This window comes from Haliotis cracherodii, unplaced genomic scaffold (assembly GCF_022045235.1).
Source record: "Haliotis cracherodii isolate W230 unplaced genomic scaffold, xgHalCrac1.p SCAF_6, whole genome shotgun sequence".
In the NCBI taxonomy this organism is placed as follows: Eukaryota; Metazoa; Mollusca; class Gastropoda; order Lepetellida; family Haliotidae; genus Haliotis; species Haliotis cracherodii.
In genome coordinates this window covers 37,591,259-37,713,154 of record NW_027266319.1, presented here as the reverse complement: position 1 = coordinate 37,713,154, position 121,896 = coordinate 37,591,259, and the positions used below count along the sequence as shown (strand labels likewise).

At 39.7% G+C, this 121,896-nt stretch overlaps 3 protein-coding genes across 3 annotated transcripts; 1 reads left to right on the top strand and 2 right to left on the bottom strand.

The window, feature by feature from the left end:
• Positions 1 to 9,198: 9,198 nt before the first annotated feature.
• LOC139446415 (multiple epidermal growth factor-like domains protein 10) lies at positions 9,199 to 59,410 on the top strand. The gene is made up of 16 exons (XM_071227742.1): positions 9,199 to 9,253; positions 9,506 to 9,625; positions 11,767 to 12,018; positions 12,526 to 12,714; positions 12,928 to 13,065; positions 13,934 to 14,071; positions 14,170 to 14,307; positions 15,166 to 15,303; positions 53,627 to 53,764; positions 53,891 to 54,040; positions 55,038 to 55,175; positions 55,504 to 55,641; positions 56,282 to 56,419; positions 57,630 to 57,767; positions 58,496 to 58,610; positions 59,251 to 59,410. Exons 1-16 carry the CDS (start codon positions 9,199 to 9,201, stop codon positions 59,408 to 59,410), a joined length of 2,283 nt encoding a protein of 760 aa, XP_071083843.1.
• An 18,763-nt stretch (positions 59,411 to 78,173) lies between these two features.
• LOC139446414 (uncharacterized) lies at positions 78,174 to 99,891 on the bottom strand. The gene is made up of 8 exons (XM_071227741.1): positions 99,853 to 99,891; positions 83,610 to 83,684; positions 81,823 to 81,942; positions 80,872 to 81,123; positions 79,999 to 80,187; positions 79,545 to 79,682; positions 78,872 to 79,009; positions 78,174 to 78,337 (listed from the first exon to the last, which is right to left on the bottom strand). Exons 2-8 carry the CDS (start codon positions 83,662 to 83,664, stop codon positions 78,174 to 78,176), a joined length of 1,056 nt encoding a protein of 351 aa, XP_071083842.1. The 5' UTR covers positions 83,665 to 83,684; positions 99,853 to 99,891.
• A 7,654-nt stretch (positions 99,892 to 107,545) lies between these two features.
• Positions 107,546 to 118,950, bottom strand: LOC139446413 (probable glutamate receptor). Its single transcript, XM_071227740.1, has 10 exons — positions 118,884 to 118,950; positions 118,315 to 118,496; positions 114,642 to 114,792; positions 113,680 to 113,846; positions 113,005 to 113,105; positions 112,259 to 112,346; positions 110,464 to 110,851; positions 109,611 to 109,828; positions 109,230 to 109,492; positions 107,546 to 107,771 (listed from the first exon to the last, which is right to left on the bottom strand). Exons 1-10 carry the CDS (start codon positions 118,948 to 118,950, stop codon positions 107,546 to 107,548), a joined length of 1,851 nt encoding a protein of 616 aa, XP_071083841.1.
• Positions 118,951 to 121,896: the final 2,946 nt, after the last annotated feature.

Here is a 121,896-nt window from a genome sequence, read left to right as displayed (position 1 = left end):
TGATATCATGAGCATCGAACCACGCAATTGGGATCGATGACATGCATCAACCAAGTCAGCGAGCCTGACCACCCGATCCCGTTTGTCGCCTTTTACGACAAGCATAGTCACCTTTTACGGCAAGCATGGGTTGCTGAAGACCTATTTTACCCCGGAATCTTCACGGGTCTCGTCGTTGAGCACCACTTGTACATGTATATTGTAGCTGAATAGATGTACACAGTTTCATTAATATTCAATCAATCATCCTTCTTTCAGATCTCTTATAAACAAAAACTGCAAGTCTCAGAAGAATGTGGCTATTTTGGTTGTTGATTTACAGTACACATTTTCTTTGTGATGGATACGTATAATAATAGTTAGGCAGGTATTTCATTCGTATATCTTCCTATACTGGCCATGTTAATAAAACATGGTATTCATCTTCTTGGTAATATTTGCAGTAAGGACACATCGATGTTAAAACATCATTATCTTTGGAATGTCTGTATAATTGTATATCGAGGGTATGTATACCACACCTGAACTTCGTTAAACATCTGCGTAAAGATAAAGATCGAATTGTTGTTAAATACATTTCTGGTATTATATCCATCTTATACATTGAATAGGCATGTAGCGATTTTTGAACATTTTAGTGAACAGCTATCATTGATATGGAAAGAAGGCCACCTTGCCTTTAGTTACTTGTCATACTCACCCTGTTTATTTGTGTCAAAGCTAATAATTGTTCAAACTTAATAATAATGGTTACTTAAATATTTATTCAATGCACACACTCTAACTACCAAATGAGGAATACGCTGACTCGTTACATCAAAGATCTAAGGTCGCGAGTTACATAATGGTTACGAAAAATATTTTAAACGTTTTGAAGAGAGATGTGTAAGAAATAAGTAAAGATATTTTACGATAGCTTCTTTAAATATTTTATCCTTCGCGAGGGGACGTTACTCTATCTTGTTAAAATAGTTGAGACATGAGTGGAACTATTTGAGAGAACACCAATGTGAAATGGGGCTAGCAAAATAGTATTAGCAAAGGATAATTATCTATTATGAATTTTGTTATTTGGTAACCATAAGCACGACAAGTAAGCTTAGTGCTTAGCTTACGTAAGATAAATTCAAACCCATATTTCTGTACATATTGATTTGATTTTGTTCAAACTTGACATATCTGACCATTCGGTCTAGATCTCGGATTGCGTCGGCTGAGCATTAAAAGACACTTACAGCTGCACATGTAACCCCTAGTGTCACCACATGAATATTTGTTTTCCAAAACAAATATTATTCTGAAAGAGATTTCCAAAACACAATTTTATAGCTTTCAATAAAGAGATATTAGATCATTATTGGCGCATGAACACCAGCAGTTGCAGATGTCTCATGTTGATATGACCCTGTTTGAAGCTCATCCAGAAAGGTTCTTGCAATGTGCATATGTGACTATGGACGAAACCTAGGTTCAACAACAACAATCAAAACAGTGGAAGCATTTGACATTACCACCAAAGAAGGCACAGACAGCTACAGCTACAAAGGTGTTCATGACCTCGTTCTCTGATGCCGAGGGTATCATCATGGTGGACAATCTTCCAAAAGCTGAGACAATAAACGGAGCATATCATGCAGCCCGTTTGAAGCAATGACATGATGAAATTAAGAGAGACAGAAAATGTATTTAGGAGCAGGCCACCAGCCATAATACATTGATATAGCATGATAAATTGCTTTCTTAAAAAAATAGGTATTTAGGTATTTCTATCATGTAGGACAAGTTTATCATCTGTTTGCGGTAGCTGTATGCATTTCATAAGAAATGGATGTCCTCGTCATCCTGGAAGCGTCTTCCGCGTAGGGCAGAATTGTCTGGGCTGTACAATTAATTCACCCTCCCTACAGCCCAGACCTAGCCCCCAGTGACTATTTCCTGTTCCGGCAAATGAAATCTACCCTACGTGGGAATGCTTCCAGGAGGACGAGGACATAAAGGCTGTCACAGAGGCGTGGTTAGAGGGCCAATCTGCGGATTTCTATAAAAGTGGTATTAAAAGCTTGATGGACAAATGGAATAAGTGTATTGAGGTGAATGGAGATTATATTGAAAAATAAAAGTGCAAAAGATATTCCGCGACTTGGTCATTATATTGAAGTTGCAAAACTTATTGAACGCCTCTCGTACTTTCTTCTTATAGAGGCATGTCGTTCGCATACAATCACAACATGGTATTTTGTCTTCAATATATTTATAGTGTTTGGAGAAACAGTATTTGCAGACTCGTTCATAATGAGGAATATAACTGTCTTGCAAATTCCACATCAAACGGAAATTATTGCATCTAAACTTTGAGATATACACCTTAAATGTAATGTGGAATGTCGTTTGTTAAATAAGGCTCTGTATTCAACATAGATTTGAACTGAAAATATTATTTACATTTCGAAGATAATTCCATTGAAAGATGCGTGTCTTGATATAAAGAATAATGTGATATCGCCGATTTCTCGTTGTATCCAGATCAATTCAAATACTAAACGGAACAAAATGTTTTTCTAACTGATGTAGCCCATGTCACTCTGTCCACATTATCAAGTGATTTAAACAAGAAGGTTTGACGACATAAGATGTGAGAGTGAAAATGAAGAGGTCTGCATCAATATTTAACTGTTATTGTAAAATAGATAGACTGAAGAGGGACTCTACCAAACTCGCCAATTCAAGTACCATGACGTTTTTCTCAGAGAGGCGATGATACAGTGTCCCCCAAACTTCTGTTCCGTAAAACAAGATCGAAACGGTTACACTGTCAAATATTTTCAAGACGTCTTTGAATGATTTGTTTGCTCAAGCTGTAGGAATATTGAAGTCTTGCACCACAACCTGGGAGTTCCAAAATATTTGTAAACAATCACACCTTCAAATCTTTCTCCTTTGAAATAGCATTTTTCGGTGCTATTCGATATTCCACATCATGGAAATAAAATTTGGTTTTATTTACATGCACTTCCATTCCAATGGATTCACAGACATTTTCAAGAACGTTTATTTGCTTTGGTAGCTGAAACTGGTTGTACCTGGTTGTATCAAAGCCTCATTAACTAATGGCTGCATTAAACCATCTATCCAGTGATTGACATCATGAGCATCGACCCACGCAATTGGGATGACATGCATCAACCAAGTCAACCAGCTTGACCACCCTCTGCACAGCACATTGCTTTAGACAACAGCACACACATCGCCTATTAAATTTGGAAAATACTGTGTGGTTTTGTGTATTTCCGGATCTGGATGAACACCTAATATTGTTCACAGTCTTCAGGGACGGTCGGGTAGCCTTGTGGTTAAAGCGTTCGCTAGTCACTCCGAAGACCCGGGTTCGATTCCCGACATGGGTACAATGTGTAAAGCCCATTTCTGGTGTCCTTCGCCGTGATATTGCTTGAACATTGCTAAAAACGGCGTAAAATCAAACTCACTCACTCACTCACTCACAGTTTTCATGTAACAGTAATTGCAATACAAATATACAGAGAGCGTGTATCAGTACAGGATACAAACATGTAACTTTATATTGCACGATGAGGATAAACTGGCTCCATACTATATCTAGCTTAATTCCTTTGAACAAAAGATAACCAGATAAATCAATGAAATATTTTCCTACTTCGGAGATAACGAAGAGGCCATATTTTCCTCATAAGTCCTGTATTTTAAAGCTTCTCATTTTAGCATACCTCTTAGCACACAGTTGGGGATTACAGAAATGATCTGAGGTGAGACACTTACTATTCCGACGTTGCACATATTACACTGTGAATTTTTGTACTACGTTTGTTTGTTGTTTAACGCCGCACTCAGCTATATACCAGCTATATGACGGCGGTCTGAAAATAATCCAGCCTGGACTAGACAATCCAGTGACTGACATCATGAGCATCCATCTACGCAACTGAGATACGATGACCTGTATCCACCAACTCAGCGAATCTGACCGTCCGATCCCGTTTGTCGCTTCTTATGACAAGCTGGGATGCTGAAGACCAATAATTCTAACCTGGAACTTCACGGGTTTGTCATGTAAGACATCAAGTCAGATGGGAGGTGGGCTGAACTACAAAACTCCCCATCTGAATCTCGCCCTTTGTGACCGCTGACCTACACCGATGAAATCTGCCGTCATTTTAATCACGAGGAACTAGAACCGGCGGTAATCACCCAGGGTCGTGATTGTTTCTATTTGCTAACATTTGTGTTGTGATATTTCAAACTAGCGAGCCATAAACAAACAATCATCACATGAGCTTGACTCACAAGTCCGGAGGCAAAACACATGATTTTAGTCTTTTTAAAAGTATAATGGCTTGTTTCATCGATATTAGATAAATTATATAAGTTACTAAAATGTATGATTTTCCAGTAGATACCGTTTGTGTTGTTACGAGTGTGTTTAAAAATGTATAGAAAAAAAGTAAGGATAAGAATTTATGGATGAACAACTTCTTTATTACAATTAAGAGCGACGTTTCGATGTAGGTTCTAATACCGTTATCAAGCAAGTGATTTACAGAGTGTGGTTGGCAAGTATATACACAAGTAGGAGGCAATGTTTATACAGTAGCGGGGCGGTCAGGTAGCCTTGTGGTTAAAGCGTTTGCACGTCACGCCGAAGACCCGGGTTCGATTTCCGACATGGGTACAATGTGTGAAGCCCATTTCTGGTGTCCCCCGCCGTGATATTGCTGGAATATTGCTAAAAGCGGCGTTAAACTATACTCACTCACTCACTCACTTATACAGTAGAGTAGATATTGTTATACTGGAGTAGAGAAGCCTGTTATGTACACACAGGGGTAGTGACGACAATTATCGGTGAAGTCAGTGACATACTAGTAAACAAAGGATGAAGCCAGTAATATAAACAACGGGATTATGGCTAATTGGGGTCTTTGATGAGTTGATGGTACGCCGGGGGTATGTAATAGCCTTGGTCACGGTTGATTGACGGCTGGAGTCTTTTGATGTTGATTGCTTCTTGTAGTTTCCTGATATTGAAGTCTTTGAGGTTGGTGGCGAGGGTTGTGACTCTCTAAATTCTCATCCTTACTTAGTACTCCAACTTCTAAATGCCCATCAAAGAAATGTATAGAAAAAGCTAAAGCGTATGAGATACGTTTTGAAATATACGTTTATGAAAAAAGGATATCTCTTGGGCCCCTTAATGGCCAGGCTCGGCGTCTTGGTTCTTTGCGTGTCATCGTTCTCCAACGGCGTGGATCGTTGCTCATAATATCATTGACTGGTTTGTCTGGTCCAGAATAGATATTTTACAGATCGCCGCCATGTAGAGCCGGAATATTTCTCACTGTGGCGTTATACAAAAGAACCAACAAAAAAAATACCCTAAACAAAACAAATACTATTTAATGATTTTTTTTTCAGGTAAAAATATATATTTACAATTTTTATCGATAAAATCTCAGGCGCCCTTGGTCATACCTTATTCGAACTATAAAATCAGGTGTACATGTAAGTGAGGAAAATCCGTTTATAAGATAACATGACGTCATTAGTGAATGAAAGGGCTACATTTCCCCGTTTTACCATAATCTGTTAATTGATAGCCGCCATCTCGTTAAGCAGGGTACTGGGGTAATTTCTGACCTGGAATCCTCGACGTTCTTTGTGGTGCTTCTTAATTTTGTTTAAAATTATTTAATACTTGCTACATGTCGATTCCTAAATTGAAACAATATGTTTACCCAGGAATTTGTACATAAAAGAACTTGGTGTGAAACCAACAAACAACCAACAAGTGGTATACAATCAACAAATGTATTACAAAAATTCGCCAAGTTTGCAAATCCATACAAATTACTACACAGCAATTACAATGGCAGTACACAATAGAGTGATAGTGCAATATTCAATGGCAATAAATAATATGATGGCAGTGGCCAGTATCAAATACAAAAATATAGTGGTGATAGCAAAAGTCAGTGATAATAATATATATTCACCAAGCGGCAACAGTGGTCAGGCTTCCGAGATGGGCTAGGCAGGGGATCAGGGATGATGAGCGATCCTCACATGAAAGCTGGTTTCGATATGATGAAAATGCGCGAGAGATACGTGAACACGCTATTGTCCCCTTATATGCAATCTACTCAGTACCTCGGCACTAGAACATTAAAGGAATTTCCATAACATCCTATCACAGCCCGTTTACACATCACACTAGCATCTAAGTACAGTAACAGATCATACAAAAAAAATATCATTACAAAATTCTTTGGAATAGGCCCGGTTACAGCCTCAGACGTATCCAGGCCAACCAACCTGACCTTGTCCTCTTTTGACTGACTATTTCGCGAACAGAGACTTTGCTATTTTTATTTTATACTAGATAATGTTGTTGTTTGCTCTCCTGTTTTATCTGAAATAAGTTCTTGATTGAAATGAGACATTTCTATTTCAAACATGAGACTAGATATTCGAAAAGTTTTAAGACTTTTAATAGTGTTTATGCCCTATTTCATATAAAAAAATACGCAAAATTACCGCGATTTAAGTTTCGCTATACGTATCGTATCGTAAACAAAGTATGGGGATACGTGTCGTGTCTGGAGACAGTCGTTTAGTGATATCAACTACTTAATACATCAAACTTTAGATAACCGACGCCCCTTTAATCCTTCTTCACTTACCTATGTTTGCGCATTTGTAATTGTTGTGACTATGTTCGATCCCAGAGATTTATTCTGTAGTCATAGATCATGTTTTGTTAAAATTTTGAAAATGTGAAGTAGTTAACATAAGCGCGACAATGCGACAAAGCGACAAAGAGACAACGCGACATTTTGATGAAATGTTTTGTTGTCGTATTGTCGCGCTTTGGTTAATTTTGACATTTGCTTGTATTTGTTAGGCGACAATGCGTCAAAGCGGCATTGTCCCTTCCAGGATTCCATACGACAGTATGTGATTTTTATGCTTGTCATTATGTTATATCTCTTCCAATCACCATCGCTCTCAGAAAATAATTCGAAAAGTATTCACCACAGAAGCCATTACGATTTAGGGTTTAAGCAATCAAATTTGATGTGACGAACTGGCAGTAATCACGAAAAAATTATTATGATGTACAAGGAAATGGACCGTGTCTTACACAAAGAAAGGGTGTTTAGAGGCCGCACCGGCAGCTGGATACGTTATCTGACGATGAATTGTATGCGCGATATCGTATGCCACGCAACGCCCTCTTGGAACTGATAGAAGCTGTCTCTCCGTCTACACCAGCATCCCAGCGTTTACATTTGCTTGTTGGGGCACGTATGTTGACTTATCATTATATATTATTGTATCTTCTGACAGTCCATAGCTCACTTACTTGTTAGTGATGTCCTCCCATATGCTGCCTTTAAGCTTATTGGTGACGGTAGAGCTGAATGAAGAAGTCAGTGTCGTGTGGTGAACAGCCACCTCATCAACAAGGACAGCGATCTCGCTTGCTGTTATATTTCTGCGACGAACGCGTTTGACGCCGACAGAGGAAAGCGATTCGGCCATATTTCGACAATGCGTCGTCTGCTAAACATGACCAAGGGAGGCCACTCGAAGGGAAACTTTCGTATCTTCATGGCTGAATATTCCGATCTTTGTTAAGATCGACTATCTAAGAACTTGTAAAGTTACAATCGCCCTAAGATCGCTTTGTGGAACGGGCGTAAACTTTAGCTAAGACGATTTTAAAATCGACATAAGTCTCTAAGATTGATTGTAGTTAGGATCGCTTTGTGGAACGGGACCCATGTCAATCAATAGTAAACAAGGAAAGATAATAGAATAGTTAATAAATGTATGTAATTTCTTTTGAATTTTCTGTGGGAAATCTATTCCGGAATTTTCTCGATGTTAGTTTGCCTCTGTGTGCAATTCAGCAGAGAGAAAGCGCCATTGGTTTGCTACAGTTGGTAGTCAGACATGACACAATCGCTAGACACTTTACTTGCATTCAAATACCAGGCAACCACCTGCAACAACAATCACCAGGTTACTGTCACGTTACCCGCAGATAGTAGACACAAGACCATGTGCCACCACACACGACGTAGATCGTTATTTGCATATTCTTCAGTTGAGGAATCGCTTCTTGACTGCCGTCATGGCCGAGAGCATGTGGTCAGCCGTTTCACTATATCCAAACTTTGGACCCTATTAGGGGATCAAGTTGGCACGATGAGATAGACGTCAAAGAAGCATGTGGGCGTGCACTGTACATTGATGGTAGAACAGGAATTGGCAGATAGTCTGATGTATTCTAACGAGAGCAGGTTTCAGCTCTTCAGAGTTGACGTTAGAGTACGTGTGTCTTGTCGTTGGGAAGAGAGCAAGGTTCGTTATTCTGTCAAGGAGACTACCTTTCGGAGGTGGCAGTGTAATGATATGGGCCGTGAATTGTCTTGGAAAAGACGTAACCAATTGTTGTGAAATCTATTCTCACAGCACTACGTTACATCGACGAGATATTGTGGCTAGTGGCACTTTCATCCGGACATCAGAACGAAAGGAAGATGTTTCAATTTGATAACTCAAGCCCACATACAGCACGTATATCGTCCATCACGGATTTGTATCAATTCCATTCATATAAAAAGGCTTTAACCTCAACTATATTGAGTTTACTGCAAACTGACAATATACCCCGTGTCCTTGTCCTCGTGGGTCATTTAATTTTACTGCCAATACATTATAATTCATTGCTGTCTGTTAACGCATTACATTATTACAAAAGTTACATTTGGAACATCTTTTTGTCTTTTTTGTCAAGCCTGATATATTTTTGGGTGATGTTGCTTTGCTCGTCAGTGTAGTTACAGTCTTTTGTCTATCTTTAGTTGGTTAGTAGACAAATGACGTTTATCCAAAAAATTAGAAAAGGTAAAGACTTACACCATGTTTACAATACAATACAGTACCACGAATGTCTAATCAAAGTCCAAAGAGCTAAGAGACGACTAGAAGAATGGTTCCAAAGTTATCGATGTTAAATGTTATCGTATTATAGATATTTTCACCGAAATGTTTCACCCCTGGAATATTGGATCTCTTTATAGTGCCAAACAAACGAATACACATACATGAAGTTGACTTAAGCTTGTTCTTCATCCAGATTTTCCTGACAGACACGCCATGGAAGGGATCCTGCTTGGAGCGATTGTGGTCTCTGTCACTGTGTCTCTGACAGGTAGAGCAATGATACATGGGCATGCATTGACTAATTTCGAATGACATTGCAACATTTCTATATTTAACAGTAACATTCCAGACATGTCATTTTACGTCAAAAATAATGTTTATTTATACAGTCGTCTTTATGAACGTGTTCGCCTGTATACCACAAACATTGAACGAGATCTTTGGCAACAATAAGTATAAAGCTACAAAGATAAGGTTCACAAGAAATATATAACTGACACAAAGTTCAATTCTCCAACAGCCTCAGAGTGTCACTGTAACACCACAAGCGCCTGCACCGTGTTCCCCTCCGCTCCCTGTACCAAGGTCGGCAGTCCAGACACATGCCATGAAGGATGGTTTGGTCCGTACTGTCAGAAACGTGAGTGGGTTATATTTTACAGGTTTACAGTTTTCAGATTTACAACACCAGTACATACTATGATGCTTAGACTTTTAAAGGAAACTCGACCCCTCTCTTTTGATGCAGGCTATATTGCAGACATGAAGGAAACAACCAAATGTTACGTCCTCAAAAAACGATGTAAATAAAACTTTGCAGGGGGGCTAAATATATAGAATTTCACTCGAGTGTGTTTGGCTTTCAAATATATCAACAGGTTTGAAAGCTCGAGGCATGAATTGGCAATTAAAATAATAAGTTTCAGCTGTAATTAATAAACCCCCAAAACACGTTCACATTTGTCAGTACAATGCCAAATATATACTAAAAGCGAAAACCAATTCCGTTCTCATAAGAGTACGATTCTGACTATATCACGAGCATGTATTTATGAAAAACATTCAATAGTGATGATACCATGATATCGAAAAGGTGAGCATATCCTGTCCCATCGGTGCCATCCATCACAGACACATGGAAAGGCATGTCAATTGCTCACCTGACAAAAAACGTGAACATCTGGTACATTCAAAATAGGGAATTGAATCGGACATCACCTTTGTCACTGATGCATCAAATTTGACAATGTCCTCCACATGTCTACCATAAAACCTTTTGAGAGGCTTACTGAGGCCTTGAATGTTTAACCTTGATCAAGCAACTTCTGAGCAAGGGTCGTATGCGCTCTCTGAAATCTCGTTGGAGAGAGCATGGTCAACTGCACCATAAATGTGAAGTTTAAACACCAAAGGATAGACTGCTGGAGTATTGCTCGACATTAAAGGACACCACGAAAAGCTGAAATCATCCCTCTCGTCATACAGTCTTGTGGAGAGTGTTTTGTCACTCTGAATCTTTATGCATAGATCTAAATATGAAACAGATGAGACGGTCTCACTGTTCTCTTTTGTTTCGAGTTCAGGTGGGTAAATCATTTCAAGGGAATTGGCTATTTCATATCAGATCATCAATATACCTGTAGCTTAAATTAAACTTCTTGGCCAAATGGACTTTGCCAATCCGAGTAGACATTAAGCATATGTGCAGAGATAAGTTATTGATCGTCTGTGTCGCCTGTGGAATCTTGACATATTTAATGGTTATCTTTACTTTTAGTAAAGCTTCATTTTAACACCCCTTTTGTGTCTCGTATAATTGTCTCTTTTAAGTATAATTTTTGAATAGTCGCCAGATATGAAATATTGTAATAAAGTTTGGTGATAATTAAATTTGTCATTCATACAGTCTAACCATTTGTAAAATAGATTCATATATTACGTCAGATTTAAACCAAGAGTATATATTACCCACGCGTATATATTGGCCCTAAACAGTGACTGCGGAATATCTGGATTGATATTCTTGTTATCTTAAATCTCCAGACCAGGAAATTAGGCAAGTTTAGGCTCTATTCAACATTTGAAATCACCATTACTTTCATAGAATGAATATTAAAAAGAAATTACACTGAAGAGTTCCTAGATTTAGTGAACAAAGTTTAGTGGCTAAACTTAACCTAACTGACATACTCCCTGTGAACATTTAATATGAAAACTAATATGGAAAATCCATTGCCAAATGGAGTCAAATGTGATCACAATATTTAATATTTAAGTTAATTAGGTGTGAATAAATATTGTTTTGAAACTGGTGGCTGTTTCAGAAATATGTATAACCTATCAGTACATATAAAAATGGATATTAAACTGAATTAAGTTTGGAAAACCAAACAGATCGTCCGACATAAAACTCAATGGAAAATCTTGTTGTCAGTTGAGCTTTCAGCTGAAGGTAAACAAAAACACCTGAGTGTCAGGCCATACAAGGTATCAACTACAATTCATACAAAACAATTCTGTTATTTATGTGCTTTGCAATGTCCAGATGACGATATCTATTTTTCACGATTGTTTAAATGATCACATATTATATCCTGTATTATTTTATGACAGTGCCCCAATCCCTAGCACATTCTGACTGGTTTGTCGTATTTTCGCACAAAACATTGATGACATAACAAAATGGGGCCAATGGTGGCGAATGTCGTCTTTAGACTTCATTGGCTTTCCTCTATGGTTCTCCTCCGATTGCTTAGAAATGTGTAACGCTCTTTTTCACAGAAAATGTGGCTTTGGGTAGACCTTCTACCCAGAGTTCCACATACACTGAAAATACAGAGAAGACAAGTAATCTAAGCCATGCATTCCAAGCACACTATGGAGTAGATGGCAGAGCTACCACATCCTTCTATGCTAAACCACTGACATGTACACATACAGCCGCTGGAGATGAACACCATACTTGGACTGTGTACCTGAACACCTCCAGCACAGACCGGATACAACACATCCGACTCTATCTGCGTGATGACCGTGAGTGCAAGGTGTACACATATAGTTGTTATACAAGTCAAGTCTACAGTGTGTGTCGCAGAATTTAATATTGGAATGGATTTAGCATTCTTAATGCGATACAAAATGTTTGTAAATATACTGATGGAAACGAATAAGGGAACAATGAGAAATAGAGAATTAATCTCTATTGCCAGTACAGAAATAGCGCGCGTACAAATTCACCACATGTCAGAATCAAATGTCAAATTGTGTTATTGTCCATCGTTTCCAACGCGTATTTGGTAGACAAGGCTGGGAACCCATGATAGCATATCATTTATACTGTGTCTAAAAGTAAGTTTACCATATTCATTTCCATCAGTATATACGAACAATCATATGTATCATTCATTCTTTCCAATTAACAGTCTTGTAAAGAAACAACACCGATTAAATAGTTATATTTGTAACCTATAGCTATCGGTATCTTTTCCCATTTACCTCTGCATTTACATCTTTGACACATTTGACATCCATTCTATACAGGTCAAGACAGAAACAACGGCACGGAGATACTTGTGGGCAGCCAGATGTGCTACAACTGGTCATCAACTGAACGTCCTCCTCCTATAGCTAACGTCACCTGCCGCCAGCCACTGACAGGGAACACCGTCACTATACGGGTGCCAGGAGGCTTCGATAAACACCTTACTTTGTGTGAGGTGCAAATATTCGGTAAGTGTTGGATATTTCAACTGATGATTATTCATATCTATGAGTACCTAGCAACGTACCATCGTTGATGCAGTTAGTTTTAGGCATACATATTTGTGCTTTAATTAAATTGCGCAATAATATCTGTCCTGAAACAGCAGAGGAATATGTGTAATTAATGGTGAAAGACGTCCAGTAGTTTTAGTCAGTGTTTATAACCTTTTATCAATTAAGTGTGCAGTGACGGCTGGTTTGGCACAGACTGTGACAAACAGTGTCGGTGTCTGAACAACACAGAAGTCTGTGACAAGATCACAGGACAGTGTCTTGGTGGCTGTGCTCCTGGGAACAGTGGCATGGATTGTCAGACACGTGAGGAATAAGTTTTCAACGTTGATATGGAAAATGACCCAATTATATGTGAAGGTTTCCATGTGATAAATGAAGATAATGAAGACAATGAACAATTATTTCATCCATCATATTGAACATGTATTACTGTTACTAGGGAGTTAATTCAAATCAACTATTACATGAGTTCAACTTCACAAATATCTAAAATACTGTTATTTGATAGATGATGTTAGTACAGGATTGTTGTCACAATTACTTTCAACTGCCACCATCACAATGGAAGATGGCGTGTTCACATCCACGAAATGACATAGTTGAGTCCAATTCACAACATGTTGCGGGAAAAAAAGTCTTGAAACATGCATTTTTTAACAATTTTGAACCAGTCAAGAATATAAGATATTAATCTTGAACATGAGTAATAGTTTTCCACTAACCGTGACCTCTTTTCAGAATTGTCTAAGATAGCTGACCTATTTACCCATGTGTGAATATGCGTTTCAAAAGAGCATCATTTCGTGTCGTGGCAGATAAACCTGCTGTTTCGAAATTTGATGTAGTCTAATTATAGACTCAAAACAACTTACTTTCCTTTGGAACCGAATGCTTTATTGTTTATCTCCTAAGGAAATACCTGATTTGCATGAACAGTATTGTAAAATAGTTGACACTTTAAGCACTAATTTAATCCACCTATATGTACATCGAACACTGACAGCATAACTTGTATGACATGTACATTTTTCGACGTGAAGAGTAATGGACAATATGACAAAATGTGCCTGAGATGACCTGATACCTATCTGTTCCTGCATCACTTGTGCCTGAAGCTTGCCCTCACTAAGACCTGATACTCATTGACGGCTGTTTATGATACTGTCTACAGCATGCCCAGACGGACGTTATGGTGCCAATTGTGCGTCTCAGTGTGGTCACTGTCTGGATACTGTTGTCTGTGACAAGATGACAGGGAAATGTCCTAGAGGGTGTCTGTTAGGATTGTCGCCAGATCTCTGTTCACAGTGTAGGTACACTTTTTAAACTGTTTCAACTACAAAGTGGTCTTGTCGCGTCTCTTATTTGTAGCATTATAAGTACTAAAGTACATATGTATATCACCAGCTTGTCAAGACGGCTCCTACGGTATCAACTGCTCCTCCCAATGCGGAAACTGCCTAAATGGAGACACATGTGCCAAGACGACAGGGACATGTCCAAGTGGATGTGCATCAGGGTGGACTACTGATGCGTGCTTGAGTTGTGAGTATATACTGGTTTGTTGTGTAATAATAATTGTAACAACAACCAAAACAACAACTATAACAGCAACAAAAACAACAACAACAACAACAACAACAACAACAACAACAACAATAATAATAATAATAATAATAATAATAATAATAATAATAATAATAATAATTTAGTCTCTAAGGCACATAGGTTTCTGGAAACAAATGAGTATTTCACAGTTTTCGGAAGTAGTGTATTACGCAATACATTCATGTGCAGGTGTTATTCAATATTAATGCTAATAATTGTCACTATTAATACAACCTAACACCATCACAGTGGAAGATTTCGTGTTCATTTCCAAGACACAACATAGTCCAAGTGCATATATACAAAATGTTGCGATGAAAATGTGTATCTATGGGTGGTTGTTTCATCACTAAGTCTTCTTTTTGAAAACAAATATGCATTTTGTAACAATTATTTTGAACCAGTCAGGAATGTATGTAATTAATCTTGAACGATGAGTAACAGTGACCTTTTTGTGCATATGAAGATGACCGCATAAAATGGTGGACATTTTGTCCGTGTCAAGAGTAATGGACAATATGCTCACAAAATATACATATTTGTACCCGTATCACTCACTCCTTCATTGAAGCTTGCCCTCTCTTAGAGCTTATATTAATTGATAGGTGTCCATGTTACTGTCTACAGCATGCCCCTCCCCCAGACGGACGTTATGGTGCCAAGTGTGCGCTGTTATGTTATTTCTGTTGTCCCAGTTGCCTCTTTTTGTGTATGAGTGAGTGAGCGATAATGGTCTCGGACTGCACCTCATATTAGTAACATTAAAAGTACTAAAGCACATATCTATATCATCAGCTTGTCAAGACGGCTCCTATGGTATCAACTGCTCCTCCCAGTGCGGAAACTGCCAAAATGGAGATGTATGTGTCAAGACCACAGGAACATGTCCGAGAGGATGTGCACCAGGGTGGACCACTGATACGTGCTTGAGTTGTGAGTATATTGCATTCTGCATTAATTTATTTACAGGTTTTATTTATAAAGTATAATATAATGTGGTTACTTTTGCATAACAGACAGTGTTTCAACCTTTTTGTTCACATTGTTGTTACTTAAACGAATTCAGACTACTTTTTGGGGATACTTGATGAGAGAAAAATGATCATTCTGGTAAATAATTTAATTTGCCATTTTCCTTGTAAAGATTTAATTAATCTTATCAGTCATTACATCGATGTACAATGAATATTTGATGCCTCAAATAAGACCTCTGTCTTCATTATCGGTAACGCTTTCGGACAATATGATAAAGAATGTGACCCACATACTCTATTGTGATATCTTATTTGTGTCCTCCTAGACGCTCACGTGCATCCCTTTACAAGTTCCACTAAGTTCCAAAAGATAAGCAAGTGTTATATTGCAACTCTCAACCTCATTAATATCTAATAATGGTTATTTATTTGCACAACAAAACACACACTTTGATAGAATAACATCTTTTCACATCCATGCGTCAGATTAGCCAACACGTGTCTTTCTGAGCACCTTCCGAGAACAACATGCATGTTTTAAATGTGCAATATGCAATTTTGGGTGTTGAAGGTACTCATAAAAGCGAAACGTTGCAACACACGTCAGCTAGTTCTTTGAATGCACCATGCTCGGATTAGTCATAAACAATTGTCATCGAGTATTGGGCATTATTGAAGCTGGTGTTACGGCAACACGAGTAGCGAGAGATCTACAGGTTCAACCCACTAAGATCCACCGTCTTTTTCACAAACGGTCCGCAGGAATGCCCAAGGAGAGAATTAGGTACATGTAGCGTTAACTTTTCGTCATTGTATTTACACACCCTTGGTTCATTTCAGATATGATAAAGATGATACAGACGAAGAATATACTAGTATGCATCATAGCCACATAGATAGCCAGAGCTCATGAATCTAATTCCAAACAGTACTGAACCAACTCATCTCATGTCATATCCTATATACTAACATATGTTAAATGCCAACACAAATACAATGTCAGGAATAGCTTTCAGTATTGTCGAAGGATACAACTTTGTTTCCAAGGCAGTGAATTATCAGATGCATTTAAGCAGAATTGTTTTACTTCTTTGGTTTCAAGTTCTAGTGATATGGCCAATGACACTGGTACAAAGAACAACACATACACGAATATGCAAAACACATGACAAAGCCTGTAGTCTGTCTATTAGTGGCATGCCATCTTGTCACTCTTCCGATGGTTGCCCACTCGCTCATGACATGGCAGCTGACACTCCAGCCATAGTACGCAACATCAAGCTCTCATTGCCACCATACGACACACGTCAGAGAAACTGAACTGCTACTCCAATGGAATGGAACCATCCCCGTATGCAATTTAGGCATTTGAACTTTCTTTAAGTCAAATCTCCTTGAGTCATCAGCCAAGACACCAACTGGTTTCGTCAGGCCAGACATCATTACACAGCCTTTAACACCCTTCCAGGGGTCTCACCTTTGCCACACATGCACTATGAGCATCTGCTCTTATTTCATGCCAACTCGCCTTTTAGGTAGAGAATGGTCTGCATTGCCGGACCCTTTTTATAAAGGGTTTTCACGAACTATAGATGTAGATGACAAAAATATAGGAGCAATAGTCGTTGTACCATTGTCGGAGAATCGCAGTCGTTCTATGTTCTGGCGGTATATTTATACCTGTATAACTCCACTATCTGGTGTGTCGTCACGATATGGCTGAAATATTGCCGATGTGACGTAAAGCATTAACTCACTCACTCACTATCTGGTGTGCTGCATTGCCACATTTTACATTGCAACCACGAATCAACTTTTAAAGGGCTTCTAACAAACAATAGATACAGATGTCACTGATCATGAATATAGGACACATAGCTGTTACACAGTTGACGTAAGATCGACGCCGTACAAAGTTCCGTCACAGAATAACTACTTATATTCATAACTGTACAACTCTCTTGAATAATGTGAAATGTGAATTGCCACGGAGCTTTGCTCCAATGATCAGGAGTGTCATTAAATAATAATAAATTAATAATGAAAACGTGGTAATAGCTTCACACGTTTATCAATTACAGCTAAATGTACTAATAGATGACAATAATAGATCAGATAAACCCAATCTGCGCTGACAAAGATCACTGATTAATTAATTCAGAGAAAAAACACATGTGGCACAGCTAAGCAACTGTATTGCAGCAATAAAATGAGATCAGTTAAAACATTTTGACAAGACACCGACCAGATAATTAAACAGCCAATTAAGTCGGCTGCGTCAAATTAACACCTGAGTCAATCAACTTAACACTCTAATGAGTGAAAAACCTCGCCTGGGTTAAATAACGGGAAATAAACTTACACGACTACAAAATAGACGAGTACGTCTGAATATCAAACTGGTCTGATCGACTGAGTCATTTTGACTGAACAAGGAAATACCAAAATTCTCAAATAACTAGACAATCAGGGGCCAAGCTTGGTTATCCTGGGATTACTAGAAAACGGAGTATTGGAAACACCAGCTACTAAGTAACTTGTAGCTAGACAATCAAGGCGATGTTGGTTATCCACGGAGTAGTAGAAAATACGAGTATGGGAAACCCTAGTAATTACGTTTATCTCAATACAACCAGAGTGAGTCAGTAGAAGATAAAAAAGGGCCCCGAAATCACTTACTAACGAAACCTGAGTTTCCACCGTGACCCCAAGCTAGCACACCGATCCGTACCAACGGTCCAAACGAATATACTAGGGCACTTAGCCAACGTTTGTTTCTAAACATGGGGACAACTCAAATTGCAAACTAACTACTATATTTATACTGAAGATGTAAGTATCAAAATAAAGCGCCGAACATAAGCTATCCAACGGTAGCATTAAAGATTTGCAACAAGCTATGTACAATTACTGAGGAGGCAGAAGTGATCGTAAATACATGAGAAATATCTCAGTGTACATATAAATTCCCCTAATGTTTGAAAATCATACTTACGAACCCACACTTGCCAGAGTGAGGCACCTAGTCTCCAGCACACAAAGTCAGCGATCTAACCCACTCAGCCACCGAGACTTCCACAAAAACGAGAGTCCGACAACTTGTAGTCTAGATCACGTACTTTGAGTACCCCTCATGAGATCACAAGAGAATGAAATGGTTGGGCCACTAAATTCCTAACACAGAATGTAATGACACTGTACACCTACGACCGCCGGAATTAGCCGAGCGGTGTCGGAAATAAAACCGTGGAGCGGCACGAGACCGAGACACCAGAAAAATAACGACCCGGTGACATGAACACAGTTTATTTTTCCAATAACGACATGTAAAATAGCTTCCTAATGTGGTAAAGAAATATGGATTCTGATTATGGATAAAGAAGTGACTTCTTTTGAAAGCAGCACTGCACAATTTAGGTACTTTCTTGATTCTAAATAATTACTCATCTGACTGATGTGTCACATTCAAACTGTTGTTAGAACTGTTCAGTGCATTTACAAGGGCTATGTGATGAGTGTTGATTTTGGGTATTACATCTTCCACAAACTACTTTTTTATCCAAAGTCTTGCCCACGTCACCATAAATGTAATTACAAGGTCTTTGCAACTACATGCAATACTGGAGTCCACATAGAAGAAAAGAGAAAGTTTTAAATCACGAACATCTTAATTGCTTAAGGACGGGAGTAGATAGAAATACACGGACAAATTCCCCGCGTAGCGCTCGGGGCCAGATATCAAACGACGTATCCGGAGGATTTGAAACATTGGATGAATATTCATTTCACTGCCACATGCCTCGACGGACATCATCTGCCCGTCTCACTGGGTCACTGTCTGGGCACTGATGTCTGTGAAAAGATGTCATTGAAATGTCCTTGAGGATTTCAGATATTGTTTCTTACAGCTTGCAGTGACGGTCGTCATGGACACCACTGTCAGTCCGAGTGTGGTCAATGTAAAGGAAACCTGCCTTGTAACAAGATCAATGGAACATGCGACCAGGGATGTCAGCCAGGGTTTCAAGAACCCACTTGTAAAGGTGGGATGCAATGTGATGGATGTTACTGTTCTCTCTTTTTGCACAAAACAACTCTCCTTGCCCTGGTCGCTATAGTCTTGCCAGTATATCATAAAGTAAAGTGAATAGATGAAAAGTATATGTCGTCTACTCGCCAGAATGCGTTGATGGAATGTACGGGGATGACTGCATGTCGCGATGTGGTCAGTGTAAAGACGCCCGGACCTGTGAGAAGTCCAGTGGGGAGTGTGCTGAAGGATGTCAGGGCAACTTCATGAAGCCCCTGTGCCAAGGTAGGAACACGCAACAAGCCATAGGAAGAAAAGATAGACGTTTTCATTCTCTTTTTTAATTTTGAAGTCAACTATTTACAAATTTTCCTCAGTCATCCTGATGCTTGATAAGTAGATCAATATTGTAAAATAATTTGTTGATTCTCGTACTACTCTTTGAAAGGAACTTCGCAAGACATATCAAGGCAACTCTAAGGACTCCAGCACAAGTTCATTACAAGATATATGACATACATCATGTACTTTTCCCTTTCAATAAGAGATTACAGGAACAGTTAATTTGTGTGATAAAAGACGCATATATCACCAAAAGAACAGTACCCGTGAAGATCCGGGTAAGAATCGGTCTTCAGCAACCCATGCTTGTCGTAAGAGGCGACTAACGGGATCGGGTGGTCAGGCTCGCAGACTTGTTTGACGAATGTCATCGTATCTCAAAGGCGTAGATCGATGCTCATGATGTCAATCGCTGGAGTGTTTGGCCCATACTCGATTATTTACAGTCTGCCGTCATATAGCTGGAATACAACAGACAAACAAACACACGATTAAAGCTGTAAGAACTACACAAAATATTAAAGAATATGAACACCATATTTGTTTTAATAACAATGTTGTACAGTGTGTCCGGCAACACCAGGATGTTTAAGCCGGGAAGCACCAGTTGTAGCAACATTCGGTACACTTCTCGTCTTGGCTGTCATCGCTCTGTTGACGTCCATCTTTTACATCAGAAGGTAGGGATCGTGTAATGTGTTAAAGATAAAATATCATGAACATAAAAAGAGGATTCATAATATTGAGCAACATTAACTGCTTCTTAGCTAATTGTGTATTAGAGACTTATACTGAATTATACTATTTATCATATTGCCGTCGATACGTCGAAGAATATTATTTTTCTTGTGTTCTCCTATGAATAACTTGACAACCTTGTTTCAAATTTCAACCCGACCTTCATTGTTTAGATCTACACGATAAAATCATATACAAATATGTAAATTCATGTCAAGATTTTAGGAAGGTATCAGTTGGTACAAACATATACGAATATATATTGTGTAGTTGGCGAAAATTGTATTGATTGATTGAAAAATATTATGATTGATTAAAAGTCACTTACCACACCGTCTCCTTACATTGATATTGAATACACTGGTTGCAGTTTTGTTCAAAATATACAGGAGCAGGATTTACATATGATCGGTTGCATTTCAGTGAAACTAATAAGGGTTGTGTTGCTACCTATTGCTACCTATTCAATAATCGTAAAGTGATATAAATGCAACAAATCATCTTGAAATTGATAGCGTTACTAGCTTATTGCTGTATATTTCAGACTGAAGCGTCAACTGTCTGCTTCACAAAAGAAGCCCGAAGATAACTACATATCTCTGGATGAGAAGACCAGGGATCCAGCTACGGAAAGCACATATGAAGAAATTGAAAATACCAGCCCTTATGCACAGGCAGGGGAAGTCCACTAGGGCTGGAGTTGACAATACCAGCCGAATGAACGCGACAGACCGTTGTCACTGTTTGCACAACTTGAATGTTTATAGAGCTTCTTTCCACAACTCTCACCCTCTTTCTACATCGAAATGTTTATAGAGCTTCTTTCCACAACTCTCACCCTCTTTCTACATCGAAATGGAATCATGACTTATGTTACCATCCCTGCATGTGTGTAGATCTTATGTTGACAATATACGGAAAAGATACACGTTTCCGATGTCAGTAGCTCTGGTATTGCATTCTACATATACATAGATTCAATAGATTCAAAGTACCTGAATAATAACTGAATATTAGATATCTACAATGTTCTCATGGTTTTGGTTTTTTTGGCTGTGATAAACAGTTGGAGATTAAAATGTATAATAAGTATGTTGGAAGATTGTGCTATTGATACGATTCATCAAAATTGGATATCTACTATTAATAACGGTTTAAGATATAATCTTTATATGGAATATAAAAGTCTGTTACAACCAGAAAAACATCTTTATGCAATTGGCGAATTAAAGCTTTTAAATATTTTAGTGAAGTTTAGAGGGGGACTTTTACGGTTGGGAAATAATGAAGGTTGGTGGCAAAAAAATCGATATATGCATGACAAACTGTGCTTTACGTGATCGATGGATAATAGACGAATATCACTTTCTACTTGTATGTGCTACTTTTGATAATAACTAAATATCTACCAAAGACACGTATTACTAATGTAAATACGCATACATTTAAAAAAAATTGCTACAGACGATAGAAAACAAATAAAAATTACTATGCCTGTTTATTGATCATGCGTATGAAAGAAGAAAGTATTTGTTAAGCAATATTTAAGATTATGTCTTTTGCCACTACCATAAACTTGTATTTGTATATGCTCCTATGGCCTTCACACTGAATAAAATATTGATTGATTGATAGAATATAGCTAAAGACGGAGTAAAACTATACCCACTCACTCATTATATAATAAATATTTGTATGGGGCATTTTCTTCTTACAAAACCGTGTGTATAAGTAATATTACTGTTCATAACACATCTGTATAGAAACATGATTATATGTAATGGTTTAACATAACTACCGTGCATATGAACACTTAAGGGAGTGTCCCCCACAACGCGAAGTCATACTTTGAGATTTCCCTTCGTAGGTTCCTTTTGATTCTATTTTCTTGAGGGAATGCATTCTTTAAGTTTCACAACATATTAACAATTTTTACATTTTCTCCTTTCTAAGCCATATTTAATATAAAAGCTGAAAGCAATTCAAAGCAGTGCTTCGACAAAGTCTGGGTTAACCCTTACCCCATTACTTGGGTCCTCCAAGGCACTCCAAGGCAAATGGCGACCCACAACTTGTTACCAAACCTCTACGTTTTGACTTATCAGCTTGCGATTCCCATGTATTCGTCACCATAGGCGTGTTACACTTTAACAGCCTACTTCGGAATTTGGTTTCTCGTACACTGAATATATATTAATGCAAAAGAATGATATGCACTATCATTGTTCCTGAAGCCCGGGTATATTGGTTATTTTCTGCTGAAGAGATCTCAAATGCTTAAGTCTTCATTTCACCAATGTGGTCTGCATCGATCACTATGAGTGACCTCACAAGGAACAGACGCTTATTTGAAACATTTGCGAAAAGTATTCCACATGAAGAAACCGAAAATGTGTTTTTATCTGTAGATATTGGATTTGACAGTGACTTTGTACCCCATGATACATCTAAAACGGATACTTCTGATTGCTCTGGTTCAGATGATGAGTCGTCTGACGTTTTGACAGTGGAGAGCTGTTTGAAGCACAAGATGGCAACTTGTGGTCTCCGACACTCCAGTTCAGTCTCTGAAAATACCCGAAAGGAACAATTTACGTGGTCCTCAGCGAAAGGTTCGAAATACCGATCATGTTTTGCAAGGGGCAGATATGTACAAGCTATCCACCACTGATATGATCACAACTACAGTGACTTGCACAAATATTGAAGGAAAGACGACAATGATAGAAAGGGGCAAAAATGAAAGTGACTGGAAATGTGTGGGCTCTGATCGGAATATTTATTACAAGTGGCTATCTTAAACGAACAATGGTTAGGACATTATCTGGAGTAAGTGATATGGTACACCAATTGTGAGAGCAACATTGTCTCAAGCTGGTGCTGATGAGTAACCTTAGCTTTGAGGACAAAGAGACAAGGAGTCGCCGTGCCAAAGGTAAACTGGCTGCTATTGGAGATGTCTTGGATGCCTTTGAGAGTATTCTGTGCACACACTACAATCCGGGTCAGAACTTTACTGTAGATGAACAGTTGGTTCCATTTAGAGGAAGATGTACATTTGTCCAATATATACCTGCAAAACCAGACAGATATGGCATAAACCTGTTCTGTACTATTGCCCTTTGAAATGTCTCCCGTACCTAGGTAAAGAAGGGAGGACTGTACAAGTTGACTTTCGACGTCAGATCACAATACAGCTTTGCCGGCCATTCTTTAGAACAACAGAAATATTACAGCTGACAACTTGTTTTACTAACTATGCTCTTGGATTTGAACTGGTTTCAAATGGATTACTCTTGTGGTAACAGTCCATCAAAACAACCGTTTTCTTCCATCAGGTTTTCAAAAGAAGGCTGCCATTGTCACCTATCAGAGCAATAATAAAAAACTGTGACCCTTCCTAGCACAATTGATCAAACTGATGCAGTGGATACATCAGACAAAGGGAAACCTGATTTTTGTACCAACTGCAACAGTACAAAAGGTGGTTTTGATACCATGGATCAGATGGCACACACCTATACAACCAAGAGGAAAACCAAAAGATGGCCTATGGCGATGAATATGCTGGACATTGGTGGGATTGCTGCCTACGTCGGTTGGAATCTGAAATATCCACTGTGGCAGACAACGTCCAAATATCACAGAAAAATCTTTCCCTGGTCTGTTGCCGAGAGTTTGTTTCTGCCACATTTAGAGAGGAGATCCCAGTTTCCCAGACACAGGCAAAAGTAACATCATTCATTGCTACACCTGCAGGTGCTACTTCAGATGGTTCTTCGAGCCCAAAGAGACGTCAGCGACGTTGCATATGCAGCAGTAAGAAAGACCGGAAGTGCCAACAGACATGTAGTCCATGAACACGAAACAGAGTGTATTCTGTATCAGATGAGATAACGTCCATATCGTCCAAATAAATATAACTTTTCAAAGAATGTAATTACTTTAGTTCACATTTTATTTTCAGTAGAACAAATTTACAATGTACTTTAATCTGAATTAAACATTACCATCTCCAAGAACTTTTGTTTACAAAACTTTTTCGGATAATTGGAGGCTGTTTCGCTCAGGAGGGTTTGTATCTGCCACCAGAGGCATGTCCCTTGCGTGCTGTGCAGTCTGCTGGGACTCTCTCCACTGAAATTCTATCATCTGCCGAAGTGTGAGATGGAGAAACTGCAACAGGCAAGGAATATGTTGAAGTAGCTTTTTTGACATTTTTCACCTAAAGTTAAAGTACATGTCATTAAAGTACATTACTCATTGACGATTTCGATCCATCATACTGATCATTGTATGCACCAGCTGTTTTGTCCGGGAAGCTGCCTCTGACAACATGAAGGATCTTCACTGGGTAAACCGATGTAGTTCCCGGTCGTGCCATGACTACACAGATGCTGCAAGGGATGAAATACTATCAGAACATTATCCACCTTTCTCTGAATTCTTCCGACTCTGTCTCCCTTTGCTGCTATGAATATACGTTGTGCTCCCTGTGATTCTATCTTTCTCTCACCGCTCTGTCTCTCTCTCATTCACAGCAAAACTGTAGAACTATTCTTTGCAACACTCTCTCCGGCATGCACAGTTAATCTATAAATAGGACCTTTCAATCATCATGTTTTGTCAAAACACCATTTATATATGAGTGACAAACTCGAAATTAAATTGGAAATATAATACCTATACTTACCCTTCAGCTTGAACTTCACTCTGTTGTGGCTCCATGATTGTGTACTGAGAGTAGTGTCCAATACCTGTGCTAACTGTACTGTGAGCTCCTTCATGTGTGGCAAGTAGAAAACAATAAAAGATACTGAGCCTTACAAGCCCGGGATAAAGCGATTGCAAAAAGTTAGTGGGGTAAGGTTAAGGAACTCTTGCCTTGAAGCATCAATCAGATGTATTTGCATGGGTATCTAAGAAATATTGCACAAACAGATAACCATGTATTATGAGTTTATAAGAATCATATAATAAGGTAAAGTGTTATTATTATTACATGCATCATTAAGAAAAACTGAGTTTTCTGAAGTTGAGAAATGCGATATTTTCATTGCAGTGAACATAACACTTGATATTTTACTTTGACACTTTTATTTAGGACTTTGACGGAACTATTGTCTCACAAGAGTTACCTCCCCGAAACTTATCTCCCTTTATCGTTAGTGTCTGCTCCGTACACAAACTGTTGACTTCCTATTTACGCGAGTTCCATAGTTACTAAAATAATGAGTTATGGGAGTTGATATCGCTTCTTGTCGTTTGTTATTCTCTTGAAATTTTTTCGTTATGAACTGTACATTTCTCATTTAACTCGTCAATCGAGACTGTTCGTTTCGCAAAGCACCATTTTTGTTGCTTGACCAGCGAGTATTCTTTCGATTCAAACAACAGTCTCGTAGATTTTAAGAATATTTTGAAGTTGATAATGTATAAAATCATATCTCAAACGTATTATTGTTTTACATGAAACATATTTTCCTACTTTTGTATATATTTTTAAGATTTTGCAAACACGGAACTTTTAATTAGCGATTACAAAGGGTGGTGAAACGTCCCTTCATGTTAGGTAGGGAGAATTTACGTTTCATTACATTTGTAAATAAACAAAATCACTGTAAACGATTCCCCCACATTGCACGTGGATATTGCAAACAGTTCTGCATTACACAATTCAAAACAATGCGTTTTGACACGCTGAATCCTGTCCATTAACGTAAAAGATCATTTTGTTGGTAAAAATGTTACAACCTAACACAGTTTCTGAAAAATAATTTAAATTAACTCTTTCCATATCACCTTTGCATTTACGTTTTTGGAAAGCATACACTATCAAGGTCATACATGTCATTCACAGATTCAAACAGAAAGTCATCGATTGAGTTTACAAAATTCACAATAAATTGAAAACATTCACTTTCTTCTGGAGACACATTTAGTCCACGAAAGAGATGATGATAAAGAAAACCAGACAAGATCAAGAATTATAAAACACTGTAAAACCAAAACAGGTTTCGATATAGACGTTGGTGAAATTGACTGAAGCACGAGTAACTTATCAATGAATTACAACCAGGAAAGTAGTTCGTCATAATCTGACCTCAGTTCATCACCATGGAGTAGCCAACCATACCAACTAGTGTGTAAGAAACCGCCAATTCCACGTCACATACGCATCACACACACATACACGGCATGAAGCTCCAGGGCCCACTTGCACAAAGCGATCTTAGCGCTAAGATGATCGTAACTCCCATACTTTAACATAGGCTTACAATAGTTGTAGCGCTAGGATCGCTTTGTGCAAGTGGGCCCTGGGCTATTGTTTTTTCACACCAAACTGTGCCTAATGCCAGACATCATGTGTCTGGGTGTACCTTCAGACAACAGCCAACTGTGCAACTCTCAAGTGACTCAAGAGAAGACATTACTAACATATGCAAGTTTCTGAAAACGAGGGAAACCGCGAATAGCTGGAATAATGCTGATGCGGTTTAAAGCAACATTTACTCACTCACTCATGTACTCTGCTTCATGGTCGGACAATTTGATCTGTGGATTATGGATGATGATGCCCTGTGTCACCAGCTCCTCCTAAAGATCCTCGATGGTTCTGATGACATGTTCAATGACAGATACGTAGATAAAGTGATATCAGCATTGATTCACCGCGATAACGAAAGTTTTTAGGATATATTATAATCACATCACGACTGGGCGGAGTTGTCTCCTTTAGCAGCGATAGCCTACTGGTCGGTGGTTCGAATCCAAGAACCGGCTTCGTGGATTCGAGTTAGGATTAGTCAGGCTCGGTGACTTAGTTGATAGCCTGACAACGTACCCAGAATGCGTGGATCGTTGCTAATATTACCAATCACTGGTTTGTCTGGTCCAGATTCGTTTATTTACAGGCAGCCGTCATACAGCTGATATATTGCTTAGTCTGGCGTTTAACAACAACCTGACAAACACATATGAAACATATCTCTGTGACGGTATTGATTATAATCCTTGATAAACTGGGCGGTAAAAGAAAGTATAAGTCGAGTTCTATGATCGATAAAAAAATAACAAGAAGAGGTTTTGTTGTGAATTATAATATTATCTAGGAATGGGTAACAAATCAACCACAGTTTGAATGAAATTGTGCAATGACAGGTAATGTACGCTCAAGGTAAACAATGGTGGGGTAAGAAATTTCATTTTCAAAAGTTGTCTGAAATGTCATCAAAAAATTGTCAGACACACCACAAGTTCATGGTCGACACAGTTGCCTTCAATAGCGTGTATGACCTTCAGCTGCCCCAATGGATGCTGTGATACGCAGCCTCATCGATGACGTCAGTCTTCTGATGACGTGGAATGGAATCCGTTGCCACTCGTTTCTCGGGGCCTGCTGCAATTCTTGTCTGTTGACGGGAGACTGATGGTGTGCCCTAATCTGTCTGTTAAAATAGTCCTACAGATGTTCAATAGGATTCATATCAGGTGAGTGGGCCGGCCAGGACAAACGCTCTGCTAGTTTTGAAAGTTCCGAGTCAGTCTTGCAGTATGGGCCTGGCATTGTCGTGTTGGAAACAATGTCCCCTGCTGTTGGTTTTGTAAGAACGGAAGAACAACTGGCTGCAACACTTGGTCTCATGATCAGCGTTCAGGTTTCCCTGTATAATCACCAAATCAGTCTTCTGATCTCCATAAATCCCGCCCCACACCATGACACTTCCCCCGCCGAATGGATGGATCTCTCGAATACACGCCGGAGCCAAACGTTCCTCTCTGCGTCGATAAACTCGTTCTGTGCCGTCATTTCGAAACAAGTTAAACCGACTTTCATCAGTAAACAGCACTCGACGCCAATTTCTCACTTGCCAGCGTCGTACCTACCTCGCCCATCGCAGTCTCAGGCGTCGATGCTGAGCCGTCAGTACCATTCCTCGGAAAGGACGATACGCTCGGATTCCAGCAACACGAAGTCGTCGTAGTACTGTACGTTGGCTAAGGGGATGTCCCAATGCTGTTGCTGTCGTCACCGTCTCCGTTACGAATCTGTTTCGCAGGTGAATGAGCCGTATCTGGCCGTCTTCAAGTTGGTCGTCCGGTTCTTGGTCTCTCCTGTTTCCTCCCTGTCTGCCTGTACCGTTGAATCAGCCTGGCTACTGTCAGTGGTGTACAACCAAACCTTCTGGCAATTTTGACCTGTGTTGCCCCCATTTCGGCCATACCGATGGCGCTCTCTCTCTGCTCCAGTGACAGTCGTGGCATTTCTCTTGTGGGCTTTCATCGCGTGTGGTTATACCCTGCAGACGAACGCATTGATACAGCTAACATGCACGTGCAGTTTATGCCATAGACGGGAAACCTGTTTCATCATTTTTTTGTCACCGCACGAGCGCCTTCAACGGTGGCGCGTTCAGGTGAGCTGTTGTTTGGTACCTGTTCCTGGGCAGCCATATTCCCAGTACCCACTTTCCACTCGTTATCGCTGTTTTTAGGAAAATTACAAATTGCCAACCTATACTTTCTTTTGCCGCTTAGTTTACTAATAATAAGTATGTCGGTAGAAGCCTCAGTGGAATCCCTTGTATACAAACTGTAGATAATCAAAGAACATTGATATTTTAAACACAATAATACACCACTGCAAATCGTTTCTCTCCCATCGGAATTACAGGGTAGAATAGATCCCCAGCGCCACCTGCTTTTCGTATGAACCCATTAAATTGGGAATCGATTGGTTACAATGTCTGCCCGGACTGATACTGCCCCACCGTACCCAATCAGCGTGCTTACGCTATCAACCACTGTTTTCCTGACTCACTCGTTGATACACAACCGTGATATACAGGTGACTAATGTAAGAGACCTACCTTGCTTTGTATTATGCTCCACTAAACCTGAATAACTCAACCATGTGTCACGTTTGAACAATATATTGGATTTCTTAGTTTTGGAAAATGCGTTTTAGATTTCATAATTCAATTTCACAATGTCATTCTCTGTTGATAAAAAATATCGCTTTCAAAATAATATCTCATATGTACGGCCTACAAGCTTACAGAAGCAAAGGTCCTTTACAGAATATCAAGAGAATCTATGATCGTATACCTGAAGCTAATAGTTCTGTGCTGGTTATTGTACAGAAACCATCGGCTGCAGAAATTGTGCGCCATCAGCGATATCTCTCCAACCCAAAGTTTAAGAAGCTCTCGTCAAATTCTTCTTGGTTGAGGTCAATTTATTCGCACAAGGTAGGGTAAAAAATATTTTGGGAATAAGGCTTCATGTGGATAATGAAAAAGAAAATATATCATTTCCGATGTCCAGGGTATCCAGTGGCTTTGCAAGGATGTCTTACTTGTCCACAAATATTAGAACAGAGTGCAACACAGAGGTTGAATAGGAGTCATCGTATCTGTGATGTTGTATAATGTCCTCTGCAACGGCTCGATGTATGCCAATCTTGTGCACAAATGTTCTGACAATGTTTTCAGTGTTTAAGAATATTGACCACGAGTAAGGATAGTGTGGGGGTGCAAAGGCAATACCGGTACCGCTTCTTCTTGGATTAGACGACATTCCATATTGGATCTCTTTGTGGGCGAGGTTGTTAATATTAATCATAACACACACTTTCAAATTATGCATATCTTCGTATAAGGTCGTTTTAACAAATTGATGAATGTTACGCTCTGAATAGAAATATATATAGAGGATATTATATGAGTGTTCATTTCGTACTAGTTTTACGACACGAGTGTCGCAAACATAGTATGACATGAACACGAAAATCGTGTTCTATATATTACCGAAGAAGATGTCTACATATAGAGACGACCTTTAGTGTTTATCATATAATGGGTAAGTTTCTCGGCAGGATAAAGCCAACGGATGAAAACGATATCCGTTGGGGTCATATGCGGATGCAAATATCAAAGATCAAGCAGGGACTACTTTCAGTGTCGCCCTTGTCATTCGGCGATCGAGTCAGAATTAACCATCGGGAATCTGGATAAACTAACGGGAAATTGCTATCATTATCAAGAAAACAGTCTAATATACTGAAAATCAGTGTCTAACGTAGCTAAGTGAATGGGTGAGTATGGTTTTACGCCGCTTTTAGCAATATCCCAGCAATATCACGGCGGGGGACACCAGAAATGGGCTTCACACATTGTACCCATGTCGGGAATCGAACCTGGGTCGTCGGCGTGACGAGCGAACGCTTTAACCACTTGGCTACCCTACCGCCCGTGACGTAGCTAAGGCTCGCCAAGGCTCGCCAAGGCTCGCTAAATACAATGTTTATTCCTAATGCAGGATATTTACCATCCCCAAACACACTCGCATGATAACCTCTATTTACCTGGAAGGACAGTAAGTCGCAACAGCAGCTGAACCACAATTTGTCGAATAACGTCAACAATCTTAAGCTATGACGTCGTTTCTATTGTGACGTCATTCTGACCTCACGTCACAATAAAATTCGAATGGGGTCAACAATGCCGTCCGGATGACGGAAACAATACACTGTTACCTCGTGACGTGATATGACCCTAGGGCACATATGATTCTTATGAACCCAGATGATGATGTTTGCCCTCGTAGGTAATAAATATAGAATACTAAACGAGCACCCGTTTAATACCAATTTTATGAAACGAATGAATAGTTCTGGTATTTGACGAGGGGCGAGTTTAGTATTTTATTTATTACTTGTCATTTATAACATTTTTAGAATTATACTGTTGAGTGTGAATAGGCTGACACCTACACCATCCACGGCATAGTCTAATTGAGTTCAACAGAATAATACTTCAAACACGTCAAAAGTTGAAACGTATGAATGCCATACAACGGTCCACCTTTAGAATTCAGGCGTCCGTTCCACAAAATTATCGTAGCGCTAAGGTTTTCGCAACTCACATACACTAACTTAGTCTATCGACTGTCGTTGCGCTACAATACGATCGCCTTGTAGAACAGGGCCTTGCACCTCAAAGTTTACTATCACGTCACAATACCCGATGACGTAATTTGTGGAATTTTGGTTGTTGATGAAATATAGTGATAGCTAAATAGACATATTTTTTATTCATGCACCGATTGTCTTTAAATGTGATATCCAGTAATGTATGACTGTTTAATAACCTCATACCAACTTTGACTGGAGTAGGTCCAATAGTTTTTCAGATATTGTAGTAAACGTCGGTACCTTAAATGACTCTTAAATTACTTTTCAGACTATGTTTTGTCTGTACAAACGCGATACATGCGGTTAAGTGATGAAAATGCAGTGAGGTTACTGGCGTGTACACCGGATATTGGAGGCTTATTGTTCTTCCCAGTTGTCAAGCTCAATTTGTATGTCATCAAGGAAGTGACACCGCGTCTGAATCGTTGTGATAACACGACCATCATGTTTGTCATGTCGAAGTTGTACAATTCTATTATCAGTCAAATCAAGAGGTCTGCATGTGACCATCTTTGTTCCGTTATGTTCTACAAGATCCGTCCTTCTCAGAAACGTTTAAACGGATATACACTGCATCAACCAAGTTAGTATGGGTTGCGAGAGACTCGTCTAACCCAGTTTCTCACGGACGTGGCCTCTTGCTGTTTTCCTGCATCATGCCACGACGGCGTAGATCGATGCTCATGCTTTCAGTCACTCGTTTGTCTGGTCCACAGTCGCCTTTTACGGAAAGCATGGGTTGCTGGAGACCTATTCTACCCCGGATCTTCACGGGTGATTATGTGTTTTCCCAATACAGGATATTTATCATCCCCAAACTCACAAACGTTATAACCTCTTTATCATATAATGTTAGTCATAAATTCAATCGTCACACAGGGTCTCTGAACACATTTTCCTGGATTGTGCGATTAACTTATTGCGTCATAAGGTCAGTGCTTAGTCAGTCGGACAGTGACAACAGACACTCCGACACAGTATGCTGACACCGAGCAGTCCTGTTTGAGCCCCTTAATGCCGAGCGCCAGGCAGAGAAACAAGAGGTACCATCTTTTAACGTCATTTTGGTATTACGCGGCCGAGGATCGAGCCCCCGACCTTCCGCTCTCCTGACAGACGCTCTACCACTAGACCACGGAATCGGTCTCATATTATGGAATATCCATTGCATGTGATCAATAAGGTGTCATTTATGTCATTTATGATTCCTTTATTCCAATCAAAACGCATATAAACTACAGTGGCTCCAAATTTTAACCTGACTAAAAGTAGATAATATGATAGTTTAATGCCGATGCAATCCATGTGATGACGAAATAATTCATGAGTCAGAAAGGAAAAGACAAAAGTGGTTTTATAGAAAAAAATATATACTTTGCTTAGTCAAAGGTCAGCACCTCACCACCCAGTATTCAGTGTTTCATATTTGTATGGAATCATGAAATGTATATATTGATACCAAGTATAAGAGAAACAAGATTAATGTTGATGATAAACATCCTAATATATGCAAGAACATCTGTACAACACACCAAAATACATCCTATAGTTTTTCACGTGCCTCACACAGAAGCGGCACACACGTGTGCAAAGTCTCATGTCTGATTCTGACACTTTCAAAGAAGGTCGATTAATCTCTGTGAACCATTATTTATGTAAATGTTATTGATTCTGCCTATCACACATTTGTAATTAACTTGATTCCATTCAGCTCTTTGAAAGGCATTTAGAAGGGATACACATAAGGAAGAGAATATATGGATGTCAACTTCTCTATTATGAGGAATACAACATTTAGGAGTATATGCTTACTCCTTCATCAGGTGAAAAGGATCCTCCCGATGAAGGAGTAAGCATATACTCCGAAACGTTGTGTTCCTCATAATAAAGAAGTTGACATCCATATATTCTCTTCCCTTTGATTCCATTTAGTGTTTGTGCAGTAGCCAATACGTTCAATGTTTCACGGTTTGTGGCCAGCAGACTAGGCACCAAACAATGTTGACGATCGACCTCGTTCAGGGCGTCACAGGTCAACGAAAAGAGAATAGGATCGACTGATCCGAAACCAGGCTCAACGAAACCGAGCTTAAACGGCGAATCGAACAGCTGGAGTACGAGTTCCGGATCACGGGTTAGACGAGAAGCCGTGCAGCTCTTCTCCATGCTCGACGGCCAGTGTTGTTCCGCCCCTTACAAATCGTGATATTGCCAACATACGTCAATGGTGTACACAACTGGTGTCATCGTCGCTGATCATGTGTCATGTTTTCATCTGATCCCGATTCACTTTGCCCTTCCTTGATAGGCGTGGTCGTGTCTGGCTACGTCGAAATGAACGTCAAGCCAATGTCAGCCTGAGACCTCAAGACAGATTTGGCAGTGGATCGGTCATGGTTTTGAGTGGCATCACTATGACTGTGCGAACCCTACTCCATATTGGACAAGGAAGGGTCACTGCAAAGTTGTATCGGGACAACGAACTGACACCCTTCGTTGTCCCGTTTGGAAGGCCTGCGGGTCGATCGTTCGTCTTTCAGGAAGACAACATCCATACTCACCTCCACTCAGATTGAACAATGTCTATAGAATGCAATGGCCAGCAATGAGCCCAGCCCCTTCCCTTCCCCACTGAACACGTCTAGGACATCACAGGGAGGCGAGTGCGGCATAGGCCGCCGACCACGCAGAAAGAAGAAAGCCATTTTATGCCATTAATAAAAACTTAAAATGAGCCTCTAAAGCCCTTGGTATGTCTCCTAATTAACAAGCTGAAAAATGTCGGGACGGGATTGTTACAAAATACAAACTATGGCAACTTTTGCATACATTTGGATACAGATACGAAAAGATAAGTGGTGAAAATAGGGTTGTGTTAGGTGACCGATCTGACCTCCTTCGTCGCCGAAACGTGAAGAAGGATATGAGCCTGTTTTCCTAGAGGAGACGTGAGCCTGTTTTCCTAGAGGAGACGTGGGTAAATGTCTCTCACACAGCGAGCAGTCAGTGGGGACTGTAAGGAGTCTGGCATATCACAGTATGCAGGACCCAAACAGCAAGGCCCCGACGTCTAATAACCTTAAAGGAGATATGATGACGTGGCTGCGATGGATGAATATGATCTTTCCTTCCAGGGCTACAGAAACACAACTCTATGAATTCATCAAATCTGACAAACCTGAGCCCGTGTATACGGTTAACAATTACATCAAATGTCAATGTCACGCCGTCTTACGACTCCCCCCTTACCAGTGCGATCTGACATCAATAGAGTTGACATGGGGTATCGTCAAATACGACACTGGACGATTGAACGTTAACACAGTCAACGTTTAAATTGCGGGATGTTGAAAAGCTAGGAATCACGTGATCGGGGGGAAAACAGTGGAGACATGTCAGTGTTGCGTTACCAAAGTCGTCAACGAGACAGAGTCAAGGTACTGGTCAAGTGATGAACTTCAGCAAACAAAAGTCCCATCTATAGTTGTGACCATCAGCATTGACACAAGCAATTCCGACGACGAGGGCTGTGACACGAGCGAGTCATAGTGTGATTAAATTATCATGAAACATCCTCTGCTGTCATCCTCTGAACCGTTGTGTATATAATTCAGCGTTACATCACATACATGAACAGTTTTACGTTTAATAATTATTTAAGCATCCATTCAATAAAGTTTTTTGAAATTTGTTTTTGCTTTCAAATGTTTAGAGAAATAGCTGTGAAAATCTGTTGATAGGCATTTAGAAGTTGGAGTACTAAGTAAGGATATTAGTGGATGTACTTGTTCTCAAGGTTGTTGAGTCGGTTTATGATTTGAGATTGCCCCGTCTCCATGAAGACTTCAAAATCAGAAAACTTCAAGAAGCCATCAACATCAAAAGACTCCAACCGTCGATCAACAGTGACCAAGACTAACATACCCCAGGCGTACCATCGACTCATCAAAGAGCCCAATCAGCCATAATCCTGTTGTTTATATTACCGGCTTCACCCTTTTGTTTATGTTACTGACTTCGCCTATAATTGTCTTTACTACCCATTTGTGTACATAACAGGCTTCTCCACTTCAGTATAAATACATCTGATATCTACTCTACTGTATAAACACTGCCTCCTACCTGTATATATACCTGTCAACCATACTTGAACACTTGATAACGGTGTTAGAACCCACACCGAAAAATCGCTCTTAATTGTAATAAAGAAGTTGTTCATCCATAAATCCTATCCTTACCTGTGCTGTAGAAGTTTAAACACAGATCTGTAGGTGTCTGGCAGGCTGTATTGTGATATACACAACACAATCAACAGAGAACAATGCTGTCCGCAGATCTGTAGGTGTCTGGCAGGCTGTATTGTGATATACACAACACAATCAACAGAGAGAACAATGCTGTCCGCAGATCTGTAGGTGTCTGGCAGGCTGTATTGTGATATACACAACACAATCAACAGAGAACAATGCTGTCCGCAGATCTGTAGGTGTCTGGCAGGCTGTATTGTGATATACACAACACAATCAACAGAGAGAACAATGCTGTCTGCAGATCTGTAGGTGTCTGGCAGGCTGTATTGTGATATACACAACACAATCAACAGACAGAACAATGCTGTCCGCAGATCTGTAGGTGTCTGGCAGGCTGTATTGTGATATACACAACACAGTCAACAGAGAGAACAATGCTGTCCGCAGATCTGTAGGTGTCTGGCAGGCTGTGCTGTTATAAACACAATAGGTTTCTGGCAGGCTGTACTGTGATATACACAAGTAGGTGTCTGGCAGGCTGTGCTGTGATATACGGCATGTACAATAATATTAGGCAGGTTACAGTGTAACCAGCAGGTAAACTATGTTTAACATTTGTGTTCGGGATTGAATCAGCACTTGAGAGTGAAAGCACATACACACATAAACCACTCTACATGTACATTTATTTTAAATGTAATAATAAGATGATGTATGATATGTAACTTTGTGTTGATAGTTCGCATCCGGTTGAAGGGTGTCGGGATGCTGCATACTCCTTCCTTGTCATCAGTTTCAATTTTGTTTAACTGCGCACTATTCCAACAGAGAAACATCTAGAAGGGGTAAGCCGTCCTTTATAAACTGGTCTTTGATATGTGGTAAAGTTTTAAAGATAGTCTTACAGGTGAGTGCTAATTACCTTCTTTGACAAATGCAAATCTTTCAGTGTAATGTAAAGCGTCAACACCAGAGAACAACCAGTCTCGATTTTCCTTTAAAACAGATTCCAATGGGCGTAAAACGCAAAGTAGCGGTGACAAATATACAACGGGTTCGCCTGTGACCATCGTTTTGCCATGTAATGTTCGTTTTCGTGACAGGTCTTCAACTAACTAGAACATAAACGTGTAAACACGGTGTTTATCTCTCTATATATAGCCGCTTGTGAGATCGCTGTCATTGGTAGCTGTTGGGGCGGGAAACACACAGTCACCTTTTCGAGAGCATTTGGTATCACCACGATTTGATAGTGATTCAAAACACATGCTTATGGCGTAGCCGAAATCGTACACTGGACATTGCCTTTTGCATATCTTGCTTATAATTATAGAAAGGGTTTTGTCGCTTTTATTTAAATAGGTTTTGAATGAACATATTCATTCTTGCCTGCTTGAAATAGTAAAAGGCTCGTCATAGACTTCGCGGGTTAACCCTTGTTACATTAAATGTTGACGTGACAGATACTTTTTATTTTTACATTTAGGGTTATCACCATGAAGTAATACTTATCAGACATTAATGAAACTTTGCAGATTTTGCAAACTTACCACTTAAAGAAAACCTGTAAATAAACACAAGGTTGTCGTTGTTGAGAGGTTTTGGGAATATGAAAGGTGCAATGCACTTACACAAGTTCCATGGCTCTACTATGTGTGATTTCTGAGGAAACGCGCAAAGTTGAAGGAAGAATAAATTCTTTTACGAATAATTACGAGAAAGCGAGCACAAACAATGACAAATATTAAAATAGAAAAAAAATACTCAAAGTTTGTCGCAGTGAAAAAGTTAACATCAATGGCATTCGTTATTCGAAAGTCATCCCCACAACGTATGTCACATATTACTTGGCGATATTTTGAAGTTTGAAGTTTCCCAACACTCATCCCAATGTTTCTTTGGGTAGAAGTTTTTGGATATTACAGTTGAAGGGATAGTTGTCGGCATGGGTATTTCAGATATGTACTCTATGTACTTTTCGGTGTACAGAAATATACCCTAACCAAAATCAGAATGCAGAATACAGAACAGTACCCAAAGGAAGGGCGAGTCCATATTCTTCAAATCCAAGAAACCAGTTTAGCATACTACCGAATGGATTTTTTAAAGGGAGCATTTGATACCAAAAATATACCAAAATGTACCTAGTAAACATATATGTAGTGCCCGTGCCGACAACGACCCTGTCAGTAATAGTCTCACTTTTATTAAATATCAAATTTATGTAACGAGTGAAATGATTTTCAGTTTGCCCGAGGTTTATTCAATTTATTACCATATACTATGGGGAACAGGGTGAACACATTTGCTCAAACGTGAGCAGGCTGGTTTTATGTGAACTCAGCAGGAAGGATTTCCACGATCCCGTCAGCCAGCAGCTGGTGATTAATTGTTACAAGATGACTAGGTGGGCCAGCAGACACATCATTCTCAGAAGCATTGAAAAAACAATACATTGAATACAAGGAAAGCTTACTTATAAGCATAGGGGTTATACATTTTATCATTTATCTATCCTATGTAACCATTTCAAAATAATACAGATTTAATGATGCAAATTTATTAAAAGAAACTAAATTTAAATTTGTGCATGTTGTAATATCTTACAGACAAAATTGTATTGACAATGCCAATGTTAGAACTAATCTCCATAAAATCCCTTCCTCTTGCCTAGGCAAGTCTTGATCAAACTAACCAAGTCTAGTTTGCTTGATTCCACAAATGAAAACAGCAGAAGAGGAAAGGTTCTTTCGAAGAATCTTTTTTTTTAAAGACATGTTTTCATTGACTAAGTGTTAGCATATAGGTCCATCTCAGGTGATTAAAAGCCCCAGCTAAGCAAAGTATTACAGCATAAACGACAAATCCCAAACTCCAAATAAAAAAACACCCTGACGATGAAAATTAACACAAAACATGCAAGTTTAAGAGCACTCCGTTCAATCCTCACCAGTCCATTCCACATCGTCCGAATTGTTTGCGATTATCCAAACACAAGCAAAACCTTCACAAATCAGTGATATTCCCAATTTTGCAAGTGCCATGGGAGGGTACATGCCTCGGGGTATTTTCCATAACTGTTCCATAAACTTCATTTTCAACAGCAGTAAGGATAAATGTCATACTCATGCTCCCTTTCGACTCGAAATGCACCTCTTTACAAACTTATGTGACGTCGATGATTGATTAGTATAAATTTTAAAGGTGTTTTAAAGGCCCATTTACAGCTTGCCCATAATAAAGGTTTGCTAAGTACCTAGATATTTTATAAAGTATCAATACTTCCACACGTGACGTCATATATATAAAATTCTGGTGGTTCATTTAAGGTACCGACGTTTACTACAATATCTGAAAAACTATAGGACCTACTCCAGTCAAAGTTGGTATGGGATTATTAAACAGTCATACATAACTGAATAAATTCATTTAAAGACAATCTGTGCATGAATAAAAAATCTGTCTATTTAGCTATCACTATATTTCATCAACAACAAGACCTGTTCGTCACGGGTGGAACGAGCATTCATTGTAACAGCCATCTGCATAATGCTACCCCTGCGTCACAGGGCCATATGACACAGTTGAACCAATCAACTCAAATCGAAAGGTTGCACGGGAATCACGCACGCACGAATACGGTGTTAGCGTTGGGCGTCTCAAGCAGCTATTTAATAATATCTATCCAATTATTTTTGCATTCTTTTTCAGGTCAGTGTTATTGACTTGAATGTATCATTCCTTGCCACATTATTATATTTCATGCATCATGTTATTAGGTGTAATATATCATATGTTATTATTCATTTAGACAAATCATTACTTTATGGTTTCGAAGAAAATATTTTAATATTTTCGTAGATGATTCGAGACTTTCGGGGCTGTTTCGGGTGAAAGAGAATCCAATTCTGAGCCAAGAATTGCACAAAGTGGCCAAGATCTGATTACGACATGTACTACAAAGCACGAACCTGAAATTGGTAGACCATTCCTAGAAATTCTTTGATAAACATTTTTTTTCTCACGAATCCCACGAACTACAAGAATGTTTGGGAATCAAATAAGATATATTTAAGATTCTTAACAAATGATTAAGAATATGTACGAATATGTGAGAATTCATATCCGTGGTAATTCGGGCTATTACATGTCGTAGTGAAACGGGTATATGTATTGCACTTGGTCCCACGAAATGCCCTCGTCGTCAGATTCGGAGTCTGTGCTGTCACCTAAATGAACAACAACAGGCTGGACAGTATCTGGTCGGATACAGTCTTGTTTCCAATATTCTTCCTCAACTTTGATAACATCTGGACACAGTTTGCCCAACGTACATCTGTAATTTCTCCCATCCCTTTCAAGACAATCAGCTTGACGTCGGCAAGCTTGAAGGTCTTATTTTGCCGTGCGACCATATTTTTCAAATCACCCCAGATTAGTTCGATGGGATTCAAGTCACAATGGTAAGGAGGAAGTCTAAGCACTACGTGACCGTGTTCTCTCAACATGTTGTCAATGAAATAAGAACCAGTTGGTAGTAGTCAGTTTTTTTTGGCTTTCGTGGGCCGAGCAATGCGGTTGTTGTCCAACCATTGACATATCTCACCCTTGGTGGAATTTGAGGTTGGACAACGGTTAATAGGATCTCGACAACTGTGATAGGGAGCATTGTCCATAACCACCAAGGATTTATCAGGCAGTGCTAAGAGGACCTGCCCCTCAATATACGCAGTGAAAACCTGACTATTCATCTCGGTATGGTAGTCTCTGCCATCTGTAGATCTGGATCTGAACAGTAGATCACACCCAGGGAGGAAACCTCTGTCGGAGCCTGCATGGAGGACAATCAGGCGCTCCCCTTTACCAGGGGGGATCTTGCGCTGTGGCTCTCTGGTATATGGGTGAGACCATTGGTTAGCCGCTGTGTGGCAGGCGTTAACCCAGGTTTCGTCCAAATAGACAGGCTCATAGCCTTCTTCTCGTTTCTTTTTAATAGTGCGCAAATAATTGATACGCAAACGAATGATATCTTGTCGTTCACACATTGCTAGTTTCGACCCTTTCGTCTTTTTATACTGATATCCAAATTTGGAAAGGAGTTTACAAATGGTCCATGCTCTGTAAGGAGAATTTGTTTTAGTTTTCGTGTTGAAATAAATTCATTTTCTCGTGTTAACCGCCGAATCACGTCCCTGACAACTTTCTTATCAAAGGAATCTAACTTTAATTTCCTATCCTGTTTTGAGATGCCCCCCCCCCCCCCCCCCCCCCCCCACAAAGGGATGTGCAGGGGAGCATGTGTTCTTATGAGAGTTCAAAATCTTAGCTACCGTTTGTTTGGGAAGCTGTAACGCATGAATTAGCTAAATAGACAGATTTTTTATTCATCCACCGATTGTCTTTAAATGTAATATCCAGTTATGTATGACTGTTTAATAATCTCATACCAACTTTGACTGGAGTAGGTCCAATAGTTTTTCAGATATTGAAGTAAACGTCGGTACCTTAAATTAACTTCCAGACTATACGTCTCAGTGCATCGAGTCATGTTTATATTTTTGTTGACTTTTCTGTTACCTACTTTTAAGATAAGCTCAATCCCAAATAGTGTATGTCAATGTGTTCAGAGAATAAAATTATGTTCATGTTGACGTATTTTCAGTTTATGTTGCATATATTCAAAGAACTATTTTCCTTTGCGTAACAGAGTATGAGTGGGGAAACATGTGACCGAGAGCCGGTAGATACCGACAAAATAACATTGTTGCAATGTTCTTCTGCGAAATCAGAGAACTTCAAAGTAAGCAATCATTGTTACGATATTATTCGGCGAGACCAGTAAACTACAGAGTATAGTAAACTACAGAAATAGTAAGAACTGAACGTCAGTATGGATGGGTTCATTGAAGTGTTTAATAATAATCAAACTTTTATTTGGAATAATCTAAAGGTATAATAATGAAAGTAATATCATAATGTAAATGATATTACTAATCCTAAACTGAAGCAGACCTCTACACTGTACAATCAATGTAGAAATCTCTGAGCATATTATTTTTTTAGCAGACTGACATATCATTTTCACTATTGTGCAACCAATTCAGGAAACAGTCGAGTACATCAAGTACAGCACTATATCTTCTTGGGAAACTATACACAAGCAAAAGAAAATACACACTTGTCACCACTTCCAGTGGAGGGAAGATTGTCATGTTTATCACCTGAAAGATGAGGATAAACTTTCATGTTTTAATTTAATAGAAGTTAGATCAACAGTTGAAGTGACGGTTTTGAAGATAGGAAATGAAAGTTTTCAATCGAGCTCCCATCATCCAATACTACATCGTGGAATTCAAAGTCTACAATCTTGGTGTTTTCGTTTGGTAATAAGCTTTTACAGTTCAAAGGCAGGTCTAATTGCATTAGTTTCATGACATATATTAGACCAGCCGTCTGCACTAGCATTAATGTGATGACAAATTTCATGATTTACAGTATTCGTGAAGAATATTTCATCAGCCAGTACTACTTCATGGAATTCCGCGGGAAGTCTACAATCTTGGTGTTTTCGTTTGCTAATTATATAATTAGCTTTAACAGTTCAAAGGCAGGACTAATTGCATAAATTCCATGACATATTTTAACCAGCCGCCTGAACTAGCATTAATGTGGTGATAAATATCATGATTTACAGTATTCGTGAAGAATATTTTATGTAGGATCAATCCCATGGGGGACAAAGGCTGAAGCAGTTCTAGGCGAATTCTGCGATTCAGCAATCGCAAAACGATTTGCACAAAATGTTACAAACCGATAAACTGTTATGATGTCTGATTGAATGGTCGTATTCGAGTTTTAACAATGCAGTGCCGCCTTATAACCTCATAACTCCTTATTTAACAGATTAAATTCATAGTAATTCGGCATTAATTTCGCTCGATGAACAAATACCCTGTCTGAGCACAAGTACGTAATAGACGAAACAGATGTGCACATGCAACGGACAGTTTGGCTTCTAACATTACATTTAGAGGTCACCGTGTGTATCTGCTAAATATGTCATCACAGCAAAGGCTGACTTGCCAGTACACATATATACTGTCGGACAATTCCACGGGCACTTTATCGGTTGTTCCAATGGATATCTACGACTCTTTATTCGTCATATTTAGGCCAGTAGAAACCACGCTAAAGCTGTCATACGTCGCCAGCCTTACTGTCTTTCTCGCTGCATGGCCAGCGATTATGCTTGCTGAAAACGAAGATGTATCAAAGACACTGCGATGTAGTTTATCGTACAAGTAACATACGGGGCATTCGTTTATTCAGTATCTTCTTGGTTTTGATGTGATATGATTGAATGAAACCATGCATAATGATAAAGCACTGCTCGACAGCCTGATTCCTGACTTAACATGTTTTGCCTCTCTGGCACGACGGCTACAGAGAATGAGGTCGTTGTCCCGGGGAGAGCTGCCGTATACATTCGTCGCTGCTTCTCACACAGGTTTATGAGAATACATGAGGATTGGACAAATTGTGTATTTTTTCATGTCTCGCCGGTTGCTTCCAACACGACTCAGTTCATGATGGGAATTGTTTTGTTTACGATCCACCCGAGAAATCCCCGCTGTACGGCTTTCGTGATAATAACAGTATACGTGTAGGTATGTGGCTCTCGCATAGCAGTTATTGAATCTGTAAATGTGTCTGAAATAGAAGTTATGTAATTTGGTGACACGGTGAGTGAGTGAGTTAATATTTAACGTCACTTCGGCAATATTTTAGCCATATCGTGACCTGGGAAAGTTTATGGGACTTATGGGTATTTGAATTGAAAGTACGTGCATTTCTATTTTCAATCGCTAATAACATGCCTATTTGGCCTGCTCGTTCCCGACATTTTATTGGTTGTTCAATTTTAGTTTCATTTAAAACTTTAAATGCCTGACGTTTGTAAGGTTTACTGTAATAATGAGAACAGACAGCTCCTACTTGCCGATTTATCACAAGCGGAATGCAACTCGACCTTCATGTAGTTCCGGCCTGAATAGGCCACTGCGCTCATTTTCTGTGAAAAGTAATTGTTTATCAAATTCGGTATGTAAGAGAGGTAATCGCATAATGGTAAAAAAACAAGGTGTAACATGCAAAACAGGAAATGAGTGAGTGAGTGAGTTGGGTTTAACGCCGCTTTTAACATTATTCCAGTTATATCACGGTGTGTCAGCTTAATGTGGGAGGAAAACCGAAAGTGACGCAGGTCTCAGACGTTTACCACTTCAGTGAAACCCACGAGCACGGGTATGGTGCTGAGAAACCTAGAAACGTAATCAGGGCGAACCGGGATTCGAACCCACAATCATAGGTTCCTGGCGTGCCAAAGGGACGCAACTCTGCACAGCGAATCGCGGCGCCTTAGACGACTGGGCCACTCGTGCCCCCCTGGTGACACGGATTGGGTGTAAGGAAGTCTTTATTGTCTGGTAGTGACCTACTTCAACTTGGTGACATCTATGAAAAAGACGTGAAGCAAGTGCAGCACAGGACAGTGGACCAAACACGTTCGCAATGTATCTACTAGAATTATGTATCTTGGTGAGTGCATATTAAAGGCCGTAATCCAGGCGATGTAAAAAGGGTCTTACATACTAATAAACTGTACAAGCTTGGTTGATTCTGTCATTGGATCTTCTGGTCTGTTGCTGTGATGGATTTAATAGTTGATTCCCAAGAAAACCTGATCAACTCCACACACATGTACATTTCAGAGTGTAACTTAAAGAGCTATTTGGAATCATGTAAAAAGGGATTTCGTAAAGTTTGTGTTATTAAACAGCAGTAATATAAGGAGAATATTATTGAAGATCTTAAAGCGTCTATTTCTGATACGGATTGTAAAATAGTTGGTCGTAAAATTAAATCTGTATTACGTTGTGGTGGTAACCAGTTGTCTATATCGCTTGATATTTGGTATGGTTATTTTAAAACGCTCTTAAATCCTGAAAGGGTTTTTCAGCAATCTTCTTTTGATGTCAGTGTCTCTGACCTTATCAGAAATCATGATCTAGGACTTGATGAATGTGTTGATTGTATTAATTCAAGCTTATTATCAGACCCTATTACCCACCTGAAATTCTGAAAGCTTCCAATGCCTTGAGAGGTACGAAATCCACAGGTTAAGATGGTATCCCTCCAGAAAGTATTAACAAATCTACTATGATATCACTATATATTGAAATGTTATTCAATGCTGTCCTTGACACTGGAGTTTTCCCTGACAACTGGAATATATGAATAATTCTACCATTGTATAAACATTGAAATAGACAAGACGCGAATAATTACCGTGGTATCTCTCTGTTAAATACTTTGGGGAAGTTTTTAACATCTATTTTGGAGGGTAGAATGAGAACTTGGGTGGAAGGAAATATGCTTATTCATGAATCGCAGGCTGGAGTCTGGAATAAATATTCTACAATAGATTACATTTTGCCTTGCAGTCCCTTTACCCGTTTCTTTGTTCCATTTATTGATTTTCGTAAGGCTTTTAATTTAGTATGAAGAAAATTCTTTTTTATGTGTTTTGCATAAGAAAGGTATTTGTGGGAAGATATTTAATTTTCTTGATAATATGTATTCTAAGATTTAGGGCTTGTGTAAAAAGTTGGGATGGTAGAACTGAGATATTTGACACATCATCAGGAGTCCGTCAAGGATACATGTTGAGTCCAGGTTTGTTTTTTCATAAACGAATTATCCATAAAGTTTCGGAGTTTAAGCAAAGTGGATAAAGAGGCATATTGGTTCTTGAGGACCAAGAGGAAACTTTGATTCTTTATTTACCGCGGACGAGGCTCTGTTGGATAATTCAGTAATTGGTTTACAAAGGAAATTTGATTTTATGAATGTCTTCTGTCAGAAATGGGGAATTGAGGTGAATATGAATAAATCTAACATGATTGTTTTTTTAAACAGTGGCTACTTACGCGGGTTAGAAAAGTTGTTTTATTGAGGAGTTATATTCATGAAAACTGTAACCTATTATTGATATCTAGATCATATATTCACATCCAGATTAATGTGTTCAAGAGTTTGTGAAACCCTATCCATTCAAGCCAGAGAAGCAAGCATTCCTATTCATAGATTATTGAGCAGTTATCAAAATTTACCTTTCCATGCTCTTCAAACAATATTTGATACAAAGATATTACAGAAATCTTGGTATTCACTTTTAGGGAGGCTTTAGAAAGGTGCAGAGGGATTTCCTAAATAGGTGTGTAGGTTTTCTTATGAGTTTCCCATTATAAGTCAAACAGCACCACAGTGACTTTATATTGTACCTACCATAGTAGTGATAAATTTGTGCAGCTTATGTCATTAGCAAAATTTTGACTTATTAAAACACTGTGTCCTTAAATCTGACAATAATTACCAATATGATTATTGGGAAGTGTCTTTACATGACATGTGTCAATAAACTGTTTTTGGCGCAGCATTATGTATATCAGCATCACTGTAAATGCTTTGTACTTTGGGCCATGATGCCTGCAATACAAAAATACATTTGTCACATCCAGACTTATACTCTGTGTTTAAAGTTTATTAAAAATATTGCACATGAACACGAAACGTTTACTGGACATAGAGCTCTTCTCCAGTGGGCATTCACGGCGACCGTCAGTACAGCTTTACATGCCACACATCGGACGTCGTTACAACTGGCACACGTTCATTCAGCGAAATAGATAATCAGCTGCATACATGCATATTTAAAATATAAAGATATTTTTTCTGCTGAAATGGTGCAGCCTCTGGTGATAAAATTAATAATTACAATTACTTTAGATTGTTTTAATTTGTTTGGTTTCATTTCCAGCGTTAACAAAATCGATTTTCGTGTGATCGAAATATGAACGTATGTAACGAAAGTAGTCCTCTAAAGGTCAGGATTCACAATCAGCCAATTAAGTATCTAGAATAACTGAAAAGTGATATGTACACACTGCGCAAGTACAGGAAATGTGTGCACCGATATCTTTTACCTCTGGTATAATAATTGAACATATAGAGAATTTATCATCCAACATCATTTTTCCAACTTTTTCAATTTGTAGACTGTAATTAGCTGTGTCTTCAGTGTAAAAAGTATTGCTAACAGCTTCAGTAAGCAGAGCCATGAGTGATGTCATTTGATTGTGACGTCATGGTAACCAGTGACATCACAATGGTCTGCAAAGCATTGTAGCGATACGCTTGATCTAATCCAAGCGATATCACCTGTGGGAGCCAGTTTTGGATGATAAATTTCCATGACAGTATGTACAATCAAATGAATGTAATTAAAACAAATATTTCTGCATCTGTCACTTATGCATTCTGTTACTGATTTACAAAATATGACTAGTTTAGCAACAATGCGGCGCCATTTTATTATGTTCTGTCTTTTAGGTACCCACTTGAACCACGATGGGATGCTACTTGGCCATGTTGTGTACACTGCTTTCTGTGGTTGTTATAGGTATATAAAAGTGCATATGTAACTTTAACATGGATTTTACAGGATAATATATCCAACTGTTTAGCTCGTTCAAAGTTCATAGCAAACAGCTTAAAAAAACAGGTATTCCACTCCCTGTTGTGTGACCGTTCAGTATTACAGTATAAAGAATGAACATGTTTTATACTGATTTGATATAAACACCTTTGGAGTTGACATGATTCGTCATAAAAAAAGGTCCATAATATGTTCATAAGGAACTCTCTAATGGTTACAACATATAAAATGAAACCATTCTCCTCGTACCCGTCATGAAAGGCAAAGTGAAGGTATTCTCTTCTGTCCACAATCGAACAGATGCTAGTTGTCACTGTAACACCACTACTGCCTGCACCGTGTTTCCCTCCACTCCCTGTAGCCAGGTCGGCAGTCCCGACAGATGCCAGGAAGGGTGGTTTGGTCCGTACTGTCAGAAACGTGAGTGTGTTATTTTCAATCAGTAGGTTTTCAGTTTTACAAACCTTCACACATACTATGTTTTGTAAAGGAAACCCGACCTCTGGTCGATGTAGGATACCACAGTTTTGTATAAAACATCGAAATGCTACTTCCATGAAAAACGATGTAAATAACCTTCTACAGCAGGCCATATATATTCGTATATTTGTAGAAATGTGTCTGTAAACAGGAAAGCAATATACATTCGGATTAATAATTAATTTCGAAGTGAAATATTTTATATATTTCTTTAACCTCAAGCTTTGTTTGACCGCATTTATCCCATCAATGATACTTCCCTGATTGTTGATTTTACAGAAAATGTTGCCTTGAGAAGGTCTTCCACACAGAGTTCCACATACACTGAAAATACGGAGAAGACAAGTAATCTAAGCCATGCATTCCAAGCACACTATGGAGTAGATGGCAGAGCTACCACATCCTTCTATGCTAAACCACTGACATGTACACATACAGCCGCTGGAGATCAACACCATACTTGGACTGTTTACCTGAACACCTCCAGCACAGACCGGATACAACACATCCGACTCTATCTACGCAGGGATTGTGAGTACAATGTGCACATATACAGTTTGTGTACAAGGCAAGTGTCCAGTATGCCATAACATTTAAAGTAATATGCATTTACAATTCTAAATGCGGTACAAATGTTTGTAAGACACATATTTCTCCAACTGATCAAAGAACGGAGCATTCATTCATGAAAGATACATTCTTCATTTAAAGTATGAATCGGTTTTAGTTTTGAAAAAGGGAAATCGGTTTGTTATCAAGGATGAATTATAGTGCGTGTGTTTGTTTCAGACACTTATTATAGGAATAATCAAACCATGACGTCATGATTAAGTAACCTAAGTGAACTGGCGAAGGTGAACAAAGTTATAAGCTTATATGTCCCCCAACCATTATAGGAAAATGATAATTCATTCTTAATTTGATTTGAAGTCAACCAACTAACAGTGTTGTGAAGAAACAACAACACCGATATAATACTTGCCCCTTGTTCCGCGCTGTGATTAACTGGATATGCGAATGTAGCTAACAACATCGGTCGCCAATTCAATCACCATAAACACACATAACTCTACAGTTAAAACTTTAAACATTTCACATTCATTCTGTACAGATAGCAGCAGAAATAACGGAATGGAGGTGCTTGTGGGTAGCCAGATGTGCTACAACTGGTCATCAACTGAACGTCCTCCTCCTCTAGCTAACGTCACCTGCCGTCAGCCGCTGGCAGGAAACAACGTCACTATACGGGTGCCAGATGCCTCCGATATATACCTTACTTTGTGTGAGGTGCAAATATTCGGTAAGTACTCCATATTTGAACTGATGATTACTAGTATTCATATAATTGCGTAACTTGAGGTATACCATCGGTTTCGACGTTAGTTTAGGATATTATATACGCGTAGAGATTTGCGTGTTTTTTTTTACGTTGATCGTTATTCTTAAACAGCAAAAGCATGTCTGTATTTGATGATGATAGATATCCAGCAGTTTTAGTCAGTGACATCTCACAGGTGTTTGTACCAGGTGTGAGAATATATATACCAAATTAAAAACTTCACAATCCTAAAATCTTAACATTTTGACCAGTTATCATTGTGGGCCCTTATTGTGTATTTAAACAGTAATGGCCACATATTGTCTTCAGATAACACACGTTTTTGTGCAGGTGAATCGATCAAAATCATGTGCACAGCACTACAGTGTCAAAAGTGTTTTTTCACGTGCAACTGGTCACGTGGCCATAATACCGCACGTGTTTACTTGTTAGCAGTCATTAACAAAAAATGAAAAACACAAGAAAACAAAGTCTTTACGGCCATTTGTCATGCCACGCCTTTCACGTGTGCAACGTGAACGTGCCATCGGCATGTTGCAGACGGGAACGTCCGTAGCTGAAGTCGCAAGGACGATGGGTTGTAGTCGACGGACTGCTTATGATTTACAGACACGTCTACAGCAAACGGGTACCACGGCTGATCGCCCTCGGCCAGGTCGACCACGTGTGACGTCACATGCAGAGGATCGTCAGATTGTCTTACGTCACCTCCGTAACCGATTTTTGACGGCTACATCAACCAGAAATGAACTGTTTAGGGGTAGACTGAGTGCGCAAACTGTTCGAAACCGTCTGAGAACTGCTCAACTTCAAGCACGACGGCCATACTGCGGGCCGATTCTGACTCAATTACACAGACGTCAAGGTCAATTGTGGGCACAGCGACACTTACGATGGATTCAGAGGAATTGGAATCAAGTCGTCTTCAGTGATGAATCCCGATTTAATCTTCGATTTGCTGATGGTAGGGCGAGGATGTGGAGGCGCCTTCATGAACGTTACGCCCAGTGTTGTGTACAGGAAGTTGACAGATTTCGAGGCGGAAGTGTCATGGTGTGGGGTGCTTTCTGTGGCAATGCACGTTCCAGGCTTCTTGTCACCCGTGGCAACCTCAACGCTGCTGCTTACCGCAACCAGGTACTTGCACCAGAACTTTTATGGCAGCACATGGACCCGGTTTGATCTTCCAACACGACAATGCCAGACCCCACACGGCAATTTTGACAAGGAATTTCCTTCAGGATGCGGGAGTCAACGTCATGGACTGGCCGTCAAGGTCTCCCGACCTCAATCCCATCGAACACGTCTGGGATGCTCTTGGCAGAAGTCTGCACACTCTCCAGAACCAACCACAGAATTTGCAAGATCTTGACACCATTTTGCAGCAACAATGGCGTCGTTTTCCCAATCATGTGTTCACAAGCATCACAAGGTCCATGCGGAGGCGTTGTTTGGCAGTTGTCAATGCACATGGTGGCCATACACGCTACTGAACTTGTGTTCCATGAGATTCTGGTGCTTGGGACTTATGATTTAAACTGTTGACGTTTTACCGAATACCGTAGGTGCTGGGAACAAATTATGGTTACCACCGTTAATTAAAATCCTTCTTTGGACATTAATGTTTAAAAATTACCTTCTCTGATACATTCGCCGTTGTATATCATATATGGGATTACTTTTTAAAATGTGAAGTTTTTAATTTGACTTCAGTGATTATGTCTAATAACTGAAATCTTCAGTAATTAGACATAATCACTGAAATGAACCAAGGGATTTTATACTTGTTTACTGAAAGCATATCCCTGCCTTTTTATAATAACTTGTGAGAAGGCTTCATAATCCTGTCGTAAGCCAATCTCCTGTAAACAAACAGAATCATGTGTTGTAACAACATTTGAGAAGGCTTCGCTAGTTGTCCATAGAAATCAAAACATATGTTACAGGAAACAAGTATAATCAGTGATTAAGTCTAATAACTGATTCACTCGGTGGTTATGTCTAATTACTGAACCAAACCAAACTGTATAATGCTGACGATTTCAATACCGATTGAACACTCTCTTTGCGTCAAGCGGTTCAACTTGACTCAGTCTGTGGTGGTCAAGGCTTTGTAAGGTGTAATTGTGTTGAAACTAAACGGTGTCAGACCAATCGCTGCAAATGTTTTAAGGCCAAGATGCAATGTAAATCTAGATGTCATTCAAGTCTGTCATGTGCAAACAAACATTCCTGAGTGTCCATCAGACAGCTATTTGTCATACCATTCACGTCATACCATTTTATGAAATAAAAGATTGAACTGTTTAAGCTTATTTCTGTGATTTTTGTGTAAGGTATCTGGTAACAGGAGGTTGTATTTACTTTGATAGCTAATCTAATTTCAAAACTAGCACACATTATAAAAACAAGGCAGGAATATGCTTTCAGTAAACAAGTATAAAATCCCTTGGTTCATTTCAGTGATTATGTCTAATTACTGAAGATTTCAGTATTTAGACATAACCACCGAGTGAATCAGTTATTAGACATAATCACTGAAATTTTCAGTCATTAGACTTAATCACTGATTATACTTGTTTCCTGTAACATATATTCGTTTCACTTTGTGAAGCGTTTATATCGATTTTGAAATTGGTTTCTGTAACCTTTCATCGATTTAGTTTGCAGTGACGGCTGGTTTGGTACCGATTGTGATAAGCAGTGTCAGTGTCTTAAGAAAACAAAAGTCTGTGACAAGATCACAGGACAGTGTCTTGGTGGCTGTGCTCCCGGGAAAACTGGCATAGATTGTCAGACACGTGAGGAATGAGTTTTCAGTGTATATGTGAAAAATGACCAATTTTATGTCTAAGTTTCCACATGTTAAATGCAGATACTTTGATTTGAATTATCATTGGGTGAAAAGGGAGTAACATCTTTGCAAAATCAGGGAGAAAAACATTCTGCGCAAGAAGTCCCAATTTAGATCAATACATAAAGAATGAGAGTGACAAAACAATCGCCGAAAGACTCTATGGCAAGAAGTGTGACAAGGTGAACATGTTAAAATCGCTATACAATGTTATAAATGGACAGTGTGTATGATTCGATATTTAAGATACATGTGTCAGATTGTTAGAGTACACTTCTTGCGTTAGAATATATCCTGGCCCACCCTTCCAACGCATTACTTATGTGCCTAAGCATTCCCATGCCCTTGATTTACAAAATGTTGATGTTGCAATATTTAATATTATTATGATGATATATATGACTACCTAATACACGCTACTTCTTGAATTTGAATTCGGGAGTATTATCCGAAGTAATGAAGTAAAGTACGACAGAGCTACCATGACACAGAAGAATGCTTCTTTCTGACTGGTCAAAATGAAATGACAGCCCAAAATTAACAAGATTTTTGAAACAAGCCCGTTACTTGTGATTACATCGAACAATCGATAGCTTATATATCGTTTTACTCCCGCTATACCCGCACGTAATTGTAGATGTACCATGCCATTGTTGTTACAAGCATGAGGATCGTGTCAAGGATACATATTTCAAATAGAAAATAACAAGGACAGACACATTCTTTTTCATTTATTACTGACAGTTTCAGAAGTAAAAAAATTCGAGTTTCCATACTAGTACTCACGAAACATATATCAATGTTACATTATTTCCCGGCATTCCGGGAAGTCCCCATACATTGATGCATATAACAATGGCTGCCGACAACTTATTAGAACTATATAAGTTCAATATCAGAAATTCATCGGATGGATTTTTCACTCGACTGAACACTGAACAAGTACTTGTTTACAACGGCTAAACAAACATGATAATATCTATTTCAGAATACGCACCATTAAGTAAAACATACACTAACCAGTGTGTCACAAAAACATGCAATACAATTTCCAAGAAACGACACAGTTGACTCTAAGCAGTACAAGATATACAACATGTTGCGATGAAATAAAATATAATTTTTTATCTATGGAGGGTTATTTTGTCAATTGTTTAAAAAAAATGAAACGCGTTTGTTTTATTTTGAATGAGTCAAGAATATAAGTAATTAATCGTGATCGATGAGTTAATTGTTTCGTTTCCCACTACCCGTGACACCATGTCAGAATGTTAGAAAGATAGCTGACCTATGTACTCATGTGTAAATACACCTTCTCAAAAAGTACCATTTTAAAGCGTTCTTGTCAGGGTAGAATAGACATAAACCTACTTTGTCTTATTAATTTGAGGTTGTGGAACCAGAGATGGAATACTTCTTATATTAATTTAGAGCTGAGTGCTTTAGCGTTTATCCCCTTAGTAATTATCTGATTTACATAAACACTGTTGTTTTGTGAAACAAAGTTAAAACTTTAACTGATCGCATAAAGTGGTGGGCATGTATTTTGTCCACGTCAGGAGTAATGGACAATATGCTAAAAATGTGCCTGATATGATTGGATGATGATCACAAACTGAAGATATTTTTTATTTACCGGCATCTCTCATGCATAACCTAACCTTGCACCCGACAAGAGTCTGTACTCATTGCTAGGTGTTCATGTTACTGTCTACAGCATGCCCAGACGGACGTTATGGTGCCAATTGTGCGTCTCATTGTGGCCATTGTCTGGACACTGCTGTCTGTGACAAGGTAACAGGGAAATGTCCTCGAGGATGCCTGTTTGGATGGTTACCAGATCTGTGTTCACAGGGTAGGTACTTTTTTCCAACCATTTCAACTACCTTCTGGTAAGTGAGTGAGCGAATATGGCCTCATGCCGAACCTCTTCTTAATACAATTAATAAGTACTAATGAAAGAAACAATGTACACGGACAGCTTGTCAAGACGGCTCCTGTGGTATCAACTGCTCCTCCCAGTGTGGAAACTGCCTAAATGGAGATGTATGTGTCAAGACCACAGGAACATGTCCGAGAGGATGTGCATCAGGGTGGACAACTGATACGTGCTTGAGTTATGAGTATGTTTGTTTGTTTGTTGCTTAACGCCGCACTCAGCAATATTCCAGCTATATGACGGCGGTCTGTAAAATAATCGAGTCTGCACAAGACAATCCAGTGATTGGCATCATGAGAGTTGTGGGTATGAAAAGGGTTAGTGTGCATTATGCAATACATTCCGGTACAAATATCATTGCTAACTCAATCTGCCATCTCAGCACCTTCCAAGACACGACATAGTTAGGTCGAGGTGCAATAAAAACAACATGTTGCGATCAAGCTGTGTATCTGTATGGAGGGTTATTTCATGGAAACAGACACGTATTTTGTTACAATCATTTCAAGAATCAAAGTAATTAATCTTGGACTTGAGTACAAGTTCTTACCTTTCTACGACCTGTGCCCCTTTTGTGACTGTTCTAAGGTAGCTGAACTGTTATTCCATGCATAATTAAGAACGAAGCTACATTTACTGTGTTTGGAATTTTCATGCATTATAACTATAGATTGCATATATGCATAATTCTTATTTTAGTTCTGAAACGAGCGTTTTAGCGCTTATCTCCTATATAAATACCAGATTTACATGAACACTTGTATTGCCAAATAGTAGAAACTTTCAGCAATAATTAAATCCACCTATATGTACATAGGACGCTGAGCGCATAAAATGGTAGACATTTTTCCATGTCAAGCGTAATGGACAATATACTGAAACAATATGCACACAAACTGTACATATTTTTAACCCTCATCACTCACACCATCACTGAAGCTTACACTCACTGAGAGTTTGCGTTCACTGACGGGTGTTCGTGTCACTGTCTACAGCTTCATGTTATGTCCACAAGATCCCCAGACGGAGGTTATGGGGCTAAGTTTGCCCCCATTTGTTTCAACTGCATTAATTAGTGAGTGAGTGAGTGAGTGAGTGAGTGAGTGAGTTAGTAAGTATTATGGAGTATTAGGCCGTGCTTCCTATTAGAAGAGTTATAAAATATCAAAGTAAATATTGATATGGACAGCTTGTCAAGACGGCTCCTACGGTATCAACTGCTCCTCCCAATGCGGAAACTGCCTAAATGGAGACAGATGTGCCAAGACCACAGGAACATGTCCAAGTGGATGTGCATCAGGGTGGACTACGGATACGTGCTTGAGTTGTGAGTATATACAGGATTATTGTGCATTATGCAATACATTCACGTACAGGTTATATTCAAAAAGTATGCCCAGGCGGACATTATGGTGCCAGTTGTGCGTCTCAGTGTGGTCACTGTCTGGATACTGCTGTCTGTGACAAGGTAACAGGGAAATGTCCTCGAGGATGCCTGTTTGGATGGTTACCAGATCTGTGTTCACAGGGTAGGTACTTTTTTCCAATCATTTCAACTACCTTCTGGTAAGTGAGTGAGCGAATATGGCCTCATGCCGAACCTCTTCTTAATACAATTAATAAATACTAATTAAAGTAACTATTTATATGGACAGCTTGTCAAGACGGCTCCTATGGTATCAACTGCTCCTCCCAGTGCGGAAACTGCCTAAATGGAGATGTTTGTGTCAAGACCACAGGAACATGTCCGAGAGGATGTGCATCAGGGTGGACTACGGATACGTGCTTGAGTTGTGAGTATGTTTTTTTTTTTTCTTTGTTGTTTAATGCCGCACTCAGCAATATTCCAGCCATATGACGGCGGTCTGTAAAATAATCGAGTCTGGACCAGACAATCCAGTGATTGACATCATGAGAGTTGTGAGTATGTACAGGGTTAGTGTGAACCATGCAATACATTCCTGTACAAATTTTACACGACATAGTTAGGTCGAGGTGCAATAAAAACAACATGTTGCGATCAAGCTGTGTATTAGTATGCAGGGTTATTTCATGGAAACAGATACGTATTTTGTTACAATTATTTCAAGAATCAACCACATTAATTTGAGGTTGTGTAACTAGAGATGGAATACTTCTTATATTAATTTAGAGCTGAGTGCTTTAGAGTTTATCCCCTTAGTGATTATCTGATTTACAGAAATACAGTTATTTTATGAAACAAAGTTAAAACTTCAACTGATCGAATAAAGTGGTGGACATGTATTTTGTCCACGTCAGGAGTAATGGACAATATGCTAAAATGTGCCTGATATGATTGGATGATGCTCACAAACTAAAGATATTTTTTACCGGCATCTCTCATGCATAACCTAACCTTGCACCCGACAAGAGTCTGTACTCATTGCTAGGTGTTCATGTTACTGTCTACAGCATGCCCAGACGGACGTTATGGTGCCAATTGTGCGTCTCATTGTGGCCATTGTCTGGACACTGCTGTCTGTGACAAGGTAACAGGGAAATGTCCTCGAGGATGCCTGTTTGGATGGTTACCAGATCTGTGTTCACAGGGTAGGTACTTTTTTCCAACCATTTCAACTATCTACTGGTAAGTGAGTGAGCGAATATGGCCTCATGCCGAACCTCTTCTTAATACAATTAATAAGTACTAATGAAAGAAACAATGTACACGGACAGCTTGTCAAGACGGCTCCTGTGGTATCAACTGCTCCTTCCAGTGCGGAAACTGCCTAAATGGAGATGTTTGTGTCAAGACCACAGGGACATGTCCAAGAGGATGTGAATCTGGGTGGACAACTGATACGTGCTTGAGTTATGAGTATGTTTGTTTGTTTGTTGTTTAACGCCGCACTCAGCAATATTCCAGCAATTGGACAGGACAATCCAGTGATTGGCATCATGAGAGTTGTTGGTATGTACAGGGTTAGTGTGCATTATGCAATACATTCCGGTACAAATATCATTGCTAACTCAATCTGCCATCTCAGATGGCATAGTTAAGTCGAGGTGCAATAAAAACAACATGTTGCGATGAAGCTGTGTATCTGTATGGAGGGTTATTTCATGGAAACAGATACGCATTTTGTTACACATTATTTCAAGAATCAAAGTAATTAATCTTGGACTTCAGTACAAGTTCTTACCCTTTCTACGACCTGTGCCCCTTTTGAGACTGTTCTAAGGTAGCTGAACTGTTATTCCATGCATAATTAAGAACGAAGCTACACTTACTGTGTTTGGCATTTTCATGTATTATAACTGTTGATTGCATAATTCTTATTTTAGTTCTGAAACGAGCGTTTTAGCGCTTATCTCCAATATAAATACCACGAACACTTGTATTGCCAAATAGTAGAAACTTTCAGCAATAATTAAATCCACCTACATGTACATAGGACGCTGAGCGCATAAAATGGTAGACATTTTTCCATGTCAAGCGTAATGGACAATATACTGAAACAATATGCACACAAACTGTACATATTTTTAACCCTCATCACTCACACCATCACTGAAGCTTACACTCACTGAGAGTTTGTGTTCACTGACGGGTGTTCGTGTCACTGTCTACAGCTTCATGTTATGTCCACAAGATCCCCAGACGGAGGTTATGGGGCTAAGTTTGCCCCCAATTGTTTCAACTACATTCAGTAGTTTATGAGTGAGTGAGTGAGTGAGTGAGTGAGTGAGTATGGACTATTAGGCCGTGCTTCTTATCAGAATAGTTATAAAATATTAAAGTAACTATGTACATGGACAGCTTGTCAAGACGGCTCCTACGGTATCAACTGCTCCTCCCAATGCGGAAACTGCCTAAATGGAGATGTATGTGTCAAGACCACAGGGACATGTCCGAGAGGATGTGCACAAAGGTGGACCACTGATACGTGCTTGAGTTGTGAGTATATACAGGATTATTGTTCATTATGCAATACATTCATGTTCATGTTGTATGAAAAAAGTATTATATAATATAGTTACGTTTGTATAACAGACACTGTTTCCACATATATTTTCCACATCTGATTATATTTGCATTATAAAATGGTGATACAAGATCGCTCAGGCGAAGGATAAACTCCGCTGACAAAAATTACAGCAGGTGTTTGCGCTTCCGTCGCGCTCGCTATTCTTACATTGACGACAGTGTATCGTGGTTGTTATTGGCGGAAAGCACGGTGTTTCAACTTCCATGGCATATATGACAGATGCGGGTGTCTTCTACGTTTTCCTGCCCAGAGAGCTGTCCGAGGCATGTGGCGGAGATGGATTTGCTAACAATCAGATTTGAACATATCAAATGGAGGGACCATTATTTCTGTCAATCTGATTGATTCTGCTTATCGTGCAGTAGTGTTTTCCCTGCTTTCATTGTTGCAAGAGGATTTGGATAGACTCCCTCAAATCGCCATTTGGAGACTCATAACCAGTATGAATATTTGTCCCATGGTCGACAGAAATGAATACACAATGCCTTTTAGAAAGTTTTCAAATGAACAAATGTTATATTTGCGATTGTACTCTATAGCTAGTACTTTATTCAGTTCCGTCCCGGATTCGAACCCATACTTTCAGAAGAATAAGGAATATGAACCACTTATTTGTTTTAAAAACAATGTTGTACAGTGTTTGCGGCAACACCAGGATGTTTAATCCGTGAAGCGCCAGTTGTAGCAACACTCGGTACACTTCTCGTCTTGGCTGCCATCGCTCTGTTGACGTCCATCTTTTACATCAGAAGGTAGGGATCGTGTAATGTGTTAAAGATAAAGTATCATGAACATGAAAAGAGGATTCATAATATTGAGCAACATTAACCGATTCTTTGCTAATTGTGCATTAGAGACTCCAACTGACGGATTATAACCACCATATCATATAATTACCATTATCATATTATTACCATCGATGATTCGTCGTTCATTATCATTAGTCTATGTCCATTACAATGCAGTATTATGACATGAAGCACATTTCATATTTCACGCAGAACTTTCGTTGTTTGATCCACATAATCGAATCGTATAGGGGTATGTACATATGTGTCAAGTATACCAGCAATGTTTCAGTTGGTACAAACATACATGTATACGAATGTATATTGTACAGCTGGCGATAATTGTATCGATTTATTTAAACATATTTTATTCAAGGGACTATTAGGATTGGATACAAATCACAGAGACTTACGTGATCTCCTTACATTGATGGCAGTAGTATGCAAGAGGGTGATGAACGCATGATCAATTGCATTTCAGTGAAAACAATAGCGTGTGTGTACCGTCAACAAGTGGTGCCTATTTCATATTCGTAAAGGGATATACATGTACCTAATCATCTTGAAATGATTAGCCTTACTAGCTTATTGCTGTACATTTCAGACTGAAGCGTCAACTGGATGCCTTGCAAAAGAAGCCTGAAGATAACTACATATCTCTTGATGAGAACACCAGGGATCCAGTTGTGGAAAACATATACGAACACGTTGACAATACCAGTCCTTATGCCAACGCAGGGGAAGTCCACCGGGGCCGAATATAATCTGATGAAATCGATAAAAGCGTCAAAACCATTTCCATAATTATTGAGTCCATTGTAAGATTCCGATGATATCATAAGCATGTGTCCATCATGTGTGAATCACTATCCGATAATTATGATACCAGGTGTTCGCAAATAGGTGAGCGTATCCTGCCCCATCGAGAAAAACCGTTCACAAACACATGTCAAGTCAAGTCAATTGTTCACCTGAATGTGTACCATTCAACATAGGGAATTGCACCGGACAATCCTTTACGTTACCAATGAGTCAAACTTGGAAATATCGTCAACGTGTCATCCATAAAACCTTTTGAAAGCTTTGCTGAGGCCTTGGCATTTTGTAACCCTGATCAAACAACTTTTAAAGCTTTTTGAAATCTTCGTAGAAAGAGCATGCACGACTGTACCTAAAAACATGACCCATCAGTGACAAAAGTGATGGCCGATGCAATTCCCTACTTTCACTTTCACTTGTACAATATATTCCCGTTGTTTGTTCATTCATTCATCCTAACTACACTTGGCTTAATGCCCAATGACATTGTCGTTAACGTGTTTAAATTATAAACCTGTTTAGATTATAGAGTGATGTGTTTTGGTGGTGTTTAGGCTGTGAGCCTGCAGCTCATTTCATGTGTTTAGACCATCAGTGTGATAAGCTAGAACACACCAAATGTGTATTCCGTTTAGGAGTTAAACACATTCCTAAACATGTTTAGATCTAAACACATTTCACAGTGCAGGTGTTCAGACTGTATTCGACCCCTCCCTCACTTGGACATTACCTGTTTATTATGATTATGTGTCCCTGGTGTGTGTCACTCAACACTGCTGGAAGCTGTCACGCTCATTTCTCACTGATTAAAGTAACGGAAATTAGGTGGAATTTCAGTCAAAATAATTTCGAAAGAGCAAAGCTCTGGAACGGTTAAAGTATAGAAAATGGATATTACATTCGCAGTCAAATATACCCAACAAACACGCAAACTAATATTTAAACCGAAACTGAATAATTATAACATGCTGGCTGTCGTATCTCTGTAGACGGTGATCAATTGGTATCTATTACTAGAGCACATAGGCGGTTAGTGGTTTCATATATTGACTGCAAGTGAGAAAACAATGTTTATTAATAATTTTTAGCTTCTCCCGCTCTCTTATTATATGTGACCTGAGCACATTGGCTCTGTATTCCCTTTCTCATTAGCAAACATCACTGATCTAAAACCTTATACAGTGATCTGCGTGATGTTATAATGTAGTCGACTATGTTCTGTTATTGTTAAAATATTACTTGTCACATTCCGAAATGAAAGTGTCTATTCTATGGATGTCTATGCTGCCACCCAAACCGATCCAAGCTGGGAAGCCAATGTTAATAGTATGCTATAAAGTGATATGGTAGTTTTCCAGAATTTTACAGATTGTGTTCTTACCTTCACTTTTAAGTCAGGAAAAATTACTTAAAGGAGAACTGTTGAATTTAATTATTTACTTATGAAATGTTTCCTTACATATTTGATACTGGATATACCAAACATTATTCTGTTTATGTCATCTTGGATATATTAACTCCTGTTACCGTTCTAAAGTCATTCTCTCACATAACGTGTATAGTGCCCTCTGTAAACACTGCAATCAGCAATATATGAGCTGCTCATAGTTTGCCTGTATCTAACATTATGAACAACGTTAAATCTAGGGAGAGTTCACTGAGGATTTGCATGTGTTCAACTGCGACAGTTTCTGTTCCTAGGTTATAAATAATATGTATTGGTAAGTGGCAATGCATTGCAACCCGGATCGACAGTTTTTGCGCTTTGTGATACTGGCTGTGTTTAATGTTTAAGTTGCTTTAATGGCATTACAGAGAAGTATTTATAAAACAGAAATATGAAAAATATAAAACAACAACATTTCTCATGCAAAGTAGCAACGGAAATATTTCCGTCTTTACTTTTTTTCGAATGACATTATCATAATCATTGGTCATAATCATGATATATATCAACAATATCAGTACCCGAACTTTTAGCCCAGAAAACAAATGTGTGTTTTCGCAAACGGGTCAAGTCGAGACTGATGCAAAAACAACTTTAATGCAACTGCATTTGTTGGAACGGTTCTCCAGAGCGAAGACAGGACAATAACGTTGACGGGTTCTGAAAGTATATGCTCACAACCAGTCTGTGTCATAGTCCCTAAATCATATTATTTTCCCTTCGGCCAGCAGTTACTGTAATGGTATAGTCCTCAATGAAGCAGGGCTAGGCTTTCCCAAGGTCTGAATCTCCCATCTCACTGGGGCTCCTTTTCAATTAAAATGTATTTATTTGCTTCTATCAAAAGTTTTTAAAAATATTTTCAGAGACTAACCAATAGTCTTCCAAGATAGCTACAACTCACTTAAAGCTGTAATTATTATGTGACTGTTATAAAGCTGGCATGAATATCATAAATACTCAGCAAGTCTGCTCATAGTTCCCTCTTTTCCACCAGCGGTTGGTTCGACATGAAATAGTCTTCATGAATACTGTAAATCATGAAAATAATGCGTCATGAAGTTGATGCGAGTAGCCCTGCCTTTGAACGATAAAAACTTATCAGTTAACGATAACACCAAGACTGTAGACTGATTTACTATTGTCTCATAGAAGTTCGATTTAATGATATAATTTGCTATTTTCACAAACTTAACTTCAACTTTTGATCTATCTTCTATGACCTCAAATGCATGTTTTTCATTAACACAGCATGTTCTTCATTTTGTAAAGTACATCAATGTGAATACACTCAATATTGTTCCAATATTTTCTATAAATATTAGAGTTTTTCATATGTAATTATGAACTAAATATTTATGGGATAAAAATATTCATAAAGTTTTCATTATCTACAGTATATCTACAAACATATCTAACAGTAGGCTTTTACGCGTCAGACTGAACACTGACAGCTACAAAGTAGGTTATTGTAAGATAGACCTATCTATCAAACCCATCTCATTAGCTTTAACAATATAAAGAAGACTTCATTATTACCTATGTATATATGAAAGATCATACACAATAACGTGTGTGTTTTAGAAATGTGTTTACCATGACTTGTATTTTTTCAATGAAAAGATGTTTACTATACTTTGTATGTTTTATAAAGTGTGTTTAGCACCAAAAAACCCAGTTAATCCAAAGTATTTGAATATGACCATCCATTATCAATGTCCGAATATACACAATTTCAGAATACAATATGTTTCAGACAAATATCATGAAAGTAACGTTAATCGGGAGGTATATTGAACGATCAAGACAGACAGTTAATCCGTATATCTAATGTTCGGCCGTGACAGAAACTGTTACTCAGATACTTCACGTATCATATTTTGATACACACGATGACAAAGCATTGATAAACTTCGAAATCAAATCTAACGTCGTGATGAATCAACTCCATACAAATGATCATAAGAAGAACGCCAATATCTTTGATATCGTACAGCTGCTATTGTTATGCACCAAATACAATTATGTCATGTTTTATTATACTTTGTTGGAGGTTATTGTTATTACCGTTTATCGTGTATATATCTATCTATTTTTAGTGAATAACGCGTCTTACTTCAGACGTTTGTTTGTTTGTGACATGCATCGACCAAGTCAGCGAGCATGACTTCCAGATCCCACTCACGACAAGAATACTTGCTTTGTAGGCCAAGCATGGGCTGCTGAAAACCTATTCTACCCTGGATCTTCACGGGTTACTTCAGACATAATAATCCACACACATTTATTATGGTTTCACTTATCTTCACTCATGGATCATAATGTCCGTCTCATGATGATGTAATACTCTCTCTAGCTATGAAAGTGTGCATAGCTCTACCTACAGCTAAATTCCCTACCATTCCAGCTTTCTCCCTTAAGTATTACAACCATTGACATTACTTATACACATTGTTTTTCAATGTTTCATGTATGCATATATAATTAGCATTCTATATGCAATATATTGCCGTTCTATCGCGTGTATTATATATTGTACACACAACACCTTTGACAATAAACTGCCTGATTGTAATCGCTCCTCTTCTTCTTATTTAGGTATCCAGTTCCAAAACACGGGCCAAAAGTTTGATTATATAGTTGTTTTTTTAATGGTTGTTAAATGCAGCACTAAGCAATATTACAGCTATATGACGGCGGTTTGTAATTAATCAAGTCAGGACAGGACAATCCAGTGACTGACATCATGAGCATCGATAAACGGAATTGGGATACGATGACATGCATCAACCAAGTCAGCGAGCCTGACCACCCGATCACGTGAGTCGCCTCTCACGACAAGCATAGCCGCCTTTTACGGCAAGCAAGGGTTGCTGAAGACCTAATCTACCCCGGATCTTCAAGGGTCTTGAATACAAAGGTATCACTTGCCGTGGTGTTAGTGTTAAATGCACACTTTCTCACTTGAGTTTTGATGTTGAAACCTGAACAAAAAGGAACGCAACATTTTTATAAACTTAAGTGTGAAAGACTGAGTTTCCGAATTTGAGAAACAAATCTACTCGGGGCTGCGCTAAACTGGTTCCTTGGACGCTTGCATGGACGAGACTTCCTGTTTGCCAAACCTCAGAAAATCCAAGTATAAAATACTTCTTCAACACAACTTTTCAATTAAATATCTTTCTCAAAATATTTGAAAACAAAAACAAATTTCTAAACACTTGACTGGATCCTAGGATAATTACAAAACACTGTAGCACTGGCCCCAGGTGGGACCCATGAGTACATGCTGCCGAGGTAGTGGTAAAGGATTTCACCCATGATAATGATGATTACATACACAAAGACTACAAATTTACCAAACGTGCAGATGGTTGCCGCGAGTGTCCTTCGATGTCAACGAGACAAACTATAATATACTGTCGTAACTGCTTTCGGGCGTCCAGTGCGATCCTGCTACAGTTACTAAATGTATTGCCGTTCCTGGTCCTTGTGGTCAATTAAGCCAGGACATTGTCCTCGCCTTGTCCACCACGGCTCGGCTCCGTCAAGGAGTGATTGGCCTAATGACCCTTACTCCAAGTTGTCTCTATCAGCATTCATACTCACATAATAAAGAAACGCAACACCAGTTTATACTCACATAGTTTTACTTACTCTCAGCCCATCTATCAATACAGAACAGGATCAGACTGGCCAGGCTCGTTACTATCTGGTGGAAACTTAGAACGATCGGGATTCGACTCGATCGACTGCAAACCGCGCTCTCCTCTCCTAATGTTGAGGGTATCATTTTATAGTGTTCGAGCCTGGCCTGGCCTTGTCACATGTCTCAATACCTCCATTTGATTCGTTCAAGTTTAGATCTGACCATGAACTCATGTGTGTCGCCATCGGAAAAATACCAAAAGCCTACGTGCCATATTGCTCATCTCTCTATTGATTCTGTGACTCGCTCCGAAGCTCCCAATGGCTTATACCTTGTAATTCCCCATTTGTTTCATTAACTCATGGACGATAGTCAGAGACCAATCCAATGATAAATGTGAAATGTCCAGAATACACTTGTGATAAATGTGAAATGTCTTTTCCCTATTGATTCCTTTCCAACTACAAGTTCTGTCACGAACTATATCTAATGCGACTCCTCATTGCAGCTATAATGGTTCTATGTATTATCATTAGTTTCTGAGATGCATTTTTAACCTTATAACAATACCATAAACTAATTTATTGATGTGTGGGTTTTGAATAGGTATCATTATGACGAATACGTACGTGATGTAATGGTGTTGAAAGCTGTTTCTTTGGCAAATATTTTTCGAATGTATTGCATGACGGCCTGTAAATGGACCAGACCAACGAGTGACTGATAGCATGAGCATCGATCTACGTCATCGGGGCATGATGACACGGAAACAGCAGGAGGCAACTGTTCCTTTGAGGATATACGCGTCTTTTAATTATCCAAATTAAGTGTTTATGTAAATCTCATATGTGAAGGGGAAACTATATGATATATGTCATATTTCTTGTGACCGCCTCCGTGATCTAGGGGTAGAGCGTCCGCCCGGAGAACGGAAGGTCCGGGGTTCGATTCCCGACCGCGTCATACCAAAAGACGTTAAAAGATGATACTTGTTGTTACCCTGTCTGGCGCTAGGCATTAAGGGGCTTAAACAAGAACCGGTCGGCTCGGAGTCAGTATACTGTGTCTGAGTGAGGTATTCATGTTAAACTGCGGCATGGTATCTCAGTGAGCAAGCACTATAAATCGGCATCAGTCACACAAACACATACACACGTACATGCACGTCGCTAAATAAGTGCAATCATTTTGGACGCGACGTTAAACCCCATTTGCCCTAACCTCACCACATATTTCTTGTAATGAACGTGTGCTGGTATGCTGGTGTGTTGGTGTAAATAAAAAAATACAATAGCTTCGTGATTATTAAAAAAGAAACACTTTTGACTAAAAACCTAAGTTGCAATGAGTACATGTATAGTGAGTGAGTATGGTTTTATGCCGCTTTTAGCAATATTCTAGTAATATCACAGCGGGGAATACCAGAAATGGGCTTCACACGTTGTACCCATGTGGGAAATCCAACCCAGGTCTTCGGCGTGACGGGCGAACGCTTTAACCACTAGGCTACCCCATCGTCCGGTGCATTCATTGCAGACAGTAGTACCTTAATATTCCCATCGTGACGTTTTCTACACGGGTATGAATATCAACTGCTATAATCTACGTTTAGAAACGACTGAGGTACGATGCAATGGTACCCGCGAAACCGAGTTAGTTCCTCTATATCAGACAAATGCAAGGACACTAGAGAAGAGGCATTTATATATTTCTAATCAGAGTGTAACATTTATCAATTTATAACAAAACCGACCTTATGCGATGGTATGCATAATTTGAAAGTGTTTGTTATAATTCAGAAAAAAAACATCGCCCACAAAGAGATCGAAAATAGACTGTCATATTCTCCGAGAGGAAGTCGCACCGGTATCGCCTTTGCACCCAAACACTGAACTCTTTTCTAATATTAGTGAGTGAGTGAGTTGGGTTTAACGCCGCTTTTAACAGTATTCCAGTTATATCGCGGCGGGTCAGCTTAATGTGGGAGAAAAGCCCGAAGTGATGCAGGTCTCAGACGTTTATCACATCGGTGAAACCCACGAGCACGGGTATGGTGCTGTCAAACCTAGAAACATTTTCGGGGCGAACTGGGATTCAAACCCACACTCATAGGTTTCTGGCGTGCCCAAGGGACGCAACTCTGCACCGCGAATCGCGGCGTTTAAGACGACTGGGCCACCCGTGCCCCTTCTAACAGTAGTGTACAATTAAAAAATTCTGCTGTTCGAGTACCAAACAAGACGATTGTGTATACTACATCAATATAGGCGCCTGAAGGTGTTGTTTTTTATGTGTGAAGCGAGATCTTTTAAAGCAGGTACCAGAATAATGCTGGTATATAAAGTGCGGGTTTGCTTATAATAATAGAAACATACTATTAAAGCAATACTGATGATACGTTCTTTAAAAATCCACATTTTATATAATCCACTACTAGCGGAAAAGGGGTCTGATCGAAAACATCTGTCATGTTGCTTTGTGTAACACACAAACTTATAAATATTTCATCTGGCGGCTGTTGTTTAGTGTAGTCGGTTGAGGTGTTGGGAATTCGAATAATAATTTTGATAGCCATGAGTGGTACAGCACATCAATGAATGAAAACAGAGTTTCTTCTAACTGTGTTTACGTTTCATTGGAAAGAGGGCATTGCATTCATAACATTGACATATTACACAAGTACACTTTGATGCGAGGCATCATCAATTGGCGGCCAACTCTTTGTTTGCCAAATAACATTTACAAAAAAATAATGTTTTTGAAATGTTCAATCAAAACATACATGTTTAAAACAATATGAATAATTTTGGTTCCAATATATTTCCTGTTTTCGCTGTGCAGAGTTGCGTCCCTTGGGCACACCAGTAATCTATGATTGTTGGTTCGAATCTCGGTTCGCACCATACCCGTGCTCGTGGGTTTCACCGAAGTGGTAAAGGTCTGAGACCTGCATCACTTGGGGCTTTCCTCCCACATTAAGTTGACACGACGTGATACAACTGGAATACTGTTAAAAGCCGCGTTAAACCCAACTCACTCACTCATTTCCTGTGTTGCATGTTACACCTTGATTTTTAACCATTATGCGATTACCCCTCTTACATACTGAATTTGATAAACGATGTCTTTTCACAGTAAATGAGCGCAGTGGCCCGTTCAGGCCGGAACTCCGTGTAGGTCAAGCGGCATTCGCTTGTGATGAATCGGCAAGTAGGAGCTGTCTGTTCTCATTATTACAGTAAACCTTACAAAGTTTTAAATGAAAACAACCAATAAAAACTTGCAGGCCAAACATTTGATGTTATTATCGATTGTACCCATAAGTACCATAGACATTCCCCAGGTCATGATATGGCTGAAATATTGCCGATGTGACGTTAAATATTAACTCACTCACTCACCCAAAGACTTTCCTGAAACAAAAATTCATAACAAATACACCACGGCAGCATGCTTTCTGTGTATTTACAAGACTTTTTTGGGGCGCTTCAATCGATTGATATTTACTGCTTCAACCTGCAAGCTGTATCGGCTAATCACGCAGGTTCATATCTTATTCCGTGTCGGTGTAAATTTATTTACAAGTTATTAAACAGCTGACTATTTAGAATTCTTGCCTTATTCCTTATGAATCCTTATTCCAAAAATATTATTTACCTTGCCTTGTGCGAATATATTGACCTCAAACAAGATGAAATTGACGACAACGTCTTATACTTTGGGTTTGAGCGATATCAATGAACGGCGCACAGTTTCTGCAGGCGATGGTTTCTGTATAATAATCAGCACACAACTATTAGCCTCAGGTATACAATCATAGGTCCTCCTGATATTCTGTGAAGGACTAATGCTTCAATAAGCTTTTAGGTCATACATATGAGATATTATTTGTAAGCGTAATTACTTATCAACAGAGAATGACATTGTGAAACTGAATTATGAAATCTAAAATACATTTTCAAAAACTAGAAATTTAAGAAATCAAATATATTGCTCAAACGTGAGACATGGTTGAATTATTCAGGTTGGGGGAGCATAGTAGATAGCAAGGTAGTTCTCTGACATTAGTCAATCGTATATCACGGTTGTGTATCAACAAGTGAGTCAGAAAAAACAATGGTTGATAGCGTAAGCAACACTTTTCACGCTGGTGGGGTACGGTGAGACAGGATCAGTCCGGGCAGACATTGTAACCAATCGATTCCCAATTTAATCGGTTCATACGAAAAGCATGTGATGCTGGGGATCTATACTACCCTGTAATTCCGATGGGAGAGAAACGATTTGCAGTAGTGTATTATTGTGTTTAAAATATCAATGTTCTTTGATTATGTAATATGTGTTTGTTTGTCTTTAGTTTAACGCCGCACTCAGCAATATTCCTGCTATATGACGGCGATCTGTAAATAATCGAGTATGGACCAGACAATCCAGTCATTGACATCATGAGCATCGATCCACGCAATTGGGATACGATGACATGCATCATCAACCAAGTCAGCAAGCCTAATATGGGAAAGTATACTAAATAAGACATTTAGTGAAACAAATCGGAAAGAACATATATTGATGGCAAAAAGCTGCACTCAAAGTGAGGATATTAGATGGTTTCAGATTAAGATTATTAACTACATTCTTATAACTAACAAATATTTATATAAAATTGGATATGCTGATTCTCCTATGTGTACTTTCTGTACAAATCAACCTGAAACTATAATCCATATGTTGTATGATTGTGAACACGTAAGAAAGAGTTGGGAGAGACTGTATATCTGGTTAAAATCTGTTGTGGAAAGGACCATTGATTTAAACAGAGAACATGTTTTGTTTGGATTTCAAGGCAAACACAACAACCCATTGAATATTGTACTTTTAATAACAAAACAAGTAATATACAGACAATGTAGGAACGGATTAAGGCCAAATTTTGAACACATACAGCATGAGATAAAATGTTATTACAATGCTACAAAGGTAATGTCATTCACAAATTGTAACTATGCAAACTTTTTTAGTTTTTGGTCTTCCTTCCACACTTTGTTAAAAACTGAACAGTGATACACTGATACAGTACGTGGACTTTATAGGCAAGAATTTATTGTATGGAAAGATTTACACTTTTTGAAATCCATGTACCACAATTGTATTGACGTGACATATGTATATAAATGCTGTACCTGCTGAGATGAATAAAGAAGGAAAATAAAAAAAAGAAGAAAAAAAAAAGAAGTCAGCGATCCTGACCACTCGATCCCGTTAGTCGCAACTTACGACAAGCATAGTCACCTTAAGCATGGGTAGCGGAAGAGTTTACTATTCCTTGTTGGAGAAGAATGACGGCACAAACGATCCGTAATCGTGATGTTGGACTCTCGAGAAAGAAGACCCTATTTGTTAGGTAAACAGTAGACTGTTCCCAATAGACTGTTCCCACAGAGATACAAGATGATGTTTTACCTGCATGTCCTCTTTGTAACCAAGGGATGAAATGTGAATACCCCTTTACCTTAATACGTGATTCTTATAAACTCATAATACATGATTATCTGCGTGTGCAATATTCCTCAGATACTCATCTGATTGATAATTCAAGACCTTTCTTGTCAAAAAAGCATCAAATTAAGATATACTATTCATGTGGAAAAGCTGATGTTTTCTATATCTGTATATGGGCCAGTAGCCTTCATACTAATAAAGGTTCGATCTGACATTGAAAGTCGGAATTGGCACCCCAAAAATGTGAACAAATGTACTTGCATTTGCATTTCATGGCACAGTGACCTGCACACCAGAAACAAACGCAATTACAACTATGCTTACTCAAGTCCACTAAGATGTGTTGACTGCTAAAATTGCAACAGGGCATTAAGGGAACTTGAATGAGTGGATGTACAGTGATACGTCGTGTCTGAAATATTAAAAATGATGTATCGTATGAATCTCGACTTCACATATCATGTTTTCAAACACATTGGCTGGATATTATGTGTTTTTAGGTTACACGTACTGAGGGTAGTGTTCCTCACCGGGTTTTAGCAACATAAATGTACCACTCACATGGTGACACGGGAAGTTGATATAGATTAAGCAAACAACAGATTTCGTAGACAGCCATGTTATTTACTGAATCCGCCACTGTCAAGTCCAGGGTCACGGGATACTCTTTTCAATGGCGTTTGTCTTGATGATGGTTTGAAATGAACGGATGAATCAGACACAAAGTTTCCAGTTTGCATGCAAGTATGTATAATTATTTTGCGTTTGATGAAGGTGTGCAATTTGTGAACTTCTGAAATATATAGTCTAGCTACTGTGAACTTCTGAAATATATAGTCTAGCTACTGTGAACTTCTGAAATATAAAGTCTAGCTACTGTGAACTTCTGAAATATAAAGTCTAATTACTGTGAACTTCTGAAATATAAAGTCTAGCTACTAAATTCACCAACCTTTACTTACAATTGTATGAAAATACCACGCTTATGGGGCGCAAACAGCTGGAAGGTAAATTTTAGGTCTCATAAATCTGAAATACTTAAAAAAGAGTTTCATATACGGGCATGTTCAACAATACATAGCTGTGAAGTAAACAACATTGAGAACACGTGTTTCAATGAGTGAGTGAGTGAGTGAGTTAATATTGCTTTTAGCCGCACCAGCAGCTATTCGCGGCGAGAGAAAGATTACATTTGTCTATAAGGATAAACGAACACAGAAAGTAAATTTAAAATCACTGAAACTTGAGTCCAGTATCGCAGTAAACAGTAACACCTGACATTCAAAAGTTAAAATATATGTCTATACAGTTTAATTTCTTTAAAAAAAAACATTAAGTGGTAAGAAACGGTATTAAAAAGATCAGATATGCGAGTACTTTGATTTTTTTAAACAGTGAAGTATAGCTGTACTCGACGTCAAAGGGAAACATCTGCTCCCAAGGGGTACTACTAATTGTCACAAAACACCAGAGATTGATACACACACTAATTCCCACTAAAAACAGTACCGTTGGGTTTTTGTAGTTGCCTGTGGATCTATCGCAAAACTCTCGAACACGTACGTTTGAAATAGAGAGACTCGTCACTTATATGTTGGAGTAGTGCAAGTAATATAAAGGTTCGGGACATAACAACGATACAAAACATAATGACGAAAGATCATTACAACATTCATCGCCGCGTCTCCTTCCGACCTTGAACACTGAGATGCACATGAACGTAGCGCCCCTCGGGTAGTCGTTACGGTATGCTCACGTCAACCAATGCAGCCCACTGTCCTGAATCTTTGGGACAGATGAAATGGATGATAAAGCCTAACGATAATTTCAACCAACGTCTCAACAGATAAACTCTCTCCTGATGCAACCACATAGCCAGTATAATGTGCAAAATGATATGTGAGTGATTAATAAATAAATTACTACACTAGTTTCTGTTAGATGCCGTTCTTATTATAACTCACTTTGGAACACACGTTTTGGAATACTTGGTATCGAACTGGGACTCGTTTAGTATATAATCTATATTTCTGATCGTGTTCACTGATCTTTATAACAAGAAACAGGTCGAGAAAGAAATCCTTTCACGTGTAGAGTGAAACTGAACTGAACATAAAAGTAGTGTGAGAATCCTGTTCAATGTACTAATTGTTACATTAAACATGTAGGTGTGCTTATACCGGTGAAATATGCATACATGGTTAATCATATTTATATTTTGCGGTGCACATCCTGTGGTTAATCATATTTATACCGCGCAGTGCACATCCTGTGGTTAATTTTATCAATATGTTGCGGTGCACATCCTGTGGTTAATCATATTTACACCGTACAGTGCACATCCTGTGGTTAATCATATTTACACCGTACAGTGCACATTCTGTGGTTAATCATATTTACACCGTACAGTGCACATCCTGTGGTTAATCATATTTTTATGTTGCGGTGCACATCCTGTTGTTAATCATATTCATAGGTTGCGGTGCACATCCTGTGGTTAATCATATTTATATGTGGCAGTGCACATCCTGTGGTTAATCATATTCACACCGTGCAGTGCACATCCTGTGGTTAATCATATGTATATGTTGCAGTGCACATCCTGTGGTTAATCATATCTATATGTTGCGGTGCACGTCCTGTGGTTAATCATATTTATACCGCGCAGTGCACATCCTGTGGTTAATCATATTTATATGTTGGGGTGCACATCCTGTGGTTAATCATATTCACACCACACAGTGCACATGCTGTGGTTAATTTTATCAATATGTTGCGGTGCACATCCTGTGGTTAATCATATTTACACCGTGCAGTGCACACCATGTGGTTAATCATATGTATATATGTTGCGGTGCACATCCTGTGGTTAATCATATTTACACCGTGCAGTGCACATCCTGTGGTTAATCATATGTATATACGTTGCGTGAACATCCTGTGGTTAATCATATTTACACCGTGCAGTGCACATCCTGTGGTTAATCATATTTATCCGTGCAGTGCACATCCTGTGGTTAATCATATTTACACCGTGCAGTGCACATCATGTGGTTAATCATATGTATATATGTTGCGGTGCACATCCTGTGGTTAATCATATTTACACCGTGCAGTGCACATCCTGTGGTTAATCATATTTACACCGTGCAGTGCACGTCCTGTGGTTAATCATATGTATATATGTTGCGATGCACATCCTGTGGTTAATCATATTTACACCGTGCAGTGCACATCCTGTGGTTAATCAGATGTATATGTTGCAGTGCTCATCCTGTGGTTAATCATATTTCTACTGTGCAGTACACATCCTGTGGTTAATCATATTTCTACCGTGCAGTGCACATCCTGTGGTTAATCATATTTATACCGCGCAGTGCACATCCTGTGGTTAATCATATTTCTACCGTGCAGTGCACATCCTGTGGTTAATCATATTTATACCGTGCAGTGCACATCCTGTGGTTAATCATATTCATACCGGGCAGTGCACATCCTGTGGTTAATCATATTTCTACCGTGCAGTGCACATCCTGTGGTTAATCATATTCATACCGTGCAGTGCACATCCTGTGGTTAATCAGATGTATATGTTGCAGTGCACATCCTGTGGTTAATCATATTTCTACCGTGCAGTGCACATCCTGTGGTTAATCATATTTATACCGCGCAGTGCACATCCTGTGGTTAATCATATTTATACCGTGCAGTGCACATCCTGTGGTTAATCATATTTATACCGTGCAGTGCACATCCTGTGGTTAATCATATTTATACCGTGCAGGACACATCCTGTGGTTAATCATATTTACACCGTGCAGTGCACATCCTGTGGTTAATCATATTTATACCGTGCAGTGCACATCCTGTGGTTAATCATATTTATACCGTGCAGTGCACATCCTGTGGTTAATCATATTTATACCTATTCATCCCTATCACTGTAAAATACAAGCTATGTTTCTACACGCATTTTGCAAACACCGTTTAATGGGATAATTAACACAGAAATCGTTTTGATTAAATTGATTCAAGATGTTAGATGTACATATCTGCAGCGTGTCATCCCCTCTTCCATAACAGATGATACAACCATCAATTTACACGCTGAACTATTTAACGGAAATGTGGTAAGGTGAAACATTTTCACATTTTTCGTAGGTATTGCATGTTGCTTGGTCAGTTGTCCTCTCATCAAGTCCCACATAGTGTTCCTCAGACATCATGGTTTTCAAGTCATCCAGTTGCTTCATCAATCTGACATGCAAAGTAACTTAGTAAATTGAACATAAACGTAATGTAAAATAACTCGCCTATGCTCTAAAACATGTAAACTTTAAGATCAGTTAAACTATAAGAGACTGAGGCGACTGACGTGTGATATATCGTGAAGGGTAACGATTCGAAACGTACTTAACCACTATCACATGTTGGATGGCTAATGTTTGTTTGTTGTTTAACGCCGCATTCAGCAATATTGTAGCTATATGACGGCGGTCTGAAAATAATCGAGTCTGGACCAGACAATCCAGTGATTGACATCATAAGCGTCGATCCATGCAATTGGGATACTATGACATGCATCAACCAAGTCAGCGAGCCTGACCACTCGATCCCGTTAGTCGCCTCTTACGACAAGCATAGTCGCCTTTTACGGCAAGCATGGGTTGCTGAAGACCTATTTAACCCCGGATCTTCACGGGTCGGATGGCATCTGACATCTATGACATGTGTGACTGTAGTACTGTAAGTTTGCACATTTTGTAATTGTAGTGTGAAAGCTGAGCCCACACATAAACATTTTCTCGATGTTGATCGCTTTCTCTTGCACATATAAGTAAAAGCTAATAATACCACAAGAAGATAGTTAAAATACAACGCCAATATGCACACCGGTAAAGTAACCTAGTATACAAAACATGGGTGTTGACAAAGACGCTACCACACTCATTAGCAGTGTAAGAACGGTTATTCGTAGAACAAGCATTTCCTCGATCAAGACAGTTTGTCCTCACTAATTGTACCTCTGTGTACAAAATTAATTTTCAAACTATCTGGTTGATATAATTAACACAGCATTTTAGTTAATTTAATTTTGTTGAAATGACTGTGATAGTGACGAAATATAAATTTCACCATATATAAACGATTCAGTACACAGAGGTACAAATTAGTGAGGACAAACAGTCTTGATCGAGGAAATGCTAGCCGTTCGGCAGAATCCTTGACACTATTTAAAAACATAAAGTTTTCCTTCTTTTAAAGGAAGGCTGTGTATTTTAGGGTTCATTCGCAATGTATGACCTCTTGAAGAGGTTTTTCATGGTGCAGGAAAATAATAAGTGGTTAGTAAGTAATACTATTTTTATGAACATAATAGTTTGATACACAACAGTTTGTTAATCAAAGGATAAGTAATTAAAATCCTTTTTTTCCCTTTCGAAAACGTGATTTTTTATGACAGAGTCAGCTATTCCTACCGTTTGATGTAGATAGTTGCCGCGATCACCGTGAATATCAGCAACGTGCCCAGGGTTATTGCTACAGGAAGTCCCCAGTTTGATACTTCCTCTGTGACGGCTAAAGAAACAGATATAAATGTTTGTGAAATTATAACTTCAAAATGCTAGTTATTGAGATGTAATCCAACTGTGAACGTCTTGCAACTAGCATTAGTGAGTGAATTGGGTTTTATGCCGCCTTTAACAGTATTCCAGTTATATCGCTGCGTGTCAGCTTAAAGTGGGAGGAAAGCCCAAAGTGATGCTGGTTTCAGACGTTTAACACTTCGATGAAACCCATGAACACGGCTATATGGTGCTGACAAACCTAGAAAACATAATCAGGGCGAACCGGGGTTCGAACCCACAATCATAGGTTTCTGGCGTGACCAAGGGACGCAACTCTGCAAAGCGCATCGCGGCACCTCAGACGACTGGGCCACCAGTGCCCCCTCAATTAGTATTAAGCTGCCAAAAGTTTATTCAGATTTTTTTTAATTTTACGTTCTAAGACGTATTTGCAAGGTTGATAATTTTTTGTCTTACTATGTATTCATATTCATCATCGTTTCATCTTGAGGCTCCATAAAGTTACATATACAGCCATGCTGACATTCGCCAGTGTATTTGAATTAGGCCTTGGAGTCTTTACAGACCTAGTCTTGTTATTCAGTAAAAGGCTTCTGGCCCAAAATACATGCAATATCATGATGGTCATTTTATATCAGATTTACAATTGAGTTTTTCTCTTTTTTAATTTACATACTATAGAAATAGACAGATATATCTGATAATGTCAGTGTTTTTCTCTTCCTGATAGAAATAAAAGCATAAATTGTAAGATATTAACCAAACGTTGTTTTTAAAAAAAAATGTGTACTGTCTCGAGTTGGGGACAAAACCGTCAAACGGGTGGAGTGGGAGTGGCAGGACTAAACACACGACACCAAGACACGATCTTCTCATTACATTAACTGCACTACGTAATAGATTCAGATATGTTCCTGTTATCTATAGAAAATTCCTTACAATAACAGGAAGGCGAATTTCAACATCTACTATGCAGCCCGCCTGAATGCAAGGCGCCATGTGAAGGGTGTGACCCTAACAGCTTAGCACAGGCGTCAAAGGGTGGGGTGGGCTACACAACACTAGGGAATGGCTGTGACCCAGTGGTGTTACACCATGTTTATAGAAGAATCAAAGTTTTTCCTCCGATTTACAGATGGCAGTAAACGTTGTTCGCGACGAAGCGGCGAGCGGCATGCCAGGCCAACAATTCTTGACCATGATCGGTAAGGGGGCGGTAGTGTCGCGGTGTGGGCCGGAATCACACATTACAGGCGAACTGATGGGGTTATTGTGAATGGTCGTTTGACTGGCGAACGATTTGTGAACGAAATTATGCGTCCCGTCGTTGTTCCTTTCGTTGGAATTATCGGCAGAACTTTTGAACTGCAAGATGACAATGCGAGAGCACATCGTGCCCAGGTCGTCGCCGATTGTCCCGGTCGTGGTTAATAGACCATCTGTGAGACGTTCTCGGGCGGAGAACGTACACCAGAGACCTTGTACCCGCCATCATGGTCTAGCTTGGGGTAGCACTTTAGGAAGAATGGTTTTCAATACCAAAGGTAACATACGCAAGGTTAACAACAGTATGCTATCAAGGTGTCGAACATGTATCGTCCAAAATGGTGGACACAATTTACAAACATTTATCGTCATTACACCTTCACTTTATCAGTTCCCTTACTTTTTGTCGGTAGTATATACATTTCTTAAGACGCACAATTAAGTGGAACATACTTTAACCTCTGTGTCACTATAATTCAGCAATTTGCCATGTGGTACAATACCGACTCGTCCCCAGATAAAACAAGAAAACAGAGTTATCACTGACCCCCGCTATGAGGCAAATTTGAAGTTTGTTCATATAGTATACGTAGTGAATATAAACTATAAAAAGAGCCCCACGAAGCCTACAGAAGAGATAGGCACGTGGGCCGCTTTTTGTCAGAAAAAATTGTTCAATGTGAAATTAATACACACAAAAGGCGATTTCTCTGGAAACAATAATTGTCTTGATAAGGATCTCTTAGATAAGCTAGCTTCAGTTGTTTCTGGGAAAACTTGTCCCCATTGCACAAATGACACGGACCTAAGGCCGTCAATCTGTAAACAATTCATTGACAGGACCAATTTTCAAACTTGACAAGTATCTACTGGGTAAATTCAGTAGTTTCTGAGAAAACTTGTACCCATTTCACGTAGTATGCACTAGGTTTACAATCATGGAGCAAGGGCCATAACTGTAAAAACTGAATTAACGACATCAATTTGAAATCATTACCAGCAACACCAGTGTGTAAAATTTTAAGGATATTAATATCTGTCAGTTGAAATAACTACAACTTGCCGAATATTTGCACCTCACACAAAGTAAATTCATTATCTGGGCCAGCTTGTATCCGTATAGTATAATATCATCATATCGATTTAACACGTTTTACACAAACAACGTACACCCGCACAAGTGTGCACATGTGCAAGCAATTCAAATTATCTTCATTCAACATATGGAAACATTACCATAAACATGGTCATTGTTTTCACAGAAACATTGAAAGGTTCTCACTTGTCTGACATCCAATGCCGGTGTACCCAGAAGCACATCCACCCAGACACTGTCCTGTGTTCTTGTCACAGACTTCTGTGTTGTTCAGACACCGACACTGTTTATCACAGTCGGTACCAAACCAGCCGTCACTGCAAACTGAATTGATGAAAGGTTACCGAAAAAAATGAAAAGCGACATTAATACAACACAGTAGTACTGAAATGTATATAAAAAGTTAGTTTGATACTTTTCTGTCTTACCTACACATGGTACCCATACTTGTCGGAAGTTACTGACCAAGACAGCTGAATGTCTATCACCGTCACATACAGACGTTTCTCCGATGTTTTAGTACAACTATCAATGCACAGTGTGATTAAACGCAAATATTTAGGCCCATACGAAAGTAATAAGCGGTGACTAGTTATGATAGGGTATTAATAACTATCAGTTCAAATATCCAGTACTTACCGAATATTTGCACCTCACACAAAGTAATTTCATTATCTGGGCCAGCTTGTATCCGTATAGTATAATATCATCATATCGATTTAACACGTTTTACACAAACAACGTACACCCGCACAAGTGTGCACATGTGCAAGCAATTCAAATTATCTTCATTCAACATATGGAAACATTACCATAAAAATGGTCATTGTTTTCACAGAAACATTGAAAGGTTCTCACTTGTCTGACATCCAATGCCGGTGTACCCAGGAGCACAGCCACCAAGACACTGTCCTGTGTTCTTGTCACAGACTTCTGTGTTGTTCAGACACCGACACTGTTTATCACAGTCGGTACCAAACCAGCCGTCACTGCAAACTGAATTGATGAAAGGTTACCGAAAAAATTGAAAAGCGACATTAACACATCACACTGGTACTGAAATGTATATAAAAAGTCAGTGTGATACTTTTCTGTCTTAGCTACACATGATACCCATACTTGTCGGAAGTTACTGACCAAGACAGCTGAATGTCTATTACCGTCACATACAGACGTTCCTCCGATGTTTTAGCACAACTATCAATGTACAAAGTGATTAAAACGCAAATCTTAAAGCCTATACAAAAAGAAGATTTGATGGCTTGTTGTGCAAGGATATTAATAACTGTCAGTTGAAATAACCACTACTTGCCGAATATTTGCACCTTACACAAAGTAATTTCATTATCTGGGCCAGCTTGTATCCGTATAGTATAATATCATCATATCGATTTAACACGTTTTACACAAACAACGTACACCCGCACAAGTGTGCACATGTGCAAGCAATTCAAATTATCTTCATTCAACATATGGAAACATTACCATAAAAATGGTCATTGTTTTCACAGAAACATTGAAAGGTTCTCACTTGTCTGACATCCAATGCCGGTGTACCCAGAAGCACATCCACCCAGACACTGTCCTGTGTTCTTGTCACAGACTTCTGTGTTGTTCAGACACCGACACTGTTTATCACAGTCGGTACCAAACCAGCCGTCACTGCAAACTGAATTGATGAAAGGTTACCGAAAAAATTGAAAAGCGACATTAACACATCACAATGGTACTGAGATGTATATAAAAAGTTAGTGTGATACTTTTCTGTCTTAGCTACACATGATACCCATACTTGTCGGAAGTTACTGACCAAGACAGCTGAATGTCTATCACCGTCACATACAGACGTTCCTCCGATGTTTTTGTACAACTATCAATGTACAATGTAATTAAAACGCAAATCTTTAAGCCCATACGAAGGTAATAAGCGGTGACTAGTTATGATAGGGTATTAATAACTATCAGTTCAAATATCCAGTACTTACCGAATATTTGCACCTCACACAAAGTAAGGTGTTTATCGAAGCCTCCTGGCACCCGTATAGTGACGGTGTTCCCTGTCAGTGGCTGGCGGCAGGTGACGTTAGCTATAGGAGGAGGACGTTCAGTTGACGACCAGTTGTAGCACATCTGGCTACCCACAAGTATCTCCATGCCGTTGTCTCTGTGCTGGACTGTACCAAAATGAACTTTAAATGTGTACAGTTTTAACTGCAGGGTTATGTGTGTTTCTGGTCCTTGCTTGGCGTTAGATATAGGCGCGTATTAAGTTGATGACAGTTTCAAATATGGGTAACGTATGAATATCATATCCGTGTTATTGTTTCTTCCCAAGATTCTTAATGTGTTTACTTTATATGAAATTGAGAATGACTGATTGTATGCCTATAAGGGTTATGGTTATAAAGGAACTGCTCAATGACATTATTTACTACACTATAGCCAGCCAACTTCCTATCCCGGATTAGAATTGGTCGCCAGTTGCATTATGCTTTTTATAAATAAAACCAAACCAAATTGATCTGTGATCAGGCTATGTTTACTCGGTGTGTTGAGTGTCATCGTACCCCGACAGAGGGGACGTTGCTTACAATGGCAATACATTGTGTGACCGCAACAGATCCGATCATTTACTTCAGCAGAAATAGTTTTGACTTCCGCAAAAAACAAAACAAAAGGTTACCTGTAATGTCACTTTTTTATACCTTTATATTCATCAATATTCAAAGATGAACACAATTCGATCAACACATCCACACACTTTGGGATGAGCAAACCTTTATGTAAAAGGCCGTACTTGTTTGTTTAAATGTTTAAACACAAACAGAATAATTAGTGCTACCTATGCGGATACTCACTGGGCGTGTGATTACGTAGATACAGTTTCAAGTGCTCTATCTTGTCTGTGGTTTTCAGAGATAGCCGCCAATAATGTTGATCACTGCCTTGTCCTGTATGTGTACATGTGAAGGGTTCTTCATAAAATTCTGTGGTAGTCCTACCATCTACTCCAAGCCTGGCTGGGAAATAATAGCTTGTCATGTTATTTTTTTCTAAAGATTCTGTATATGTGGAACTCTGTACGGCAGGCATTCCCAAAGCAATATTTTCTGAAACATATATAAAACATGTGTGTTATCATTGGTTTCTAGGTGAACATTTGCGTTTCAACTTGGGAATCACATGCTAATAATATCAAGTTATCAAAGCTAACTGGTGAAATCAGTAAATAACCACACAAGATCAATAAATATTTAACAAATTTGCAGTGAAACACACGGCATTCGGTTTAGAATCACAAGAGGCATTACAATGGTATGATTGTGGGTTCGAATCCCGTGTCGCCCCGATTATGTTTCTAGGTTTGTCAGCACCATACCCGTGCTCGTGGGTTTCACCGAAGTGGTAAACGTCTTATACCTGCATCACTTCGGGCTTTCCTTCCACATTAAGCTGACACACCGTGATATAACTGGAATATGTGGCAACATCAACATATAATAGGCCCTATTTTACATAAGTGCACTGACAAAGGTCATGAATTTCTTACCTAGGTTATCCCAGTGTCGATTCACAAAGGCAGATAATTCTTAAGTACTCTTGTTGACTTACACCATCAATACAAAAATCCAGCAACAAAGGCACTTGAAAGTTAATGCTTCAATTTGCCGCCACTAACCATCATCAGAAACAACCTATAATATCCCCACTGCCACATAAGAACGTATTTATGAGACAGGGAATACCATTTTGTCTGAATACCATAGATAAATGTCGAACATAGATACTAGTAACTCTAGTGTACTCACGTTTCTGACAGTACGCACCAAACCATCCCTTCTGACACCTGTCTGGACTGCCGACCTTGGTACAGGGAGCGGAGGGGAACACGGTGCAGGCGCTTGTGGTGTTACAGTGACACTCTGCGGCTGTTGGATAATTAAACTTCGTGTCAGTTATATATTTCTTGCGAACCATACCCATCGTATTTATGTCGGTGTTGCCAAAGAGTCAAGATGGGGTTCAGGTGAACACGTCGGTTTCAAGACCATATATATGTAAAATTATATGTGTGAAATGTTACTGTTAAATATACTGAACAACAAAAGTTCCTGTGACATTGAATAAGTTTTTATGCAAAGTTATGTTTTTTTTACCAAATCTGAAACAATTTCGGTTTGCAGCAGATACAAGACTCATGTAAGTGTTCAAATGGTTTAATTTGCCATACTGACTTCAGAATATGCGTGATTTCATAAAAAAATGAACATGCCAAAATGTCAATTTACAAATGAATAGCGTGTGTGTCCACCTCTAGTTGCGATGCAAGCAACACATCTGCGTCTCATGGAATGGACCAGGCGTCGCACAAATTCCTGTGGGATATCTGTCCATATCTGCTAGAGCATGTTTCGAAGTTCCTGGAGTGTCTGTGGAACACGTGGTTGACGTCGAAGGCGCCGATCCATATCATCCCACATGTGCTCGATTTAGGAGAGATCAGGTGAGCGAGCCGGCCAGGTGATGACATTCACGTTGTTTTGTTGAAGTGAATCCTGAAAAAGTCGAGCAATATATCTGGCCGGGCGTTGTCATGTTGAAAGATAATGCCTGGGCCATGACGACGCCAAAACGGTAGAACAACAGGGCCGATGATCTCGTCGCGGTAGCGCTGTCCATTGAGATTTCCCACTACCACTATCAAACGGGTAATCCCACCCCATACCATAACGCTGCCGACCCCGAACCGATCTTCTTCCATGACACAATGATTGACGTAACGTTCACTTCGACGTCGGTACACTGGAATCCGTCCATCGCTGTGGCAGAGGTGAAAACGAGACTCGTCGGTGAATAGAACTTGTCCCTACTGCATGGCCGTCCAGCGTAGACGCTGTCTGCATCACGTCTGGTAGGTCTTCTGGCGATAATCCCTGCAAATCTGAGGCGGCGACGTACGGTTTGTGAAGATATTCGTCGAAGGCCAGGGATGCTTCTTGCAGTCACTGTTGCTGGCTGGAATCGATTTCGTAGGTGTGTTGTTCGAATCCAGTTGTCTTGTCGATTATTGGTTACGCGTGGCCTGCCACTCCGAGGATGGTCTCTGACTGCATTCGTCTGTTGCCAACGTTGCCATAAACACGAAATGGTGTTTCTGTGGACGTTAAATTGTCTTGCAACATCACGTTGACTCGATCCTGCTTCAAGCATACCAATGGCTCGCAGACACTCATTTTGGACAGGCGTGGCATTTCGTAATGTTAAATAATTGCGTAATTTTGTTTTTTTTCTGAGTGGTTGTTGTCAGCACGATGCTAAAGAACGCGTATGGAATCCCGTTAATGCACATGTTTTTATACCCATTCTTGGGTAGTGAAATGCATGGGGCTTTTGCATGGAGTGCATGCTTTTCTGTAGCAGTTGCGTTTTTTCGACTTGATTCCATACATGTACGACAATACTGAAAACCAAACTTTACTTGTTAGAAAAAAACACTAAAATATCGGTGTCACAGGAACTTTTGTTGTTGAGTATATATAGATATAGCAATGTCATTTGAAATCAGTCACTGCATGCCTATGTATCATTGCTCTACCTGTTAGAGGCACAGTGCCAGAGACCACAATCACTCCGAGCAGGATTCTTTCCATGGCGTGTCTTTCAGGAAGACCTGATTGAAGAATAAGCTTAAGTCAATTGCAATGACATGTGCATGCAATCAAACCTGATATAAATACTTACCTTTGTAAATGAATAGCTTTCTACAAAATAATTGACTAAAGATGACAAAAGACTGCAACCACACCAACGAGCAAAAATGTATTATACCAAATTATATATCAGGCTTGACAAAAAAAGACTAGAAGATATTCTAAATGTAACTTTTGTAATTATGAAATGATTAAACAAACAGCAATGAGTACTGTATGGTGCCTCGCGTGTGTTGAAAGGGTAGTACAGTATGTAAAGGAATTATTTTTTTTACCAATGCATTGGTTATCTTCAAAGCTGCGAACACAAGTAAGAGTGTACATTCTGAAACGTGTTGCTGGCCAGAGATCGGTGCATATTGCAACAAACCTAGAAAGTACTGTCTGACAGACAAATTACACATGATAATCATTGGTTTGTTTGTTTGTTGTTTTGGGATACGATGACATGCATCAACCAAGTCAGCGAGCCTGACCACCCGATCACGTTAGTCGTCTTTTACGGCAACCATGGGTTGCTGAATAACACAGGAAAAAAGACTTAGGTAGGATATTTTCCACGATAGTGTACTTTGCTGCACCAAAACTGCAAGAGGCATCAGACCACCTTCAGTGATGCTCAGATGAAAGATTGTAACCGAAGATTGGCTGGTACATTAGTACGTGTTTTAGTGTCTGTATTATCAGTTGTGAAGAACAAAACTACGTGTATTTGTTATATTTGTGTTACTGACGGTCAGCCGTTCTAATCATTTGTAAAAATTAAGCATTAACGAATCTATCGTCGACACATCAAACGTATTTTCATCCATTGAATAAATTTGTAAATGTTATATGAACTTCAAAACCTTGCGATAAATGTACTTGCAAAAAACATTTAAAAATCCCGTTTTCTCATTTCAAACTAAATCTGAATGTATGTTTTGAGTGTTATATCATTAGATGTATGCATCATGCAGTTGCAAATGTCTTGGCACTCTGGGGTGTTCTCAACCTAGGCCCAAGTCACTGTAGAATGATATCAACCAGGGCCCAAGTCACTGTGGAGTGATATCAACCAGGGCCCGAGTAAATCTGGAGTGATATCGACCAGGGCCCGAGTAAATCTGGAGTGATATCGACCAGGGTCAAAGTCACACTGGAGTGTTCTCAACCTAAGCCCAAGTCACTATGGAGTGTTCTCAACCTAGGCCCAAGTCACTCTGGGGTGATATTAATTAACCAGGACCCCAGTCACTCTGGAGTGATATCAACCAGGGCCCAAGTCACTATGGAGGGATATCAACCAGGGCCCAAGTCACTCTTGAGTGATATCAACCAGGGCCCAAGTCACTATGGAGTGATATCAACCAGGGCCCAAGTCACTCAGGAGTGTTCTCAACCAGGGCCCAAGTCACTCTGGGGTGATATCAACCTAGGCCCAAGTCACTCTGGAGTGATATCAACCAGGGCCCAAGTCACACTGGAGTGCTATCAACCTAGGCCCACGTCACTCTGGAGTGTTCTCAACCTAGGCCCAAGTCACTCTGGAGTGATATCAACCAGGGCCCAAGTCACTCTGGAGTGTTCTCAACCTAGGCCCAAGTCACTCTGGGGTGTTCTCAACCTAGGCCCAAGTCACCATGGAGTGTTCTCAACCAGGGCCCAAGTCACTCTGGGGTGATATCAACCTAGGCCCAGGTCACTCTGGAGTGATATCAACCAGGGCCAAAGTCACACTGGAGTGATATCAACCTAGGCCCAAGTCACACTGGAGTGATATCAACCTAGGCCCAAGTCACTCTGGAGTGATATCAACCAGGGCCCAAGTCACTCTGGAGTGATATCAACCAGGGCCCAAGTCACTCTGGAGTGTTCTCAACCTAGGCCCAAGTCACTCTGGGGTGTTCTCAACCTAGGCCCAAGTCACTCTGGACTGATATCAACCAGGGCCCAAGTCACTCTGGAGTGTTCTCAACCAGGGCCCAAGTCACTCTGGGGTGATATCAACCTAGGCTAAAGTCACTCTGGAGTGGTATCAACTAGGGCCCAAGTCACTCTGGAGTGATATCAACCAGGGCCCAAGTCACTCTGGAGTGGTATCAACTAGGGCCCAAGTCACTCTGGAGTGATATCAACCAGGGCCCAAGTCACTCTGGGGTGATATCAACCAGGGCCCAAGTCACTCTGGAGTGATATCAAATAGGGCCTAAGTCACTCTGGGGTGTTCTCAACCTAGGCCCAAGTCACTCTGGAGTGATATCAACCAGGGCCCAAGTCACTCTGGAGTAATATCAACCAGGGCCCAATACACTCTGGAGTGGTATCAACCAGGGCCCAAGTCACTCTGGAGTGATATCAACCAGGCCCCAAGTCACTCTGAAGTGGTATCAACCTAGGCCCAAGTCACTCTGGAGTGATATCAACCAGGGCCCAAGTCACTCTGGAGTGATATCAACCAGGGCCCAAGGCACTCTGGAGTGATATCAACCGGGGCCCAAGACACTCTGGGGTGATATCAACCTAGGCCAAAGTCACTATGGAGTGTTCTCAACCTAGGCCCACGTCACTCTGAAGTGCTATCAACCTAGGCCCAAGTCACTCTGGAGGGAGTTGAGCCGGGTATTGAGTTGGGCCTCACACACGGGTCGACAATATGTGTTGAAGTAGTATGTCAGACACAATGTTGCCACATTTAAATAAAATCATTGACATACCCCACAGTTACATGAATAATATCTTCGTAGTCAACGTAACATCGAAATAAATCAAAATCAAAAATCAAATAAAAGATAGTGGGAGTTTGCCATATGACATGCTGTTAGTTTCCAGGCCATGGGAGCATACATGATCAAATGGATTTAATAATACACCTCATGTATCGTCAAAGTCACATTGTTTTTTTCATATAAGTGGGGATTGATTCGTTGTTCTACCTCATCGTCTTAGACTTGACACTAAACACTTGAAATAGGATTGATGAACATTTATGTGTCGTTTATTGTATCCGATAGTATTTATAACACGCTGTTGTTTGCCGATACAAAATACGAATTAAAACTGGGAGTCTTCTGATGTAATTGCGTAACATAATCCATGTACGCACAATCTACATGTATGTCATTCCTCACACACGAAAATTGATGAATTTCACAACTATAATAACCATAAACACATTACAAACGACATCTAAATTTTTGTACACATAGTACGAGCGTTGACGTAAATGTATTTATTTTCAGCGAGATGTTTGGAACAGGGCACTGGAAGTTATTTAGGAAAGGCGTTTAGACGTGAACCTGGCTTTGGTAGCAATTTCAAAACAGAAAAGTCAATCGCTCTTTGTGGTATTTCAAACAAGGTATGGCTGTTCTGTTACAACATATCTTGATGGGGCACATTTGGCAGTGAGTGAAGGGTCATATTTTGATTCATTTACATCGTCACCAGTCCCAGGACCACCCAGTTTATGTAGAAACCTCCATCTACGCATGGGCAAAAGTCCCAGAGCACATACACGATCGCTATGGACGCAGTTGCCATTGAATATACATTTAAATCAGAATTGAACTGATATTTACATTTACTGCAAGTTTCATTAAAGGGTATGAGTAATCGGACATCGAAACATTTCCTCAGAGATAAACCCTTTCCATATTCATAAGATATCTCTGCTCAAAGCAGAGTTGATTGTGGTTCCGGCGATATCATGAGCATGCGTATATCAATCACTATCAAACAGTTAAGAAAACCAGGTGTTCGCGAAAAGCTGGGCGTATTCTGCCCCTTCGGTAGTACCCGTCATAAACACAATTTGCATAAAAAGTAATTATAAGTTAAACAGCGTTGAAAATTATATGGATGGATCACTGAAAAAGCGTTAGAATGTCCGGCCCACCGGTAGAAGCCGCTACTCACACAATTGGCATAAAAAGTAATTTGTGTTGCCTGACGTCGCCCAGCAGTCTCCGGCCATGCGACGGCGGCATGTGAACAACCAGACAATCAAATGATGGACAAGAAAATCTAGTGACACGATAGCGCATTTACTGATCTTCTTGATCTGAAACCAGTATGTTAATTTTCAATTACGTTTGCTGTGTACAAATGTAGAGATTCTGCTGCTTACAAGTAAAGAAAAGGAACATTAGCACCGCAGTGATGGGGAGGGTGGTGACAGTTGTAGTGTTTCGGTTTAAACATATATTTTGGAATTGACTCAGCACAACTGATAATTGCTACTGAGCTAATGGTGAAACTAGGCGACTCTAACAGCAGAAACTTCGACTCAGTTCAAGTAAATTATAAAACGTCAACGCCGGAAAACAACATGGTTGTGACTATTTCCATGAAATATTATTCGTTATTTCATGTTTTTGTGACAATATTCAGGAGTTCCACATGGATCTACTTCCGTGATACCAGTTCTGAACTGTCCCAAGTACCATACGTGTTGTAAGAACCGACTGAACTGGTGACTTTGTGACGAATTGTTTATAACCGTACCTGTCAACCACTAGTTTGCTTGGCTCAGTCTATGGCTATTGAAAGCTCTAAAACGGGGAAATATAGCCTTTCCATTCACTCATGTGTTCATGTTATCTTATGCTAATGCTTATTGTCGCTTGTCATTATACGAATCTGTAAAGCTTATGAGGAAACCTTCTGCATGTGCATTGAGTGTATGGTTTAAATAATGAATGACCAAACACCGAAAATTTCCCCAGGAATAGTTTCGCTCAAAGCAGATACATTTGTATTTAGCTTTGAACAGAAACTTCTAAATTAGTAATAAGTCTGGCATACACAGGATTACTGACAAAGCGTGTATTAAGACAAAAAAAATTATATCATGGCACATGACATTCAAAATAAATTTGGCGTTGGCGGTTTCTCATGCTAATACTTTTAACAACACCATTGTACAATTAATACATCAAAAACATTATGTGTCTGAGCATCAACCTTAAATGGATACAGCTTACTGCCTAAACATTGGGAGCGAACTACAAGTACGTTACTAAAGCATGTGCATCAACCAGGATTAGAATCAATTTAGACTGACCATGGAATGTAGTCGGGTATAGAAACGAAGCAGTACTTGGCTGTCTCCCATTAAACATACAAGCTAGATATGATGGGGCAAAATGGCCCTGGAACATATAACTGCCACAATGATCGGAAATCACTGCGTTTTTAACTGCGCATACCCCAAAAATGACTTAGATGATGATGACATTTGATAATGTAGAAACATGAGAAAAATGCATGACAAAAACGTTTCCCAGGTATTGCAGAGTGAACCACTGATGATTGCCACTGTCACAACATTTTTGGCCTACTCGCTCGCCGTGTAACCTGGATCAAACAATTCTGAGCAAGAGTCGTATAACGCTTTTTTAAAACTTGGTGGAAAGAGCATGCTCAATTGTACCTCAATAGTTGTGAAATGAAGACACCAAGGGCTGGAGCCGCAGGAATATTGTTCAACTTAAAAGGAAAGTTGACTTTTGGAAAGTTGAAGTAATCCCTCTTGTCATACAGTCTTGTTAGAGAGTGTTTCGTCACTCTGAATTTTTATGCATATACCTGAAGTTTAAGTTAAAATTTTTGGCCAAATTACCTTGTTTTGACTTTGCAGAAATTCCAATCAGCCAGAGATGCAGCACACTTTGTGCACATGTGAATGCCTACTTTTTGCCAAAATGTCCTACTCCAAGTTATACACAAGTGTTATCGATGTGGTGGTCCAGTTTTTTCACATATTGTTTTCTCAGTTAATTTCCAGATGGCATTTGCATTCATGTTTGACAAATTTACCGGAACCACTAGCTGTTCTGTGAGTAGCTGTATGCAAGGGAACCACATCACGCCGGACATACTGATGATATACAAAAAGGCTCTTGTACCAGACTCGAACAAAGTTCTTTGCTTTGACAGCGCTTGTGACCAGAGGCCATATAAGCGTGGATAGGAGGCATCGTTAGGTCTTTCATTGGCAGACAGGGAGTAAGATGGTAAGAGCTAGCTGAGATGGTTCTGTGTCTGTAAACTTGTCAAAGTATCTGCCATAACATTGTCGCGACCTGGCAGATGTACCGCGTTGAACACAAATTTGTGAGTTGCTGCTGTAAGTACGAAGTTCCGATGGAAGATCATGACTGGAATTATTTATCTACCCTTATTTAGAATTGTCACTGTTGACATATTATCACACATGGAACATATGCTCTTCGAAATCCACAGGAAGCATCTACAATGACGATGACGTAACAATAGGGTAGATTTCTAATAAATAATATATACTATTGACATATCTTCTGCTCTACATGTAGGTCAAACAGCTTCTTCAGCCATTTGTCCATAAACCACTTCCCTCGGAAATAAAGGCACCAAAGCCGACAGATGTTGCGGCATCTGTAAACAGTTAAAATTGCGGAGCTGCTATCATGTCCTGCCTGGGGAATGTTCTCCGCATGTTTAGGGCATTACATTCCTTGGTCAGAAAGACATGATGATGTAATCCTGGCACAGCAAGGGCTGGATTGAGTCAGTAACTGACAAATGAGCGACCTGGACGGATTATTTGTTTACGTGCTCCCGCTCACTGAGTAACATCCTTTGGGTGATTTTCTTCTTGCCCACACTCGAGTCCAATCTGCAAAATGCTCACTACAGTTTGTGGCTGGATCCGAGGACTAACATTGTGTAGTAATAGAATTGTTTATCACGAAGGTGAGGTGAGGTGAAATGGGTTTTAACGTCGCGTCCAAGATTATTGCACTTATATGGCGACGTGCATGGACGCGTATGTATGTGTGTGTGTGTGTGTGTGTGTGTGTGTGTGTGTGGCTGCTTGTACTAGTCCGGACTGATGCCGATTTATAGTGCTAGCTCACTGAGATACCATGCCACAGTTTAACATGAATACCCAACTCAGACACAGTATACTGACTCCGAGCTGACCAGTCCGTGTTTTAGCCCCTTAATGCCGAGCGCCAGACAGGGTAACAACAAGTACCATCTATAAACGTCTTTTGGTATGACGCGGTCGTGGATCGAACCCGGGATCTTCCACTCTCCAAGCGGACGCTCTGCCATTAGACCACTTGTCACGAAAGTGCCACATTCAAGGATGCATTGAAATTAGCTTATAGGCGTGAAAAAGGATGTTGAATTTGCTCATGTATGCATTGGGCTCAGTATAATACCCTTGATGATCTTATAGCATCATCCACTTTCACATATGTAAATAAATACTCTTCCTGTCTTATTAACGAATTTAGACTAGGATGTTGGTCATTAAACTATGGTGAAGATAGGCCAACAATCATCCTCTTCTTTCCGAAATATTTTCATTCTTGATCTTATGCCGGGGTCGGGGCAAAATGATGTCTACTGAAATGGTCAAATAAGAAAAAACTTTATCAAGCAAAAGCGTATATATCCCCAAGGATTCGTTCGGGCTGCCAGTAAATTCCAGCAGATATTGGTGAGTGTTGATGGTTTTACAATACCAGTCAGAAAACCATGCGTTAGTCCATGAATACGTTGTTGACCAACTGAACTTTGTCACATTGGATAAGTGTCTCAGCTACGACCCTGGCGTTCATTAGGGATGGAATGCAGTGCAGTCATTTGTCACACTTGTCTTTGGATGGTCCTATTTTCCTTTCCGATTCTCCATTTTGGTTACACTATGACTGGGTGTGTGACTTGTGACACGTAAAACAAATGTGCCTAAATGTACAGCTGACATGCACAGATCGATCAGCGTGTTAATTATTACACACAGGCATGGGACATTACACACAGGCATGGGACGCCTGAATCTGTCAGCAGTGTGCTGTCTGCTCTCGTGTTTCCTTCGCATATATATATTGCATTGTAATGGTGGTAACAACAAGGGAGAGATTCTGTCATGTGACTGATATCTTGGCAAAGCTGACAGGCCTTGACACGCTGACCTATGAATGTCCTTCAGCAAATATCGTCGTCCACCTTACTTCCAGTTTTGTTTCACAGGCAGAGCTGTAGCTTAAGCAGCAAACCTGCTAAGATACTGGTAAAAACAATTATAGTTCAGTTCACAATGTTCTAATGAAAAGTTTCGTTCAAATATTTTGGAGATTTGCTAAACTATACATTTTTGGAAAGGTTAGGACCTACTGAACCTGAAAACCAATGTTCCCATTTTTTTCAATGTCTCTATGGCGGCCATCTTGGAATTTCACAATGGCGTCTACCAATAACTGTTTTTCTACTATATTTCCAAAGATAAGTCAACTTAGCTTGTAATTTTCTTGGCTAATTCTATATTTTTGAGACAATGAACACACTGGAAATACTTGCAGCATCATGGAAATGATTTAATACAAATTATGCGAAAAAGTGGCTCCTTAAGGGGTAATTTTGCATTTTAGTAACAGGTAACAAGTAGGAAAGGTGATTTTTCATGTACTTATTTTTAATAAGGGTTAAATCATAATTTCAGCAGGTTCGTCACTTAAAAATGTTGTAAAGGTAAAATAATGGTAAAAATTTTGGCAAAACATACATATATGTATGTACTTGTGAGGTCCCCAAAAGGGTAAAATAATAAATAACTTGTAAATGATAATTCTAATCTGGCTTCCCATGGGCCATTTTTGTCTATATTATTTGAAATTATGATTATGTTTTTGAATCCAACGCAGTCATGTCCGATACTGCAATGAAACAATGCATCTAACCTAAACGTGGGCTCCTGAAGGGATTAACGTATTTGCTGAAAAGAAGCAAATGGTATGATATTTGAGTTAGCCTAAGACTGGTAGCTTCTGAGTGTTTTGACTCCTTGTATGTCTTGTAGAAGTGTATATTCCAGCTAACCACGGATAGATTTATAAATGAAAAAAAAATCAGGCTGCTAGGTAAGGCATGTTTGCTCTCTGGAACATCGGTGTTATTATCCCCCGCCACATTTCGTTTCCAGAGCAGATCTTGAAAACCGTACCATATTTCTTCACCAAACTTAACACATAGATAGATCTAGTGGTGAACTGGTGCCTTTTGATAGTTTGGGATTTAAAAAAAAATAGTTTTTCGAGGTTCCATGGTAACGACTTTGATTTAGACAGAAAATGGCAGTAGTCCTTGTTTCCGGAGCAGATCTTAAAAACCGTACAATATTTCTTCACCAAACTTGGCACAAAGATAGATCAAGTGGTGGACTGGTACCTTTTGATAGTTTGGGTTTTTAATTTTTTATATTTTTCGAGGAATATAGGAATGGGTGCTGTCCGTCCTTGTTTCCGGAGCAGATCTTGAAAACCGTACCATATTTCTTCACCAAACTTGGCACATAGATAGATCTAGTGGTGGACTAGTGCCTTTTGATAGTTTGGGATTTTAAAAAAAAATAGTTTTTCGAGTTTCCATGGCAACGACTTTGATTTAGACTGAAAATGGCGGTAGTCCTCGTTTCCGGAGCAGAACTTGAAAACCGTACCATATTTCTTTACAAAAAGGCCCAGTGAAGATAGTGCACAGGAGCTTATGCATTGCACACACCCGACATGTCATATTGGCGGGGGATGTGAGTATTTCATGCTTGTTATTGTAGGATTGTTGTACCTCTCAAACCAGTAATTCATCCAGCAGACAGTGTAATTAGAACATTCCCCAGTGTTCACTTGTATACTTTAGTGTTTACGATTCAACCGACACCAATCCCGTCAAAAGGTAGGTCCAGGTTGGTGAACCTGCTCTCAGGTTTTTGAACAAAGTGGTCCCAACACACCTGTGTTACCCACATAAACTACTTTCATATAGTGTTTTTTTTTATATTTTCCAAATTTGAGGCTAAGCTCCTGAGTCTTCATTACATTTTAATCAAATACATTTTCAAATATCGGCATAAAGAGATATATATATTTACAGTCCTCTCAGATTAAACTTGCAGTTGTCAGTGCTTCATTTTTAATCAACAATTAGATTCCTACCAGACCTTGTTGTTAGCAGTAAAGGAGCGAGCATCACTGCAGGATGGTGAATTCATCGTAATTAAGAAGAGGCAACTAAACTGCACAACAGAGACTCTGAGGAACAATGAGGCTAATTGGCATAGGACTTGCTACTCTAATGCCACTTGCAATGTGCTAGAGATCACTACCAACGTTCATTGTCTACTGGATCACATATCCATAGGGAACGGGGGCGTCATTCAGGCGTTGATACAAGTGAACCATCAACTTCTGCTGCTGCAACAACACAGTCAGCGACACGACCACTGGACAGAGACTTGTGTTGTTTTTTTTCCTTCAAAAGGGGTTGTGACCAAACGTTGTGTGCAGTTAGAACTGAGAATGCAGGTCAAGCTCTGAAAAAAGATGTGTTCCTCTCCTCCAATCCAGAACTTAAAACTAGACTTGCATCTTGCATCGCCGAAGGAGATGCCCACTCTATTGATGTCCAATATCACAAAGATTGTTGGACACAACATGTATTTCATGTTCTGAGAGATGAAGCCACATCTAGCAAAGGAGATGAGAAGCATGGGTGTCCATTACAAATTGCAAGTTTCATTGAACTTGTGGACATCATTGATGTACAAACCAAACGTGGTGCTTATCTTTCTATGGCAGACACCAGAATACCTATGTGAATACGTTAGGAGGAGCAAACGCTTTGGCAACTCATTAATTTCCTTATACTAGAAAATGGCTGAAAGGCAAGATATTGTCTCAGTTACCAAGTGTTAAGTCCGCCCTGCAAAGCAGTAGAAGAAAACCATCTCTCTTGTACTGCCCAGATGCCTGGGAGGTAGAGATGATACAATGTGCAATAACTTCTGATGACACAGACAACATGGAGATGGTCTACAGATATGCACAGATGTTCGTCAGAGTATTGCAGAATTCACTAAGAAAGAGCAGTCACAAAATTGCATTGCCGTTTCCAGCACAGTGGAAGATGTGCACTTATCCGCTTGATTATGGCAGGGCCTGCAGACAAATTAGAGACTGAAGTCAGAACACATGTAGTAGATGGAGCTGCCCTCAACATCAGTCAAAACTTGATGTTTGGTTTCAAATCCAAGAGGCAGTTGACATACCGACCAAAAAATGAACAATTAGGATTTCGATCCCAGCATGCAAGAGAAAATCCTCAAGTGGTGGGTTGGTTGGTTTGTTGTTTAATGCTGCACTCAGCAATATTCCAGCTATATGACAGCGGTCTGTAAATAATCGAGTCTGGACCAGGCAATCCAGTGGTTGATGTCATGAGCATCGATCCACGCAATTTTGATAACATAAACTCAAACATGGCAGTACATGAACTGGCATTAGAGAAATTCCTGGAGGATAAGCCTCATCTGAAAGTGGTGTGCATTGAGGCAACGGCACATGTAGAAGATGCAGTCCAGGACAAACATACGAAGGCCGAATATGTGAAGCAAGCCAATGCTCATCTGTTACAAGTTTTGACTCAGGAGGATCTGGTGAAGAAGCTTCAGGATTGGGAAACAGATAAGTCAAAGAATGCTATGTTTAGATCATTAAAGAACTACCTGCATCGTGTAGACATGCGGTGACAAGTCCAAGCTCATACATGTCCTAGAGAAGCTGGTATCTGAGAAAACAGTACAAGGGGACTCTTTGCCAGACGAAGAGGCCACTGAAGTGGCCCATCAAAGCAAGCAGATTGCAGTTGTAGACGGAACGGTACTTGTCCAGAAGCTGACTAAGAAACCAGCAACAATGGTTACAGTGAGAGATCTGAGCAAGGTTATCTATTAAAAACTGATGAATCTTTTGATGAGATTACTCTTGTATTTGACACCTATAAATCTGATTCCCTGAAGAGTACAACCAGGGAAAAGAGACGCCATGGTCAGGACCCAGTTCAGTACCAAGTCAGAGATGAGACGAGTATAAAGCACATAACGATGGGCAGATTCCTATCACATGACCAGACCAAAGCAGATTTGACCGTGTATTTGGAGAAAAGGACTCTTGACTACAGCAGAAATTCATCCAAGCTTGTGATCACTTCAGCATCTGGAACAAACCAAGACGTACAACTAACATTATTTTCACCGGACACTGATGTGCTGATCCTGGGCATAGCCAACTATGATTTGCTACTAAAGAGCACCTCCATCTCAATGACATCGGATGTTCTGCAGATCAAACCATTCTGGAATGTTCTAGGTCCATTAAAAAGGCCAAAGCTTTACCTGCATTCCATGCTCTCTCAGGCGCTGACAAAACTGGAAAGTTTGCAGGAGTTGGTAAAGTTACTTGGTTCAAGATCTTCCTTGAAGCTGATGATGACACAATTGAAGCCTTTAGGATGTTTTCATACGATGTCAAACTATCAGAAGATCTGATGACAAGTATGGCTAGGTTTGTGTGTTCTGTTTATTGCCGACAGGAATCAAAATTAGCAACATTCCAGAGTTGCGATGGCACTTATTCTGCAAGTACATTGCGGACAGTGATAAACTGCCACCCACAATCGTTGCCCTTAAACAGCATATAATGAGGGTACATGTACAGGCTGGAGTTTGGGGCCAGGCAAGCATTGAACAACAAGTTCTACTGGATCCGATGCAATATGGCTACCCCAAGGACGTCGGAGGTCAGCTTAGACCGACTACCACTGATGTTCTTCCTGCACCAAAGGCCATTATCGAGATGGTGAGATGCCAATGCAAAGGAGATTGTTCGTCACAAAGGTGTTCTTGCAGTTCAAAAAGCTTAAAGTGCACTGAACTCTGCTTAAGCACTACCCAGTGTAATAAATGATGAAGACTCACGTACTGAAAACCGGGATTCGGATGACAATGATGATGAAAACGATGACTGATACATTATAATGACAATCATAAACTGTGCCCATAGTTGATGTTGATTTGAAGTTATATGAAGATTGTTTGATAGAGGTGTCAAGATGTTGATCGCAAGCAGAGACACTATTTCAGTATATTTGTTGTAAATTTTAATATTTTTGTGGTTAAAAAATGGTTATTCAAAATAAATATCTGACTTTACATTTTACGCGGATGATTGTTGTTAGTCTGAGCGGATTCCGGTTGACTTAAATCACATGTTTATTCAGCAATACTTACAATATGTGTGGCCTAGAGGCAGAGTTATCGAGCAAGTGTTTTTTTTTGTGGTCGCCATTTTGAAAATCCAAGATGGCTGCCATTAAAACCCTGAAAATAATGGGAACATCAGTTTTCCTATTCCCTGTATCCTAACAATTCTAAAAATATATGGTTTAGCAAATCTCCAAAAAATTTCAACGAAAATACATAAGGAACTGGACTATTAGTTGCAATACTGGGCGACGCTCATATTTATCCACATCATTGTCATTGTTTTGTAAAGTTCCTTGTATTGTTTTCTCGTCAAACCATGAGGTGGTCGAATTCCGAGAATGTCATGAATATACTCGATTACCCTGTCTGAAGATCAATTCCTGGGGAGAACAGAGAAGGGTCGAATATAATTCCTATTACCAACGTAACGCATCCTAGTGTTGTTTACATCTAGCAATTCAGCAATGGTTTGTTTAGCGCTGACCCTTTCTTCCCCAATGGTGGCATCGGGTGACACAAGCAATGTAATGGTATTGGAACGTACTTCTTTCTTGTGATAGCAGCAGGCTTATTTCATTGGTAAACGCATTCTGTTGAGGACAAATGCTGGTGGCTACGTCTTATGTACAAGATTCACAAATGTAAATGTAGGTTCCATTAACACTGGAGCTGCTGTTGTATGTGTGGCGCTATACTTATAACAACATGGTGGTTACCTTGGATTGACAAAGATACGAACGTACGTGCCTGAAACAAGGCTGACCAGCACATGAACACATATGCGTGAGCAGGTAGTTTCCCTGTCGTCATACGAGAGCTGGTTTTTGCCTGACTAACTATGGGTCATAAGAAAATGAATTAGTCAAAGTAGTACATTGTTTGAGTAGTTCATTGCAAGTATTTTGTATATAAGTGACAGCCAGTTGAACTTGATCGGTGTCCAAATGGACACAGAAATGGAAAAGAGTACCGGGCAGTCATCAAGTTTTTGAGAAAAGTACTCCTCAAGAAATTCATGCCCGCATGTCACAAGTGTATGGAGATAAGTGCCCTAGCTATTCCACTATTAAACGTTGGGCCGTTATGTTTAAGGCTGGGTGAACAAGCCTTAAAGAATACTTCCATCAATGACGATTCAATCAAGGAGACAGAAAAACTTTTACTTTCAGATACACGTATGAGCATTGCTGAACTTGAGGAAGAGACAGCTCTAAGCCATGGAGCAATTGGAACTATCATTCATGAACATTTACAAATGAATAAGATAGCTGCTCATAGGGTGCCAAAGTTTCTAAATTCTCATCTTAGGGGGAAAGGAACTGACTTTGCCAGAAAAAAACTTAGAGCTAATTGAGGAGGATTTCGTCAAATTAAAAAACCGATTAGTAACAGGCGATGAAACATGGGTCTACCACTATGATCCCGGGTCAAAACCATAATCCATGACATGCCACTATTCCACTTCTCCGGCACCAAAGAAATTCAAATCTTCAAGATTTGTGAAGAAAGTCATCTCCTGAGAGATTCTATCAAAGAAAACCATGGAAAAGAGGAATGCTGACTGCTGGAGTTCTACAACTTCGTGACAATGCGTCTTCTCACACCGCTCGACTTGCAAAGGCTGCTGTGCTACAATGCGGTTTCGAAGAGCTTCCTTACCCTCCACACTCGCCAGACCTGGCACCACGTGCTTTCCACCTGTTTCCTAAACTGAAATAACGCCTTCTTGGAAAGCGCTCTGACGACAATGACGACCTCAAAACTGCCATGGATGGGTTTTTCAGGGGGGCTTCAGAAAATGTCTCCCTGACAGGAACTGAAAAGCTTCACAATCGATATCAAAAGTGCATTCAAAAGTAGGGAGAATATGTTGAAAAATTGAATTAAAAACACTTTCACAATTGTTGGTTTTGTTTATTAGGCTTAGAACATTTTGACCAGCCCTCGTAATAAACAAAATTAATTACACCGACAATCACATAAGGCAACAGGTAAAACCCTGTGTAGAATGCAATGAGATGCATAATGCTTCTGTAGTATGATGTAGACACATTCCTCACCCCACAGATGACATCGTTACCTTGTCACCTTGCTGATGGGATTATCTTTATTTATGTACGATGACATGCAATGAACCAAATCACCGAGTCTTACCATAAAGAGACCCGTCAGATACAAGCATGTGAGTACAAGTGAGTGAGTGAGTGAGGTTTTTCGCCGCTTGTAGCAATATTCCAGCAATATCACGACTTGGGACACCAGAAATGGGCTGCACACATTGTACCCATGTCGGGAATCGAATCCGGGTCTTCGGCGTGACGAGAGAACGCTTTAACCACAAGGCTACCCGACCGCCCCCATGATGTCATGATTATGTGTGAGCAGACATGTTCATATTTAAAGCAAACAGAAAAAACACGCCTGGGTGATTATCGCCGGTTCTAGTCCTCGTGATTATATTAAGAGATTTAATCAGTGTGGATTGGATGACCATATATGATTAATTTGGTTTCATAACCTCATACAATTTGGTAATTTACATTCAACTTCATTTTACAAATATTTCCGTTTTCCAAGTGAGTGCTATCGGTATTTATCATATAATGGGTAGGTTTCTCGGCAGGATAAAGCCAACAAACAAACATGGCGTCGCCCTTGTCATTCGGCGATCGAGTCAGAATTAACCATCGGGAATCCGGATAAACTAAAGGGATAATTGCTATCATTATCAAAAGAACAGTCTAATATACTTAAAATCAGTGTCTAACAGGCAACTTTGAAGATATAAATTTCGAAACAATTTTGCGAGGGCACTAGGCCTAGCCAAGTGGGATCAGTAACCATATCTGTGCTTATCGACCTCTGCGGCTTGAAACCTTTTCCATCAATACCTATAATTTTACAATACATTTATGACTTATTTCAAATCACCTCCGTGATATTGCTGGAATATTGCTAAAAGCGGCGTAAAACCATACTCACCCACTCACTCACAACGTCGGTATATCATTCACGATGTACCAGTAGTATGTATTAAGACTGAATGGTAAGTGCCTCACCTTATACAATGTCTGTCGTCCCAAACTGTCTGTTGTGAGTTATGTTCAAATGCCCAACTCTTAAATACATTACTTGTGAGGAAAACGTGGCCTCTGTGTTATCTCAGAAGTAGGAAAGTAATTAATGCCGCCTTGTAAGCCTTTATGTGTTTGTGTTCGTATAAATGTGCTGAATACAGTGCGGAGCTAGTTTGTCCAAATATGGTATGGTATGGTGGCTGATAAGATCCGTCGCCGTATCACCATATTCACGCGACATGGGTACAAAGAGATAGTACGACACGACATGGCGATATTGCGACTTGGTATAGCGATATTGTGATACAGGCATAAACGAAATAGCGATAACACGCAACGACATAGCAATAACACAATGGTCACAATAACCAATATGGTCATGCCACACGCGCCATGGTGGTCAAGCGCGATATAACGGCATGGCGATATAGCGATACTGCGATATGGCGATATAGCGATACTGCGATATGGTGATATAGCGATATAGCGATATGGCGATAAAGCGAAATGACGATCATGCGATATGGTCACGCGACACGGCGAAATAGCGATTTGGCGAAATTGCGAAATGGCGATACGACACGTCAAAAACGGGTTCAAACGTAATTTCCGACCATAATGCATTAGGGGCTGGTCACATGACAACCTTTGGAAACCATACCATGTGTTATAGATATATGGAAAGCACTTGGAAATGTACACTCGACAGTTTCACTAATTTACATAAATCGAAACCATCAAACTAATGACTTTATAGCCATTTGAAGTTATGAAAAACAAATCTTTCGGTGATTTTGAACTGTCATTCAGTAACCCCTTATACTTCAAGACCAATGTCGAAAGCCCCGACAGTATGGTATCCGCGGAAAGAGCCGACAATGGGCAGTAATTTCGCTACAGACAAATATAGGACATGGGGAAAATCGGACAAAGACCTAAAAAGGGCCACGCGCATACATGTACATTAAGCTGGCCTCTGTAACTGCATACTAGAAACTTGACCCAGTAATTCAAAAAACTATTTGTTGCAACTCACCCCCCCCCCCCCCTCCCCACACACTCTTGTTTACATTAGGATATCTCCATTTTTTATGTCAGAGCATGCTCATAGTGGTTAAAGCGTTGACCCCTCACGCCCACATGAGTACAATGTGTGAAGCCCATTTTCCGGTGTCCCCCGCCGTGATGTCGGTATTACATCATGTCATAATAATCTGTGTTTGTAAATAAAGTGACAAAACCCTTTCCACACTCATAAGAAGTCTCTGCCAAAAGAGTCGATTGTACATGGATATGAATATTGTGAATGAATATGAAAGCATGAATGTTGTCTTATTCTGTTACTCATTGTCTGAATCACCAAAACGCAGCAAAGATCAGATTATTAATACAGAAAAAAAGCATCCAGTGGATGAGTCATCATAAGACGTTGTCATTTAGCAACTGTTAACTGCGACGTCATAATACGACTGCAGCACAACGGAACAGCGTCTGCAGTCGGAAGCAGTGTTACAACCCTTAAAAATTATGCTCCCTTCACATACACGGATTTCTCTTTACGAGTCTTTACGGATCGCACATTTTCAAGGATCCTTACGAGTTGGCCACTTTTACGACCGATTTAAGACTTGTCATGAGTTATTACGGGCTATTTACGGTTTATTACGAGTTATTACGACGTATTTACGGCAAATTTCCAAGATTTGTTACGGATAACCGTACGAGCATTTTACGAGCTTTTTACGGATTGTTACGAGTATATTACGGAATGTTACTATTCATCGAAGCTTTTACGTGTTAGTTACGACCTGTTTGCGTGTTGTTAGGAATAGTTACGAGTTAGTAACGAGTATTTACGAGTCCTTTTCGAAGAACAGGTGACTTTTTGTTGACTGCCTTCTTCATTAGAGCCATGCTTGATATGCAGAAATGTGACATCTATGACTTCTTAATAACAACTGAAAATGAAGTGTTCGATTTTGCAGCTTTTATACCTTTCCCCAAATCGTAAACAATAGGAAAGAGTACATAAAGTATACGTTTATATTCGTACAGTACTCGTAAAGTGCTCGTAATACCTCGTAACAATCCGTAAAGCCATCGTAATACGACCCGAATGAAATCGTAAACAACACGTAAGCACTCGTAATCATCCGTAAATAATCCGTAAACAAATCGTAATTTTTTTGTTACAAGTCATTTACGGATTCTTGCGAGCAGTTTACGGATTGTTACGAGTTATTTACGAAATAATCAATCCGTGGACAATCGTAAGATGATTTTTGACATGTCAAAATTTTTACCTCTTCTTTCACGGATCCTGAAGAGTGTCTGCGAGTTGTTGCGAGTTGTGACTAGTTATTTACGGATACCAGCGAGTTATTTACGCATGCTCGCGATTGACTACGAGTTAGCGATCCGTAGGAATTCGTAAGAAAAATCCGTGTATGTGAAGGGAACATAATGTAAAGATTACTCTAAATGTAGAAATGTTTACATCATGGGTTGCTATTAAGGCATATCGTAAAGTTGTGTTACATTAGGAGCAGCGCCCACAAACCTTAATGTCAAAAAATCTTTTTTACATTAAGGGTTTATCTTGTACATAGATATGCTACTTTCACATTTTTAATTGATTTAGTTATAATTCGTAATATGTTTTTCTTCCTCCAGCTTTGTGCGTTTTCTCAGTAATTTAGTTACTCAGTAATATACTCGTCAAAAAACGAAACGCAAAGCCAGATTTGTGTGAGGTAGGAAAATACTTTTATTCGAGGAACCTTAAATGTATTTAGCCAAAATGTTGTGGAGAGAGGACTTAGTGATTGTAGTCATCTCAGTTACCGGTACATAGGAAAAGTCCAAGGTGAAGGTCAGCTACCATCAATAGTACCCCATTGGAATCGCGGCCTGACATCATGGTCTGGTCGGAGATTCTGCGCGGTCCGGGTAGTTTTTGATATAGTTGATGTGGCTGCGTTCGTCTTTTCACGTAGGTGGCGCAGTCGGATGTAGCGATCTTGGGTGGGGGTGGTTACTCTTGGTCGTCCCGACCTTGGCCCATCACGTGTTGAAATATGCCGTTGAAACGGATCCCATAGCCTTGTGATGGTGCTGGGCGCTACGTTGAAAACCCTGGCTACAGCTGATCCGGATTCCCTGCCTGCAAGCGGCCTATGGCGTTGTTTCTTTGCACTTCTGTTAATCTTGGCATGTTGTTGAACTGTCACTGTTCGATTGACGTAGATGCCAGGCAATCAAAAACCCTGCACTTTAATACCATTCGTAGTGCTGCTGAACGTGCAGTATGTGCAGCTCCATGGCCCTTTTGTTAATGCACTGGGTGGGTTTTTTCCGAATCGTACGTGTTTCCCGACCAATGGTTTGCATGTTCTTGTTGTGATCAATTTGATCCGGGAAATATGTCACTGATACTATAACACATGAAACCTCTTCATTTTGCACCTCTTGGTCCGCTAATATCTCTTTTATGGTCAAAAATATCCGTTTTGCGTTTCTTGTTTTGAATATAGCCATGGAATTGGTGCATGTGCATGTGTTGCGTTTGTAATATTTAGACATCTTTCGCTATTTCCGAGATAACAGTGTTCTTTTTGCATTCTGTCATTTCATATGTTCACATAGAGTTTATGTTTGAGACCTGTGTTTGCACATCCACTGTTTGAACCATAACACTTAAAGTTTTAATCACCAAAGTGAAATCATAATTGAGAATCACATATGGAAGAACTATTCTGATATTCAGACAGGACGCATGACATACTCATTCGATTTGAAATTCACGGACTGCTTATTTAACACCAAAAGCTGTAGACAACCGTGCCGAATGAATGACATCGTTCAGCCCAAAAATGCAACACAAGCGACAAAACAAATTGTCAATCAGTTCAATGTAAAGTTCAACCCTGCCCATTGTATTATCAGCCGATCAGAAAACAGTAAACTAAAACAAGGTCACGGTCACACCATGGTGTTTGAGTACTGCTGATCGTTGGTGCCAGATGCAAAGTTGAATACACAGTTGTTAAAGCTGGAATTTGAGAAAAAAACGCGATGAAAAAGGCCTCCTTTCGACAGTGATTCAACAGTGTTTCGATGATGTATTTTATTGACAAAAAGGCGCGGGGCAAGCATTACCATTCTTGGTAGGTACATCTGCTTTTCGGATGATGCTTGATCACTTCAACGACAACCGTGACAATTTTTGTTTTGTCTTGTCAGTCTGTGTGACATACTTGTCACCACTCTCGTCGATTCTGAAGAGGGGTGAATTCATTTTTAGTTGTTTGTGAAATTCTATGCCTCTAATGATGAAGTGGATTGACAGGCCCTACCAAACTCGGTAACGAAGGCTTTGAGATTTGTGGTTGATGAAGGTATGTGGAAATATGTTGTAAATCTGCTGGTGGAATTGTATCTGTTCGTTCCCTTGATCGTGAAAGCCCAGCACTGAATTATAGTCTCCCATCGAGAAGTTCATTGGCTGGTCTCAACTGTTTGTCTCAAACAATTTCAATGTATCTGCCGATTATCGTGCAAACTATTCATTTGTCATGTTTCGTTCATAAACAAAACTATACACAATTTACATAAGTCTAGCAGGACTTGCATTGGAACTTGGCCTTTGATCAGTTGATTAAATTTAACTTGGACTTACCTCCCTTGGACCACAAAACGTTTCGTTGAATGTTAACAAATGACAGCTGGCTCCAGCAGACGAGGTCTAAATAATAAACTACATTTGTATTTGCACGTTGACTTTCCACTTAAGATTAGCCACAGGGAACTTAGGAAATTTAAATAAGCGTTACGGTTGGGGCCTACCGTGGAAAATTTTAACACCATCTTTGTTTTTTTTGGGGAGATGCTTTAGATTGACGACAGTTCTCTAAATCTTATACCAGTTTCAGTAAGTTTTCTGAATCTTTGATCGGGTAGGGGTTGGAGTTTTGGTGGTTCCTGTCCGTCTTCTGAGGCTCTTGAAAGCTCGAGGGTAACTTCTGTCATCATTGTGCTCAACTCACTATATCATTTAGGTCATCAAGATTCACGCATCGGCCATTAACAAGCTGTAGCAGTTACCGCAGTCGAGCAAATATTTTGATTTGGGAAAAATACCTTGTGCTCATGGTATGTGTACATTTTATTTTAAACGATCCAAAAATTATGTGTGTGACGTAAAGAAAGATGTAAAAATTGTCAGTTGAAATTTTCATTCATCGAATTTATTTGTACAGGAGGCTTTGCGTAACATGGGCTTGACTATGTAGACACTGAGAATGCCGGGAAGATCTAGCAAGTAGTCAGCTACTGAGCTTGGCCTCTAGGTTTATGAATACATACACGAAAAAAACATACCCTGTTAACCAGTCAAATACCACGGAACATAATGCCATTGAATTGACATTCACTCCAGATTCATTACATATATAAAACAGTAAGATGTCAGCATCACTACTGCATGTATATAGTTAGTTACATATATATTATACTGGAAACACATGTTAAATGCGATCTACCTTCTGCACTAGTAAAACATATCTATACAATGCTCCAATTATTCACATGTACGATTGCAATAATAATAATGTATTGGCCAAAGTTATGTTAAAAACGTTTGAATGTGTATTCTGTATTCTGTGACAACATTGAAACAATCGAATCTTTGTATATTTAACTCTTTGTAATTTTGACATCATATCTTCCCAAATTAAACATGAATGCTTACCAGGAGGTCTAAAAATGCAAATGAGGGGTACGTTTTGTGCCATATGTATTCTTGTATGAACACGTATTATGGTATACACAAACGATATACGTTGTTATTTCAGTTTGCGTTGTTCAAATCTTCTACTTCGTATTTTACAATAAAAAAATTCTGCGTGCGTGCACGATTGTATCTGAAAAGTTGTGAACTGTTGCGGACTGTTGCGATCCAAAGGCTGGAGCTCCAGGAATATTGCTCGACATGATGGGAAAGTTGACTATTTGAAAGTTGAAGTCATCCCTCTTGTCATACAGTCTTGTGGAGAGTGTTTTGTCACCCTGAATCTTTATGTATAGACCTAAATATGAAACAGATGAGGCGGTCTCACTGGTCTACTTTATTTCCTGTTCAGGTGGAAGGGAAGGGAATTGGCTATTTAATTGTTAATGAACAACATCAGATCAACAATATACCTGAAGGTTAAGTGGTAACTTCTTGGCCAAAGTACCCTGTTTTTGACTTTGCCAATCCGAACAGAAATTCCAATTTATATGCATAAAGAAGCAGATCCGCAAGAACGGGTGCACAATTGGTGTCCGTGGGGATGCCTACGTACTTCTTTGGTTGTGGTTGGTAGGTAAAGCAATGATGAAAGCGTTCTTTCGGGAGAGTGGGGTGGCCCTGAAAAGGGCCGTTCGGAAACAAACTGGAACGGAACTGGAACGGAAACAGAAACTTCATTCTAGGAAGGCGGGAAAGCTTCCTCATTCTCATTCTCCTCGCACAGATAGTGCCAGTAAGTAGCAGCTGCTACCACGTTCTTCTTGTGTCTCACTAGCCCGGTCAACTTGAGGTAGGCGCAGTGAGAGGACCACTTGAGGTGTACCAGCCAAGGATCGTCGTGGGGCGCCCATCTTCTCAGCCGCACGCCACAATGAAAGCAGTACACACCATCGGCACTTTGCGTGTACACGAATCCCGCATGGGCCATCTCTTCAGCGGTCTGGTTCATCTGCATCAGGCCAACCCTCAAACGAGGCTAGTCTCTTTTTAAAGTGTAGATAATGGGGTGACGGTGGCTTACTGGGTGGCGGTGGCGGCTGCGGTGGCCTACCATCACAACCATCCGTACACTCAGATCTGTCCCCACAAGCATCCGTATCCTCACTCCTTGTTCCACAAGAATCCAGAAGAGTCCTGGTCCCCTCACAAGCATCTATACTGCTCATCGTCTCTGCCATTCTTGGTGTGATGATGATTTTTTTCACAAGTGACACTGAACCCACTCTGGTGTTCGCTCTCTTTTTATAGGAGAGGGAGTGGATCGAAATGGTCCCTGTTTTGATTGGTCCAACACGCTGTGCGCCGATTGGTCCGACACGCAGCGCGCTGATTGGCTCGTTTCGGGATCTGGTCTGAGCTTCGGTTTTCCAAACCGGACGACCCTTGTGTTTCTTTTCCATTGCAACAGGCCTGTTCTATGGGAGAGAAAGCACAACTAACTGTTCGACCAATCAGAGACCCGCATAGGGCGTGTGGCCTCTGATTGGTCGAAAACCCAAGCTTCTGATTGGTCAGATTTCGATCCTGTTTTTCTTCGGTGTGCATGTCGATCCTGTTTTTTCCTCGGGTGTGCATGCCGATCCACACCCTAAAGACAACACAACACCTATTTTTTTCAACTTTTTAATTCCCCTGCTCACATGAACCAACAAAACAAAAGCCACAGGATTAGGGGGTCGTCCCTGGGATTTTTGTGAACAGGAAACTTTGTCCCTAGGAGTGAACAAGACTCTCTGCTCTTCTCTTCCATGCTTCTTCGGACAACAGGCGCCTGTATTTTTCTTTCACTTCTCCATCAGGCCAAAACACACACAAGTATTCACAGGGGACTTTGGCATGCTTCAGACACTTTGAAAACAAGGATATGACTCCAGGCAAACCCATTTATCTTTGATAGAGTTTCTGTTTTATCTTATGCCAAACAACCTCTGCAAAAAGCACCATGGAACCACAGATCAATCCTATTCCCACAGGAAAGAAGAAGCTCTTGATCTTGATGAGTGACACGGCTTTAGGGTATTCCTCTTCCGGACATTTGTCACCTGGGGCGGACTGTGACCATTCTTGTAAGGTTCGCTGCAGGATGCCACTTTCGCTGAGAAGGGACATGCTGATGAAGACAATATCAAATATTTTATTTCGAGAGTTTAACATCCTTAACAGACCATGCAACGAATCGGTGGATTCTGTTCTAGTTTAATTAGACTCTCCAGGGCAACTTTGTGGTTCATACAGCTGATAATGTTACTGAAATACTGACTACAGGTGACCAAACTCACTTACCCAACCGAACAGAACACACCAATGTCGTGAAAACAGTTGACAGTCTAGCTGGGCTCAAAACTTTCCTTCCAGTATGGGTTTTTAAGAAAACAAGAATAAAATACTCATATTCCCCGCCAATATGACATGTCCGTTTGTGTGCAATGCATTAGCTAGTGTGAACTATGTTCACTGGACCTTTTTGTAAATGGCCTAATTGCAGCACTAAAAAAAGTTATTACTGGTGTTGTTTTGCCATCTTCAGTTTATGATAGAATATGTAACTGTATTTGTATTGAGTAAGGATGAGACATATGGACGAACAACTTCTTTATTACCATTAGGAGCGACGTTTCGGTGTAGGGTCTAACACCATTATCACGCAAGTGAAGTACAGAGTATGCCAAGAATATATACAGGATAGGAGGCAGTGTTTATACAGTTGAGTAGGTTACACAGTTACACTGTTGCATTTGTAATGAGTTGTGTCATTACTTAAACAATAATCAGAGAAGAAAGGGAGTTCTTACTTTACTTAGAGATGAATGAGAGCAGGGGTCACCATGAGGTGTACTGAGAAGTACAGCACCAATCATCTGATGATCTGAGTAGTAGACTGCGGTCTGGAATGCTACGGCACTGGCATGATCAGTAAACAACAAGTCCAGTGTAGCTCCAGGACAGTGAGTTGGAGAGTGAATCAGTTGAGTCATTTTCCGCACATTAAAGAAATCTTCAAGTTTCAGTTTTTCACTGAGATCACAGTTTAAATCCCCAGTAACTAGGATATGTTCACATTCATGCTGCTTTGAGAGATCCTGAAGTTTCTGCATGAAGTTAGCAAGTGACTGCGACAACCGTGTCCATGACACTCTTGGAGGAACATATACACAGGCAATAAAGAACTTGCCAACAAGAAAGGAAATGTATTCAATACTGCGAGATGACATTATGTGCCAAGTTTGGTGAAGAAATATGGTACGGTTTTCAAAATCTGCTCCGGAAACGAGGACAACCGCCATTTCCAGTCCAAGTCAAAGTCGTTGCCATGGAAACTCGAAAAATATTGTTTTTAAAAAATCCCAAACTATCAAAAGGCACCAGTCCACCTCTAGACCTATCTATGTGCCAAGTTTGGTTAAAATATCTCTGATGGTGTTTTTGTTCTGCTCCAGAAACGAAATGTGACGAACGGACGGACGGAAGGACAGGACGGAAGGACGGTAAGACGGACGGACGGCACCCATTCCTATATCCCCCTTCCACTTCGTGGCGGGGGATAATAAACTCATCTACAGTGTCCTACCTTTCTTGGAAATCCTGTTTGAAGGGGGACGACTTTGGAAGATGTAAAGCCCTTAAAATCTTATTTAATTTGGCATCAATAGCTTTGAGTTTGCAAAATGCACTGTCCAATTCGGTAAGGATTACGCCTGCCAAAAATGCGTATTTTCCCTCCCATACTCTTTGCAGGTGTTTGGTGACGTTGTTGCTGAATACATCAGGGTCTCTGGCAGACAAATCTTGAACTCTTTGTTTGATTGCCATGACATCTGACTGTTTTGAAGTCTAAAGTTAATAGAAAAACAAATTTGCTTGAAAAATATATTTGACTGCATTTTAGGCATTGGCGTTATAAATTATACAGACTTTTCCTTTCAAACATTCTCCTTGTCATTCTCTTTACCTTAAACATATTTTCAATGGTGCTTGATGAATCGTAGCCTATCATGTAGTCTTCCCTGGCTGCTAACTCGGCCAAGTTGGAAAATGGTGGCTTTTCTGATTTTACCGCAAATATCGCCATGATTGTCCCGCAGTAGACAGCAGACAAAATGGTTGTAAACATCCACCATGTCGCCACAAGGATACGATCCGAGTCATATGATGATCTAATTGTTGATCCTGTATGCAATTTGGTATATATGAAGCACATATACCACAGTGAGTGCATGAGTGAGTGAGTTGGGATTTTCGCAGCTATAAACAGTACTCAAGTTATATCGGCGTGTCAGCTTAATATAGGAGGAGAGCTGTAAGTAATGCAGGTCTCAGACGTTTACCAGTTTTTGTGAAACCGTGTATGGTGCTGACAAACCTAGAAACATAATCAGGGCAAACCAAGATTTGAACCAAAAATCATAGGTTTCTTGCGTGCCCAAGGGATGCAACACCGCACTTATTGCGGTATTGCGGTGACTGAACTACCCGTGCCCCCTACATTACAGTGAAAATTCTACAATCCTTTTCTGCCCATTATTATTCTTCCATCCACCAGTGGTGATTTCACTGGGACATAGCCCTTCTATTTAAGGGGATTCACTGGGGTGTCCAGTTGAAAAGCACTATACATTAAACACGAGCCATGCACCATTCAGTAAAACTGGACATCAAAGTCACCTCACTACGTTCACTAATCTGAAGTACCGGAACACAAATATGATTGAACAATTCTTGGAAAATCTAAAATCAATTCAATTAAAAAATATAGGTAACAATAGGTTTTTGCAGCCTTCGCCTTGAAATGTTATATTTCTCACCTTGTTTCAAAGTGGCCCCATAAATGGCAACTACTGTTGACGAAGTGGTCTGTATTGCACTGGTGTCGGTTGGAGAGTTGATTTCTAATTGCATATTCCGTTCAGTATTCTTGTGTTTTGAAGTCACATGAGAACTAGAATCGTCCTTATTATGAATTAATCGTATAAAGGTCAGAAGGATAATACATGTAATCAGTGACACACCAAACATACTAAAGACAAATCTTTGGAACGGCCGGAGAAGGATCAGTAGATTGTCCTCGTCAACAGCATCCTCTTTCTTGTACAGAATCATTAGTTTGGTTTCACCTATTGGAGGCAGGATGTAATCAGACACTGCACAGCGGTCAACGTGGATTGATAGTAAATCCGATGACAAGTCTGCTTCCTACAACAAACACATATGCAGTACAAGCTGTTCCTTAAAGCTATTCACCGAACACCAGAACAAAATTTCAAAATATAAACAAGATATAAGGGTAAAGGGTATTAAGTTATATGACTTTCATGACTTTATTCTGTCAAACATCACGCATAGTTTGTTATACCTTACCTAGTGAATAAAACTTCGCCCTACTATATCATTCTCTGTCTCTTCTAGCCTTTTTTGGTGAAAACTACTCCAATTTCTCATTAAGTGCTTATTAATCGGTGAGTTACGTAGGTTTTCGTTGAAGTCGAGCAGTATTCCAGCAGATCCAGCCTTTGGTGTGTTAGTATTACAGGGTGATGAAACTATCCACAAGACACTTGAATGACAAGAGGGATGACATTATTAATAGTCAACTTTCCCTTCATGTCGAACAATATTCCAACAGAATTTTGAGGTACAATCGAGTAAGCTTTTTCTATGATTTCATAGAACGTCGTACGACTCGGAACTTTGATCGGGGTTACGGCATTCTTTGACTTTGTAAATAAACTCTACAAAAATCCTTTTCCATAATCACAAGAATGTCCATTGTACGATTCCGATTATATAACAAGCATATGGTTATGAATGACAATCAAACGGAAACAATAGGTGTTTGCGATGAGGTGAGCGTATTCTGTCCCACCGGATGCACCCGTCAACTGTTTATAAACATGTGTCCATTAACCATTAATCATCTTACCATTCTCTGAAGCACCACAAACACTTCTATCCATGAACCATTCATCATGGGCCACACCTTACCATTCTCTACCACTTCACAAACGCTCCTGTCCATGAACCATTAATCATATGCCATGCCTAACTATTCTCTTCCGCATCACAAACACTCCTGTCCATGAACCATTAATCGTGAGCCACGCCTACCTCTTCTCTCCCGCATCACAAACGCTCCTGTCCATGAACCTTTAATCGCGTGTCGCATGTTACCTTTCCCTGCAGCACCACAAACGCTCCTGTCCATGAATCATTAATCATGTGCCATGCCTAACTATTCTCTTCCGCATCACAAACACTCCTGTACATGAACCATTAACCATGAGCCACGCCTACCTCTCCCCCGCCGCATCCCAAACACCACTGTCCATGAACCATTAACCATGAGCCACGCCTACATCTTCTCTGTCGCATGACAAATACCACTGTCCATGAACCATTAACCATGAGCCACGCCTACATCTTCTCTGTCGCATGACAAATACCACTGTCCATGAACCATTAACCATGAGCCACGCCTACCTCTTCTCTGTCGCATGACAAATACCACTGTCCATGAACCATTTAACATGAGCCACGCCTACCTCTTCTCTGTCGCATGACAAACACCACTGTCCATGAACCATTTATCATACCAACAGTTACCCTTCTCTGGAGCATCCCAAACACTCCTGTCCAAGAACCATTGATGTTCTTGCCCCAGCCATCTTCCCTTGGTGGTATGACCTTGTAACTTTTAAATAAATCCATGTTATAATAGTAGGTGAGATGCGTGACATACTTTTGGCAATTGAACATGTTAAATTTAAGTGTTTAAATTACACGGTAATCTAAAGATGTGAAAGGGTTTTTTTCTGAACTGAATGACCATAGCACAATGAATACTGCTCATAGTTTTGTTCAAAATTTTGCAGACGGTTCTAATTTTCTGTTGACAAACGTTTTGAACTAATGAATATTTTCTGGCGGGTATAAAATAAGTTCCTTGGTCTTTCAGCACGTACAAGTAGGATATACTTTCTATCACACAATCTACATTTATTTTCATTGCCAGTGGCAAACTGTTACGTATATTTCGCACCAGAATGATGTTTGTCCAATGAATAAGAGGATGTACATTTGTTAAAGCACTCCATTGCTGTTGAAAACAAAATGATTACACCTTTGTTGTATAAATGACGGAAGCATTGAAACGTTCTCTGCTCAAACATGCGTGGCCAATGCCTGATTTTTTAATGTGTAAATGAGAACAAAATGTCTTCTTACTATGATAAATAATGACATTGCACTGAGACCGAGAAATATTTGTTTATTCATTTCAAGCAACCACTTCCGTTGATATTTCGTTAAGTATTGGCACCATGTGTTTAATGTATTAATGATATGCTCACCTGAAGTTCATAGCTTCTGCCAGCAGGTTCAATACACGGAAGGCGGGTCCAAACAACATCCGCTTATTCACTACCACGAAGTCAAATCCGTAATGGTTGTCCTGTAAGTAAATACGACGATCCCATCACAACAAATGACCGCCACATTGTAACAAATGACATATCTGGATCAAGAGAAGTAAGTGAGGTGTTGAAGCAGTTAGGTACCGCAACCCCTACCCTTTTCTGAGCATGACAACATTTCCACTTTCACATGTTTATCGCCGCACTCATTAATATTCCAGCTACATGTACATGATGGTAGTCTGTAATTAACTGAGTCTGTATCAGGTCTTAGCATATTACAACACTATAACTATCTTCTTGGCGATAGGTTTTCAACAAACATCACCAAATATGAGTTATTTCCATTCCCCTGGAACATGTATGGGAACTACGATAAAAATGCATTCCTCCTTTTCTAGCAATCCCATTTCATACGAGAAATACCGCACATCATGGTATTATAGGCACATCATGACACATGGCAGGACAACAATAACTATATGGATGGATGGATAGACGGATGTATGGATTGTCTTCTGAGAAAATTGCTGCGGAAGTTAAGATGATGCAATTAAGGCCACTGGCATTAACCTTAAAAAAATAAGATATAAAAATAATATGTGTCGCTACCCTCATGACGACAGTAAGTTGCCGGCCATTGTAACCGAACTTCACATTGGGGAACATTTCGTTAGGATGTGTCACTGTTTCACTGGAGAGAGCCACGTCTGTGAAAGCACGTCCATTGGGGTGGAACATCAGTGTCCACATCCTTGTCTTTGGTAAATGTCCCTGGTATCAAACACACATGCATTAGTTAACATAGTTTGTGATATTCAGATACTGTTAATCTGGTAGAGACTCCAGAACACCCCTATCATCTGGCGTGGTTAGTTACTCGTTATGTAAGCAGCTGACAAGTCGTTACATTACTTAATTATTTTGTGCCCACATGTATCCTTGTTAATGATAGGTGAGGTGAAATGGGGTTTAACGTCGCGTCCAAGATTATTGCACTTATATAGCGACGTGCATGTACATGTGTGTGTTTGTGTGGCTGCTTGTACTAGTCCGGACTGATGCCGATTTATAGTGCTAGCTTACTGAGATACCATGCCGCAGTTGAACATGAAAACGCAACTCAGACACAGTATACTGACTCCGAGCCGACCAGTCCTTGTTTTAGCCCCTTCATGCCGAGCGCCAGACAGGGTAACAACAAGTACCATCTTTCAACGTCTTTTGGTATGACGCGGTCGGGGATTGTTAATAATAAATTGAGACTGGAACAAGCAAACAGCACGTGGAGGTCGTCGAGGCGCGATCACTGTACCTGATTAGGTTGTGAAATGTAGACACCAAAGGCAGGAGCTGCTTGAATATTGCTCGACATAATGGAAAAGTTGACTATTGGAATGTTGAACCCATCCTCTTGTCTAAGAGGTATTGGTATTTTTTGTCACCCTGAAGTTTTATGCACAGAAAGGATTAACATCTGTGCGATGATGTATGCGTTTCTACATTCTCTACAACTTTCCAGCATGTACATTCTTCCAGCAATCATACTCTGTTGTTAAAGCAATAACTCACCTGTCCTGTAGGCAGTTCCAGCAACGCCACATTCTCCACCTTAATGTTGCTACCCAGGAGCACAGGCAAGTCATCTGATTTACCGACAATCAGCACCCGTGAGACGTGACACCAGTCGACCGAGGAGTTGGATCTAGTTCCACAGGCTTCAGACTGGTGAACGAAAGCAATTTCATATCAAATTGACTTGTCCTAATGTTTAAACAGATATAGCTCAATAAGGTGTTCCGGGGAATGTAAAAAAACTAAATGTAAAATCTTAACATTTGAAAATACTTTATAATCACTGATGTCAACGTTTCACATGCCAAGGTATGTCATGATCGTTGTATACCATTTGTCTATCCGACCATCAAATAACTTATCAGAAAAGGCGGAAAGCATATTTTTACCAAGAATCACCTCGGACTCTGTATCTTTTTAGATATTATCACAGCCCCCCCTCCCCTCTCCCCCTATCTTTCCCCAGAATGGTCGACCCCATCAAGCCCAACCCTGACTATAAATAGCCCGCAAGCTGGCGGTGTTTCGGTTTCTGACAATGTAAACACAACCGAGTGTCGGGAGATGCTTTTTGAAAACCGTACGTAAACAAGCTCACCAGTGACCGTCAAACTTTGTATCAACAACAAATGGCTCCATATCTAGATATAAGTCAATACATTTTCTGTAGTTTTATCATAAAATATCGAATCGATCGTGTTTGGCCTTGCGGACTTAGCTTATTTTGGCAAATATGTATTTAGCGGTATGCAACTGGGTGAGGCTGGATTAGCTCCCTTGAGCGCATGTTGACATCTGTACATGCAATGCCGACGCTAGTCAACATTAAACTATCATGAAGCCTATGAAGACTGATGTCTGTATTTGAGAACTCGACAGGCGGCTGCATCAATCACAGTGGGCGGAGCTTATTTAGGGTTGTGCTATGAACAGCAAAGCACATAGTCATGTGTACATGTGACACATTCGATGCATTTATGGTCAAAGTGTATTATAGTGTATATATTTACGGCAGAACAACAGTTTCAGATTTAAAGGCAGAAAAATTGTCGGCGAGGCGTCAGCCGTATACGGCAACTTAAGACACCATAACTAATAATACGAGGTTGATTGTCAGGCCACAACTCATCTTATCCTGGCTCACTGGTACACATCCTCTTGCCGTTGAATACAAATAATCATTTCAGAGATGCATTAAAAGACTTTGCAATTAAATCTCCTCGTCAAACAATCTAGATATCTGATTGGTCGGTTCCCTTCTTGTAAAAGAACCTTACAGACCGGCTGATCGATCTGTAATGGGAGGCTGTCATCCTATCAGACTCGTAAGTCACTACAAGCGATATGCGGCTCAAATTCAAACTCTAGGTCAAACACAGCAATAAATATTTTTGTCGAATATAAAAAAAAACTATCGGACCAAGAAAAACAGGTGGAGCTGTGTTGGATCCCGCCTCGCATAGTTAGTTATTCATGGAAATGAAAAAGCAGACACACTGGCGAATGAATTCGAAGCTCTAGAGAAAGCGGAGATACCGCCTTCAGCAAACAAGAGATAAAGATAACAAAACCAAAGCCCCCATAGAACAGAAATGGCAAGCTCAATGGCCCGCCAGTAAGATCGGAAGATGGCTATACAAATTTCAACCCAACATCCACAAGAAGGACATACTCAAATGAAAGGAGACTTGAAGTGGCCATTTCATGCCTCACACTCGGTTTAATTAAACACTATGCCAAGGTATGTCCAACTTGCACTGAACGTGAATCCATTGCTCACTTGTTTCTGGAATGTCAAGACCATGCCCCAGCCGTGGTTCGACTAAAACAAGAATTGCATTTCGATCTGCTATCTGCCGTAGATCTCTTAAAGCCAAGAGATGCAATTCCGAAGGCCAACTCTTTTTTCTGAGAGATGGTCAGCTAATCGAACGTATATGAACAGAGAAGTCAACGAAATTCTATCAATTTCTAAAAATCCAAAATGAAATTATATTAATACAAAAGAGAAATATTTAATTTTTTCACTATTCTCAATGATCGTAGGGGAAAATTGAGAACAGTGGACTTTCTGTCCCATACAAACTCGAGTAACAGCTACAAGGGGGAGAACCTATAAGGAAAGGAATGATTTCAATTATTGCATTTTTCAAAACATTCTTATTTCTCCTCGTAACATCGATTATATTCTCGATATTTTCAGTATATTTAAATGAATCGAAATTCTGTTTTTCTCTCTCGTTACTTGGATGATATCCTTTTTGGCATTTCAAGTTTATTTCAAAAACTTATAAATTATTTGATTATTTTCTCGTTAATTCCAGTAATTTCAAGAAATTTCGATATTTCTCTCTCTTGTTACTTCGATTAGAGTTTCGTAATTTGGAACTTTGTGTCGTTATTTAGATTATTTTTTGTAATTTCAATTATTTTCTCGTTATTTCAATTTGTTTTAAAAACATAACGAGAAAATAATCGAAGTAACGAGAATTTGTTTTTTAAATTTCGAGAAAATAATTGAAGTAACGGGAACAAAATCGAGGAAACGAGAAAAATAACCCACGAAATTTCGAAAAAATAAACAAAAGAATATTTAAATAAAAAGAAAATTCAATTTATACATAATAAAATTACCAAAGTGGCACCATAGGTTTCGGTGGCGCACGGGATATTTACGAGGTGAACGTTCGTGAGCTCCCTACGATCTTCCTTCTCGAACGGGGCGGTTGGGTAGCCTAGTGGTAAATTAAGCGTTCGCTCGTCACGTCGAAGACCCGGGTTTGATTCCCGACGTGGGTACAATGTGTGAAGCCCATTTCTGGTGTCCCCCGCCGTGATATTGCTGGAATATTGCTAAAAGCGGCGTAAAACCATACTCACTCGTATGACGCACGTACATCGCTTTTTTGACATATGTAACTCAGAGTGAGTGAGTTTGGTTTTACGCCGCTTAGAAGAGGATTCCAGTTATATGTTTGTTTGTTGCTTAACGCCGCACTCAGCAATATTCCAGCTATATGACGGCGGTGTGTAAAAGAATCGAGTCTGGACCAGACAATCCAGTGATTGACATCACGAGCATCGATCCACGCAATTGGGTTCGATGACATGTATCAACCAAGCCAGCGAGCCTGACCACCCGATCCCGTTAGACGCCTTTTACAACAAGCATAGTTGCCTTTTACGGGATGTATGGGTTGCTGAAGACCTATTCTACCTCGGACTCTTCACGGGTTTATTCCAGTTATATCACGGCATGTCAGCTGTGGGAGGTAAGCCCTAAGTGATGCAGGTCAATCAGCACCAATCATCTGTTGGCTTCCTTTGTTAACTTATTCATTTCGTTGTCCTTACATGTACATATATATGCTCTCTGCCTCATAGCATTCATTCACCTGATGAAGGAGTACGCATATACTCCGAAACGTTGTGTTCCTCATAATAAAGAAGTTGACATCCATATATCCTCTTCCTTATGTGTATCACTCCTAAATGCCTTTCAAAGACCTGATAACTCACTTCGATACAAATGCCTAGAAATGTCTCCATATCAACATCACCCAAAACGTGTTCCTCTGGATGTCATCAATTTGAAACTCAGAAACACACGAAGGATGAGTTCCTGTTTATTTTCTCAGTGATTGTTATATATGTATATATTGTTTAACGTACCATTTCACGTAAGGCTGAAACAGTGGTAGTGACGTCACAGAGGAGAAGTACATTGATGCTGGGCTGGAGCACTTTCTCCACATCTCTCAGGATTGTCAGCAGGTCTTCCTCTGTTGAGGAGCTAATGTCGTGATCCACATAGGAAATACCTGTTGCCTCCAACGAACAACCAAAGTTGGCGTCTGAATAGTGAATATATATGCAATGATATCCCATGTGTAATGTTTATGGAACAGTTCATGTAAAACAGTAATACATTTGTGATTTTTAGCAAAGGAACCAACTATCCATAGCTGAAAGAAAATAAAGGAACTTGAAGGAACTGTCGTAAAACAACGTGAATGTAAAGGACCAACGGACGTGTTATTGTAAGCTTTTGAATATTTCATTGGCGTTCTTGACAATAAAAAATCGTAATCGACAGAAACAGCAGTTACTACACATACATACATATTTTACCCCTCCTCTTTAACCTGAAATTTACAACGTTGTTAAGACTTCATCTTGGCTTCACCCAAGGTTGTAAAATAATCTGGATGAAATGCAAAAGAAGTAAAACTTACACAGACCATGTTCATATTCATGCAACACAAGAACGGACCTCCAGGCAAGCGAAAGCAGAAGCTGCACTATCATCCTGTTATGCTGGTACTGGCACCTGTGTCATGGATATATATTTCCATTACACACATCAGGGTGAGGAAATGTATTGTGTTTGCCATGCTGTTTTGCCCTGAAAAAGCAAACAGACAGCTAATGGTTTTAAGTGCACGTACACTTAGACAACAAAAATCAACTTCGATTTTGTAGAACAGTCCCAGCAGCTATACTCATCAGAAGGAAGGCATGATCATAGATTAGATAAGGGTATAGAAACTTAACACACATAGACAGTCGGGGTATAACCGCTTAACATTTAAGCAAGAGTGAGGTAGGAGGGATATAACCACGCAACGCCCGAGTCAAAGTGAACACAGGTGGGAGGGATATAGGAATTCAATATCAGTGTGTGTGGGGTGGGGGGTGGTGGTTGTGGGTCTGAGAGGGGTGGGTGGGTGGGTGGTGGTGGTAAAGCGGGAAAACTAATTAACACTTAAGCCAGGGTAAACGTAGGTTGGGAGGTATGACCACTCATCACGTGAGTCAGGGTTAACGTAGTTAGGAGGGAAATCATCACTTGACACGTAAACCAGAGTGGACGTAGTTAGGAGGGAAATCATCACTTGACACTTAAACCAGAGTGGAGGTAGTTAGGAGGGAAATCACCACTTAACACTTCAGCCAGGGTGAACGTAGGTGGGTGTAGGTAATCTGTATCTGAACCAGAATAAACACATGTGACTAGGTATAGCCACTTGACACTTAAGCCAGGTGACACTTAAGCCAGGGTGAACGTAAGTGGGTGTAGGTAATCTGCATCTGAGCTAGAATAAACACAGGTGACTAGGTATAGCCACTTGACACTTAAGCAAGGGTGAACGTAGGTGGGTGTAGGTAATCTGCATCTGAACCAGAATAAACACAGGTGACTAGGTATAGCCACTTGACACTTAAGCCAGGGTGAACGTAGGTGGGTGTAGGTAATCTGCATCTGAACCAGAATAAACACAGGTGACTAGGTATAGCCACTTGACACTTAAGCCAGGGTGAACGTAGGTGGGTGTAGGTAATCTGCATCTGAACCAGAATAAACACAGGTGACTAGGTATAGCCACTTGACACTTAAGCCAGGGTGAACGTAGGTGGGTGTAGGTAATCTGCATCTGAACCAGAATAAACACAGGTGACTAGGTATAGCCACTTGACACTTAAGCCAGGGTGAACGTAGGTGGGTGTAGGTAATCTGCATCTGAACCAGAATAAACACAGGTGACTAGATATAGCCACTTGACACTTAAGCCAGGGTGAACGTAGGTGGGTGTAGGTAATCTGCATCTGAACCAGAATAAACACAGGCGACTAGGTATAGCCACTTGACACTTAAGCCAGAGTGAACACAGATTTGGTTCATTATTACCTGGGACATCTGATTCAGTATAATCTCGTCTGCCTGATTCAGTTTTACCTTGGACATCTAATTCCGTATTGCCTTGTCCGTTAGATTCAGTATTACCTCGGGCGTTTGAACCAGTATTACTTGGAGCGCCCGATTCAGTAACATTATTCTCGACATCTCACATCTGACTATTTCCGTGGCATGTTTCATGTTCAAATATTTGAATTGGATCTGTTCGATACCTTTCATCTGTCAGTGTTTACCTGTCTAATATATTCACTGTTTTTGTCTCGCCTTGTTATATTATTCAACATTGATGTCCATTATCTCAGCTTTGTTGCTTGGTGCCCACAAAATGCAAAGACTGCGTTAAACATATCTGTAATGTAGATTTTAATTGGTAATGTTTAAGGCTGTTTATATATAACTCATACAGACTTTAAAGTTGTAATCTTTGTGTTTATCCATCCTATTCTGTGTGTTCATTGCTGATGACTGACTGCTAAAACTTTTTAATCAATCGGAATATGTCACAATTTACTGAATAATTCCCATCCTCTAAAAACATTCTAATAAAATATATATTCGTGCATGTTGAATTTAACAATGTGCTGTTTATGATACATTTAGGAGCGCAAGCCTCGGCCTGTGAAACCCTTTTTATGATGATGGGAAATATTTCTTAAAGTAAACATTAGTGTTGCTTGCCTTAATGGACTAGCTTGATATTGTCAGTTTATAACTTGATATTGAAAGTTTATAACTGGAATATTATTTTCAAAACGGCGTTAAACACAACTTACCTACTCATTCACTACATAACTGCGATAATCTTGAACGAGACGATAAACCCCATTTCACCTTCCCTTACATTCATCAAAGTCTCATCTCATGAGGCTATCGCCGTCCATAAGTTTGGGGCGCATTGCTATGCCGTGCTACAACTGAAATACGATATGACCCAGCTCCTTCAAGTCCACATAAAGTAGTCCCGGTGATGCATAAGATGTCTTCCCTAAACCTGATATCAACAATGGCACTACATCTATAGTTAACTTGATTTTCAAATGTTTCCCATTATTGCGTTAACAACATCCACTCACTAACTCACACACTCACTCACTCACTCACTCACTCACTCACTCACTCAGTGTCTTTATTACTCCTTTATTACTCCCTATTATGAGACACTCACAGGTGACACAAGTGATATTCAATGGATACTTTTTATGCTAAGTAAAATTCTAAAAGCTGAATGTCTAATCTCATTGTTTACGGGGCCAGCCAGAGTGAGCAGTGTAGATTATTTATGTCTTTGTTTGGTTCAGTTTAAAATGTTGGTGGAATGGTTAAAACATTCATTTCCCCCGCGATAATTGGTGTTCCTCACCATGATATGACTCACAGCTTGGCAACGAAAAACCCAACTCACTCAATGTCAAAATCAGCTTAAACCTCACATATGTATCATGAAATGTTTTTACATCTATAGACTGGTATTATATCTACTAAATACCACTATTCAGTGTCAAAAATCGTGGCAAACATGTTGCTCAAAGTGAAGCCCTGTTCCATCTTCATATTCA

Coding starts and splice junctions, on each gene's coding strand:
- LOC139446415 (XM_071227742.1), top strand. CDS start 9,199: ATGGAAGGGATCCTGCTTGGAGCGATTGTGGTCTCTGTCACTGTGTCT. Junction 9,254..9,505: donor TGTCACTGTGTCTCTGACAG/GTAGAGCAATGA, acceptor ATTCTCCAACAG/CCTCAGAGTGTCACTGTAAC. Junction 57,768..58,495: donor CACTGATACGTGCTTGAGTT/GTGAGTATATAC, acceptor AATGTTGTACAG/TGTTTGCGGCAACACCAGGA.
- LOC139446413 (XM_071227740.1), bottom strand. CDS start 118,950: ATGATAGTGCAGCTTCTGCTTTCGCTTGCCTGGAGGTCCGTTCTTGTG. Junction 114,793..118,314: donor TTTCAGCCTTACGTGAAATG/GTACGTTAAACA, acceptor TTCGTTCACCAG/TCTGAAGCCTGTGGAACTAG. Junction 110,852..112,258: donor TTGGGATGCTCCAGAGAAGG/GTAACTGTTGGT, acceptor TGTTTGTTGTAG/GAAGCAGACTTGTCATCGGA.
- LOC139446414 (XM_071227741.1), bottom strand. CDS start 83,664: ATGGAAAGAATCCTGCTCGGAGTGATTGTGGTCTCTGGCACTGTGCCT. Junction 81,943..83,609: donor TGGCACTGTGCCTCTAACAG/GTAGAGCAATGA, acceptor ATTATCCAACAG/CCGCAGAGTGTCACTGTAAC. Junction 78,338..78,871: donor CGGCATTGGATGTCAGACAA/GTGAGAACCTTT, acceptor TCATCAATTCAG/TTTGCAGTGACGGCTGGTTT.